General features: G+C 40.4%; 2 protein-coding genes and 1 long non-coding RNA gene across 3 annotated transcripts; 2 read left to right on the top strand and 1 right to left on the bottom strand.

Moving 5' to 3' along the window:
* Positions 1–43,136: 43,136 nt before the first annotated feature.
* Positions 43,137–71,551, bottom strand: LOC126328226 (uncharacterized). Its single transcript, XR_007561753.1, has 2 exons — positions 71,449–71,551; positions 43,137–43,544 (listed from the first exon to the last, which is right to left on the bottom strand). It is a non-coding gene; the product is annotated as an uncharacterized LOC126328226 (long non-coding RNA).
* A 21-nt stretch (positions 71,552–71,572) lies between these two features.
* On the top strand, positions 71,573–73,591 carry LOC126328203 (mitochondrial nicotinamide adenine dinucleotide transporter SLC25A51). Its single transcript, XM_049995989.1, has 3 exons — positions 71,573–71,660; positions 71,748–72,137; positions 72,567–73,591. Exons 2-3 carry the CDS (start codon positions 71,904–71,906, stop codon positions 73,302–73,304), a joined length of 972 nt encoding a protein of 323 aa, XP_049851946.1. The 5' UTR covers positions 71,573–71,660; positions 71,748–71,903; the 3' UTR covers positions 73,305–73,591.
* On the top strand, positions 73,507–113,967 carry LOC126328216 (stromal cell-derived factor 2). Its single transcript, XM_049995998.1, has 5 exons — positions 73,507–73,591; positions 73,687–73,882; positions 102,474–102,601; positions 107,599–107,695; positions 110,015–113,967. Exons 1-5 carry the CDS (start codon positions 73,507–73,509, stop codon positions 110,193–110,195), a joined length of 687 nt encoding a protein of 228 aa, XP_049851955.1. The 3' UTR covers positions 110,196–113,967.
* Positions 113,968–144,179: the final 30,212 nt, after the last annotated feature.

Below are 144,179 nucleotides of genomic sequence, written 5' to 3'. Positions count from 1 at the left end.
AGTGTAATGGCATTATTCTGTTAATTTCTTATATCCTGAATAATGTCACCATCATTTCTCAGATGTCAACAATAAATTAATTTAATCACTGCTGACTCTGAGGCCCTTAATTTCCTCAAAGCTGATTTCTTTATCATTTTCTTCATTCTGCACAAAGGGTGTCAACAGTGGAGTTGACCAAGTAATGTATATGGGGCAGTTCCAACAGATACACTTACAGCATCTGAGATCAGTGTAAACATACAACCTCCCAAGTTTCAGGGTTGAATTCATGAAGCCATTTAGGCCTTGAATAGTCACTTTTTCCACAGATCTTTTCTTCTACTTGAACCACTTGAATTCAGATAGACTGTCACTCACCGAGCAGATGGGGCACTGTGCTACAGACAGGCATGTTTAAAAGTAGATAGTACTATAGGACAAAGTCCTTTTTCAGATTTAGAAAAACATGCATACTCATACATGCATAACACACACATATGGCCTTTGTCGACCCCGAGTTGCAAGGTCAGGTCGCATGAGCAGCATTCCCAGCTGGGCTGGGTAGTGGAGGTACAGAACAGATATGAGATAGGGAAGGATATCAAGGCAGGAGTGAGAAAAGAAGTTGCAGTGTTGCCTGGGGGAGTATGCAGCAACATTGTGAGACAGTGTGACAAAGCAATCTGGGATCTTTTTACTTACTCTCTTGTTTTGTCATCTGCCTCCTTAAATTCATTTTATTTTCATTTTTGCCTAATTACCATTAACATACATGAGTATAATCTGTATTTCCGTAAAAGGGAGAGGTTGCCCTCAGTCTTGGACTGTAGCACCAGATCTAATTTTGCACTTAGTTTGGTGTATGTAATCAATTTCCTAATTTATTTTGACTATTCCTAGTTAATATCTTTTGTTGTAGGATGAAATCAGTAATTATTTTGTGACTTAAATTCTATTTTTGTCTTATGAACAAATATAAATTCTGTACTAATTATAAACATTTGGAAAAAGAATGACTAGGATTCTTTAAGAATTTATTTGGCTCTATTCAAAAACATTTTAGCAAAGCCAGCCCTTAATTAACTCCAAAATAATTACCAGGTGCATCAAAAGTATTGTTTGCATAACTATATCTGTTAATTTCCTTATTTAAACAAATAATTCATTCTTCTCCGAAGAATAATATTGGTTAAGCGAATTTACCAGACTCTCTCTCTACTCTTGAAATAATTTGGTGCTTGAAGGATACTTTTAGTTCAGTCATGGTATATTTCAACTTCCACAAAAAACAAATTCACTATTTCTCATATAAATATTCGAACTCGTGCGAGTCAACCAAGTTGTTGAAAATTAGACTCTATTAAGATACATTTACAACAGGGTTGGTTTAATAACCACCAGAAAATATGAACATGTCTTGCTTCTAGCTAGTCCAGCATATGAATTACTTAAAAATATAATCTCATTTCTTAATTTGTTTTTAACAGTCATCACAATCACTAAACAGGAAAGAATAGCACAGGCTCTTCTCTACACATACAATGAAACTCTATGGATCGTTCAGCAGCTACGTGTCGGCCGCCGCGTCCACATTTTGTTCGTGACTGTTTTTAGACCTGCACACATAAACATGCAATGCACAGTAGGTAAAATTCATCTCTCTCACACTTCTATTTAAAATATCATGGGTTCAAGAAGGAGGAAGTCCAAGTGGTTCTAGAATTTACATGGAAGTTCTCAAAGCACTACATATTCCCCCCCCCCCCCCCCTCATGTATTTTATATACCATCATTATGTACATTTATATCACATTTAATGCCAGTTCATATTTCAACAGTATACCTTGTTCTTTTAATAACCGTGAATACTCTTTTTATTTTTATTTAGCTATTCCTTATTTTGTTCATTTTACTTTAATTATAAAATGTGAATATTTCAAGCAATGCTGGAGTTAGCTCTTTCAATATCTAAAAATTGCGAGGACCAATTTTTTTTCTTTTTTCTGCTCTTATCCAATCGTAAATTCCAGGTGTTCAGGACACTTCAGTACTTTATTCTTTATTCTGATTCCTTGTACTATTTTTTCCTTAGTATGTACTAGTATCATTATTTATAGTAGTTTGTAGCCTGGAGGAACTCTGGGCAAAATAAAAGTGTTCCCTTTTGACACTTGTAAACTTACCTGAAACATAATAAAGCTAGTGGTATAGAGAATTCAAACTTACCAGAATAATTCCTATTAAATGCGTGACTTCTGTCATGATACTGCCGTTTCCCCCTAGGATCAGTACCTATACCTTACATGTGTGTTGACTCTATCAGTGCACTTCCTCCTTCTGTTCTGGTATGTAAGTCCCTTTATTAGACATCCTTGTTCATCAGGTCATCCTATCTCTATGTAGGTACACCTGACCTATTTCCTTAGCAAATGCCGGGTGCGTCCCCATTATCCTTTATGAGTAGGCCTCATGGTTCATTGCCATAGTATACATCTTTACGTACACTATAATTAAATATTTCATAAGAAATTTTGGTCTTATGTCAAAGTGGTAGGTGGATCAAAACAAAATGTCCAGACACTCTGTGACCAAAATAGTACTGAAACAGAGAATGACAGACTAAAGGCTGAAATACTAAATGTCTTTTTCCAAAGCTGTTTCACAGAGGAAGACTGCACTGTAGTTCCTTCTCTAGATTGCCACACAGATGACAAAATGGTAGATGTCAAAATGGATGACAGAGGGATAGAGAAACAATTAAAATCGCCCAAAAGAGGAAAGGCCGCTGGACCTGATGGGATACCAGTTCGATTTTGCACAGAGTTCGCGAAGAAACTTGTTCCCCTTCTGGCAGCAGTGTATCGTAGGTCTCTAGAAGAGTGTAGCACTCCAAAGGATTGGAAAAGGTCACAGGTCATCCCCGTTCTCAAGAAGGGAAATCAAACAGATGTGCATAACTATAGACCTATGTCTCTAATTCAATCAGTTGTAGAATTTCAGAACACGTATTATGTTTGAGTATAATGAATTTTCTGGAGGCCAGAAATCTACTCTGTAGGAATCAGCATGGGTTTCAAAAAAGACATCGCGTGAAACCCAGCTCGCGCTTTTCGTCCACGAGACTCAGAGGACCATAGACACAGGTTCCCAGGTAGATGCCGTGTTTCTTGACTTCCGCAAGGCATTCGAAACAGTTCCCCACAGTCATTTAATGAACAAAGTAAGAGCAGATGGACTATCAGACCAATTGTGTGATTGGATTGAAGAGTTCCTAGATAACAGAACACAGCATGTCATTCTCAATGGAGAGAACTCTTCCGAAGTAAGAGTGATTTCAAGTGTGCCAAAGGGGAGCATCGTAGGGCTATTCACAATATACATAAATGACCTTGTGGATAACATCAGAAGTTCACTGAGGCTTTTTGCGGATGATGCTGTAGTATATCGAGAGGTTGTAACAATGGAAAATTGTACTGAAATGCAGGAGGATATGCAACGAACTGACACATGGTGCAGGGAATGGCAATTGAATCTCAATGCAGACAAGTGTAATGTGCTGTGAATACATAGAAAGAAATATCCTTTATCATTTAGCTACAATATAGCAGGTCAGCAACTGGAAGCACTTAATTCCATAAATTATCTGGGAGTAGGCATTAGGAGTGATTTAAAATGGAATGATCATATAAAGTTGATCATCGATAAAGCACATGCCAGACTGAGATTCATTGGAAGAATCCTAAGGAAATGTAATCTGAAAACAAAGGAAGTAGGTTACAGTACACTTGTTCACACACTGCTTGAATACTGCTCACCAGTGTAGGATCTGTACCAGATAGGGTTGATAGAAGAGATAGAGAAGATCAAACGGAGAGCACCGCTTTGTTACAGGATCATTTAGTAATTGTGAAAGCGTTATGGAGGTGATAGGTAAACTCCAGTGGAAGACTCTGCAGGAGAGATGCTCAGTAGCTTGGTATGGGCTTTTATTGAAGTTTCGAGAACATACCTTCACCAAGGAGTCGAGCAGCATATTGCTCCCTCCTTCACTGAGGAGTCAAGCAATATATTGCTCCCTCCTACATATATCTCGCAAAGAGACCATGAAGATAAAATCAGAGAGATTAGAGCCCACACAGAGGCATACTGACAATCTTTCTTTCCACGAACAATACAAGACTGGAATAGAAGGGAGAACCGATAGAGGGATTCAAAGTAACCTCCATCACAAACCGTCAGGTGGCTTGCGGAGTAGATGTAGATGTAGATAATAAAGCTAGTGGTATAGAGAATTCAAACTTACCAGAATAATTCCTATTAAATGTGTGACTTCTGTCACAATACTATACTTTTCCCCTAGAATCGGTACCTATACCTTACATGTGTGTCGACTCTATCAGTGCACTTCCTCCTTCCGTTCTGGTACGAACGCCCCTTTATAAAACATCCCTGTTCATCAGGCTACAGGTCGTCCTCTCTCTATGTAGGTACGCCTGCCCTATTCCTTAGAAAATGCTGGGTACGACCCCTTATCCTTTAGTAGGCTTCATGGTTCATTGCCATAGTGTAGATATTTACGTACACTATAATAAAATATTTCCTGATAAAAATAAAATCTATTTTGCACCTCACTCTTACTTCTCAGTACCTCCTCTAATACTCTAGAGTCCTCTTCCACTTCTCAGCTTCTGTAAACTTAGTAGATACTATGTCTACACATATTATTCAACTCATGTCAGATACTATGTCTATACATAATGATCAAGTCCCACTATCCTATGACTCATCACTTCATCAAAGTGTTTGCTACACTGACTTTTCTTAACAGATTATCACAATTAACTCCTTCCTTGCTTATCACAATAAAACACACACACAGAATTTCGAGCTTTCGCAACCGGCGGCTGCTTCGTCAGGAAAGAGGGAAGGAAAAGGAAAGATGAAAGGATGTGGGTTTTAAGGGAGAGGGTAAGGAGTCATTCCAATCCCGGGAGCGGAAAGACTTACCTTAGGGGGAAAAAAGGATAGGTATATACTCGCGCGCGTACACACACACACAGGGGAAAAAAGGATAGGTATATACTCGCGCGCGTACACACACACACACACACACACACACACACACACACACACACACACAAGCAGACATATTTAAAGGCCAATGTGTCGTCTACTTGTGTCTGTGTATGTATGGATGGATATGTATGTGTGTGTGTATGCGCGCGAGTATATACCTATCCTTTTTTCCCCCTAAGGTAAGTCTTTCCGCTCCCGGTATTGGAATGACTCCTTACCCTCTCCCTTAAAACCCACATCCTTTCATCTTTCCTTTTCCTTCCTTCTTTCCTGACGAAGCAGCCGCCGGTTGCGAAAGCTTCGAAATTCTGTGTGTGTGTTTGTGTGTTTTATTCATTGTGCCTATCTACCGGCGCTTTCCCAGTCGTGGAATCTTTGTTTTTAATATATATATAGAAAGAAACTTCTACATGGGAAAAATATATTAAAAACAAAGATTCCAAGACTTACAAAGCAGGAAAGCGCTGGCAGACAGGCACAATGAACAAAACACACACACAGAATTACTAGCTTTCGCAACCGATGGTTGCTTCTTCAAGAAAGAGGGAAGGAGAGGGAAAGACGAAAGGATGTGGGTTTTAAGGGAGAGGGTAAGGAGTCATTCCAATCTCGGGAGCGGAAAGACTTACCTTAGGGGGAAAAAAGGACAGGTGTACACTTGCACACACACTCATATCCATCCGCACATACACAGACACAAACAGACACCCTCTCCCTTAAAACCCACATCCTTTCGTCTTTCTCTCTCCTTCCCTCTTTCCTGAAGAAGCAACCATCGGTTGCGAAAGCTAGTAATTCTGTGTGTGTGTTTGTGTGTTTTGTTCATTGTGCCTGTCTGCCGGCACTTTCCCGCTTGGTAAGTCTATATATATAAGACAAAAAAAGGAATGATGTAGAACTGTCATTTAAAAAATAATGTGTGCATCTTTCCAGATGCACACACATCTTTTTCCCTTAAAACCCTTGGCGGTTACTACACCCTTTCAATTTGTAACTTCATTGTTTGTGTATTCATATTTCTTTGTGTATATGCAGACATGTTTTTGTGTAGTCTGATACTTTATCCTTCTTATTTGAAGATAAGTTGTAGTTATTGGAAACCACAGAAACTAGGAAGGACTTCTGCGATAGAGGTAGATGAATATGGAAGGAGTAAAAAATAGATAGGTCCTCAAAAAAGAAGTAAGAAAGGAAAAAAGGTAGATGTGGTTGCTAAGATTGAAGAAGAGAAAGAAGACAGCCCCAGAGACAGGAAACCCTGTCCATCCCTCTTACCCAGGATCCCTACCTTGCCGGTACTTGAGTGAAAAGCCAGAGGAGGTATGGTGTTAAATCGTCTCCTACAGAATGGACATTCCCACCTTCACCCTTGAGGTCCCTGAAGAAAATCTTAGCAATTCTATGGAAATGGCAAATGGTGAAGAATCAGGCACACTTTCTTGTGAGGGTCATTTGAAAGGTGTAAGGTACGTTTTGTGTTAGTCATGATTTATCTGTTAGTGTAAATCAGGCTTTTACCTACACTACCCACCCCCTTTCAACATTGATACAAACCCTCCCATCTATGTCACATCTCATAAAAGGTATAAAACATTCTGTACGAAGTATAAAATTATATATTTCATTATTGCAGTCATTTAATTAGTCACACAATATTATGTTTTCCACAAATATAATATTCTATTCATTTTACCAAGAAAAATATGCTTCAATGACTTTAACTCAATTATCTTACAGTCAGTGTGAAAATGGTATTCTCACAAATTCAGAAATTATTTTGAAAGTTATGTGCCAGGTATGGTTCTCCCTGCTTACTTAGAACTATATGCCAAAATAGATTACCAGGCAGCTTTCAAGAAAACAAATTTTTGGAATCATTGTAATTAAGATTCATATTAATAGAATATGAACATTTAATGACATTGATTTCACCCAGACTTCTGCCCACAGATTTGCACAGAAAACTGGCGAAGAGATTACTTACATGGACTAATTCACGCAAAAATAAAACCTAGCTATTCGTAGTGACCACGTTGGCTGCTGTTGACGTTACAATTGAAACTGTGGGAGAGAATGGCTGGCTGGGCAGATTTAATCTATCTTATTTCAGGGATAATATGTGTACCAATTCCCAGTTCATGTCGCTGCCTAGTAATGACAAGATAAGTTGGGGCAATTTGGGACGAGTCATGAAGACAGGTAGGGGCACCTCTGGATTAACTGAGGAAGACACAATCAAGATTTCCAGCGGGCACAACTTTCTAATAACCGAGGACGACACAGTCAAAATGCCTAGTGGGCACAACCATCTAACAACCAACGACAACACAGTCACATACCAGGAGTAATTTTGGGTGACATAATCACAATTTCTCACTAGTATGTTTCTCTAATAACCTATAAGTGGGGAATGATAGAATAGTGTAAGAAGTTGGGGGAATTCTGTGCAGGAAATTTTTATTGCAGAAGAAACACCAAGAATAACTCAGGATCCAACAGTCGTCACTCCGCCCATTAACACAGAACATTAATGTCCCTGAGAGATATGTGACTTTAAGTCCTTTACATAGTACAGTCCTTTTTCTGACCCAGTTCTTCGGCAAGGCTTGGTTACATCTTTTCAGAAAATGAGTTTGATGTACATCCCCTTCTGGCTTAAAATTAGGGAATTGCCTGGATAATCCTGAATTGGCCCTCCATTGTAGATCAGTCATCACTTCACTAGCCACTACCACTTAGGAGAAGTCATCCTTTTGTCTACTTTATCTTGTATAAGTTTGAATTCTCACCATAGGTCATCCATACCTCTCTTGGTATCACTAAGTTCAGAAGATAAAATAGGAGATACATTCCTGGATGTTACTTTCTCAGAAACTTTTTGATCTTTAAGTTCTTCCACATGTACCTCCAAACTATTTATATTTATAATGTCGGAGTTCACTAGTTTCTCTCTGAAATTTCTTACCACAGTATCTACTCATGTATTAATGCCTGTAATTTGTGATTGGATAATTGGCATCAACTTTTCTTGCTTATCAATGCTTTTTCTTACAGTATGTAATCTCTACTTTACAACATTGAACTTAACATTACATACATTTTCAAATGATCCTAATTTTTCATTGATTTTGATTTCTACCTTACTACATTTTCCCTCAATATCAAATTCTACCCTTGTTGCTAAATCTTCTATTTGATCATTCTGTTTCTGACTACAGTCAGTGAATAGCTGATTTACCTGAAGGTTTAAAGAACTCATTAATTCTTTCTTTAAATCTAATTTCAAATTTTCAACTTTACTATTCAGTGTGTCAAATTCAGTCTTTAGTAAACCTATATTTGTTGCTTGACTATTCAAGGTTTCACTCTGGTCATTTAGAACTTCACTTTGAGCATTTAAACTAGAATGTACCAAACCTGTTTCTTTCCTTAGAGTTTCATTCTGAGAATTTAATCTAAAATTTAAAGTTTCATTTAATTCCTTTCTTAAAGCCACTGAATCTGCCCTCTGGGCATCTAGTTTTTCACTTAAAGTCGCAATTTGAGTATTTGAAGCTGCACTTTGTGCTTTAATTAAATTTTCTAACTCAGTCCAGTCTAGCATTCCTCTACTGATTCTCATAGCCATGGCTGGTTCTGAAGATTCTCCAACTAACTGTACGTTTCCCATGGCTTTACCAATTTTTAATCTAGTAAGCATTAAAAAAAAATAATTCTAAGTATAATAAATACACAAATAGAGTCTATTGAATGGTTTATTAAACTTTATACTCAAATAATTATTGTTTTACACTCACCCGGTATAGAGTTTTAGGCTGCGTTGGTGAGTGGGTGTGGAATCAGCACTGATGAACAGCAACTGGTGCCGGTGTCATTGGTTGCTGGTTTCCACGTCAGCATGATGTAGAATCAGCGCCGGTGGACAGCAATGGTGCGGGTGGCGTTGTTGTCGGGTTTCTGCATTGGCCGTGATATGTGTGAGACCTGTATACTCCCCACACTGAATCTTCTTAGTTGAATTATTCTCATTGTATCTCTTCTTAGTCTAATATGTCAAGGTCTTCTTTCCATTCTTTTAATGTTATTACTTCCTTATGTCTCCCTTTGCTGCATTCACAAATTTTCTTTTTCATTTGATTTCTGTGCTAAATCAAGTTTCTCATAATGGTTTTCTCATCTTGTTATACACAGTTGCTATGGCAACATGCAACATCCACTTTTCTCCTTTTCATCTCTAATACACATTTTTTTCGGGTCCTTTTCACTGGTCTCCATGTTCTAATGCTTTTTTATGATAGAATGTGTGGACTAAATATACAAACTTTATGTTTCCACCAATTAATTATGTATTGGATTATGCAAAATAACATTCTTGCATTTCACATGTAAATATCTACATCTTCTCATATTTCACCCATATTTTGAGCTTTAGAAACATATTAAATTAGCATTCATAAGTGAGTTGGTTTAAGAACCACTCGTAATTTATGAACATGTCTTGCTTCTAGCAAGTCCAACACATGAATTACTTCAAAGTCTAATCTCATTTCTTCATTTGTTCTTAACAGTCATCACAGTCACTAAACCAGCAAAGAATAGCACAGGCTCTTCTCTACACATACACTGAAACTCTATGGATCGTACAGCAGGTACTTGTCGGCCGCCATTCGGCTGCTGCGTCCACATTTTGCTAGTGACTGTTTTTAGACCTGCACATACAAACATGCAATTCACAGTAGGTTGAATTCATCTCTCTCACACTTCTATTTAAGATATTGTGAGTTCAAGACAGAGGAAGGCTAAGTGGTTCTAGAATTTACACGGAAAATCTTGAAGCACTACATAAGTTACATTTTAATTGTAATTTCTGTAACTTAAACACCAAACAATGTATAGTTCTAGTGCCTGTTATTGTGAGGATATATAGAGGATGGACTTTTGGTCTCTAGACAGTACGTCCATGGCTGATTTTCAGACGGGAAGTTTGCATCAGTTAGAATAACAATAATGCATTAACTTAACAAAGGAATTAGTGTAACACAAATAGGCTGTGTTTGAAAAACAATGACAGTGTCAGTTCAATTTATTTCAGAAACAGTTTCACACATACCTTATTATTCTGCAAGAAGTGTGAAATGTGTGGTTAGGTTTTACTACTCATAGATGTTCTACAGCAAACTATTGAAGCAGTATGCTGATGTTTGCCTGCTACCTATTTTGCAGTAGTGAACTGGTCATATAACTGTGTAATGTTGGGGGGTTGGGAACAGTGAAAGTAAAGAATTGTGAAACACAACTGTGCAACAGTTGGCTACATCATTTACAGTAGTCATTGTTGAACTTCCACCCCCCCCCCCCCCCCCCCCCCATAGCAATGCTGTATGTCAACACCGAAGACTATCAATGAAGAAATAAAGCAGCCCAACGTCACAACAGGAAGGGCAGTCCAGCATTGGGAGTCTGTACTGAGGCTGTACTGGGGTGGGGGGTTAGAGATGCAGAGAAGGGGAAAAAACTATACATGGCTGATAGAAGGCATGTGTGTGTCTGGAATGGGAGCAGGAAAGGCACAGAGGTAGGTGGGGGTCAGGGAGTAATAAAGACTGAGACCAGGGGTGTTAGGGAAATGAAGGATGTGCTGCAAGGAGAGTCCACAGCTGCATAAATCAGAAAAGCTAGCTCTGGAGAGAAGAATACAGATGGAATAGGCAATGAAACAGTCACTGAAGTCATGCATGCCATAGTACATAGCATGTTTGGCAACTGGATCCGGCTATTTTAGTATACTACATGGCTGCTTTCACAGGTGGCCCTGGCTTTGATGGGATACAAAATGTGTGACAGGAGTACAGTATAATGAGAGAATGTTTGGGACAGGTCTTGCAGCTAGGTGTTTTTCAGGGATTTAAGAAGTGGGATAAGGGGCTATATTGTGTAGGTTAGGTGAGTGGCAGAATACCACTGTGGGAGGGATAGAGAGGATGGTGGGGAGGGTATTACTCATTTCAGGACACAACAAGAGGTAGTCTGAAGAAGACTTTGATTCAGTTACTCCAGTGCTGAGTGGTACTGAGACACACAGGGGCACTCCTTAAGGCCAGTCAGTCAGGGATAATAGGTGACTAGGGAGAGAAGGCATGGGATATCTGCTTCTGGACAACATGTGGAGGGTAATTTCAATCTTCAAAGGCCTCAGCAAGACCCTCAGCACATTTGGAAAGGGACTGTCTACCACTCCAGATACAATGAGTATGGGTGGAAAGGCTGTATGGAATGGGCTTCTTGGTGTGGAATGAGAAATGGAGGTTTGATTTAGACAAAGGTACTGATGGAAACTATCCATGACATGGAGATTAACATCAAGGAAGGTGACTTATTGGGCTGAGGAGGACCAGATGTGGTATATGGGGGAGAAGGTGTCGAAATTCTGGAGGAATGTGGATAGGGTATCCTCACCATCAGTCTAGTTCATCAGGATGTCATCAGTGAATCTGAAACAGGTGAGTTGTTTAGAATGTGAGTGACTAGACAGATTCCTCTAGATGGCCTGTGAATAGGTTGGCATAAGATGGTGCCATGCAAAGGACCAGATGTGGTATATGGGGGAGAAGGTGTTGAAATTCTGGAGGAATGTGGATAGGGTATCCTCACCATCAGTCTAGTTCATCAGGATGTCATCAGTGAATCTGAAACAGGTGAGTTGTTTAGAATGTGAGTGACTAGACAGATTCCTCTAGATGGCCTGTGAATAGGTTGTCATAAGATGGTGCCATGCAAATGTCTACATTTGTGATATACAGGACATAAAATCCCGTCTGAGCCCTGCGATCATTTTTCTGTTAATAATTGGCAACCAATGCTGTACAATGTGATTGTACAGCATTGGTTGTCAATTCTCTACATTTGTAACACAGATTTATTTGTAGATGATGCCTTTAATGAAAAATTACTGTGGGTGAGGATATGGTTGGTCATGGTGACTAGGAAAAATGATGTAAGTTTGGATTCAGTTGGGTGTTGAGAAAGGTAGTGTTCAGTAGTGGTGAGGCCATGAGCATTGAGGATGTCAGCATAGAGGGAGATCACATCAACTATGGTGAGCAGGGCACTAGGTGGTAAAGGGACAGGTACCATTTAGAATTGTTAGAGGAAATGCTTAGTGTTTTTATAGAGGAGGCTAGTTTATAGGTAGTAAGCTGAAGGTATTGGTTCACAAGGGTAGAGATGTCCTCTGTGAGAGCACAATACCCAGCCACAATGGGGTGTCCTGGATGGTTGGGCTTATGTATTTTTTGTAGCAGATAGAACATCAGAGTGTGAGGGGTGACCTACATCTGCATGATTTCTCTGTTATCCACAATTAACTGTCCAGAAGAACGTAAATCAAACCACTTTCAAGCTATTTCTCTACCATTCCACTCTTAAACAGTGTTTGGGCGAATCAACTATATAAATCTTACCTTGCAAAGCTCTGAATTCTCTTATTTTGTAATGTTGTACATTTCTCCCAATGTGGGTGGGTGCCTAGAAAATATTTTCACATTCTGAGGCAAAAGTTAGAAACTGAAATTTCATAAGAAGATCCTATTGTAACAAAAAATGTGTTTGCTTTCCATTGACTGCCACCCCAAATCACACATCATATCTGTAGCAATCTCTCCAGTTTCGCAATGATACAAAACAAGCTACCCTCCTTTGATCTTTTTCTATGTTTTCCATCAATCTTATGCAGTGTGGATACCACACCACACAGCAGTATTCCAGAAGAGAGCAGACAAGCATGGTGTAAGCAGTCTCTCTAGTAGAGAGAAGAGTGAGAAGGAAAATAAACTCAGGGAAGAGGTTTTGGGATGGATGTAGGGATTTGAGATGGGAATGGAGCTCAACCTGCATTTCTGGAATGGGTCACTATGGTACCACTTGTATGTTGAGATGTCTGATGGCTGGTGGAGTCACTCAGCCAGGTAACACCTACAATTCACAACAACAGTGGTGCAGACTTTTTTTTGGTAGGTAGCATTATAAATTCATAATAAGTTTTTATGTGGTGGATTGTGGTCCTTTCTGCAGATGAGAGGTTGGTTTCCATGTTAAATGATTTGTGGAATGCTGCTGAGGCAAGCTTTCAGGTTAAGAAATTCTGGAAAATTATCAGGGTGGGTGGGGGGAGGGGAGGGGGAGGGCAGGTGGGGGTGGGGGAGGAGGAGCAGGAGTTGATCATGGGTAGAGCAAGTGAGCTGACTGAGACAGGGTTTGATTTAGTCTGATTTCTATGTTTGTGATGCAAAAGTGTTTCCATTGTAGGAACTGGAGAAGAAGAAGAGGTTTTTAGTAAGCCCAGCATGACTGGATTTCAGGGTTGTGCAAAATGTGAGGCTTTTGTTAAAGACTGAGACTTCTGTGGGACTGAGGTTTTGGGAGGTGGTATGGGCCTGTTTTGGCATCTTCTGCTTAACAAAAAACTGATGGTTATTCTTGTATGTATTATTCTGCTGCCACTTGACAAAACTAAGCTTCCTTGCTACTTTTATTTGGTTGCAGTTCCATTTAGTGTTTTTTCTCTTTACTGTTTTGTTGCTTATTTGTGAGTGAAAGTTGTTATTTGCTCAATGAAAAGATTTACCTAATATGAATACAAAACTTACAAATGAACTGGACTGCCATGTTAAATATACATAAAAACTTTTACTAGACATACTGGGAAATTAAGCTCTCCAAAACATTTTGAACAGACCATTTCTCTACTATGGTTTCACAGTGTCTCATGTTGAATGCAGAAGTTGCACCACCCACATCTCCACAGAAGATACCATATTTAAACAGACCTCCAGCAGGTGCCATGCTACTGACAGGACTCATTGTATTCTGATGGATGGCATTATGGATACCACCAGAGGGCATGTTTTCACTTCCACTCACTGTATGCAAATGTATTTGCCCATGTGCCTATTTAAGATGCTGCTCATCCAGTTCTGCCCTCATATGTTGTAAGACTTGCAGTGAGATAACAAAACATTCCATACCATTATTAACATTTGACTGTTGTATGCAGGTTAACATATCAGAGTCATTGGTGGAATAGAGATTCAGAGTGATCCAAAAGTAATTTATTAATTCATAATGCTGTACTTATTCTAAGTAAATATGTTGATGTTTTATTCATTTATTAAATTTCTGTAGTATTCATAGTAAGTCATGTTATCTTGTGCCAACTATGGATATAACTTCTACCACCATTGAATAGCTTCGGGGATAGTGAGTCAGGTTATAATCCTTCATTTTCCTTCATACATTTACTCAGCGGGATTTTGGGGCTCATTCTAGAAACAGAAGATGCGTTTGTGTAATCACTGAAAAGAGACCACTATATGGTGGAGTCTCCAGAGTAAAACAAGCACTTTCTCAATTGAGAGGTTTGGTGCAGAAACGGTGTAACCCACAAATACCAGTTTTTTCTATTTTTGTGTTTTTTGTTACTTCATTACATTTTTTATAGCCTATCATTTTTGTACTTCTTTTCAGATGTCATTCAGGAGCAAAACATTAGTGGTGCAACTTGTAAACAATTATTTTGAAATCAATTGAATGGAAAATTGGTGTAACCCATTATAGATTCATCTAGTGAAGAAAATCTGAGTGATTCTGGTTCTGATAAAGAATATGTTCCAAAGGCTTCTTCATACAAAGATTACTCTAAGAAACCCCCAAAAGGAAGTTTAAAAAGAGAAATGTGAAAAGACAATATAGTGCTGAAACAGCAAGACTACAAGCATCTGCTTTCTCAGCACCTATAAATGATACACAAAGTAAAAGAGGTAACCCTACTCTCACAGATCCTGGAAATGATGGAAAATGCCAAGTACCTCAACTAAAACAGCATTTACTGTCATTAAAGGAGACAAAATCGCCGATCTGGATGCGAGTGGAAACTTTATTGATGTTGAAGATGACCCTCCTGCCATTCAAAAACAGGGTAGAAAGAGAACAAGGAATCCTGGTTTGTGGAAACGAAACGTAAAGGAGATGGCATGTGTTACTGGCAAGTACAAGAAGTTTAGTTTCTATTATTGCAACTGTCCTAAAAACTGTGAGATTAATGTTCCTGAAGAAGACATGTAGTGCAATTTTGAAAGGTTCTCTTCCCTTGGCAAAGAATATGAATTAGCTCAAAAAAGTTTTATCTGTGGACTGGTGCAACAAACAATGAAGAAGTGGTCATATAGTACAACAAAATCATGTCACACATTCACTCGTACATACACCTTAAAAAACAGGATGGTACTCATATTAATGTGTGCAGACCTTTCAAATTTTGTCTAGTTGGCCAGACCATGCTGTTACTTCTTACACACAAAAAGGAAAAATCACTTCAGATAATTTTGGTAAATGTGAACCTGCAAATAAAAATTCTGCAGAAGTCAAATATCAAGTTAAAGGTCACATAGAATCATTCCCAAGGTGCCACTCACATTATTCCAAAAAGGACAATCCAAATTGAGAATATCTTAATCTCGAGCTGAACATTGCCAAAATGTATCATTTGCATTTGGATTGGTGAACAGAATGAGATTATGCCCAAGTAAAGGAATCTCTTTACTGTTAGGTATTTATTTCAGATTTCAATCTTTCATTCCATCCACCACATTCTGATATGTTTAACAGTTGTGAAGTTAAGAAAACAGAAATAGCAGATTCAGCTGATTGAAAATGGAAAGAAAATGCTGGAACTGTCACAACATCAACTACACCTTTGAAGAGTTGAACTGGTGAGGTCCCAAATGAAGGAAGATGTAGAACTGGCCAGATCTGATCCTGAGATGTGCATTATAGCATTTGATTTGCAGAGTGTTCTTTCACTGCCTGAACTTCCAGTTTTCTGAGATATACTATAAAAGGCATTTATGCAGCTTCGATTTCTGTATCCACAATCTAGTGTGAAGACAAAGCTTCCACGTATTTCTGGACAGAGGTACAAGCAGGTAAAGGATCAAAAGAAGTTGCTACATATATTTTGCATTATGTGAAAAATCTTCCCTTGCATGTAAAGAAATTTGTCTGCTTTAGAGATACTTGTGCGTGACAAAACTGAAATTTCAATTTGTCTCTTATGTTGCTGTATACTATCATGAATCCAGAGATTAGTGTTGAGACAATTGAGCTGAATTTTTTTGTATCAGGATACTCTGTCATGGCCTGTGACCAGAATTTCTCATGTATAGATAATGGAGTGAAGAAAGAACAATATAGTTTGGATGCTGAAAGTCTTATTAGAATTACTGGGGCAGCAAAGAAGAAAGAAACAAATTTCAAGTCACTCATCTGCAGGAAGACGATTTTAAAAGCATCAAGCCCTTGAAAGATATAACTGTTAAGAAGAAAATATGTATGGACGGTGACAAAATCAACTAGCTGAAGCTACATCAGCTGAAATTGCACATGGAAAAACCTTTTGAAATCAATTTCTCTGAAACAGTAAATTAAGATATGCCATACAGGTCCATGAATCGCAAGAAAACCAGAAAAGTATGTGAAATACATCAACAAGATTGTGTCATGCTTTTGAAGTTATCTGAAGTGAGAAAACCTACAATAACACAACCTAAAGCTGAAGATTTAAGGAAGCTGATGAAATATGTTCCTCCCATCCATCACAGCTTTTATGAAGATATTATTAATTCACAGGCTACACTTCCAAAGTCTGATACAGATATAGCTTTGAGTGAACAAAGGCAAAATTGAATGATTGCTTGTTTACTGAGAGAAATGTCTAAACATTTTTGTAATATTACCTAAAAAAGTTGCATTATTTCAAGTACTAATGTCAATAAAGAAAGAAGTTGTACTTTCCATCCCATATTTGCAGCAAAATGTGAAACAGATGTTGTCTATTTTCTTTGACACATACTGTTTACTTAATTTAAATAGTGTTATTACCATCATTTTTCTTAAAATTATGATAATTGAGGTTACTTTATTTTAGCACTAAATACATATTTTGTTCGTAGAGAACAACAATGATGTATAAAAGTACAGAAATTTGAAATACACCAATAAAGTTTCAAATTTTTCTTGGAGGTAAAATGGTGTAACCTACAATTTTTGCACTGAAAATACAATTTTTAAGTTCATATAGAGAGCAAATATTTACATTTAATAATATCACTCCAAGTACAAAGAACAATTTTTGTAGCAGTAATAGTTATTTTATACCGTTTCTTTAACTTTAACTCCTTTTTTTTCTAAAAACAGGGAACTTGTGGGTTACACTGTTTCTGCAGCAAACCCCTCAATTACCCTTTGATAAGAAAATCTGGTTGATGGAGAAAAGAAATAAGGTATTCAACATAGTACATTAACCCAGCGGTTGTAGGACAACTCAAGCCTAGAGTTTTGTTTATTAACATAACACAAATGTTGATCCAAACAGAGCCCACAGCAAGTTGGAAAGGTAGTTAACACAGAGATGTCAGTACAACAGGACCTTATCGTGAATGTCTAAAACATTTTGTGATGTAGAATGCATTAACGGAGATAAAAAAAAACTAACTTTTTTCCATACAAATATGGTTACATGCTAATCCATTTACGTTGAGTGACTTTCAGGTACATTTATATTAAAATTTCAGTCTCTAATTACACACACACACACACACACACACACACGTGTGGGTGACTAGACTCCAATAATCAGCTTACATGCAAAGAGGATGACTTCTTTACCTCAGTCAGTGAAATGAGAATGCTATGAACTACAACTGAACCTGCCATTTACACAGATAACCAACAAAATATGCATGTGTTATTCCTCAACTCACCCGCTTAACAGATGTGATCATTGAAGAAAAGACTTTTTAAATCTTTAACATCAAAGCTACTACTAATTTACTGGCTGAATAGTTTTGGGATTCACTCACTTTTGCTGTTAATAATTCTATTTAAGTCATCACATTTAAACATATCACAGATCTTCATTGTCCAGCATGATGTGATCCACATTACAATGATATTTGATATACAACTGAGAATTTGTTATCATTGGATTATCATGTGTGTTGAGCTGGTTTATTCATCATAAGTGTTATTGTAATTTTGACAGTCTGTCAAAAAAGTAGCAGCTTTAGTGTTAAACACTGACAATATCTTTTCCCCAGAATTTGACAGCTGCAAATCACAATGTACTGAAAACATTTATAGATGTAATTATAACATCTTAATTGTGGAGATGTGTATTATTAGGCTTGCTCTACACATGCTGTCAGTACCACACTTTACAGCAATAGCATTGAAAGAGAGAGAGAGAGAGAGAGAGAGAGAGAGAGAGAGAGAGAGGAATGTTACCAGTAGGAGGGGCAATTTGTCGTAGCACATGTCTGATAACCAACAAGCTTGGCTATCACTGAAATACCACATACATTGCCTACGCTAACAACACCAAGCATCCTACTGCTGAGTATGCTATGAAACATACCAGAAGGACTTAGGGTACCTGCACCATCAAGTAACTCATCTAGATTCTTCCTCCTAACAGGAGCACTTCTGAACAGGCTCCACCATACATATTGGCCATACAAGTCTTAATTTACACTAGTCTCCTTCTCTTTAGATTGTCTTGCATGGATTCCTACCTCTCTCTGTCTTTATGTTTACAACATTATTCTATTTTGTTTTACTTCATTTATTTCAGTAAAAGACTACTGTAAATCTTAGTACAAAAAATTAAATATTCAGAGTGACCAAATTGGTAGCATGCACTACCACTATGTTCCAAAATGCCATGCATAAAAATGGGATTTTTCGGGAGCTTATACCTCAGATTCTATTGGTGACAGAAAGATAGGGCCAAGTGTCTGGGACAGCCATTGGGCAAGGACCACTTGCATACCCAACAGTGGTCTTACTGTAATTATCCTACATTACAGGGTCAAGGTTGGGATACTACACTCTTCCTGTAGCTTAAGCAAATGGAACAAATCATTTGGTTATTTCTGCATTAGATGTGGCCTATGGTGTGCCTTAAGGAGCTTAAGCAGGCAACATTTACTTCTTGGGCTGTTCCTAGGAAATAATAATAATAATAAGAAACAAACAAAGACATTTTTCACTGTCATCAGTAGATATTTTAATAACTAAGTGCAGACTCAAATTTTAACAGCATATTCTCTAGGCATTTATCTAGAAGTGCCATCTTTCCATTTTTTAAAACCCTTATCTGTTACTGAGAAACATCCTCAAAATGAGCTGCAGATATACTAGCTTTCATCTGTTAGTTGTCATTCTGCTGACTACATGTTCATTAATGAGGTGAAAAGGATTTGTAAGAAGGAAGGAATGTTTGGGACAAAAAGCTAACCTCAGATTGGACAAACATGGGGAAGGAAATAGGAATGTTCCTGACATTCACCATAAGTGATTCATAGTCATGGCCTTGTTAAGATGCTTTCTGGCCACTTATATTACGTGATTTAAGGGTATGATGAAAAACTGAAATGTGCTTGTCTGGATAGGAAATTGAATTGTGTTCCTTCTGAATGCCAGACTAGTACTTAACCTCTATGCCACCCTATTAAAAGTTTATCAATAGAAAATCTGGGATGATATAACAACAGTATTATGAAAAGTATGCAAAGGGTAATTTGCTACTCAACATATAGAGGAGACATTGAGTCATAGACAGGTGCAACAAGAAAATTGCTACACATGTAAGCCTTTGGCCAAAAGGCCATCTTCTGAAGAAAACACACACACACACACACACACACACACACACACACACACACACACACACACATGGCCATTATCTCTGGCTGCTGTGGCTAGACTGTGGACAGCAATTTCGCCCGAAGGGAGCAGTAATCTAGCATGGGTGGTGGCAGTAAGAGGAGCCCTGGGGCAGGGAGGGGGGAGGAGTCGGGAAAGTGTAGTACTGCTTGTGGGAGCATGCAGGAATATGGCAGGGACAGAGTAGGGCTTCTAGGTGCAGTTGGAATGTTAGGATGGAGTGGGGAAAGGGAAGGCAGGGGAGTGGCAAAGGAAAGAAGTAGATAAGGGGAAAGAGACTAGTGGGTGCATTAGCAGAATAGAAAGTGAAATACTGGAGTGGTAGCAGGGAATGGGATAGGTAGGTGGAGGACAGGAACAAGAGAAGGTTGAAGCCAGGAGAGTTACAGGAAGGTACAATACTTTGCAGGGAAAGTTCCCACCAGTGTAATTCAGAAAAGCTGGTGTTGTAATGATCCAGATGGTGCACGCTGTGAAGAAGCTATTGAATTACAGACCCTGTCTTTGGCAGCATGTTCGGCAACTGGGTAATGTGAATGTCCTTCAGCCACAGTTTGTCACTGGCAATTCTTGTGGACAGACAGCTTGTTAGTTGTCATGTCCATGTAGAAAACTGCACACTGTTTGCAGCTTAGTTTGTAGATCACATGACTGCTTGCACAGGTAGCACTGTGTTTGATCAGATAGAAGATGCCTGTGACCAGATTGGAGTAGGTTGTAGTGGTAGGATGCATGGGAGAGATCTTGCATCTAGAATGCTTTCACAGGTAGCCTTGCCTTTGATGGGTAGGAGATGTCTGTAACTGGACTGGAGCAGGTGGCAGTGTGAGGATGTATTGGGCAGATCTGGCATCTAGGTTTATTGCAGAGATATAAGTCACAAGGCAAGGGATTGGGAGCAGGGTTGGTGTAGGGATGGTCACAGATATTGCGAAGGTATAGTGGACTGTGGAACACCATTGTGGGAGGGGGGATAAGGACAGTGGATAGGACAGCCCTCATTTCATGTGCGCAACAAGAAACAGTCAAAACCATGGCAGAGAATGTCATTCAGCTGCTACAGTACAGGGTGGTACTGAGTGCTCCTGTGTGACTGACTGGGGGAGGTGGTAGGTGACTGGAAAGACAAGGCAGATGAGATCTGTTTCTGCAAAAGGTTGTGTGGCCAAGTTCAGCCTGTGAATGGGGCAAGGTCAGACTGTGAATGCCTCAGTGAGATCCTTGGTATATTTGGAGAGGTGCTGCTCATCGCTACAGACACAATGACCACAGGTAGTTAGTCTGTATGGAAGGAACTGTGGCAGCTGTCAAAGTGGAGGCATTGTTGATGGTTGGCAAGTTTGGTATGGACAGAGTTACTGATGTAGCCTTCCTTAAGTTGCACTACATCATTGAGGAAGTTGGCTTGTTCAGTTGAGGAGGACCAAGTGAAGTGAATGAAGCAGAAGGTGTCAAGGTTCTGGAGGAATGTGGATAGGGTGTCATCACTCTCAGTTCAGATGAGGAAGATACGTTGAAGAATCTGTACTGGGTAATGGGTTTGGGATTCTCGGTGATTAGGATGGATTCCTCTAGATGGCCCATGACTAGAGTGGCAAGGCCAACGGCAGTGGAGATGATGGTGTTGACGAAGGTGGCATCAACAGTGATGGGCAACGTGCTGTGTGCTAAAGAAAGAGGAACTGTGCAGATTTGATGTAGGAAATAGTTGGTGTCTTTTATATAGGAGGGTAGGTTATGAGTAAAACACTGAAAGTGTGGGCCCATGAGAGCAAAGATTCTCTCAGTGGGGCACAGTAAGCAGCCACAATGGGGGCCCTGTGTGGTTGCATTTATGGACTTTAAGAAGCATGTGGAAGGTTGGAGTGTGGGGGAGTGTTAACAGTGAGTAGCGAGATATACTCAGGGGAAAGGATTTTTGGTATGGGCCTAAGGATTTTAGGAGAGACAGTTGATCCTGTTGGATTTCTGGAAAGGGGTCACTGTGGCAGGGTTTATATTTGGATGAATCTGACTGCTGGTGGAGTCCCCCTGCCAGGTAATTCCTGTGGTTCAAGACCACTTTGGAGGAGCCGTTGTTGGCAGGTAGTATTATAAGGTTGGGGTTAATATTTAAGTGGTAAATTGTGGTTCTTTCTGCGATTTTAAGGGTTATTTCCATGTTGAGGCACCTGGGGAATAATGGTGAGGTGAGGTTTGAAGACAAGAAAGTTGGGTTGATCATGGTTGGGTGGTGGAGTCAAATGAGTCATGCAGGGTTCAGTATTATTTTTGGGTTGAGTCTGATTGGTAGGGTTGGTGGTGAAAGAGAGTTTCCACTTTAGGAACTGGTAGAAGGGGAGAACATCTTTAACAAGTCAAGCATGACTGAATATGGGAATGCAGCAAAAGGTAAGGCCTTCAGAAAAGACTTATACTTTTGTGGGACTTTGGCTTTTGGAGGAGAGTTTCATGACTGTATTTCAGGTCTGTTTATGCCCTGGATTCTGTATGTTGGCAGGAGGGAGTTTCTGAGGGCTTGGTAAAAGCAGTAGGTTCATGAGATGGGATTCGTCATCTATGAGTGGTCAACGGGAGTTTGGTGGCTCTTATGGAGATGGTGGATGGTGGTAGTCCAAAGTCGAGGTATAAGGTAAACAGGTTGGAGAATTTTTTAAAATGGCATTGTACTTGTTGCTATAGTGCCAGGAGGACAAGTGTTGCAGTGTGGCAGATGGGATCCAGGAAACTGGGATTGCAGAGCAGCAGATTTCGCAGATGGAGAGAAGGTATTGCAAGAAGGTTTGGTTCTGATTTACATGGTTTCACCGGTCTGGGTTGGGAGGACTATGGACTGATAGAGATCATCACACAAGGAGGGGTTGCAATGGGAGATGAGAAATTTGATGGTCTGGCCATTTGGGGGGATTCCATGAGCTAGACAACAACACAGGAACATTATGTGAGACCGAGGATAGGGATAGGAAAACTTTTCTGTAATGGTGCAGTTGGAAGGAGCAAGGACCCATCCTGGTTGGTAAAAACATGTAAAATTACATGGGAAAAACTTGTAAAAATATGTAAAATATTTAAAAATAAATGGGAAAAACTCACAAACGGATAGAATAGGTTAGGTACAAGTAAAAAAGTGAAGACTGATGGAGTAGGGCTGGTAGTGGAAGGAGAAAAATGAACTAAAATTGATGTGGAAACACAATGAGATCAAAGAAAAAAAAATGATGACAATAGTGCGATGAAGATCAGTTGGTAAAAGTGTGTGATGTGTGGGGACAGCAGGTGAAAATGGATTAGGTGAGTATGTGCATGCTGGACTAAGGGGAGTGAAAGAGAGTGGGAGAAGGGTGTTGGTAAGGTTTAGGTTCAACAATTTGTGTGGCACAGGAATGTCTGGAAATTACCATGCACAAATACACAAGAGCGATGGAGGAATATTAAACACTGCCTGACTCAGTTCACTCCTCCATCCAACTGTGATCCACTCCCACAGCTCTGAAATCACGCCCTGTTAATATTCCAGAATTATTTAACCTCAAAGCTTGCCTCACTATCATTCCCCAAATCCTCAACATGGAAACCAAACTAATATACACAGAAAGAACGGCATTCCACCACATAAAAACTGATCCTCAAGTTACCTGCTGATGAAGGCTCCACCACTGTGACTTTTAATCACAGGGATTACCTGGTGGAGGGAGTCTGCCAACTGTCAGGTTCATACACCTACAAATGCTGCCACAGTGACTCCATTCCAGAACTCGAACAGTCTCCTGTCAAATCCTTGGACCCATCTCGGAACCTCTTCCTTGAGCCTATCTCTCCCCTTATTCCTACCATTCCTTGCACTCATGCCTTCCTAAAGTCCATAAACCAAACCAACCCATCCCATAGAGGCTGGTTACTTTGTTGCCACTGAAAGAATCTCTGCTTTTGTGAACAATGCATTCTGTCTATTACCTGTAACCTACCCTCCAATACAGCTGACGCCAACAGTTTCCTCCAGTGAGTTTCAATAGTTCCTGTTCCTTTACCACACAGCACCCTGCTTCACTAACATCCCCAATGCCCGTGACCTCAGTGCTATTGACTACTACATTTTCCAACACCCGACTGCCCGCACTAGCAATTACTTCTCCTTTGAAGGCATCACCCACAAACAAATCCACAGAGCCCCACTTGGCACCATCCCATGCCAATGTATTCATGGGCAGTCTAGAGCAATCCTTCCTAACCAACCAGAATCCCAAACACCTCACTTGGTTCAGGTTCATGGATGACATGTTTGTGATGTGGACTGGGAGTGAGGTCATCCTAATCACATTTCTCCAAGAACTCAGCACCTTCTCCCCCAGTCACTTCACCCTGTCCTCCTTAACCCACAACCAATTTTCCTTGATATTGACCCTACCTGAAGGACAGCTGCATCCATATCAAACTTATCAACCACCAGCAATATGTCCACTTTGACAGCTGCCATCCATTCCCTACCATGAAGTCCCTTCCATGCAGCCTAGCTAACTGTGGTTGTTACATCCTTCCAAATATAGCAAGAGTCACAGACTGAACTTACCCTCCAAACCTTGCACACATATGTAACTCCCATGCATTGTCTGTCCACTCATTTCACTTTCCACCTACTTGCCAGTCTGCCACAAAGGAGCTCTCACCTCATGGTGCAGTACCATCCAGGTCTAGAACTACAGAATCACATTCTCTGCAGAGTTTTGACTACCTCCTATCATGCCTTACTCATACCATCCACTATCTTTCCCACCCTTCCCAGAGTTGTTTTTCACCACCCATAAAATGCACACAAATCCTTGTGGATCCCTATTCCATCCCTACTCCCAACCCCTTGCCTCATGGCTCATAGCCCTGAAATAGACATTGATGCAAGATCTGTCCCATACTTCTCCCCATCATCAACTGCTCTAGTCCAGTCACAGGCATCACCTATCCCAGGGTTACCTGTGAAACCAGTCATATGATCTACAAGGGCTGTTCAATTAGTACTGCTACATATTTTGTTTTTCTGAAAGCAGGTTGGTTTTATTCAAGATCCCAATACACCATATTATATCCCACTATTTTGGGTACAAAATTCTAAGAGGTTCTTTCAAAGGAAACCTGGTCAGTGTGTCTACCTTTGTCTTACATGCAAGGTGGCACCACGTAACTGCAGGTATGGTGGCGCCATCTATTTGTAGAGAGACTGACACGTGCATACCATTTGATGTTGCATAGCACCAGTGTGGTTTCATGCTGAAGAGAAGATGGTCAAAGAAGTTATTGTCCACAACTGAACATGCAGGTGAGTAACCAGGAACAACAAGAAGTGATTCAATTTTTGGCAGCAGATGGCGTTGGAGGCCATGAAATGTATCGTAGGATGAAGGATGTGTATTGTGAGTACAGTCTGAGTCATTCAAGTGTTGTGGAATGGTGCAAACAATTCCTTTAGGGCTGTGAGTCACTGGAAGACGATGCTCATCCTGGACAGCCTCATTGTGTCATCACACCAGAAACGATTGTGGAAATGAATGCTTTACAGAACCTTAGATGACCTATCAAGTTGAAATGCCAAGGCCTGTTGTCCAGTGACATTATCCTCCTGCATGATAATGCTGCCCAAACATAGCCAATGTGGTGAAGACAACATCACAGCAGTTTCGGTGGGAAATGCTGGAACATCCACTGTACAGTCCCGACCTTTCACTGTGTGACTCTCATGGGTTTGGAGCTCTAAAACAAGCTATTCACAGATATCGATTTGCAACGGATGACAAAGTGTGTGTCTGGGTCCAGGCCTGGATCTGAAAGCAGCCTACTAGCTTCTTCAAGGATGGAATCAACCAGCTAGTGTCGCAATGGGATAAATGTGCCAACAGTTTTGGTGGCTCTTTTTGAGTATGTGTTCTGTGTATAAATACATTTTTGAGTTAATAAAATTGTTACCGTTATTTTACACTAGTGACCGGGTTTCATTTGAATGCCCCTTATATTTTTCAACATAATATCCAGTCAATTCAACAGCCTTACGCCACCTTACTGGGAGGGCCTGTATGCTCACATGGAATCACCCACATGTTGACATTGGAGCTGTCTTGCTGCATTAATAAACTTCCCGTCATCCATATACTGATTCCCACAGAGTTCATCCTCCACTGGGTCAAAAGTCAGAAGGTGAGAGATCTGCACTATATGGTGGAAGATGAAGAACAGTACAATGATGTTTTGTCAGTTCCTCTTAGCTGCACAGACTTGTATGAGGCCTTATGTTGTCATGGAGAAGGAGGAATTTGTTTTACATTATTTTGGTGCTGAACATGCTGAAGTCATTTCTTCAGTTTCCTGAGAGAAGCAAAATACACCTCAGAGTTGATTGTCACGCCCTGAGGGAGTACATGAAACAGAATAACTCCTTCACTGCCCTAGAACACTTTTCGCCATGACTTTACTGGCGGTTTTGAACTTGTTCTTCAGAGGAGAGGTGGTGTGGCACCACTCACTGGAATTCCACACAGATGGTTCTTTGATGCTCTCTATGGTCTCCTGTTGGCTGGTGAGGAATGCGGTGGGCACAAAACTTTGAGCACCCCAACTGGTGGACGTTGCAAGTACGTATGTCACATTTGTGATGCTCTGGTTTTCTGTCAAAAGAAACTCAATGAAAGCTCTCTGCTTGGAATGCACCTCTATTACACAGGGCATTTTGAAGGCTGTGTATAGTGCCAGGGCCTATCGGAACTTCCCCTACAGGAGCTGAAGAGGGATTGTCCCACAATGAAACTGCATTTTTTTTTAACTGAAACTGTTTCAGAAATAATAATAATAATAATTTGCATTACTTACCGAATGCCACATTTACAAGCAAAATTGCAGCCAATGTGCTGCTTTCTTTGTGGGCATGACATCTAACAAGCTGTCTGTCTGCATGAATGGGCATTGACAAACTGCGACCTTCACCCTGAAAATGGTGCCCAACACAATGTGCAGGATTCTTCCAACCAATAACAGCTTTTCTGAATTTCCGTAACTCCCCTGGCCTCAGTCTTTGCTAGTTTCTGTTCTCCACCTACCTAGCTCCTTCCCTTCTACCACTCCAGTACTACAAAGTCTTCTATTCCACAGATAGACCTACTAGTCTTTTTTCCCACTTCTCCAGTTCTGTCCTTTTTCGCTAAGCTTCCTCCGCTCCTCATCTAACCTCCTGACTGCACCTAGCAGTTCTACCCTGTCTCCAACATGTTCCTGTATGCTCCCACGAGCAGTGCTACATTTTTTTCCAATCCCTCCCCTCTCCCCACCCAGGGCTTCTCCTTACTGCCAGTGCCCACACTAGATTGCTACTCCTGCTACTCCTGTCAGGCACGGTTTCTGTCCCGAGTCTGGGCACAGCAGCCAGGGATTCGTCAGGTGTGTGTGAATTGTCTTTGTATGAATGTGTGTGTTTTCTACTTCATAAGAATTCCTTTTGGCCAAACACTTAAATCTATAATGGTCTTTTTGTTGTGCCTGTCTGTGACTCCACATCTCCTCTATATGGTGAGTAGCTATGTACCCTTTTCATAATGTTGTTATTCCATTCTGGATTTTCCATTGATATCCTTATAATATGTGGCATAGTGATTAAGTACTAGTCTGACATTCAGGAGGAGTGGGATTCAATTCACTATCCAGACATTATACCCTTAAATCTTAAATTAAATGTCCAGTAGACTTCTCAAATGAGCCATTACTGTGAATCATTTAATGAAAATGCTAGGAACATTCCTATTTTCTTCCCCATATTTGTCCAATCTGTGCTTAGCGCTATGTCCCAAATCTTCCTTCCTTCGTCTAAATCCTTTACGCAGCTCATTAATGAAGATGTAGTCAGCAGAATCACAACAGATGAAAGTTAGTATAAGTTATCTAGTTTGTATCTTCTGCAATCAAACTAAATGTAAAGAAAAAAAAAGTTTATACACTCAGTCCAAGTAATTGGACTGTCATAGATTTACAGTATGAGAGTTGTGCCAATATTTTCTTGGTGATAGACTTATATTGTATTCAGTCGCACAGAGTATTTCATTTCTCCTTTACAAAGATCTCCACAAGTCTGTCACTGGAAAAAAAAAAAAAAAAAAAAAAAAAAAAAAAAAAAAAAAAAAAAAAAAAAAAGGGTTGTGAACATGAACATATAGGCAAAGAAAGATAGGAAGCTGAGCAAGAAATCACACTGTGGATTCTTGCTTCTTCCATCTGTGCCAACACAGTAACATTTCCCATCCCTGTCCTCAGTCCCACATAAAGAGGAGGAGACTAGTGTAAATTTCAACTTGTATGATATATATGTGCGTTGGAGCCAATTCAGAAGTATTGTTGTTAGTAGGAACAGTCAAGATGAGTTACATGATGGTCCAGGTGCCCAGAGCCCTTCTGGTATGTTTCATAACGTACTCAGAAATGGATCCTGGGTGTTGCTAGTATATGCAATTTATGTGGTATTTCAGGGACAGTCATGCTTGCTAGTTATTACATGTCGCTCTTACAATTTGCAGTTATTATAATTACATCAATTTAAGATTTCAGTGTGTCATGATTTACACTGTGGAATATTTAAGAAAAATTTTCTAAATGTTTAACACTACAGCTGCTATTTATTTGACAGATCTGTCAAAATTACAATAATTCAAATAATTTAGATTGAGGATTTGAGGAGGGACTGGAGATCATTTTGGATTTCTGTGGGAGAGTTTGTAGGTGGAAGAATTGGACAAGTAGCGAGGTCCTTCTTCCGGTAGTACCCCACAGTGACGGGGCTTTTGTTGACAGCAAGGATTATAGTCTGGATAACTCACTCTCACAAATGTTTGTGTCTTATCTTCCGTACCTTCCTGTGCCACACAAACTCGCTTAACCTGGACCTTACCACCCCCCCCCCCTGCTCCCTCCCTATGACTCTCTCTTTTCCCTCACACCCCTTATTCCAGCATGCATATTCCATCGTCATCTAATCCATTTACACTTGATGTACCCTCCATTCACATACAGCCACCTACCAACTGGTAACCCACTATTATCATCTTCTCATTTACTTGCCTCTTTTATTTAATAGTGTTTTCATGTCAGCTCTCACTAGTTTCCTTCTCCACAATTTGACCTACTCCTTCAGGCTTCACCTTTTTTCCCATACATCACCCGTTCCATCCTTTTATGAGCTTATCTGACTTTTATACTCTACTGTGGATTCTTGCTTCTTCCATCTGTGCCAACTCAGAAACATTTCCCATCCCTGTCCTCAGTCCCACATAGCATTCCTGCATTGTTGCCTAGCTAATGGAATCCCTCCAAATGGTCAGACCATCGAATTACCCATATCCCATTGCAACCTCTCCTTCCACGATGATTTCTATCTGTTCCTCACCAACCTAGTCCAGCAAAACCTTGTAAATAAGGACCAAACCTCCTTGCAATATCTCCTCTCCATCTATAAAAGCCAACCTGCTCTGCACTGGATCAAATCTCTCATAATCAAACTCTTGCCTTCCTGGCACTAAAGCAACATGCACAATGCTACGTCAAAAACTCTCCCCTTATTCATCTCCTGCCCCCACCTTGGACTACCACTATCCACCACCTCTAAAAGAGCCTCCAAAACTCCCCCACAACCCCTCATAGTCAACAAACCGTGCCTCATATAGCTACTGCATTTACCACACCCTCAGAAAATCCCTCCCACCAACATATGGAATCCAGAACCCAGACAGACCTGAAATATAGTCATGAAATTTTCATACAAAAGCCATAGTCCCACAGAAATATCGGTCCTCTCCAGAGGCCTTACCTTCTGCCCCATTCACAAATTCCATCAAGCTGGACTTGATAAGACCTTCTCTCGTTCTCCTAGTTCCCACAGTGGAAACATGTTTTTGCTACCAAACCTACCAATCAGACTCGATCCAATACCAATATTGAACCCTACCTCACTCAATTCACTCCTCCACCCAACCACGATCCAGCTCCACTGACCCCAAATCACTGCCTGTTCAAATTACAGAATTTCTTAACCTTAAACCTTGCCTCACCATCATTCGCAAAATCCCTCAACATGGAAATGAACCTCAAGAACTCCAGTCCATTACCTAAAAATCAATCTCAACCTTATAACACTATGTCCGCAGCTCATGGTCTTGTGGTAGCATTCTCGCTTCCCGCGCACAGAGCCCCAGTTTCGATTCCTGGTGGGATCAGGGATTTTTCCTGCCTCGAGATGACTGGGTGCTGTTGTGTTGTCTTCATCATCATCATTCATCCACATTACGGTTGGAGGAAGGCAATGGCAAACCACGTCCACTAGGATCTTGCCTAGTACAGCAGTGAGGGTCTCCCACATGTCCCCTACGCTCCTCGGAGTATGGGACCTCATCATCATTATAACACTATTCTGGCAAAGGCTCCACCACTGTGGTTTTGAACCACAGGGATTATCTGCTAGAAGGACTCTGACAGCAGTCAGATTCACCCACCTATAAATCTTGCCACAGTGGCCTCATTCCAGAAATACAACAGGATCGCCAATCTCTCCTGAAATCCTTAGGCCCATCCTAATACATCCCTCTGAGTCCATCTTTCTCCTCACCCCTACCGTTCCCCACACTCCTACTGTCTACATGCTTCTTAAAGTCCATAAACCCAATCACACAGGGGCCCCCATTGTGGCCACTTATTGTGCCCCCACTGAGAAAATCTCTGCTCTCGTGGACGAACACCTTCAGCCTCTTACCCATAACCTACCTTCCTACACAAATGACAATAACCACTTCCTCCACTAAATCTCAACAGTTATTGTTCCTTTACCACATGGTGCCTTGGCAGTCACTGTTGGTGCCACCTTTCTCTATACTAACATCCTCAGCACCCATGGCCATGCCACTGCTGAATACTACCTTTCCAAATGCCCGTCTGAATCACAAAATAAAAGCCCCTTCTGATCACCATGACACTCTGTATCCTCATCCACAGTTACTTCTCCTTTGAAGGCATCACTTAAAAACAAATCCATGCTACACCAATGGGCACCTGCATGGCACCCATATTTGCTTCACCCAGTTCTTCTTAACCCAAAACAAGCCACCTTCCTTGATGGTGACTGCTATCTCAAGAATGCCTACAATAATATGCACAACCTTCCTACCATAGATAATACTTTCACTTCGACAGTTGTCACCCAGTCTGTTCCTAACATACGGGTTAACTATCCATAATCATAGCATCTGTATTGATGAACAGTGCCCCACTCCCCTTCCAAATGTACAAAGGGGCTCAATGAGGCCTTCACAGACCAAACTTAGCCTCCTAACCTTGAACAGATACAGATCTCCCATGCTTTGTCTCTAGTCACCTAACGCCTCCGACATACCCACCAGTTGGCCACAAACAAGTGTTCCCCTTGTGACTTAGTACCACCCAGGACTGGGGCATTTGAATCACATTCTCCACTGGGGTTTCGACTATCTCTTGTTGTGTGCTGAAGTGAGGAATATCCTACTTACTACGCTTTCCACCCCTCACACAGTGGTATGCAGCTGCCCATTAAACCTATGCAACATCTTTTTCCATCCTGGCTCCCAACCCCTTGCCTCATATCCCTGCAATAGTCCTAGATGTAAGATCTGTCCTTGACTTTTTACACCACCACCACCACCACCACCACCACCACCACCACCACCACCACCACCTACTCTACTCTGCTCAAAAGTGTCTCCCATCCCATCACAGACAGGGTTACCTGTAAAAGCAGTCTTGTGAACTACACACTAATCTGCAACTGCTGGGCTGCTTTGTATGTGGGCATGACAACTACAAAGCTGTCTGTTTGAATGAATGGCCATCGGCAAACTGTATCCAAGACTCAGCTTGACCATACATTTACTGAACATGGTGCCCAAGACTGTGAACTTCACAATGACTGCTTCATAGCCTGTATTATCTAGATCCTTCCTACCGACACCTGATTTTCTGAAATGCATAGGTGGGAACTCTATCTGCAATCTATCCTATTTTCCCATAATCCCCTGGCCTCAACCTTCACTGACCTCCACCTACCTATTCCCCTTCCCTGCTCCATCACTACACACCATTCTGTTCAGCAAATGCCCCTACTAGTGTATTTTCTCTTTCTCTCCTTTTCCGCTTCTTCTCCCTCTGTCCCAACCTATAGGCTGCACCTAGCAGCTCTACCCCAACTTCACCACATCCCTACGTACTCCCACAAGCAACACTACACCTCCCCCCACCCCTAACCTCCTTCATGTTTCTCTCACAGCTCCAGCTCTACGTGTGTGTGTGTGTGTGTGTGTGTGTGTGTGTGTGTGTGTGTGTGCACTAATTCAGGAGGCAGCTTTTTGGCCAGAAGCTTAAATGCATAGCAGTATTTTTGTTGTGCCTGTCTTCAACTCAATGTCTTCTCTATACAGTGAGTAGCAATCTATACTTTTCATAATATTGTTGTTATTCCATCCTGGACTTTCCATTGTTTGATTGTGCCTAATGGATTTTCTTCCATCCCATAGTGCTGTGTTTCTTTGTTACTATTCTCGAACACTTTACTGTACTCAGTCAGTGATTGTCAATTTCTTTCTCTTATTTCCTGTGTTTTATCTGTCACATTCCAACCAACTTATGCTCTGACATATGAGCCACATTGTTTCAACACTCTCGTTCATGCACAACACACAGATATGTTACTGCACAGATTTTTGTTACAACTAATGTCCCACTATTTCCAGTGATATTATCACTGCTAGAGTTTCAAATTGATCAAACTTTCTACTTCACCCTTGTGCATTTTTCATGTTTTTTCCTGTGGGGACCAAGAGATCGAAGTGCATTGTAAAGTGTGGTGCACAGCGATATTTTTACCTGGCTAGTGGCTTTTGTGTTTATAATTTGTTTATGTTACCAGTGTCTCTTCCAAAGCATATTTTCTGAATAAATTTTGGTTGTATGTTATTGCATACCATTTCATTTGCAGTTAGGGTAACATCAGAAAAGGAGTCCTATATTGGTGACCCAATGTACTCTCAGCTGCAAATAATCTCTGGAGGTAGTGACATGCACGACAGAAAACAAGCTGTTTGGTGAGATTTTGATATGACACTGCAAGGTGTGGCAGCATTATTGTTTGGCTTTGAGTGCGACTATCAGTGCAAGGAATTCATTCAACAACTGTGCGCAAAGAGCATCACTGGAAATGTCTTATAGCTCACCTGTCACAGATACTGAAACAAGAAATGGGTAGCTTCTTGCATGCCACAAATGGGTGTGGTCCTCACTTGTCAACGTACGAGTGTCGTAGGGACATTATGGAGAAATGATAGGGCAGCTAGAAACAGTCAGGAGATTCATTGGGAAGGAAAGAGAGCAGAAAAAACGGAAGTAGAGAAGGAGATAAAGACTAGTGGGTGCATTAGTGGAATAGAAGGCTGCACTGTAGTGCTGGAATGGGAGCAGGGAAAAGGATTGGCAGGTGGAGGAAAGAGATTAACGCAGGTTCAGGCCGGGGAAAGTAGGCTATATATTGCAGGGAGAGTTCCCACATGCCCAATTCAGAAAAGCTCGTGTTGGTAGGAATGATCCAGATGGTGCAGGCTATGAAGCAATCATCGAAGTGGAGCACATTGTGTTGGGCACCATTTTCAACTATGAGGTCAAGCTCTCTCTTGGCTACAGTTTGTCGATGGCCATTCATATGACAGACAGCTTGTTAGTTGCCATGCTGCATAGAAAGCAGTACAGTGGTTGCATTTTAGTTTGAAGATCACACTACTGCCTTCTCATGTAACCCTGTCTATGAGTGTAGAGTGGAATAGATGGTGGTTGTGGTCATTGTGGTGGGAAGATATATTGGACAGATCTTGTATCCACGTGTATTGAAGGGTATGAGCCATGAGGCAAGGGGTTGGGAGCAGGGTTGAGTAGGAACGGACAAGGATATTGAATAGGTTTGGTGGGCAGCGTAACACCTGTATGGGAGGGAAAGGAACATAGTGAAAAGGATATTCCTCATTTCAGGGCACGACAAGAGGTTATTGAAACCACTGGGGAATGTGGTTCAATTGCTCCAGTCCTGGATGTACTGCTCCTTCGTGGCCTACTAATAGGTATGTAGAAGCACACCTCAGGCTAGCAACACTAACACGAGACAAGACACAAACACGACTACGGCGAACAACAGCCAAGCACACAAAGCCGCAGCTGTGCCCACACAACACAAGACTGGTTTTCCCCCAGTCGTTATACAAAACTATGGGAACCTCAGTGCCCTTAATACCACATTCGCGAGGAGGCACCCTAACTGCACACTACACGCAAAGTACTCTGGGGATAGGGCCTCACTGTACGTTGCCACAGACAATGAGTACAAAGATCTTCTGACCTTCCTCAAAGGTCAGAATATCGAACACTATACGTACAGAACGCTGGACGAGAAAACCCAGCAGTACGTGATTAAGGGAGTGGATCCCAGTACCCCTAACGATACAGTACGGGAGGCGCTCTGTTATCTGGGATTCCACTGCAAAAGTGCTTCCCGCATGACAGGGTTCCGAACACACACACCACTACCTCACTACATGGTTGAGTTGGCCAACACGGCTGATTCCCGCAACATCCTGCAGATAAAAAGCTTTCTGCGGATGGACGTACGTGTAGAACTCTACGAACCACCCATGGCCCCCCAACAATGCAACAATTGCCAGCGATTCGGCCACTCGGCCGTTCGTTGCGGCCTGGCACCTCGTTGCCGCGGATGTGCTGGCAATCACAAATCCAACACATGTACACAGACACAACCACACCAGCAACGCTGTGCCAATTGCAATGGGCCGCACGCGGCCAATTACAGGACGTGCAGCGCATACAAACAAGCGCTGAAGCGTAAACTAGAAAAACATAGGGCACTCAACGACATCCCACGTCCAAGGCCGGCGCCGAACCCAGTTAGGAACGGCGTCACGTTTGCCAAGGTTGTTCGCCCTGGCGGGACGGAACAGGCTGCGGAACTTCAGCGCCCTACACCCACACAACAAACAACTGCTGCCACAACCACACAGCAGCCACAGACAACACCTGTAAACTAGAAAGCACCGGTGCCAACACCTTTGCCTCCAAACAACACGACCCCACTCCCTGAAATCACGTGCTGCGAAGAAACGCACGCCACACAGGGAAACGCACTAACACAAAAACCCCCAGAACCCCAAGCCCAGAGGAAGAACAGACGTACACGAGGGCACAGGGCAGGGAACTCCAAGACGCCACAACAAACCACCCAGCAACAACAGACCAGTAACACACAGGAAAACAGTCAACAAGACATAGAGACTGTAACCCACACTACTATCCCCCTCACCACAGAAGTAACACAGGCGCCTCAACTTCTGTCACAAAACATAGATACAAACGCCGCCCCTAACAACATACCACTACCCGCACAAGCGGCCGCTAACTCTGCAACAGCATCACAGGCTGCCACATCCAACACCAACACATCACCTGGGGGAATAATGGAAACATTATTTCCTCAACACACGACCACTCATATCCTTGCCAAGGTGCTGATGGTCGTCACTACACTCATTACACAGCTCATGAGCGCCGAACCCGGCCAGTACTGGGCTATCATACACACTGCCATCTCGACACTTTTCACTCCCCTACATGGATAATATTCCACACCCGCCCCGTAACGCAAACCCACGCACACTATCACAGATCCTGTTTTGGAATGCAGACTCGATCTACAACAAAAGGGCAGAATTTGCCGCGTTCTTAGAGCGCAAGGGAATCCTTGTGGCACTATTGAGCGAGACTAAGCTCAAACCGCATAAACAATTAAACTTTCCTGGCTACTGCGTCTATCGTACCGACCGACCGGGCGACGCAGTGGCAGGTGGAACTGCAATCGTCATACACAAAGACATTGAGCACACAAACATAGAGCTCCCTGAACTGGAAAAAATCGAGGCCACGGCCGTCAGGGTCAAGTTCAATGGAGCCTACACTACACTGATATCCGTATACAACACTCCTGAAAACATTTCAACACACGATATCAGCACGCTACTCAACATATCACCGCGAGTAATAGTCGCTGGAGATCTGAACGCTAAACACCCAGAATGGAACTCACGCATACGAAATCCCAACGGCAAAAAACTGTACGAACATTCACTAGGCAGAAACTACATCACACTAGCGCCGACTGAACCGACGCACATTCCCTATCAGAGGGGACACAGGCCAGATGTGTTAGACATGGCCCTCATCAAGGGCATTACATCGACACTCAACGTTACCGTTGTAAACGATCTGCCCTCAAATCACCAACCTGTAATACTATACATAGAGGAAACACTGCAGCACATGGAACAACGCAAGATGCTGGACTATAGGCGTGCGAATTGGACCTTGTTCAAGGAAACGCTCGATAGCCACATCCCACCCATACACGAAATTAACGAAACAGCGCAAATCGACGAGGCAGTAGAAACCCTCACTAACGCCGTCCAGGAAGCAGTGGCAGGCACCATACCGGAACGCACGCCACAACAACACAGTGCTGTGCTGCCCCAGGAAATCCTGGGCCTCATCTCGATGAGGAATCGCCTGAGGAGACAATGGCAGTGTAACAGGCGACAGTACTTCAAACGGCACATTAACAGGCTACAGGGTATCATACACAACAAAATCCAAACACACAGAACACAACAGTGGGACAACAAACTCGAAGGGCTGGACACCTCACGTCCTGGCGTGTGGCAACTAGCCCGGCACTTCACCAGAGAGAAAATGTACACCCCAACGCTACAAGGGCCAGACGGATCTGCATACTCAGCGGAGGAGAAAGCAGAACTGATGGCCCGCACACTCGCAGCGTCATTCACTCCGAACCTGGTACCATCAGATCCAGTGTTCACACTTGCTACTGACCAGGAGGTTACACGCATTTTAGCCCAACCATCGCGCGATGACATTCGACATGCTAGCACAGCCGAAGTCTCCTGGGCTATAATGCATACCGCTGCTGGGAAAGCCCCTGGCCATGATGGCATACAAAACCGTGTTCTCCAGGAGTTCACGGATAAAGCTGTAGAATACCTCACACATATCACGAATGCCATACTAAAACACCAACACTTCCCCGCCTTTTGGAAGACGGCCAAGGTCCTGATGTTCAGGAAGCCGGGGAAAGACCACTCCCTCCCACAAAATTACCGACCCATCAGTCTGCTGAGCGCACTCAGTAAGATCGTTGAGAAGGTAATACTAAAACGACTCACTAGGCACTGCATAACAAACGACACCCTGAGACCGGAGCAATTCGGCTTCAGGAATCACCACTCAACAACACAACAACTCCTCCGTGTCGTTGAATACATCACACATGGATACAACATGAACAAAGCAACTGGCGCGGTGTTCCTGGACATCGAGAAGGCTTTCGATCGTCTGTGGCACAACGGCCTAATACGCAAACTTAGCGACGCAGGGTTCCCAGACGGGCTGGTGCTTCTCATACACTCATACCTCACAGACAGGAGTTTCAACACTGACATGCAGGGAAAACAATCAACACGACACGGTATAAACGCGGGAGTACCCCAAGGAAGCATCCTAGGGCCCCTACTGTTTAACCTGTACATAAACGATCTCCCAACCACACACAACACAACGATGGCAATCTACGCGGATGACACCGCCATCCTCGCGCAAGATTGGAAACCATCAAACATTACGTCACGATTACAGACTGCACTCAGAGTGGCTGAGCCTTGGCTGGAGAAATGGCGTGTTAAAGTAAACGTCGACAAGTGCGAAGCCGTTCTGTTCACAAGAAGATCGAAACATCTGCGCAAACATCGGCACTGCAGACTAATAACACTACATGCACGCCCAATACGTTTCTGCGAGAAAGTCAAATACCTCGGTGTCTGGCTGGACCGGAAATTACTCTGGGGGGGACCACATACAACACATGACCAACAGAGCAAGCGCGAGGCTCAGACAACTCTACCCTATGCTGAACAGGCATAGTACACTGAACAGACGGGTGTCGAGGTCCCTATACATGACACTTATTCGACCCCTGATGACGTATGCAGCCCCTGTCTGGGGATACGCTGCGCCCACACGCCTTCGCCGTCTGCAGATCATACAAAACAAAGTACTCAAAATCATAAGCAATGCTCCATGATACACACGCATCGCGGATCTTCATCGGGAATACCGCCTTGAGACTCTCACGGAGGTAATCCATAAACTCGCCACGAGACTATACAGAAACTCTAGACACTCCTCTCCATCCATAAAATTCTCTTGCCCTGCAATTCTAAATTCTTGGCTCCAGTCTCTCACATTGAAAAATTTTCCCTTTACGAAATAGAGCAGTATGCACAATGTCACCTCAGGCAACTCTCCGACCAGTTCATCTCCTACTCCAGCTCTGGACTACCGCTATCCATCACCCTACAACAGCCACCAAACCTCCCCCCGCAATATCTCATAGCTGACAAATCGTGCTTTGTAGACCGACTACACTTACCACACACCCTCAGAAACTCACTCCCACCAAAATTCGGAATCCAAACACTAGATTGTCCCAAAACACAGTCATAAAACTTTCCTCCAAAATCATTATCCCACAGAACTATCAGACCTTTTCACAGATATTACCTTTTGCCTCCCTCCAAAATTTAATCATGTTGGATTTGTTAAAGACCTCTCCTTCTCTAGGTTCCTAAATGGGAAATACTTTTTGGCCACCAACCCTACCAATCAGACTCAACACAAAACTAATACCGAACCCTTCCTGACTGCATAAATAAATAGCACTACCTCCAAATCCCTGCCTGTTAAAATTACAGACTCTCTCAACCCCAAACCTTGCCTCACCTGTATTCCCCAAATCCTTCAATATGGAAACTGGTCTTAAATATGCAGAAACAAAACTGGCATAGGGATTCTACCAGATGTCATTTTGTGCCTTCAGCCTATTACCCATAACCTACCTTCCCATTTAAATGACATTCTCCACAGTTCCTGTTCCTTTACCACACAGTGCCTTGCTTGACAATGTTGGTGCCACCTTTTCTACACTAATATCCTAATGCTCATGGTCTTACTGCTATTGAATATTACCTTTCTCAATGCCCATCTGACTCCAAACCTACAACCCCCTTCCTGGTCACCATGACCAACTATACCCTCACATACAATTACTCCTCCTTTGCAAGCATCAGCTACAAACAAATCCATGATACAGCAATGGGCACCAGTATGGCATCATCCTATGCCAACCTATTCATTGGTCAGGTAGAGGAATCCTTCTTCCTAATCATCCAGAATACCCCCACCTGGTTCAGATTCACTGACAACGTGTTTGTGATTTGGACAAAGGGTGAGCCAGACTGCCTACAATACTATAGAACAGCCTAGCTACCCATGATCACTGCATCTGTAGTGCTGAACAGTTCATTTCCAAATATATCATGAGTTTCACTGATGTGTTCACAGACTGAAATTACTATCCCAGCCTTTTACAGGTATAGATCTCATGTTCCCTATCTCTCATCACCTACCATCTTCTACATACCTATTAGTAGGCCACGAAGGAGCAGTACATCCAGGACTGGAGCAATTGAACCACATTCCCCAGTGGTTTCAATAACCTCTTGTCGTGCCCTGAAATGAGGAATATCCTTTTCACTATGTTCCTTTCCCTCCCATACAGGTGTTACGCTGCCCACCAAACCTATTCAATATCCTTGTCCGTTCCTACTCAACCCTGCTCCCAACCCCTTGCCTCATGGCTCATACCCTTCAATACACCTGGATACAAGATCTGTCCAATATATCTTCCCACCACAATGACCACAACCACCATCTATTCCACTCTACACTCATAGACAGGGTTACATGAGAAGGCAGTAGTGTGATCTTCAAACTAAAATGCAACCACTGTACTGCTTTCTATGCAGCATGGCAACTAACAAGCTGTCTGTCATATGAATGGCCATCGACAAACTGTAGCCAAGAGAGAGCTTGACCTCATAGTTGAAAATGGTGCCCAACACAATGTGCTCCACTTCGATGATTGCTTCATAGCCTGCACCATCTGGATCATTCCTACCAACACGAGCTTTTCTGAATTGGGCATGTGGGAACTCTCCCTGCAATATATAGCCTACTTTCCCCGGCCTGAACCTGCGTTAATCTCTTTCCTCCACCTGCCAATCCTTTTCCCTGCTCCCATTTCAGCACTACAGTGCAGCCTTCTATTCCACAAATGCACCCACTAGTCTTTATCTCCTTCTCTACTTCCGTTTTTTCTGCTCTCTTTCCTTCCCAACGAATCTCCTGACTGTCTCTAGCTGCCCTATCATTTCTCCATAATTTCCCTACAAACTCCCACAAGCATCACACCACCTCCCCCCTTTCAAGCTGTCTCCTTAGTCCCACTACCCACACTATATGACGGCTCCTGTAAGGCACAGATGCTGTTCCCACAGTCTGGTCATGTGAGTGTTTGTTGTGCTTGCATGAAAGTGTGTGTGTTTTCTACTTTGAAAGAAGACCTATTGGTTAAAAGCTTTATTGTAGAGAAGTCTTTTCATTGAGCCTGTTTGCGACTGAACATTTCCTCTATATGGTAAATCATTAAATTTCTGTAAGTGCATTGAGCTCCAGCAACATTCCTACAGAATCACAGCAGGAAAATACTAATTTATGAATCTTAGATAAGGAACACAGGTAACATTAGAAACATTCCAGTTTATATTAGTATTGGGTTTCCTATTACCCACATAAGCTACTGAAATATTTTTGCTATTCATAAAAAAGTTAGGAATGAAATGTACAATAAAAATGAATATTTCATCCAACAGAATAGAACAATGTTCAGATAATATTTAGACAGGAAGCAGCTGTCCACAAGCACTTTTGTAAGTGTCAAGATTTTGGAACCAGGGTTTTCTTCATGTGGAGGAATATGTGTAAAATTATTATGGGGTATGAAAGGCAAATCACCTAGGATTATAGACCAACAAAGGACGAGGTAGGATTTAATCATATTAACAAAAGAATGCACTGAAAATAAATTATGAACACACACTGCAGGATGGTTGACCTTCACTAGGTGCTGATTGGACTTGTGGATTAGTGTTCCTTATCGTAAGGCAATAATATACTGAGTATAAGAATGCTTAAGATGATATCTTAATCACTTGTATAGACTGAAAGTCATATTTTTACATCAATGTCTACTGAAAAAAAACAGTAAGACTTAGACTGCAACTGCTGTCCCTCATTGTTGCAACAATATTACTATCTGCTCATTAGTACAATAAAATACACTACTGGCCATTAAAATTGCTACACCATGTAGGTGACATGCTACAGATGTGAAATTTAACTGACAGGAAGAAGATTCTGTGATATGAAAATGATTAGCTTTTCAGAGCATTCACACAAGATTGGTACCGGTGGCGACACCTACAACGTGCTGACATGAGGAAAGTTTCGAACCGATTTCTCATACACAAACAGCAGTTGACTGGCGTTGCCTGGTGAAACATTGTTGTGATGCCATGTGTAAGGAGGAGAAATGCGTACCATCACATTTCAGACTTTGATAAAGGTCAGATTATAGCCTATCGCAATTGCAGTTTATCGTATCGCGACATTGCTGTTTGTGTTGGTTGAGATCCAATGACTTAACAGAATATGGACTCAGTGGGTTCAGGAGGGTAATACGGAACGCTGTGCTGGATCCCAGGGGCCTTGTATCACTAGCAGTCGAGATGACAGGCATCTTATCCACATGGCTGTAATGGATCGTGCAGCCAAGTCTCTATCTCTGACTCAACAGATAGGGACGTTTGCAAGACAACAACCATCTGCATGAACAGTTCGACGATGTTTGCAGCAGCATGGACTATCAGCTCGGAGACCATAGCTGTGGTTACCCTTGACGCTGCATCACAGACAGGAGCCCCTCTGATGGTGTACTCATTTATGAACCTGGGTGCATGAATGGCAAAACGTCATTTTTTCGGACGAATCCAGATTCTGTTTACAGCATCATGATGATCGCATCCGTGTTTGGTGACATCGCGGTAAACACACATTTGAAGCATGTATTTTTCATCACCATACTGGCATATCATGCGGCGTGATGGTACGGGGTGCCATTGGTTACACGTCTCAGTCAAGTGCATTGATGGCACTTTGAACAGTGGATGTTACATTTCAGATGTGTTACGACCTGTGGCTTTACCCTTCGTTCGATCCCTACGAAACCCTACATTTCAGCAGGATAATGCATGACCACATGTTGCACATCCTGTAGGGGCCTTTCTGGATACAGAAAATGTTTGACTGCTGTCCTGGCCAGCACATTCTCCAGATCTCTCACCAACTGAAAACGTCTGGTCAATGGTGGCAGAGCAACTGGCTTGTCACAAGATGCCAGTCACTACTCTTGATGAACTGTGGCATCGTGTTGAAGCTGCATGGGCAGCTGTACCTGTACACACCATCCAAGCTCTGTTTGACTTAATGTCCAGGCATATTAAGGCCGTTATTATGGCCAGAGGTGGTTGTTCTGGGTACTGGTTTCTCAGGGATCTATGCACTCAAACTGCGTGAAAATGTAATCACATGTCAGTCCTTGTATAATATATCTGTCCAATGAATACCCGTTTATCATCTGCATTTCTTATTGGTGTAGCAAATTTTAATAGCCAGTAGTGTAATAATTAGCAACAGTTGGAGGTAAGAAATATGCTTTGCCCATTATTTCATAAATATGCTGTCATTCACATAACATGTTCATTATACCAATGTGAACATTATGCTCAGTTAGTATTTCTGAGACTGACTTGGATGTCAGCAACTAGACACAAAAAGATAGAGCTTATACATTAGGGAAATGAAACACTACTGACTTCACTAATAACTAGCAGAAAGCTTTCAACAAGTGCATATGTAATAAAAGTTTGTTGAGTGTGAAAAATGGCAGGCTCTAGACACTACAAAAGTTTGCTGATGTTACATTGCAACCAAGAATTCTATAATCTCAAGAAAGAATGGGGGGGGGGGGGGGGGTAATAAATAGGAATTGGCCCTCTCCCTTTCAAATAAATCATCCTAGAATTCATACCAATCAGTTAAAGGAAACTATGGTTTAATCTGGCAGACAAGACAAGGATCTGAATCCTGTTTTAGAAGATGGCAACATGAAATGAAGAAGACTGATGTGACAAAATATTCCACCTTTATTCCACTGTTGAAATATAAAATATATAAGAAAATATTTGTATATGAAAATGTTCTTGTAAATAAATATATATTTTATGTAAATATATTTGGTCCCAGACATAAAAATTTGTCATTTGCTATGAGCTGCATTTTTATGAATATTATAGCTTATGACAGAAGCACATTTTTCACAATGCTCTACATTGTTAGTAATCAATATTTGTCTTTGGTCTTGTCTTGAAATATACATAAAGACAAATCATTAGAAAAGTAGCTGCCAATGTAGGTAAAACAAGTGTAAAAACACGCTTCTTATTCTCAATGAACTCCTTCTTCCTTTCTTTCTTTTGCTTGTTTGTCTCTTTCACTTTCCCTTTCAGCTGGCGCATTTTTCTGAAGAACTGGGCCTGCAAGACAGTAATGTCATTTAAATTTCATGTAGTAATTTCACAGAAGAGAGGCAACATAAAATGTTTCCAACATACAAAAAAACTAATCATGATGTTAGACAAACATGATGCACATGCAGTCAGTGTCATGAATAAATCAAAATGTATATATTAACAAAACAGCCTGGAGAACTGACTGCCACTTCAATGAAATTAAATGATTTTTTTTACTTTAAAAACATGCAATTAGTCCAAAGCAGGTAAAGAATCAAGGTGTCAGCAAAGCTGGTATGTATTATCTTAAGAATGTATGGGTGTAATATGGGAAACATAGGTGTCATAAGCATTCATAAATCATAGCTATCATAGCTATAATATATACTTTGGTCCTACAGGAACTTACCACCACATAACAGATACTGATCTGGCACACTCTGCATTTAATTAATTCAGAACACATCTCCTCATGTTGAACTTCAGTTTGCTTAATGTAACACGGTAAGTTGAGAATGCACAGCATGGACACTTGATCAACATCTGTCAGATGAAAAATCTCAATACAGAGTATAGTGACTGAACACTCATAGGATTTTGTCTGCAACTTGATGTACATTTCATCTCCAGTAAAACTATGTGAATGGGGAAAATGGTAAGTTGTGCCAGATCCCCAAAAATTGGCTGTGTAAACTGTTTCACAAAAAGGGCACAGAACTTCCAAAAGGAGCAGTGTCTCAACTCTAAGAATGATGGCTGTATCACTCATTTAAAAATTTACGCAATGACAATACGGATGCTAAAAACCAGCACATCTGCTTCACCCCACCTTCCTTAAATAAATATTGCTAATAAGCAGTGATTATTTGAACTTGTGTGCTAAAAAAAAAAAAAAACTTCCTCATTTTGGACATGCCTGCAGGAGCTAATAAGAATCCAACATTAACCAGTTTAATGTCTCAAAAAGTAAACACAAAGGCTTTCTGGGCTAAAAAGAAGTAGCAGAACAGCATCAGATCCATTACCCACGGTAATCTGTTTGTATCAGATTCTTACACAGTTTCATATGCTTGAGTATCAAGTAATATTAGTTCACAATTTTTTCTTTATCTCAGAAAGAATATTAGCAAACATAATGTGTAAGGTATGTTTAGAACTTACTTATTTCAATATAATATTGTAGCTATACTACGTTCCCTAAGATTTTATAATAATAGTTCCCCCTCCCCTTTCCTCATCCTCCAACAACATGTATATGAACTAGAATAATGAATAGTTCCTATTCAGAAAGCAGTGATACGATGAAAGAAAGACAGTGACCACAATTACAGCAGTTGTGAATAGACTCACCTGAACTGTCACATGGCTAATCAAAGGCTTATTATTATTTTCTACAACAACTATTTTAAGAAATGTTTCCAAGAAATCAAATTTATTAAAACAGTACTTCATGAAGGTGAATATTCTAAAAATTGATTGCATATTTCTTGATTTCCAGAAGGCTTTTAATACCATTCTTCACAAGCAATGGCTTCTACTACCATTCTTCACAAACAACTTCTAATGAGACTGCATGCCTATGGAGTGTTGTCTGTTGTGTGAATGGGTTCATGTTCTCCTGTCTGAAAGGTCACAATTGATACTGACACAAAGTCATCAAGTAAAACAGAAGTTATATCTGGCACTCCCCAAGGAAGCGTTATAGGTCCTTTGCTATTTCTAATCTGTATAAATGATTTAATAGACAATTCGAGCTGCCTTCTTAGATTATTTAGATGATGCTGTCATGTGCAATATACTAAAGTCATCAGTAGATCAAAACCAATTGCAAAATTATTCAAATAAGATATTTATATGGTGGAAAAAGTAGCGACTGATCAACCAGTTATGAATAATGGAAAGTGTGAGGTAACCACATGAGTTCTGAAAGGATTTAGTTAAATTTCTGTTATATGATAAATCACACACGCCTAGACTATCAGTTCAACTAAATACTTAGTCATAACAATTACAGACAGCTTAAATTGGACGATCCCATAGGTAATATTGCAGGAAGGGCAAATCAAAGATTGACTTTTACAAGATGCAATGAATCCACTAAAGAGACTGCCTACAATGTACTTGTCCTCTGCCAGAGTATTGCTGTGTGGTATGGGATACATACCAGATAGGATTGATGAAGGACATGGAAATAATTCAAAGGAGGGCAGTTCGTTTTGTATTATCACAAAATAGACAAGAATGTGTCATGGATATGATATGTGAGCTGGGGTGACTATCATTAAAACAAATGTGTTTTTCACTGAGGCAGATCTTTTCACAAAATTTCAATCACCAAGTTTCTCCTCTGAATGTGAAAATATTTTACTGTTGCCAACCTACAAAGGGAGAAATGATCTATATAATAAAATAAGACAAAACAGAGATCGTACAGAAAGATCTGAGTGTTCATTTTCCCCGTGCACTCATAAGAGTTGAACAGTAGAGAAATAACCTGAAGGTGGTCCAAAGAACCCTCTGCCAGGCAACTGAGTGTGAATTGTAGAGCAATCTTGTAAATACAGATGCAGAAAAAAAAAATGTATATATTGTACTGCGAACTGACTGTTTTTTTTTTTTCCCCAAGTTTAAGATTTTTCACTTTATGCATAGTCATTAGACACAACTTTTAAAGACATCTGATACTAGCTGACAAATGTGAACTCTTATTTCTGAAGTATACATAATGAAAAATAAAAATGATTTGTGACACATTGCAATACATTCTTTGTGCAATCCTTTACACATATGGCAGTTACTATGTGGCTTGATTGCAAAATTGAAATTTATCTTATACATATGTATTCAGTTCATGTTCACTGTTAAAATATAGGCTGCTCTTGATTCAGAATGGAGAAGACTTTCATCAAAAAACTGTATGCTTTCTGTATGAGAGCAACCTTTAGGGTCAAGGACATTTATTATTTTTAATGAGAAAGAGCATTTTTGTATAAGTTGTAGAAGTTTATCTACAGAAAAAGCAAAACAGTACAATGTCAGCAGCAAAACAACAGTGGTCCAGTTGTGTTCCATTAACACAACTAAGGAATACATTGCCTAGTTTAAGGCTTTGAAGATTTCCTCTAGAGCTGTTGAGAACAGCTTTCGTGACGTGGAATATTCTTACTCGATCCCTCGTTCAATGCTGAATTTGCCACAGTCCTGTTGCCTAATGGGAGACAATCACAATGACATATATATTCATCAGTATATTAAACTAAATTCCGTTCAAACAGGCCTGGGAAGGCCTATGATACTGAGTGGCTACCATGTCAGCCTCAGCTGATAAGAGTCACTGGATGCGAATATGGAGGGGCACATGGTCAGCACAATGTTTTCCTGGTTGTCATCAACTTTTGGGACCAGAGCCGCTACTTCTTGATCAAGTAGCTCCTCAACTAGCCTCACAAGGGCTGAGCCCTTGCCACTTGCCAACACTGCTCAGGAGACCTAGATAGTCATCCATTCAAGTGCTAGTCATGCGTGACAGAACTTAACTTTGGTGATCTATAGGGAGCTGGTGTTACCAATGTGACAAGGCTGTTGCCCCATCAGTATACTCCAAGGGTTGACTCAAAAGTAATGCCTCCACCTTCGTAACTCTTCAACAGTTTTCAGCATTGGTATGTGGCAGGTACTGGCTTGTTCCGTAGCCTCTTCTCTACAGCTCCAGTTAGCGAGAAGTCTTAGCATTGACCGGTTGTGTTGTTACAGTGTAAAGTATGGAACCCTGTGCAGTCAGTCAGTCAATGTGATTTAAACAACGTGCTGTCATTGAATTCTTGACAGCAGGTGTTGTCCCAAAGGAAATTCATCAGAGAATGAAAGCCATTTATGGTGTTTGTGTTGATGTGAGTACCATGCATCGTTGGGAGAGTAAGTTTAAAGATGTTACGGCAGGAACATCTGACCAGCATGACAAACAAAGAGTTGGACAGCCTGTGACAGCAACCACTAAGTTTCACAAGGAAAACATTGACAGATTGATTCAGGACAATCGTCGTATCACTCAGAGAGAAATTGCAAGCACAATCGGCATTTCATGAGAACGTGTGGGTCACATTATTGCTTTGCTTGGCTAATGGAAGATCTGTGCACTATGGGTACCCCGGATGCTGACTGCTGAAATGAAAGTACACAAACTTGAAATTTGCCACGAACTCCTCTCACGTTACAGGAATGAAGGTGACACCTTTCTCCGTACAATTGTGACAGGAGAAGAAATGTGGGTACGCCATTAAGACCCAGAGATGAAACGTCAGTCTATGGAATATCAACACAAAGACTTGCCCCAGAAAAAGAAATTCAAGACGCAGTCCTCAGCTGGAAAAATCATGGCCACAGTGTTCTGGGACGCAGATGGTGTTATCAATGTTGATTTCCTTGATTGTGGAACAACAATAAACTCGGAGCATTACATCACAATGCTGTGAACTCTGAGACAACAGCTAACAAGGGTCCGAAAGGTAAAGGGAAATGTTTTACTGCAGCATGACAATTCCAAACCAAACACTTCACGTGCCACCACAGCAAAACTTCAGAGACCGAATCTCACCACTGTACTGTATTCTCCACACAGTTGAGATTGAGCACCTACTGTCTTCCATCTGTTCCCAATAATTAAAGATGATCTGCAGGAACATCATTACGCTTCTGATGAAGACGTTGAGAGAACTGTGAGATTGTGGTTGCGGAAACAGAGTGTCGACTTCTTCCGTGACGGCCTCAGAAAACTTGTTAACTGTTGGCAGAAATGTATCCAATTGGCTGGGGATTATGTGGAAAAGTGAATATTAGTAACTAAAGATCGGGACCGATGACCATAGTAGTCTGGTCCCTTTAATCCCACAAACCAACCAACCAACTAAAGATCACATTTTAAGGATTATTTGGTTCCCATCCAAACCCAATTAACGAAGGTGGAAGTATTACTTTTCATTCAACCTTCGGATAATAGACTGAATCAACGTCATGTTTTCTGAAGAGCTGATTCTACAGAATTTGTTGAAAATGAGTGAGAATCATTATGAAAATCTGTGGTACTCTACACTCACTGCTCCATTCCTTAACTTTGTTCATGACTTGGAAATGACCACTGAGCTACACTTCTACAGCTATATGGTTGCTTTGTTTGATTAAAATCCAATGCTTTATCTATGTGGTGGGAACTTGATAAATCTTAGTTTTCATCTTCTGTCTCAGTCTTTTTTCATGAAGCAGAGAATTACAGGAAGAAAAGGAGGATGCAAGTAAATAAGGACAGAAGAAAGATTAGGGCTTGATTTTCCGTCAATGATACGATAATCAGAGATGAAACGAAAGCTACGATTGTGGCAAAGCAGGAAAGGAAAACCTAAAGCTGGATGTTCAGACAGAGTTTTGAATCCTGCTTCTCCTCAATATAAGTCCTGTGTCTTACGACTGACCATCCTTCTGGCTTTGCAGCATTTTTGCCCAAATGTTCTTATTTTTATTAGTACTGTAACTATATTTTTCAAGCTATACACACATTTAATGAAATCTATTAATGTTTGTATGATTTTCTCTCTGTTGTTAGTTATTACGCCCCCTGCCATTTTAACTCAAGAATTATGATCTCTCCCCAACCAAAATGTTCATTTGGGTTTTCCCCATACTCTTACACAATTTTCATTGTACCTTCACACTTTCTCTCAGAGATATTTCCAAATAGTTTTTTTTAGTTTGGAATATACTCTCATGTCCCTATTATTATTTACTCGTAACTCTTGTCTTACCTTAAGTAACTGCTTCATTGCATTTGAGATTTTCTTTCACTTTTCTCTCTTCATACCTGCAACATCTTTTGCTGTCTGCATGAGTACCTTTGTTAAATAACTGCTTCTTTTAGCTATGTCTGCATAACCTTCATTTGCCAACGTTCTGTTATTTTTTTCTTAATTTATTCTTTTGTATTTCCTAATTTTTGACTATATAATGTACATCTACATCTACATTTATACTCCACAAGCCACCCAATGGTGTGTGGCAGAGGGCACTTTACGTGCCACTGTCATTACTTCCTCTTCATGTTCCACTCGCGTACGGTTCGCGGGAAGAACGATTGCTGGAAAGCCTCCGTGCATGCTCGAATCTCTCTAATTTTACATTCGTGACCTCCTTGGGAGGTATAAGTAGGGGGAAGCAATATATGCGATACCTCATCCAGAAACGCTCACTCTCGAAACCTGGACAGCAAGCTAGACCGTGATGCAGTGCCTCTCTTGAAGAGTCTGCCACTTGAGTATGCTAAACATCTCCGTAATGCTATCATGCTTACCAAATAACCCTGTGACGAAACACGTCACTCTTCTTTGGATCTTCTCTATCTCCTCTGTCAACCCGACCTGGTACGGATCCCACATCGATGAGCAATACTCAAGTATAGGCCGAACAAGTGTTTCGTAAGCCACTTCCTTTGTTGCTGGACTACATTTTCTAAGGACTCTCCCAATGAATCTCAACCTGGCACCCGCCTTACCAACAATTAATTTTATATGATCATGTAACAGGATAGCTAAAAAAATCTATTTACCAAGTGGCAGCAGGAGAACACACATATAAAAGGTGTTACAGTATGCTAACGTCCAGAGCCAGTGGCTCCTTCTTCTGTTACAAGGGCTGATAAGGAAGACATAGGGGTGACTTAAAAGGAATGGTGTGGTTTAGGAAAAGGGGCAGAGTTCGGAAAAGTCACCCAGAACTCTGGGTCAAGGGAGACTTATTGGATGGTATCAGAAGGAAAGAGTGATGGTTAGGGACTGGACTGGATGAGAATTGAAAACCTGACAGCTTAAAGGCGTAGACATACAGTGTAGGCTGAAAAAATATTATCAATATATCGGCATAACAATCCACATTTAATGTGAAGTTGTGGCCACATTCACCCTTAACAAGCTGATTATTCCATGTGGTGATAATGCATACCACAACTTGCTATCCCTGAGTGGAGAGATTTGATATACAGATCGTGAGGATTACAGCCACACCTTCTTGTACTTTTTCTTCTGCGGCGCTACAGTCCAGGATGAATCTTGGCCTTCCCAATGAGTTTCCACCATCCATCATGGTCACATGCTACCCTCCTCCAGTTTCTGCATCCGTGCTTCCATAGGTCTTCTTCCACTCCATCCAGCACTCTTGCTCAAGACCGACCTTGACCTCTTTGTCCTCCTGGATTATCAAAGAGTTTTTTTTCTTGTTTTACCAACTCAGAATCCTCCATTCTTGCCACATGACCTGCCCATCTTATCCTTTCTGATCATATGATTTTGTTACAGGAGTATCAGCATGTATAGTGTACAATTCTGCATTGTACCTTTTCCTCCATTGTTCTCTCTCATACACAGGGCCAATTATTCTCCTCAAAACTTTCCTCTCAAATCCATCGAGTAGCCTTGCATTGGTTTCCGTCAAGGGCCATGTTTCCGAAGCATAAGTGAGAACTGGTCTAACAAGGGTTTTATAAATAGTGAATTTTGTTGGGCGGCTGAGGAGCAAAATATGCCTTATTTGCTGATATCAACCTAATCTTAATTTCAGTTGAGATGTCATTAAAGCAAGTGACTATGGAACCAAGATACTGAAAGCTATCAACTCTTTCAAATGTGTATCCATTCACACTGAAAGTTGATGGCATGTTGGGTTGATATGCTTTCCCACAGGCCATTTATTTAGTTTTATCTTCGTTTATCATAAGACCCATCCTCTTACTTGCTTGACTTAAGGCTGTAAAAGTTTCTTTCAGTGCTGGTACTGTCTGTGCTATGATGTCTGTGTCATCTGTATATGCTAAAATCTGCACTGACTTGTAAAAGATGGTGCCCCTAGAATAGTGGAGGTTGAGCCAAGTAGATGACAAGATTGAAGGATGTGTTGCAAGGATGACTTCCCTCTATATGGAGAAGCTAGTGTTGAGGTGTAAGGATCCAAATTATATGCGTTGTGGGGCAGCCACTGGAACTCAACATTTTGTGATCAGCAAACTCTTCTGAAACTCAATGGTTCGCTCTGCTCTCTGCTACAGTTTCGTAATGGTGATTTAGTCTAGTGGACAGCTGGTTGGTGATCATCCCCACAGAAAATGCTGTATATAAATTGCAACAGAACTTGTATATGAGATGACAGCTTTCACAGGTGGGCTTGCCTCTGACACGATAGAATAAGACAGTGATGGGACTGGAGTAAGATGTGGTGAGTGGGAGTATTGGACAGGTCTTGCCCCTGGTCTTTAACAGGGGTATGATCCATGTGGAAGTGGTTACAGGGGGGGAGGGGGCACACTCATGTCCTACTAAATGTGGATTACTACTACTACTACTACTACTACTACTAATAATAATAATAATAATAATAATAATAATAATAATAATAATAATAAATAAATAAATAAATAAATAAATGCCATGTGGCTAGGGCCTCCCATCGGGTAGATCGTTCGCCTGGTGCAAGTCGAGTTGACGCCACTTCGGCAACTTGCATGTCGATGAGGATGAAATGATGATGATAAGGACAACACAATACCCAGTCTCTGAGCGGAGAAAATCTCCGACCCAGCTGGGAATCAAACCTGCGCCGTTTGGTATGACATGCTGTCGCGCTGACCACTCAGCTACCAGGGGCGGACATAATAATAATAATAATAATAATAATAATAATAATAATAATAATAATAATGTTGTTGTTGTTGTTGTTGTTGTTGTTGTTGTTGTCTTCAGTCCTGAGACTGGTTTGATGCAGCTCTCCATGCTACTCTATACTCTGCAAGCCTCTTCATCTCCCAGTACCCACTGCAACCCACATCCTTCTGAATCTGCTTAGTGTATTCATCTCTTTGTCTCCCTCTACGATTTTTACCCTCCACGCTGCCCTCCAATGCTAAATTTGTGATCCCTTGATGCCTCAAAACATGTCCTACCAACCGATCCCTTCTTCTAGTCAAGTTGTGTCACAAGCTCCTCTTCTCCCCAATCCTATTCAATACCTCCTCATTAGTTACGTGATCTATCCATCTTATCTTCAGCATTCTTCTGTAGCACCACATTTCGAAAGCTTCTATTCTCTTCTTGTCCAAACTAGTTATCATCCATGTTTCACTTCCATACATGGCAACATTCCAAACAAATACTTTCAGAAACAACTTCCTGATACATAAATATATATTCGATGTTAACAAATTTCTCTTCTTTAGAAACGCTTTCCTTGCCATTGCCAGTCTACATTTTATATCCTCTCTACTTCAACCATCACCAGTTATTTTACTTCCTAAATAGCAAAACTCCTTTACTCCTTTAAGTCTCTCATTTCCTAATCTAATTCCCTCAGCATCACCCGATTTAATTTGACTACATTCCATTATCCTCGTTTTGCTTTTGTTGATGTTCATCTTATATCCTCCTTTCAAGACACTGTCCATTCCGTTCAACTGCTCTTCCAAGTCCTTTGCCGTCTCTGACAGAATTACAATGTCATCGGCGAACCTCAAAGTTTTTACTTCTTCTCCATGAATTTTAATACCTACTCCAAATTTTTCTTTTGTTTCCTTTACTGCTTGCTCAATATACAAATTGAATAACATCGGGGAGAAGCTACAACCCTGTCTTACTCCCTTCCCAACCACTGCTTCCCTTTCCTGCCCCTTGACTCTTATGACTGCCATCTGGTTTCTGTACAAATTGTAAATAGCCTTTTGCTCCCTGTATTTTCCCCCTTGCCACCTTCAGAATTTGAAAGAGAGTATTCCAGTCAACATTGTCAAAAGCTTTCTCTAAGTCTAAAAATGCTAGAAACATAGGTTCTCTTATCTCCAAAGGTATCTTTAATTTTCCTGGAGCAGTATCTATCTTACCCCTAGTGAGATAAGCTTCTACATCCTTACATTTGTCCTCTAGCCATCCCTGCTTAGCCATTTTGCACTTCCTGTCGATCTCATTTTTGAGACGTTTGTATTCCCTTTTGCCTGCTTCATTTACTGCAGTTTTATATTTTCTCCTTTCATCATTTAAATTCAATATTTCTTCTGTTACCAAAGGATTTCTAGCAGCACTCGTCTTTTTACCTACTTTATCCTCTGCTGCCTTCACAACTTCATCCCTCAGAGCTACCCATTCTTCTTCTACTGTATTTCTTTCCCCCATTCCTGTCAATTGTTCCCTTATGCTTGCCTTGAGACTCTGTACAACCTCTGGTCCTTTTAGTTTATCCATGTCCCATCTCCTTAAATTCCCACCTTTTTGCAGTTTCTTCAGTTGTAACCTACAGGTCATAACCAATAGATTGTGGTCAGAGTCCACATCTGCCCCTGAAAATGTCTTACAATTTAAAACCTGATTCTTAAATCTCTGCCTTACCATTATATAATCTATCTGATACCTTTTAGTACCTCCAGGATTCTTCCATGTATACAACCTTCTTTTATGATTCTTGAACAAGTGTTAGCTATGATTAAGTTATGCTCTGTGCAAAATTCTACCAGACGGCTTCCTCTTTCATTTCTTAGCCCCAATCCATAATCACCTACTATGTTTCCTTCTCTCCCTTTTCCTACTGACGAATTCCAGTCACCCATTACTATTAAATTTTCGTCTCCCTTCACTACCTGAATAATTTCTTTTATCTCTTCTTACATTTCATCAATTTCTTCATCATCTGCAGAGCTAGTTGGCATATAAACTTGTACTACTGTAGTAGGCATGGGCTTTGTGTCTATCTTGGCCACCATAATGCATTCACTATGCTGTTTGTAGTAGCTTACCCGCACTCCTATTTTTTTAATCATTATTAAACCTACTCCTGCATTACCCCTATTTGATTTTGTATTTATAACCCTGTATTCACCTGACCAAAAGTCTTGTTCCTCCTGCCACCGAACTTCACTAATTCCCTCTATATCTAACTTTAACCTATCCATTTCCCTTTTTAAATTTTCTAACCTACGTGCCCTATTAATAGATCTGACATTCCACGCTCCGATCCGTAGAACGCCAGTTTTCTTTCTCCTGATAACGACGTCCTCTTGAGTAGTCCCCGCCCGGAGATCCAAATGGGGGACTATTTTACCTCCGGAATATTTTACGCAAGAGGACGCCATCATCATTTAATCATACAGTAAAGCTGCATGTCCTCGGGAAAAATTACGGCTGTAGTTTCCCCTTGCTTTCAGCCGTTCGCAGTACCAGCACAGCAAGGCCATTTTGGTTAATGTTGCAAGGCCAGATCAGTCAATCATCCAGACTGTCGCCCCTGCTGCCCCTCTTCAGTAACCACATGTTTGTCTGGCCTCTCAACAGATACCCCTCTGTTATGGTTGCACCTACGGTATGACCATCTGTATCGCTGAGGCATGCAAGCCTCTCCACCAACGGCAAGGTCCATGGTTCATAATAATAATAATAATAATAATAATAATAATAAAAAGAAGCTGCTGGAGATGTCGCTAAACACAGGGATGTTACAAATAGTTTTGTGTCAAAGAAAAGAATTTTTTATATTGTTTGTTGACTATTAATAATAACCAGTCAGTCATACAGATGGCAGCAATGGACACCTGAAAATGATGATGGTGTGAGAGTACCTTGGGATTGTTGTCGTTTGATAAACGTTATAATTAATACTACTATTACAATCAAGGATCCTCCATTTTGACAATTCTGTCATACTTTTCACAGTAAAGGCGTTAATAAACAAAATATATATGGAAGACCACTGAGAGCCAGAGACAGGGGAAAAAAAATCATCTCTGTATTAGGTGGGACAATTCAACAGAATGGTAGGAGTACAATCTGAATGTTATACGGTATGTACTCACAAATCTGTGAAACATAAGACATATAAATGAATTTCTGAGAAAGAATGATCCTTATCCAATAAAGTAAGAACAAGCAGTGAAATATAAGAACTTATCACACATCGGATCTGACTCCCACTTTCCAGTCGAAGCTGTGACGATGGGTAATGACTCATGTCTCGGTAGCACAGTAGGTAAGAGCATTACTGGCTATAAGCATGGCTCTAGATACAAGTCCCTACGCTGAAAACAGTTTTAATCTGTCAGACTATTTCACATCATAACTCACTTCACAGCAGAATGAAAGATTCATGCTAGAAACAACCCCTAGACCATGGCTGAGCCATTTTTTTGTTATATCTTTTCTTCCACAAGTCCCTATTGTGGTGAGCACATTGATGGTGGCTGCATTATGCTTCTTCCACACAGAGAGAGAGAGAGAGAGAGAGAGAGAGAGAGAGAGAGAGAGAGAGAGAGAGAGAGAGAGAGATGGAGAATACACTGCAATGTTCCCAGTGTGCTCTCTGTGTGTCCCATGCCTCACGCTCCAGCTGCAGACTATACGGGTAACTGGAAACACTGGGGTAAACAGCATATCAAGCCACTGTTTTTCCCTTGTAGAATTTACATGCTTGGGAAACTCTCTCTGTCACTACTTAATACAATGCATATCATATTTACTGTATGTCATCTGTAATGAACACTATGGAGTCTAAGTAACCTCATTGTACCTAAACTAACATGAAAGTCAACACTAAATACTCTAGGTCCATTCTGAGCTGCATGCTACCTGCAGACATGGCAGAGTGATGCTATTGGTTGAATCGTCACATGGCATACTGTTCCTTGCCACTGCAAAATCCCCCACCACCTGTCTTATTATATGCACACTATTATAGCAAAGCAAAGTATGCAGGAACCTCTTTGGACTTACAAAAGTAGAAGATATGCACTGAGAGAATTGTAGGTGGGAGGGTGGGTCAAAAGTCATGCCTGCATAGCTCACTTGGTAAGATTGTTTCCCACAAAAGGCCAGATTATGAGTCCGAGTCTCATTTCAACACACTGCGTTAATCTGTCATGAAGTGTCAAACATTCTGCATGATATCTGTTGTTTTCCTATTTGTTGACTATAATAATACACACAGGGAAAGAAGATACTCCAGAATAACAAGTTTTGTTTCAAATTGGCCAATAGTATAATGAATCAGTTCTTTGGTTATACATTGTGATGAGAGGCATATTTTCTTTTCTTTTAAGTGTAGGAGGCCTTCAAGCCATTTTTTGGACCAAGATAATGGCTTCCATAATTTAAAGTTCATAGTATAGGGAGAAAAGGGAAGTAGTATAGATATAGATGCATAAATACTCATATTTTTTAAACAAACAAGGAGGGAATACCTTTGCTCAAGGGAGAAAAAGAAGGTTAGTTTCTGGAACTACTTCTATTTATTTATTTATTTATTATGAAGGGAGAGAATGAAGGAAATTAAAGCTAAATTCTAAACAAGGGTGGTGGTATAAGGATGAAAATAACTGTCCGGAATATCCAATAAATGGGATGGAGAGTTTATTATGTGTATGATTTTGCTCGCGAATAATTCAGACCAGAGACGAAATAAATGAACGATATATGGGGGGCATGTGGATAGGGACTAAAAGACTCTCAGCCAGGATTGTGGGACCAAAGAATGTGCTATTAACAACCATTTCCATCTGTGCAATCCAGAGACTTAGGTACGGGGGCGTGTGGAGGATCCATGTGGCAGAGGTTGTGAAAAAGTCAATGATTGGGAGCAATGGAAAGTCCAGGATGGAATGACGATAATATGGAAAGTGTAGATTGCTACTCATCACACAGAAGAGGCACTGAGTCACAGACAGGCCCAATGAAAAAGAATACCAAAAATTTTTCAGCTTTCAGGCAAGGCCTTCTTCAGAAATAGAGAACTTACATTCACACAACAACTCGCAGACATATGGCCACTGCCTCTGCATAAGACATGACTGTGTCTGAAGAGAGCAGCAATCCAGATGGGCTGTGTAATGAGGGTAGAGAAGAAGTGTGGGGCAGGGAGGGCTAGGGATGGAGGAAGGTGCTAGTGCTGCATGTTGAAGCAGTGGGGACGTGATAAGGCTACTAGGTGTAGCATTGGAAGACTGTGCAGCAAGGAGGGGAGGGGAGAAATATGGAAGAGGAGTATCTGCAGGATGAAGGCATATGTAGTACTGGAGTGGCAGCAGGGAAGGGGATAGGCAAGTAGACAACAGGGGTTAGCAAGCATTGAAGCTGGGGTGTTATCGGAACAAATTATATGTGGTGGGAAGAGTTCCCAAGTGCGTAACTCAGAAAAGCTGGTGTTGGTGGAAGGAATCCAGATGTCTGTGAAACAGTCATGAATGTGAAGCACATCACAGTGGGTGGCATATTCAATAATGGGGTAGTCTAGCTGTCTCTTGGTAGCGGCAACTTACGCAGACAGACACCTTGTCAGTTGTCATGCCTATGTAGCATGCAGCACAAGATCACTTGGCTACTTTTATAGGTGGCCCTAGGTTTTGATGGGGTAGGGGATGTCAGTGACAGGACCGGAGAAGGAGCAGGGATGGAGCAGGGACTGATAAAGATGATGTATATGTTGAGTGGGCAGTGGTGAAATATAACTGAGGGAATGGTGAGGAGGATAGTGGGGGATATTTCTTATTAGGGGCAGGTTGAGATATATTTGAACTTGACAGAGAATGTAATTCAGTTGCTCCCATCTTGGGTGGTATTGAGTCGTGAGAGGAGTGCTCCTTTGTGGCCGGAGAGTGGGTAAGGAATGGTAGGTGCCTAGTGAAACAAAGCAAAGGAGATTTGTTTCTGAACAAAAACTGGAGGGTAATTTTTGTCCGTGAAGGCCTCAGTGAAACCCTTGGCATATTTGGAAAGGGCTGCCTGTCACTACAGATGTGTCGACCACATTGCTAGGGTATAAAGATGGGACTTCCCAGTATGGAATGGGTAGCAGTTGTTGAAGTGGATGTATTCTTGGTGGTTGGTAGGTTTGACATGGACTGTAGTACAGGTGTAACCATCCTGTAGGCAGTGGTCAACAATGAGAAACATGGGTTATTGGGCTGAGGAGGAAGAGGTGAAGCAAATGGGGGAGAAGGTGTTGAGGTTTTAAAGAATGTGGATATTGTCTCTGCAATCTTGGTCCAAATCTTGAAGATGTAATCAATAAATCTGAATCAGGGGAAGATTTGGGGTGGTTAGGAATGATTCCTCTAAATGAATATGTTAGCATAAGATGGTTCCATGCAAGTGCCCATTGCTGTACCATGGATTTATTTTTACACAATGTCTTCAAAGGAGAAATAAATATGGGAGAGGATATAGTTGGTCATGGTGACAAGGAAGGACATTGTAGGTCTGGAGTCAGTCACGCATTGGGAAAGGTAGAGCAAGGCCACGAGCAATGGGGATGTGACAGTAGAGAGACATGGCGCTGACAGTGATGGGCATGGGACCAGGAGGTAAATGAAGAGGTACTGTGGAGAGTCAATGGAAGAAATGGTTGGTGTCTTTTATATAGAATGTCAGTAATAGGTTGAAGATGTTAGAGCACATGGGCATAGAGTCCCTCGGGGAGGAGGGATAGGAGGGGGGGGCACAGTAACCAGTCACAGTGGGGGTCACTCACACACACACACACACACACACACACACACACACACACACACACACACACAGAGAGAGAGAGAGAGAGAGAGAGAGAGAGAGAGAGAGAGAGAGAGAGAGAGAGATTCTGGGACTGACCAAAGGATCTGAGGAGGGACTGGAGACCCTGACAGATTTGTGGAACGAGGTCACTGTCAGTGGAGGAAATCAATCTTAATTCAAATATCCTGCTGATTAGTTAGTTATATATTTACACATTCCATAGATCGTAATCATGGCCCCTTGCTACGATATGGAATGAATCAGTTGTACAGTTACAGCACATTTTATTAATAATATAAAGTAATTGGATAGATAAAATATCTACTCACCAAGTGGTAGCAGAACATGCACATAAGAGAAGGTTATACTTACGCAAGCTTTCAGAGCCAGTGGCTCCTTCTGGCAGAAGAATTGAAAGGGAATGAAGACAGATCAAGGAAAAGGACTCTAGAGGTTTAGGAAAGGGGGCAGATTCTGGAAAAGTCACCCAGAACGGCAGGTCAGAGGAGACTTACCTGATGGGATGAGAAGAAAAGGCTGATTGTTGGGAACTGTAGTGGACAAGATTTGAAAACCTGAGAGCTCAAAGGTAGAAGACAGGTTAATATGCAAGACAGAGATTACTGCCAAAACATCGTGCATGAGGTAATAAGACAGAAAAGCTAAGTGCAATGTATGTAACAAAGGTGGGAGGGGAACAGAGGAAAACAGACAAATCAGAAAATGAAAGATGTAGAAAACTAAAATGGAGTGAAGAAATGGTGAGCTACAAGAAATTAACGTAAATTGAAGCCAGGTGGGTCGCGAGAACCAAGGACATGTAGTGCTGATTCCCATCTGCAAAGTTCTGAGAAACTCTTGTCTGGGGAAGGAATCCAGATGGCACATGTGGTGAAACCTACACTGAGGTTATGACAATCATGTTGCAGATTTTGGTCTGCAATAGGATATTGCGTGTTGCCAATACACATGCTTTGCCTATGCCCATTTGTCCAAATTAATAATCTGGTGATAGTCATGCCGATGTAAAAGGCGAAACAGTGTTTACATAACAGCTGATATATGAAATGTATCGTTTCACAGGTGGCTCTCCTTTTGATAGTATATTTTTTGCCAGTTACACGGCTGGTATAGGTGGTGGTAGGAAGGTGCATAGGGCAAGTCTTGCAGCGCGTACACAAGGGTAGGAGCCATAGGGTAGGGAGATGGGTGCAGAAGCAGCTTAGGGTCTGACAAGGTTACTGAGGAGGATAACCTATTCTAGGTAAGGTGGGTAAAATATCAGACAGAATGTCTGTCAGACATACAAACAGATCAGTGCTGCAGCCATGGGAACCAGGACAGCTCCTTCCTATGCCAACCTTTTCATGGGTGGCTTAGAGGGGGCTTTCCTGGGATCCATATACCTTCAGCCCCTGGTTTGGTTTACAGACATTGATGACATCTTTGCTATACAGACTCATGGTGAGGCTGACCTGTGGAAATTTCTGGAATCTCTAAATACCTTCTCCAAATTAAATTTCACATGGTCCTGTTCCGAATCTCACTCCACTTTCTTTCATGTTGATCTCGTCCTCACCGATGGGCAGTTACACACTTCTGCCCACATTAAACCTACTAACAAACAACAGTACTTACATTTCGACAGCTGCCAGCCTTTCAATATCAAACATTCCCTCCCATACAGTCTTGGCATTCGAAGCAAACACGTTAGTTTGGATGCAGACTCTTTACAGCAGTACACCACCATTCTCACCTCACCCTTCAATGAATGTAACAATGGAAAATTGTACTGAAATTCAGGAAGGTCTGCAACAAATTGACGCATGGTGCAGGGAATGGCAACTGAATCTCAGTGTAGACAAGCGTAATGTGCTGTGAATACATAGAAAGAAAGATCCTTTATCGTTTAGCTACAATATAGCAGGTCAGCAACTGGAAGCACTTAAGTCCATAAATTATCTGGGAGTAGGCATTAGGAGTGATTTAAAATGGAATGATAATATAAAGTTGATCATCGGTAAAGCAGATGCCAGACTGAGATTCATTGGAAGAATCCTAAGGAAATGCAATCCGAAAACAAAGGAATTAGGTTACACTACACTTGCTCACCCACTGCTTCAATATTGCTCACCAGTGTAGATTCTGTACCAGATAGGGTTGATATAAGAGATAGAGAAGATCCAAAGGAGAGCAGTGCGCTTTGCTACAGGATCATTTAGTAATCGTGAAAGTGTTATGGAGATGATAGATAAATTCCATTGGAAGACTCTGCAGGAGAGACACTCAGTAGCTCCGTTCAGGCTTTTGTTGAAGTTTCAAGAACATACCTTCACCGAGGAGTCAAGAAATATATTGCTCCCTCATACGTATATCTCGTGAAGAGACCATGAGGATAAAATTAGAGAGATTAGAGCCCACACTGAGGCAAACCGACAATATTTCTTTCCACAAACAATATGAGACTGGAATAGGAGGGAGAACCGATAGAGGTACTCAAAGTGCCCTCCGCCACACACTGTCGGGTGGCTTACGGAGTATGGATGTAAATGTAGAATGTAATTACCCCTCCAGCCTAGTTCAAAACTGATTTCCTGGCCATCACTTCCAACCCTGGTACTGCTGATCTCTCCAAAAAAAAAAAAAAAAAAAAAAAAAAAAAAAAAAAAAAAAAAAAAAAAAAAAACCACTTTACAGCACACCACGTCACTCATTACTATCATGGTCTGGAATGTATTAATCAGCTACTTCAACAAGGCCACAACTTCCTAAAATTTTGCGCTGAAATGAGATCCATTCTGTCGGAGATTTTTCCCACCACAACTAGAATAGCTTTCTGTCACCCTCCCAGTCTCCATAGTATCCTTGTCAGAGCCTATGCTCCCTCTGCACCCATCTCCCTACCCTATGGCTCCTAAGCCTGTGGCCGTTCCCACTGCAAGACTTGCCCTATACACCCCCCTACCACCACCTATACCAGCCCTGTAACTGACAAAAAATATACTATCAAAGGGAGAGACACCTGTGAAACGACATGTCACATACCAGCAGTTATGTAAACACTGTTCGGCTTTTTACATCATCATGGTTAACACCAAATTATCACTTAGGACGAATGGGCATAGAGGGAATGTACTGGCGACATACAATATCCTGTTGCAGAAAATGCTCTACAACATGAGGGTCACAACTTCAGTGCCTGTTTCATCACACGTGCCTTCCACAGTCTTCCCCCAGGCACGAGTTTTTCAGAACTCCGCAGGTGGAACTACTGCTACAACATGTCCTTGGTTTCTGCCACCCACCTGGCCTTAACTTACATTAATTTCTTCCATCTCAGTATTTCTTCATAGTAATACAACTTTCTTCACTCCATTTTTAGATTTCTACATCATTCATTTTCAGACCTGTCTATTTTTCACTGTCCCCCTCCCACCTCTGTACACACAATGCACTTAGTTTTTCATTCTTATTAACTCATGCATGATGTTTTAGCAGTAATCTCTGCCTTGCATATTATCTTGTCTTCCATCTTCAAGGTCTCAGTTTTTCAAGTCTCACCAGTCCTAACATTCAGTCTTTCCTTCTCATCCCGCTGAAGGTAAGTCTCCCTTGACCCATCATTCTGGGTGACTTTTCCGAAATCTACCCATTTCTTAAACCTCTCCAGTCCTTTTCCTTCATCCCATCTTCCTCCCCCTTCCGCAAAAAAAGAAGGAGCTACTGGATCCGAAAGCTTGCACAAGTATAACCTTTTTTTATATGAGTCTTCTCCCGCCGTTTGGTGAGCAGGTTTTTTATCTATCCAACTACAGTATATTTTCTTAGTGAGTATACAGCAATATACAACATGCTTTTTGGATACTTGAGGCAACACTGCATTAGATCAAAAGATGACATGAAACTTTGCTTTTTCTGGTTATTATACACATGAATGCAACTGAAAGGGATGCTTTGTTCATTCTTTTTTGATAGGCAGTGTAAGCTGCATCCTCCAGTTTAATGTTGTCAAAAGAAACAAATTCTAATATATGGGACAGAATTACAAAAGAAAATGTTGGGAAGAATGTTTTTTCATGAACATACCTTTGTTATTAACTATTTGCATTTTACTGTCTGAAGTAAATTATTTTAAATGCATTCTAACAGCAAGAAAACTCTTGTCTTGCGAATATATTTTCCAATGTTTTACATTCTTCTGGTACGACATTGATATTGGCAATGAACTACCACCATCCAGCTCTCTCCATAACAGCTATTCCATTCTCTGTCAATTTACATGAGGCACTTTTGGTAACATGATTTTTGAATTTATGTATATAAAATCTAAGCTTTGATTTTTTCTAAGGAACTCACACTATCAATGTGTCAAATATATTTACTGTACCAACATCAACAAAAGTAGTGCCTTAAACACAGCACAGTATTTTATTTATTTTTTCTATGTTAATGTGTATGACTGTAATTTCTTAACATTTTCACAATAGATGGCAAGCAGGAAAATTAGGGTTTTGCACCCCTCTGATGACAAAATCGTAAGAGACTGAGCAGAAGCTCAGAATGAGAAAGGTTGATGGGTAATTTGTGTATCCTTTACAAGGTAACTGTCCCCAATGTTAGATTTAAGCAGTTTCAGGAAAGTATGCAAACTCTCAATCTGGAATCTGAGCAGATATTTTAACTCCAGTCCTCCCAATGCAAGTGCAGTGTCTTAAACACCAAGTGCTCGTGTGAGTAATGACATGAACTGTTAACAGATAGAAGCAGGCTATTTTTGATGATAGGACATTCCTGAAAATAGAATATATCTCCTTGAATGTAATATATAATTAATTTTACAGCCAGGAAAATATGATGGTTGACAGGAGAGGTGTTTCATTATGCAACAATGTATCTCCATTACATGAGTAATCTACACTTTGTTACAATAAAACAGGAGACAGTAATGAATGAAGAACACCAGAAAGACAGGCTTGTCTTAAGGGTGGTGTAAGCCAAGGTGGCCTAGTACCACCCCTGTTACCTCCTACAATGCAGAACATAAAAGAAACCTTTAAAACTTTAGAATTTTGTAATTTTAAAGTTGAATTCGAGGCAGGTTGCAGTAGTCATTATTCACTTGTTTCTTTTGAGAAGGCAGAAACTGGTCGCTTCAGGCCTTTGTTTTGGGCCGCCAAGTTCTAGATGTTTTGTATTTAGCTGTTTCTGTGTTTTCTCAGTAGTTTACTTCTTGAATCCTGTGTGTGTTTTTCTATTTAAGAGGTGCAATCTCATGTTTTGTAACATTATGTGTAAATTCAGACAGTGTGTAATGCAGTAGTTGTTCATCTATTTGTTTTGAAGAGCAAGTAATAGTTTGTGTTTGTCAGTCAGGTTCCAGTTGCCACCCATTATGCTCCAGCAGAACAGCTAGTTAACATATTTAGCTTTTTCTATGTTTTCTTAGTAGTTCTGGGATGGATAAGATGTGTGCATGCTGTGTAGAGATGCAGGAAGAGCTGGCCACAGATCACGAACAGCTGAAGGTTACTGCCTACTGCTTAAGTGTTTAGTGGTGGCACAGCATCTGACGCATATCATAAGGCACCTCAGATGTTGCACGTTTCGCATGTGACCTCTGCTGCCCTCACTTCAGACTGAGTGGTGAGTGGTAATGCCTTCCCATTGCTCGAGGCGGAGGGCCAATGTGGAGCCCAGCCGTCTGACATTGCCCATTAAACCTGTGAGTCGACATGTGGCCACTCTTCTAGCAGTGTGGATGAAGGGCAACAGGTAGATTCCATACTCCTAGATCTCCAAAAAGCATTTGACATGGTGCCCTGCTGCAGACTGTTAACGAAGGTACGAGCAAACAAATTAGGTTCACAGATATGAGAGTGGCTTGAAGACTTCTTACGTAATAGGACCCAGTATGTTGTCCTCAACAGCAGAAGTTCACCAGAGAAAAGGGTATCATCAGGAGTGTGATAGTGCTGCTATTAGTCCCCATATTACATAAATGATCTGACAGACAGGGTGAGCAGCAATTTGCTGATGATGCTGTGGTGTACAGGAAGGTGTCACAATAAAGTGACAGTAGGAGGAGACAATGTGACTTTAAATATCCAGGCATAATGTAGCAAAGTGATAGAAAATGGAACAAGCACATAAGGATTGTAGTAAGGAAGGTGAATGGTCAACTTCAGTTTACTGGGAGAGTTTTAGGAATGTGTGGTTCATCTGTAAAGGTGATTGCATATAGAATGCAAGTGTGACCCATTCTTCAGTCCTGCTTAAGTGTTTGGCATCCTACCTGGTCATATTAAAGGAAGACATCAAGCAGTTCTGAGGCAGACTGCTAGATTTGTTATGGTAAGTTAGATAACCTACCCCTGTGAACCATGGACCTTCCCGTTGGTGGGGAGGCTTGCGTTCCTCAACGATACAGATGGTCGTACTGCAGGTGCAACCACAACGAAGGGGTATCTGTTGAGAGGCCAGACAAACGTGTGGTTCCTGAAGAGGGGCAGCAGCCTTTTCAGTAATTGCAGGGGCAACAGTCTGGATGATTGACTGATCTGGCCTTGTAACACTACCCAAAACGGCCTAGCTGTGCTGGTACTGCGAACGGCTGAAAGCAAGGGGAAACTACAGCCGTAATTTTGCCCGAGGGCATGCAGCTTTACTGTATGGCATGCAGCTCTAATTAAGTTAGATACAGGTGCAAGTGTTATGGACATGCTTTGGGAACTCGAATGGGAATCCCTGGAGGAAAGGCGATGTTCCTTTTGAGGAATGCTGTCGACAAAATTTAGAGAACTGGCATTTTATGCTGACTGTAAAATGATCCATTCCAACCAATGTACACCACCAATATACATTTCACATAAGAACTATGAATATAAGACAAGAAAAATTAGGGATCATACAAAGGCATATAAACAGTTGTTTTTGCCCTCAATCTATTTGCAAGTGTAACAGGAAAGGGAAATCATTAGTAGCCTGCAACTTACCCTCTGCCACACACCATATGGTGTCTTGCAGAAGTACGTGTGTGGATGTAGCTTTAGAAAGGTCTGCTGATGACTTGGGACTTTTGGCTGAAAGTAAGGAAAAGAACTGGACACACTACTACCGTCAAATGTGGTTTAAGAATATGAAATCTGAGGAATAAGCAGTAAGAATGCAGAAATCATTCAGATTATTGAAAAGGTAGATCATGCAATATGACTAAATCAAGGAAAACAATGACAGAATGTTGCTGAAGGTGTGACAGATTTACTGCCACAACATAATTATAGGTCTACTGCAATGAGTAAAAAGTTCCTGAAATTGTGCAATTGTGTCATAGTAATGATGACAAAACAACATGAACAAGGCAGAAAAAACTGAATGTATTAAATATTGTTCTACAGGATGTTAAAAATTTAACAAATGGATAAATTTTGAAGTGGTCCCGCAAAAATCTGTGAAGAATAAGGTTACTTTTACAGGAAAGAGGCACTTATCAATGAAGTCTCATGTTTTGTCACATACACAAATCATTAACCTGTTACTGGGAGGACAAACCTCTAGAGGAAACATTGTAGAGGCAGCAAAACATTATATCTTAAATCATGCTACTGAATGAATAAGATCCATTTGCATATACACCATATATGACTGCATTTTTAGCTGTAACAGGTATAAAGTTTGTTTGTTGGTGCTGCACATTTTTAACTATTCTGCTTGGGATAAACTCACTCTGCGGCATTCTTCTTCAGCACCCCATTGTAAAAGTGTGGTACAGAATCAGCTAATTGAAAAATCCGGGCAATATGCATGTTTATTTATATATAAAAGTCGACTTAGGAATTTTCCTTTGTTTAAGACATCATGTACAAGATCATGTGCTAATTTTTAGTTCTAGAGTTGCATATTTTACTGTTGGTGTCACTTCTGCCTAATCTTCCATTGACTGTATCAATACCTGTTTGTATTATGATATATTATGAAACTTCGAACATTTGGGAGTGCCACGATAAACTCATACAATTATTGTTAATTGTAGGCTTAAAATTAATTGTGCTCTTTTAAAATTTTTGAGAACAGCAGGCCTATTCTCGTTGAAAACAATTATTCTCTAATTTCATTGTACAGTTATGTGAGAATGGGTTACTTTTGAGAATTTTCAGATGCTTACAAAACTATATTTTCGATGTTTAAATAATAATCAGCAGGATTAATTTAAAGTTATTTGTTCACTGCCTTGTAATCCATCGCACAACCCAAAATGCAGCCACACTATGAATGCTGTTCTCTATATGGATGAGTTAGTTGACGTTCATAAGCAGCTATCAAATGATTGACAGCTGCTATGAACTGGTGTGATGGAAGAGCTCCCAAGAGTCATGTGCCTATGATATCTATACCAGAAGTACATCATGTACTATCCTCTCCTATGGATTCTGTCTCCTCAACAGAAAGTGCAGGATCTGTCATTACTCATCCACTTGACTGCAGGCTGTATGACAATGATAGATCTAAGGGTACGGTACAGCGCAGATGGGGACCAGGGAGGACTCAAGGTGTTGTACCGAGCCCCCTAATTAACAAATTTGAGGTGATGTCTTTTACTGAAACTGGGACAGTGGGGTTCACTTCAACTGTTCTAGGTAAACCTGTTTTGTCTGGTCTCATAAGGAGGCAAACTCAAAGTGGTAAGGGTCTATTAATCATCAGCAGTTCAAATGTATTGCGAATGATGGTACCTCTAATGGATATGGCAGCAAGGGACAAGTAGAATGCCAGGTGAATTCAGTGTGTGTGCCTCCTGAAGAGGCTATTCAGCAACCATTCACAGAACACGCTGCAACCAACTGCAGATTGTAGTGCACGTTGCAATAAATTATGTCTGCCATCTGGGCTCCAAGGTCATCTTGTGTCATTCCAACGAGTGGCAAAGAAGGTTTGGAAGACCAGCCTTGTGCATAGAGTTTCAACGAAGCTCACAATTTACAGCATTGGCCTCAGAACAGATCATGGCCCTTTGGTTCTTAATCAAGTGGAAGGACTGAACCAGAGTTCGAAGATCCTGTGACAAGCTATGATGTGACCTCCTGGATTTGTACCACAGGGTTGAGAACAGCAGTGTGCCATAAATGGGTCAGATGTGCACTACACATCAGATGTGGTTACTCAGGTAGCTGACAGTGTGTGGGGTGCACACAAGGTTTTTTTTTTTAGATTAGACAACTCTCCATCTAATCCACATAATGAATGCTGTAGGAAACCGAGAAGTATCAGTGTACGATTGAAAGAAATGCCTCCCACATGTGAGACTATTAAAATCCTAATGGTAAACTGTCAAAACATTCGCAACATAGTCCCAGAGTTTAAGTGCTCATGAAAAGCAGTAAACCTCACGTGATACCAGGTCCAGAAAACAGGTTGAAAACTGAAATTAATTGAAGTGAGATTTTGGGGGGAAAATTTAAGTGTATATTTAAAGAATACACTAATGGGAAATGGAAGTGGTGTATTTGTCACAGTGGACAAGAAACTGAAGCTGCATGCAACATTGTTTGGGCACAACTCAGTATCAGAGTCGGTTGGTTGGTTTAAAAGAGGGCAAAAGGACCAAACTATGAGGCAATTGTTCCGTTGTTCCAAATGAAACAATGCCATAAGTGTGAGAATAAAACAGATGAGGCAATTGGTCCCTTGTTCCAAATGAAACAATGCCATAAGTGTGAGAATAAAACAGACGAGACATATAACAAAAAATGGAAAGAAAGGAAACACCACAGGAATGAAGGAAAGCCAATGAACACAAAAAGGACCAAAAGAGGAAAAGAAAACAACAGAGAGATGCAAGAAACAGTTAGAAGAGAGTCGAACAAGGAAGCAGATTACAGTGGCTGGCTGACCACGAAAATAAAAAGGCAAAGCCACCCACTCTGCAACACATTAAAACCTCCACCCTAAAAGCACTGGGGTGGAGGTAACAGAGGGACAAAAGACATGTGCTAAAACTCAGATCCAATGATAAAACCCAACCTCATGGATGAAATGTAAAACCAAATCAGCCGATGAGGCATTGTCAGCTAAAATAAATGATAACGAGCCTGGCAACCGAAAATGAAGTCGCAGGGCAGCCAAAGGAGGACAGAGCACAAGAATATGGGCCACTGTCAACCGGGTGCTGCACCAACACTGACGTGGGTCTTCACGGTGCACGAGGTAGCTGTGGGTCACCCAGGCATGTCTAATTTGGAACCAGCAGAGAACCACGGAGTCCCTGCGACAGGCGCTCATCGAGGATTTCCACACATTCGTGGTCCCCTTAATGGCTCACAGTTTGTTGTGCATACTGAGATTTTGCCACTCCCGTCTCCAAAAGCTGAAAAACCTTGTATCGTAATAACAAATGGAGGTCAGTTGCGGGGATGCTGATCTCCAGAAGTGGTTTCTGTGTAGCCTGTTTGGCCTGCCTGACAGCAAGTTCATTTCCTGGGATTCCAACGTGAGCAGGGGTCCAGATGAACACCACATACTGAAGTGCACGAAAAATGGCAATCAGCTCTGCAGTGAATACACTCCAGCCATCGGGTAAGGAATGCTGTTCAATATGGCCACCGTGAACGAAGGCAAAGCCAACATGACTATCAGCAATTGATTTAAACCACTTCAGAGCCGCAGAACATGCCAAGAATAGAGAGGAAATGACAGTGGAGAGCTGCAGGGTTAACTGAGTCCTTAGGGCCACGTGAAAGGTCCAGACAAAGCTGCGGCCGAGGTGTACACAATGGAGGCATGCGTGAACAGACCACAAGTAGAGGTGGTGAAGGGAAGGACTCCGGTTTGGAGAGAAGAGACCACACGCAAACCTCAATCGTTAGTGCAAACGTGGGCCGCTGAAGCTGGAGATGGACTGCTGAATAAAAATCGGGAGTGGACCCCGGAGACCCCACTCATAAGATGTCAGTATCAAGGGTGGACATAAAATGATAACTAGATCTTTCTATCGCCCATCAGACTAATCTACTGATGTAACCGAAAACTTTAGAGAAAACCTCATTTCACATGTAGTTAAATTTCCAAATCATGCTGTAATCATTGGTGGAGCCTGGAATCATCCAAAAAGTATTTGGAAAAAATTACAGTTTTGTTAGTAGTGGGTGTAATAAGACATCCCATGAAACATTACAAAATGCCTTCTCCGAAAACAACCTAGGAACAGCTAATTAGGAACAAATAGACCTGACCTCTATGAAGATGTCTACATCGAAGCTAGTATCAGTGACCATGACAGGTTATGGCAACAATGACAACTAAAACGTGCAGAAAGACATATATTTTCAGCAAACTGGATAAAAAAATCAGTAGTGCCATATCTCAATGAGGAACTTGAAACTTTTAGCATGTGGCTTTAGCATGTAGACAAACTCTGGCTCAAGTTTAAAAGAATAGTTGACAACATACTGGATAGATATGTACCCAGTAGAACAGTTCACAATGAGAGGGACCCTCTCTGGCATATTGCATATTAAGTATAAAACGAAATGTAAGGCTATAGATAGAGAGATGCTGAATGAAATGTGTTTGGCTATCAAGAGAGCAATGTATGACGCAGTTAAATTAAATGTACATCTTTGACTTCTTTCCAACTCCTAGAGATCTGTGGGATCCATGGAATATAGGGTAACCAATGTAATGTAAAACTGCTTAAATGTAAACACTTACATGAAAATTTCTAAAGTACTGATACTATGGTAAAAAGTTACAATGAAAGTTGTTTGACTCACACTCGATAATATATTGTATAAACATCATTGGCAAGCAGAAAAGTGTAGTAAAATATGACATCTTCAAAAAGTTGTGCTAGAGTCAGGGCAGCAATTAAATCTTATATTACTATATGGTAGGCCTATAACTGTCATTAAATACTTCTTACAGCTGTTCAGTGTGCTTAAGTAACTCAATCCCCGTAAGTACATATAGACATACTGTGGAACGACATTACAAATCAGTTTCTGGTGAAGGGTTTCATGTTGTACGTTAACAGCATTTAAAATACATTAACAAGAGTTCAAAGCATTGCCCTGAAGTAACAGAAGGGCAAGATTTTATTTATTGTGCTCCGATGGCTATCAGTACCAATCGCATTACAACAGTAAGATTACTGATACAATTTCATAAAATGATCGACATATGATGCCTTTATTAGACGACCCTTAAGTACTAGGCGTTGAGAAGGAACTCGTGTACCGTGTAAAAATTGTGTTTTCAACATACGTTGTAGCCACGTTGACATATGGTAGAAATGAATAGTCGACTACACAGTAACCTAAATGTCGACAAAAATTATCGCAATTGCAACTAACGGTACTCTACATTACGGATATTGATAATGAACATACTCTGCTTTACAGCTTTACACACGACGACGGCACCGCCAGCCTCAAAAGTTAACATGCATAAAAACAGACGACCAACCACACAAACACGTAGTACGCGCTAGTGTGTTGTTTCGAACAGGTGTACCACAAAAGGTAAACATTTGGCTCCACCAGGAAACCTGACTGATTTCGCAGGGCAAGTGTAAATCGGAACTTGTTGCAGATAAGAAGCAGTAAATATTGTACTGGTGTATATGTTTTTTGTTCACAAAGTAACTGAGTAATTTATAATGAAACAATGCGAATGTTTGCGATTTCAGATGACCCTGCAACGTCAAGAGAAACATTTATCATGTAATAAGAAGCTATGCAAATAACCGCATGACCATCCGTGTTATTATTCAATACAGCGGCGAAGTGTATTGTTGTTGAATGTTTGGCTTGAGAATTAGGATATGAAAAAGTGATTTTCAATCATGACATGTTCTTCGAACATTGAAAATACAATGCAACAAAATGAATCACCTACAAGAATTAACCAGCGTGCTATTACGGACAGCAGTTTACACGGACCGCCGCTTCATCGTTTACAGAATATTCGTCAGAAGATTCCAGTATTCAGAGATTTTAAGGAATATATGTGTGGATGGGGGGCCGCTTTTATTAACATTACAGTGACATATCCTATTTATAAAATAATATTTAGGCAGGTTAGTATAAATTGTGGCATACAACACATTACCTGAATCTAAGCATTTATCATGTTTCATACGTAATATTTCTCATTGCCTTGAAGGGGACTGCAGGAAGCCTTGATCAGTTGAATTGCAAGTTTTGCTGCCCCTAGCCATTGCTTTTCTTTTCCGTGTTCTTGCTTGAAATGTAGAACTCGTTTTCTGGATGGGGACAGATGTATGTTCGTTGAAATTGATTCATTATTGTTTTGTCGTACTGTGATTAATCTGCATTAACTTGTGTAATGAAAAGTATCTCTCTCAAAGGCAGTGGAGTAAAACTGTGAAAATTACTAATGTAATTGTTAAATGTTTTAGCAGTAAATTACGTAAAGTTACTGATAACCATCTTAACTTGATAAGAATATTAACTTACGCCTATTTTTGTTTGGTTATTTATTGCAGATGCTTCATGGAGTTGGAATAAAAAGTGCATTCCAACAACTTTCAAATGAAGGAATATATTTCTTGTATCGCGGAATTCTGCCTCCATTGTGTCAGAAAACACTATCACTGTCGCTTATGTTTGGGTTGTATGAAGAATGCCGAAGGCCATTAGAAGATGCAAGGTTTTCCGCAATCACATCAAAAAGTATTGCAGCTATGATTGCTGGGTCAGTTGAAGCTATCTTTATGCCATTTGAAAGAATACAAACATTGCTCCAGGATCGTCATTATCACAACAAATTCAAGAACACAAGTGATGCTCTAAGGCACATAGTGATACATCATGGATTTAGTGAATGTTACAGGGGTCTAATACCAATTCTGCTACGGAATGGCCCATCCAATGTGATGTTTTTTTTATTGCGGGATGAAGCAAAAGAAGCCTTTCCAAAATCAGTTTCTTGGTACAGGCAGATGTGTCAGGATTTTGTGAGTGGTGCTGTCATAGGTGCATTCACAAGTACTGTGTTTTATCCTTTGAATGTTATAAAAGTTCAAATGCAGTGTCGAATAGGTGGAGAATATCAGAGTGTTTGGGTTGTTTTGTCACAAATTCATAGCGATCGTGGTTTAAAATCAATTTATAGTGGCGTACATCTGAACTACACAAGAGCATTTATGAGTTGGGGTGTCATTAATGTAGCCTACAGTTTCCTGAAGAAGATAATGGATGAATGGGATGTAGTTACGTACTGAATCTCGTATTTTACCATTAAGTATTCATATTTATTCGCTTAGACGTTTAGCGAAGTACACATCCCGCCAAAGAAACAGTATTTTATTCACATCGTGACAGCAAGCTTTGGTTTTTACAAGGTTGGTAATACGAAGTGACAGAAGACGGACGGAGTGAACGGCAGGCTCCAATCAAAATTAGTCACGTCTTTTAAAAATCAAAATGGAGCTTGGCAGAGAGGCAGGAATGAGTGCCGGAGTAGTATTACTGGTGTTTTGTTTCTTTTTACACGTAAATATTATATCGGGTAAGCAGACTGCTATATATTTGTAAAACAAACCATAAACGAAGAAGCCAGAGATTATAATTGCTTTCATTTTGCGTTAATACATGTCAACATAGGTCGTGCTAGTCAGTATGTGACTTGTGGCTCCGTAATAAAGCTGATGAACGTGGATTTTAAAGTTCGTTTACATTCCCATGACGTGAAATATGGCACAGGAAGTGGACAGCAATCCGTAACAGGCACAGAAGTGCAAGAGGACGTGAACTCTCATTGGACAGTAAAAGGAACGACGGGAAAGCATTGTATCAGAGGGTATGTAGACGAAATCGTTATTTTCATCTATTACGTTGCATTTAATCTACTACTTGTGTGCTTGAATTATTAACCAGGTCTGCAAATTTCAAGACAAGTAACAGTGTTTACTCTTTATTAGCAAATAGTGATGGTGTCTGCAAACCAAGTGGTGAAAACAATCTCAATACTGGTTGATACATCCCCCTCTCTGCACTAATCTTACCCTGTCCAGGCCTCTTCATCTCTGTATAGTTCCTTCAACCCACATCGCTATCAACCAGCTTGCTGTATTCATGCCTAGGTCTCCATGTACAGTTTTTACTATTCTCACTTCCCTCCAGTTACCATACTGACTGTGCTTTAATGTCTCAGGATATGTCCTATCAACATACCCCATCTTTTAGTCAAGTCGTACCATAAATAAAATTTTTACCCAGTTTGATTCAACAGGTTACCTCATTACTTATTTAATCTACCAGTTTAATCATTAGCACTAGCATTTCTTTTGTGTCATCAAATTTCTGAAGCTTTTTTCTTTTCTTGAGTGAACTGCTTGCCATCCTCACTTCCTCTGTGCAAAGGTTATCTATTTATTTATTTACATTTAGGGTCTGTAGGGCTGTGGATCAGTTGATGAAACATCTCAAATGTTAAATTATTTTGTTCACTTATTTACATTAAAAGACACTCTTATGAATGCATTGTATGTATAAAACATTATTAGCGGGGTCTCTGTGATGACTAAGATTTATTTCTGTTGAACTGTTTTTTCTTTTAAAAATAAATTCCTAATATGGCCGCTTGATGTCTCAAGCACAGCCTTAAAGAAAATTTATGCAAAATGTATCACATAGATGCCCACATTATAAAGTTGTGAATACCCAGCAGAGAACAGATTTTGAACCAAAGTAAATTTTATTGGCATCGAGATCTTTCCGTTTTAGTTCTGTAGTGAAAAATTCGTTAAATATGGTCCAAATGTGGACATTCAAACTGAGTTACAGGTCAGTTTGTTATCACAATCTTTATTTCACACTTAACACCTGTCTGCTACCTCAACACACAATCAAATTATCTTTCAACCAAAACTTATCGTAAAGTCAACCAGTATGGCATAAGAAGCTATATCTTAGAAAAAGAATCTGGTGATCAATTGATCTCTTGTGTAGCTCAAAGCTTAAGTTATGATCGAAGATTGTGGTTTGGTTTTGAGTTGGGAAATCCTACAAACGACAAGCTTGATACATTTATTGAACAGTTCAAGCAATTATTTGTAAGACAGGTTATGTATGTCATTCCTCCCCCTATGAACCATGGCCCTTGCCGTTGGTGGGGAGGCTTCCATGCCTCAGCGATACAGATAGCCGTACTGCAGGTGCAACGGCAATGGGAGGGTATCTGTTGAGAGGCCAGACAAACGTGTGGTTCCTTATAAGGGGCAACAGCCTTTTCAGTAGTTGCAGTGGCAACAGTCTGGATGATTGACTGATCTGGCCTTGCAACACTAACCAAAACAGCCTTGCTGTGCTCGTACTGTGAACGGCTGAAATCAAGGGGAAACTACAGCCGTAATTTTTCCTGAGGGCATGCAGCTTTACTGTATGGTTAAATGATGACGGCGTACTCTTGGGTAAAATATTCCGGGGGTAAGTGTGTCACCCATTTGGATATCGAGGTGGGGACTACACAGGAGGACGTCATTATCGGTAGAAAGGAAACTGGCATTCTACAGATTGTAGCGTGGAATGTCAGATCCCTTAATTGGGCAGGTAGATTAGAAAATATAAAAAGGGAAATGGATAGATTAAAAGTTAGATATAGTACAATTAGTGTCGTTTGGTGGTAGGAGGAGCAAGAGTTCTGGTCTGGTGAATATAGGGTTATAAATACAAAATCAAATAGGTGTAATGCAGGACTAGGTTTAATAATGAATTAAAAAAAAAAAGAATGCAGGTAATCCACTACAAAAAGCATAGTGAATGCATAATTGTGGCCAAGATATATACGAAGCTGTCACCTACCACAGTAGTACAGGTTTATATGCCAACTAGCTCTGCAGGTGATGAACATATTGATGAAATGTATGATGCAATAAAATAAATTATTCAGATAGTTAAGGGAGACAAAAATTTAATAGTAATGGGTGATGGAATTTGACAGTAAGAAAAGGAAGAGTAGGAAATGTACTAGGTGAATATGTGAAAGGAGTAAGGAATGAAAGAAGAAGCCACCCGGTAGAACTTTGCACAGAGCATAACTTAATCATAGCTAACACTTGGTTCAAGAATCATGAAAAGTTACTTGCATGGAAGAGGCCTGTAGATACTGGAAGGTTTCAGATGGATTATATAATGGCAAGGCAGAGATTCAGGAACCAGGTTTTAAATTGTAAGACATTTCCAGGGGCAGATGTGGGCCACAATCTGTTGGTATCTTCGAGAGGTAAAATGGTGAAGGCAGCAAAGGATCAAGTAGGTAAAAGACTAGGTCTAGAAGAAATCCTTAGGTAGCAGAAGAGATATTGAATTTAATTGATGAAAGGAGGAAATATAAAAATGACGTAAATCAAGCAGGCAAAAAGGAATAAAAAACATCTCAAATTGAGATCAACAGGAAGTGCAAAATGGCTAAGCAGGGATGGCTAGAGGACAAATGTAAGGATGTAGAGTCATATATCACTAGAGGTAAGATAGATACTACCTACAGAAAAATTAAAGAGACTTTTGGAGAAAAGAGAACCACTTGTATGGATATCAAGAGCTCAGATGGAAAACCAGTCCTAAGCAAAGAAGGGAAAGCAGAAAGGTGGAAGGAGTATATAGAGGGTCTATACAAGGGCGATGTACTTGAGGACAATATTACAGAACTGGAAGAAGACATAGGTGAAGATGAAATGGGAAATTAGATGCTGCGTGAAGAATTTTACAGAACACTGAAAGGCCTAAGTCGAAACAAGGCCCCAGGAGTAGACAAGATTCCATTAGAACTACTGATAGCCTTGGGAGAGCCAGCCCTTACAAAACTCTACCATCTGGTGAGTAACATGTAAGAGACAGTCAAAATACCCTCAGACTTCAAGAAGAATATAATAATTCCAATCCCAAAGAAAGCAGGTGTTGACAGATGTGAAAATTATTGAACTATCAGTTTAGTAAGTCATGCCTGCAAAATACTAATACCAATTCTTTACAGACGGATGGAAAAATTGGTAGAAGCCAACCTCGGGGAAGATGAGTTTGGATTCCATATAAATGTCGGAACACATGAGGCAGTACTGGCTTATCTTAGAAGATAGATTAAGGAAAGAGAAACTTATGTTTCTGGCATTTGTAGACTTAGAGAAAGCTTTTGACAATATTGACTGGAGTACAAGTTTTCAAATCCTGAAGGTGGCAGGGGTAAAATACAGGGAGCGAAAGGCTATTTACAACTTGTACAGAAACCAGAAGGCAGTTACAAGAGACGAGGGTGATGAAAGGGAAGCAGTCATTGGGAAGGGAGTGAGATAGGGCTGTAGCCTATCCCCGATGTTATTCAATCTGTATATTGAGCAAGAAGTAAAGGAAACGAGAAAAAATCGGAGTAGGAATTAAAATCCATGGCGAAGAAATAAAAACTTTAAGGTAAGCCGATGCCATTGTAATTATGTCAGAGACAGCAAAGGACCTGGAAGAGCAGTTGAACGGAATGGACAGTATGTTGAAAGGAAGATGTAAGATGAACATCAACAATGGCAAAATGAGGATAATTGAATGTAGTCGAATTAAATCGGGTGATGCTGAGGGTGTTCGATTAGTAAATTAGACACTTAAAAGTAGTAAATGAGTTTTGCTATTTAGGGAGCAAAATAACTGATGATGTTGAAGTAGAGAGGATATAAAAGGTAGACTGGCAATGGCAAGGAAAGCGTTTCTGAAGAAGAGAAATTTGTTAACATCAAGTATAGATTTAAATGTCAGGAAGTCATTTCTGAAAGTATTTGTATGGAGTGTAGCCATGTATGGAAGTGAAATGTGGATGATAAATAGTTTAGACAAGAAGAGAATAGAAGCTTTCTAAATGTGATGCTACAGAAGAATACTGAAGATTAGATCGGTAGATCACATAATTAATGAGGAGGTATTGAATAGAATTTGGGAGAAGAGAAATTTGTGGCACAACTTGTCTAGAACAAAGGATTGGTTGGTAGGTCCTGTTCTGAGGCATCAAGGAATCACCAATTTAGTATTGGAGGGCAATGTGGAGGGTAAAAATCGTAGAGGGAGACCAAGAGATGAATACACTAAGCAGATTCAGAAGGATGTAGGTTGCAGTAGGTACTGGAGATGAAGAAGCTTGCACAGGATAGAGTAGCATGGAGGGCTACCTCAAGCTAGTCTCTAGACCACAACAACAACATGTATGTCATTACTTTGTTCAACAGCAGCGTCCATTTCTACCCATCTGCTTTGACTCGTGATGTAATGGTGTTGTGATGTCCTACATCACTACAGTGCATAGTTCTTGAATTGGTTGTTTTTGTAGATGCCACATTATTGAATTTGATAGTGCCCTGTGGTGGTGGATGTGGACGTGCCGAGTGTAACGCGTGGTACAGTATTCGTTGGAGTTTTAGTTGTCATTGTACTAACGTAGTTCTTAGTTTATGTAGTTGGTGAAGTAATGTGGGTTGTGGAAGTGTTTTCAGTGAGGTATTAAGGATCTTTTGTTGGTGTGTTCGGCTTTTTTGTTAGGTCCGAGTAGTTTGGTTTTGTGCTGAAAGAAGTGTAACTTTTTAAATTGCTTTTAGGTATGCATATGACAATGAAGTGCACGATTGTTTCATTATGTTCTGAGATGGGTGATGATATGATGTTCCTCATAGAGTTTCTACAGATGTTCAGGCGTATTGCTGAATATGTTAGGTGTCGTGGCAACAACATGAGGTTGACGAGAGTCCGACGGCTAGGCCCAGAGGTGTGTGTGTGTGGGGGGGGGGGGGGCAACTTAGATGAAATTGCCATAGGTTTTCATTCGGAAGTAATTTTTATTTTGGTTTTATTCTGTAGTAATTGTGATGTTTTGTGTGTTGTTTATTTATGGCAGGTCGGTTGTCTTCTAATCGATGTAGTGAGTATGGGCTATTTGGGTTTTTGAGTAGTTGGGGTTTTGGTTCCACTTTTTGGCGTTGTAGGTATTGGTTTTTTGGAATCGGTAGCTGCAGTTGAGATCTATAGGCTGAGGGAAATGTCCAATTCCTGTGATTTTATTGGTTGTAATTTGTTGTAATATAAATGTTTTGGGATGGTATGGTGTTCTTTTTAGTGTTGTGTATTTCACTTGTTCTCAACCTAAATCTCTAATTTTCTGCAGTTTTCCCATTAGTTTCATTTTATTTTTGGTGTGAGATGTTAACGTATGACTTGTATTTTCTTTTTTGTTGTGTGTTTGTTGGCATCTGTAGGTTGTGACAGTGTCATCATTTTGTATTCTCTGGAAGTAGCCGTTTCTGCTATATTGATGATGTCAAGGGTTAGAGCAGACATGTAGGATCGGATGCTTCTATAATGCCCATTACTTTGGATTGTCATTTCGGTTACACTATAGAATCTTGCTAATCCATCTCCTATGGGATCAGGAGCTTAGTAGGAACACAAAAACTGTCTGATTCTCAGAGGAAACATTCCATGTTCTCGTTGGTTGTTTGAGTTACAGTGTCAATGAGTTTATCATCAGTTAATTCTTCTTCCATTGTGCAGTCAACGTCAGTTGTACTGATGTGCTCACTTTTGTCGCTGGGCTCAATGTCCAGTTTTCAGTGTCATCATGACTCTCGTGCCTGATTTATTTTAATACTTCATCTTCATTTTCCTTAACCCTTCGGTGGGTGCGGCTTTTATACTTCCATGAGTGGGCATGTTGCGGCTTCTGCACCGCAGTTAGTTTCACTTTATAACCTAAGGAAAAAATAATCATCCTATCAGTAATAAATAGGTAAAATGCATCAATTTCTTTTTCTGTAATTTCAGAATTTGCTTTTGGACCTGGTAAAACTTTAAGGATGTTCTTCGCCTTGGTTTTAGAAGAAGGTAGGGCTTTACTTATCCAAATAGTTTCTTCATCTTTTCCTATGTAAGATCGGTAATCCTCTGTTTGTTGTCTCCCCTCTTCAACAGGGTGGTCATCTGTTTCCTCTGTTGATTATTCGGCGTCACTGCTGTGGTTGTCTTTTTCAGTGACTTCCTCTTCCGTCTCAGATTCACATGAATCTGACAATTCTTGTAACTCTTCTTCTGACATTCTCGCAGTGCTTTCTCATAGCCTTCAGGACGTACAATTAGACGGCGCCTGTCAAATGCTTTCTTTTTCTCCATTTCCACGCTTTTATGAGACCTAAAGAAAAACATGTTTTTGCAAAAGAAGTATATTGTAGCAAATCAATATCCAAGACTGTAAAAAGTAATGAAAATTCAATTCGAATATTCTTTATATACTAATATAAAAGAAAGATTGCCTTGAGGCAAAAGAAAAACACAAGTATAGAAAATATTTACATCACAAGGCGCGTAGTGGCAAACACACCGTAAACACATCACTCACGTTTCAAACAATAGCGACAAAACTGCTGAATAGCGCAAATGTAGTAAGTGGTGACATCCGTTAAAAACAACAGATACATATCTAGACATGGACGCAACTGTAAAGCTATCGGTGATACTAACAGAAAGCCAAGTCTTGCAGCTATCTGCCACAGGTGCGCCCACTGAAAGGTTAATATTTGGACTCGGCTTGCACCAAATTTTTCAAACATTCATGCTGGAATTGTTTCTGACATAGATCATGCCTTTTATATTTATTAATTTCATTGATTGAAACAAGCTGCTGTCTTCTTGAGTGATCTCTAAAATTGATCCATTGTTTTTTTTATATCACCTTTGCAGCCACTCATCGATCCCCTGGTCTGTGGGTTGAATTAGACATGTTATGTTGGCAGAAAGAAATAAAGCTTTACTTCACCTTTTTCAAGTTCATCATCAGATGGATGAGATGTAGTACTGGCCCAGTATCAATGACACATAGAGGTAGGATTTTTTAGGTGTTTTTGCAAAAGCTATGAAATACACTAAATTTAGTGTATTTCATAACGGCTGTAGTTGCCACAGTGCCTTCTCATTCTTAAGGAATGGTTTTATAACAAGTTATAATGATTTCTGGTGAGGTGTCTGCTGATGAAACTACTACCAGTGAATGTGTTTCAAATCTTGAAAACTTGGTTAATGAGCATAAGCTGACCACTGATTAAGTTTATAACATTAATGAAATACGCTAAATTTATTTACAGTTGTGCGTATGGTCATCTGTCAGCTGTATAATGGAATGATGACCACGAAAATCCATGCTAGACTGGGACTCGAACCTGGATTTCGCGCTTATCGTGAGTGGTTGCCTTACCATTTGGCTATTCAAGCATGACCAACGCTAGACCCAAACTTTCGTATGTCGTCAACCATGTGTCACAACCTGTACTCATACATCCATTATGTATGTCGTCAACCATGTGTCACAACCTGTACTCATACATCCATTATGTATATTCCCATACAGGGGAGACATTTAATTGAAAGTCACTTGCTTGGGGTTGGCAAAGAAATAATATATTGCAGTGCATGTGTTATTCTAAATACGATGCAAAGTTCCTTCGAACATGATGCATAAATGGATGTATGAGTACAGGTTGTAGAGAGAAAGTTGATGGCATCAGAAAGTTTAGATCTGGCCATAGGTCAAGCTCGCATAACCAAATGGTAAGGTGACCGCTCGCGATAAGTAGGAAATCTGGGTTCGAGTCCCGGTCCGGCACAGATTTTCATTGTCGCATTCCATTATTCGTCTGATGGTTGTCCATATTCACAACTGTGAATACATTTCATGTCTTCCTTAAAGAGGCTGGATTCCATCCATCTTGACTTTTGGTTACAATAATATACAGGTAGCAGTGTGATATTAAAGTTTTTGATATCCATTGATTTCTCCCCCCCCCCCCCCCCCCCCCTTTTCAGCCACAAACAATGGCATCTTGTGACTGTCATTAGCAGTACTACAGAGACTAATAGTTATTCTACCTTTGGCCAGTTTGCATCTGTTACAGATTGATTTTGTGGAGCATGAGTTCTTGTCAGGAGCATTTTGTAGTTTAAGGCGGACTCATTAATGTTATAAACTTGATCAGTGGTCAACTTATGCTCATTAACCAAGTTTTCAAGATTTCAAACACATTCATTGGTAGTAGTTTCATCAGCAGACACCTCACCAGAAATCATTATATTTTGAATACCAATGTATTTATCAGTTTCTCACTGTAAACTTTTCATTTTCATTGTCTCCATCTAGTTTTTCATTCATAACTGATGCCTTTTATTTTCTATTGGCCCTAATAATGTAGTTCATTTTCTTCTCTCGTGCACAAACCATTGCCTAGAATTTCTCTTTTAGGCTTCTTCAAGGTATTATGTATTTTCAGTCCTTTCTCATCATCAGCTATCATTGTTTTACTTTCAAGAGTTTGCCTACCAGTTGGTTAAGCAAATTTTGGTTGATCCATAATGATCTACAGCTTTACTTTTGTTGTTGAGATAGTTATTTTGTTGACTTTTGTGAGTAACACCACAACTTTTTTGAATACATTGAACTTTTTGTTTTTATGTCGATGTCACAATTTGATTGTATTGTTACCACAGATTGCTATACAACATTCTGTATGTCTACAACTCTCTTTTTGCTCCTTATAAGCAGCTGTTTACATACCCTGTTGCTTTCCTTTCACACATCACAACAAGTGCTGCCAATGAAGCTTCACTAAATACACATTTAATGGTACTGATTGCGATGTACTCTTACCAATGGAACAAGTAGAAGGATGTATATGTTTAGCGAACTAGATAAAGGGGCTGTAGTGTCATATCTCAATAAGGAACTGAAAACATTTAGCCCTGGAGAGTAGCATGTAGAACTACTGTGGTGTATAATAGTTGACCCTGTTCTTGACAATATATGTACCCAGAGCAATTCCTGTTGGAAAGGATACCCATTTGTATACAGTGGCTGCAAGAAATATACTATTTTGTAACATATGTAAAAGGAAACACAGGACTATATATGGGAAAATAGAGTGAAATGCTTAAACCCTTCAACAAATATTTCAGCAGAATGTTATCGAAGGATTTCTCACAAGACCCAAAGAAATTCTGATCGTATGTAAAGCCAGTTAGTGGTTGCAAAATTAGTGTCCAGACATACAGGGGTGGGACAACAACTGAAATTGAGGGTTGCAAAATAAAAACGGAAATACTTAACTCCATTTTCAAATGTTCCTTTACAGTGGAAGGTCGAGGCCTGTTCCGTAATTTATTTCTTGCACTACTGCAAAAAAATGGTTCAAATGGCTCTGAGCACTATGGGACTTAACCGCTGAGGTCATCAGTCCCCTAGAACTACTTAAACCTAACTAATCTAAGGACATCACACACATCCATGCCCACGGCAGGATTCGAACCTGCGACCGGAGCGGTCGCTCGGCTCCAGACTGTAGCGCCTAGAACCGCACGGCCACACCGGCCGGCCACCACTGCAAAGATGAGTGATACAGATTGTAGTATCAGTGGCGTTGAAAAATAGCTGAAATCGCTAAAATGAAGCAGAGCTCCAGGGCCCGATGAAATTTATATCAGATTATATTTGAATTATCAGCTGAGTTAGCTCCTCTTTTAACAATAATCTACCATAGATCCTGCAGGTGATGAAATGTGTTCAGTAATTACAAGAATGCATAGATCGCACATATCTACACGGAGGGTAGCAGAAGTGGTCCACAGTACCAACCCCAGTACCCGTGACATCTGCTTGTAGAATCTTGGAACACATCCTTAGCTCAAACATAACATAATGACCTCCTCCATGCCAACTGACATGAATTCTAAAAGCCTCAGTCATCTGTTAAATAATTCTCACTTTTCTCACGACATTATAAAAGTCAGGATCAAGGCAGTCATTGTGTTATTCCTTGAGCTCTGTAAAGCATTTGACTGAGTACCATACCTACACTTACTGTTGACAGTGTGATGATATGGGGTATTTATTTATTTCATTAACAGTATGAGTAACCCCTCGCCTTGAAATGTAAGGTGGTTCTGATGCTTCTGAATCTAATAGCAAAGACTTCTCATTGTTACAGTCTGGTTGGTATACAGTTGTTAATGCTTTTGTTAAATATTATAAAGAACATAATATATAAAGATTTCTGTGAGGTTACAGCAAATTGAATGCTTAAGAATTGTTAAAATGGTTTCATATAATTTGTTACTACCTAGTTGATGAGAATATAATTTATATAATGCAGATGTCAAAGAAAAATAAAATTAAAGAAAATGTAACACAATGAGTGTGGCTACGAATAATTTGTAATATATAGAGGGAAGCTGTATTTGGATGAGTAATACAGTCTGAAGTAGCACATTGGTTAATAATGGCCTATTTCTACATATTTCAGGTGAGAAGGTCTCGGTACAACCTCAAGGTATTCTCATCTGAAATGGTTTGTGCTAATGTATGTTTACACATGGGGTGTCAAGATAATTTGTAAGTGGACTGAGGATTTCTTGGCAGTGAGAATGAACAGTTGTAGACAGATTTAGGGGTAGCTTCTGGTGTGCCATTGGGAAGGGGCTGGAACCATTGCTGTTCATGCTTTATGTTAATGACCTTGCAGACAATGTTAATGCTAACCTTAGGCTTTCTGCAGATGATACAGTTATCTACATCCTAGTACTGTCTGAAAAAGCTGCACAAATATTCATTTGGATCTTGATAAAATGTCAAAGTGATGCAGAGATTAGCATTTTCCTTGAAATGTTCAAAAAATTTAAAATTGTGCAGTTCACCAAAAAAGTAATGTCACAATTGAAATTGATCAGCTCGTACAAATACCTGGGTTCAACAATTTGTTGGTATAAGAAATGGAATGACCTTCCAGGCTCATTCGGAAGTGAAGCATGTGACAGACCATCGTTTATTGTTAGAATATTAGGGAAATGCAGTCAGTTCACGAAAGAGATTACTTATAAAAAACCTTGTGTGACACTTCGTAGAATATCGGTCAAGTGAGTGGGTCTTGTACTAAGTATGGCTAACAGGATATTGAATGTATACAGAGAAAGGCAGGCTGAATGGTAACAAGTATGTTTGACCTGTGGGAGACAGAGAGATGCAGAAGAAACTGAACTGCCAGATCCTTGAAGATAGGTGTGTGGAACGCCAGACGCTTGAAGACAGGTGTAAACTGTCCTGAGAAAACCAGCTTACAGAGTTTCAGTAACCAGCTTTAAATAATAAATCTAGGAATATACTGCAACTCTGTATGCAAGATTAGACTAATTACAGCACATACTGATGATTTGAAGTAGTCACTCTTCCCACAGTTCACATGCAGATGGAACAGGAAGATGCCCTAATATCTGATACAATGAGAAATACCGTATGCCATGGACTTCACGGTGGTGTGCATTGTATGGTTATAGATGTAGAATAGTGACATTTTTCCTCCTTGGCACGTAGGACGAAAGTAAGTTCAACTGTTGGGAAGATTATTCAGCTGAGATCTTAGCTTGTCTGTGTATTTGTTGTTTGTGTGGAGTTACGGTAATTCTGCAAATTCTAGTACCCTCCCTTTGTCGTGCCCTTGTAATTAGGAGAAAAAAACTTGTAATTCCTAGTTATCTGGGCAGTGTTGTAATTCAATTTCTCGAATGGCTGTACTACTTTTGTTTTCCTTTGCTCAACCAAATTTGAGCACATGGAAGGTATGTGAATTACTGTCATGGAACTGGATGGTAGTGTGTTTGAGGCAGTGAACTTGCATTTGGGAAGAATTTGTGTCAAATTCCCATCTGATAAGTCAGATTGCTTGAACTCGCATTTGAAAATAGCTTGAATGATATCCCAACCTGGTACACCAGATTGCTTTTCAATGGTTTACCAAAACCGCTTAAAGCAATGACAGTTTCCAGTAAACCAGAAGGCTCTGTGCAAACGGTGGTGTTTCACGATATGATGATCTTTTTACAGTTTTCTACATTGAAAACCTTTTCTTTGATTTGTTATTATAAACTGTAGGGATCCCACACCACTTTTCCAAATTGCATTAGGAGTCATCGGAAAAAACTAATAATATCGCAGAAGTCGGTTTTTCAATGCACCTTTTTATATCTCGTTTATGTGGTGAGTAGCAGTCTGTCCACTTCATAGTGAGGTATGTATAATGTTTACTGCCTAGAGTCTTTCTTCTCCCTGCATAGGGCTATCAGCAGATATTGAAAATATACAGAGAATGGCAGCATGTATATCCACAGGTTTGTTTGACTCGTGGAAGAGCATCAGAGAGATACTGAAATATCTGAACTGGGAGATACTTGAAGATAGACACAAAGTAAATCATAAAAGCTTATTTACATGTTTGCAAGAACCAGCATAAGGTGAGGATTGTAGGAATATACAACAACCAATTACATACTTCTCGTAGGGGCCACAACTACTAGATTGGGCTAATGACAGTGCACATACAGGCATTTAAGCAATCATTGTTCCTACATTCCATACACAAATGTAATCAAAAGCAGTCCTAATAAGCGTGGCAACGGTAAGTATTCATGTAATTCCTAGTGGTTTGCTGAACGTGGATGTAGGAAGTTCCTTTAACTTCTATATTTTAACGAAGAAAACTCCTCTGACCTTGATAATTGTTACATGCATGAGTACTATGTTTTTGTCAAGCTATGCAATCACATTAATCAAATACAAATCCTTTATAACTTAACCTTATTTAATTAAAATGAAATTATATGGTCATATAAAAGCAATAGTGGTCTTACCAGAGATGTTGCCATGTTGTTTGTTAATTGATCCTCTGCTGAAATATGATGAATACGCTTCTCTCCTTACACCATCATTTTTTTGAATGAAGAAATACTTACTGTATGTATCTGTAGGGTAATGATAAGTCTGATATTTTTTGCTCAGTCACTGTAGATTGATTGTCAGTTTGGAGAACAGGTATTTGCTTCAGCTATCTCATATGCTTTGAATGAGTGACTCAATGGTTACCTTTACAGTGTCATTTGTAGGTTAACATTTACAAGACGGTTGTCCTGTGCTCATTTGCAGTAAACAGCAGATGTTTGGTGTGTGTGTGTGTGTGTGTGTGTGTGTGTGTGTGTGTGTGTGTGTGTGTGTGTGTGTGAGAGAGAGAGAGAGAGAGAGAGAGAGAGAGAGAGAGAGAGAGAAGATGAAGGCTGCCAGTGGAAGATAGTATGTTAAAATTTACACTTTTCATGTTGAAACGTTACTAATGATTTCATCTGTAAAATGAATATTGGTTGTGGTGACGAATTATACTAATTACTCGTGTTGTTTCAATGGCCATCTCTTCATTTTCTGCTTACATGTGTTTCTATTATTGATTTACAAAGCACTTCTCCCATACCCGTATTGAAATACAGAGTAGGTCATAAGTCAGTTGTCAAAAATGTATTTGATGCAGTAATACTAAACAAATAAAAATATGAGGACATTCTGAAAACTAATGCCTCAAAGTTTTTTATGTGAAAACACTTAAAGCTGTTTCAGTAACGCATATGTTATTAACATTCTAAACCTTCATTCTTAAAGTCTGCATATTTATTTCTCAACATAGCCATTCTGACGATAAATGACAGTAAACACATTTCTCCCAACGAGAGACCATTTTGTTGATACCATAACTGTAGAGTGTTTGACTTCATTGATGGGCCCCAAACTCACCTCTGCTTGCACCACTTCATCACTATCTAATTGAACTCCTTGAAGGCAATTTTTAAGCTCTGGAAACATGTGAAGATTGGCTGGGGCCATTTTGGTACTATATGGAGGTGTTGGATTGTTGCAGATAGTGCAACCCTTCTGCATAGTCTGACATTGTCATGATGGAGAGGGTGAATCCATGTGGGGATGAGCTCGTCAAATTCGAAATTAGATTAGAGCATGCTGTTTCTCATACAGTGACATATTTACGTTACACACCAGGATGTTAAACACTACAATTCAGAGCCCTCTAGTGCCAAAGGGTTGCAAATATGTAGACAAGAAGAATAAAAAAAGTGTAACATTAATAATGTTCGTTTTATTTAAAACACAATATTTCAGTGCCCTGACTCGACATCTTCAATATGTAATCCCTCAGTCTCAGGGAGCAGCTGATGAAGTAGTGAAGTTACAGCATGAAAATATGTGTTGGGAAGATGCAAAACACCTAATCTTGACAAGGTGACAATAAATTGCTGAGAAAGTCTAAGAGATTACATCACATAAAGTAAACCAAACATGTCTCAAATCTTTAACTTTTTCAACAACTTCCAATGCATATTGTCAGCTAAACTGCTCAAGATGTAATTGTTATACATGTGACTAGCATAGGAAAGAAATCAAGGCAGTATACGATTTTGCATTACAGATTAGTCCATCAGTCGGAACTGTAATACATTGACATGAAATATTTTATAACCATTTCTATATTACAGTTCTTATGGTAATTTGTGAATAATGACTATTTTACTGACAGTGAATCAGTTCCTTGATTATTTCCAGTAGTCATCCCAAAAATGTGAAGCATCTGTTGGATGATGAAAACAAATATTGCATTTAGGCATATCAGAGTAACTAGGGAACTGGGGTGGAATAAGAAATGGTTGTGGCAGTTGTGCTGCATATTGTGCAGGGTACCATGAAACCTGGGGATGCAAACTGACATTATGCAAATGATTGAAATGTATCAATAGTATCCCATTGATAGACCTAAAAAAATGACAAACAGCTATCGGAAGTGACATTGTCCAACAGTTTTCTGAAAAATGCTTTACCAAGTCAAAAAAATTTGTTATCAAGTGGCTAAATCTTCTTGTCCTCCTAAAGACAGACATGATGTTAAGTCCAGGCCAAGAGTCCAACAAAAGCTGTGAATTATTTGGCGGAAGTGGTAAGAAGGCATTTTGGATGTAGTATTGAAAATTACTCTCTTCCATTTTTCCAGATTTTGTTATGTCCATTCCAAAGTTTTTGCAGTTAAAGATACCTTTTTTTTTTTTTAAATTGTTGGTCCTAATTTTCCTTGAGTTTCCTAAAGAAAGGCATGAAGCTGTGGAAACGGTAATTCATTGGAATTTATTACTGGCATTGTTGTATTGTCGTATGTGTCAAGTCCATGGCAAATGGGACAGAAACTGAAATTGAGCGTAACGAAGCAAAAGCCAAAATTCTTAACTCAGTTTTCAAATATTCCTTTACAAAGTAAAACCCAGAAGAATTGCCTCAATTTAATCCTCATACTACTGAAAATATGAAGGAAATAAGTATTAGTGTCATGGGTGTTGAGAAACAACTGAAGTCATTAAAATTGAACAAAGCTCCAGGGCTCGACAGAATCCCTGTCGGGTTCTGTACTGAAATTACGGCTGAGTTAACCCCGCTTCTCAGTATAATCTATTGTAGATCCCTTGAACGAAAAACTGTGCCCAATTCTTGGAAAACAGCATCGGTCCCACTTCTCTACAAGAAGGGCAGTAGAAGTGAAACACAAAAGTACCATCCAGTATCCTTGATATCAATTTGTTGTGGAATCTTAGAACATACACTACGTGGTAAAAAGTATCTGGACACTTAAAAAAGCATACGTTTCTCATATTAGTTGCATTGTGCTGCCACATGCTGCCAGGTGCTCCACTTCAGTGATCAGTGACCTCAATAGTCATTACATCGTGAGAGGGCAGAATGGGGCTCTCCGCGGAGCTCACGTACTTTGTATATGCTCATGTGATTGGGTGTCATTTGTCGTATGTCTGTACGCAAGATTTCCGCGCTCCTAAACATCCCTAGGTCCACTGTTTCCAACATAATAGTGAAGTAGAAACGTGAAGGGACACTTACAGCACAAAAAGCGTACAGGCTGACCTCATCTGCTTGAGAGTTAGGGGAAATCAATTGGACTGTAAACATAACTTTTTACGTCCTTAATAGATCAGTAACATCCTGAATCTGCTCATTGTATTCATATCTTGGTATCCCTGTGCGATTTTTACCCTCCACATGCCCTCCAATACTAAATTGTGATCCCTTGATGCCTCAGAATATGTCCTACCAACTAATCCCTTCTTCTAGTCAAGTTGTGCCACAAATTTCTGTTCTCCCCAATTCAGTTCAGTACCTCCTCATTAGTTACATTATCCTCATTAGTTACATAATCTTCAGCATTCGTCTGTAGCACCACATTGCAAAGGTTTCTGTTCTCTTCTTGTCTAAACTATTTATTGCCCATTTTTCACTTCCATACATAGCTACACTCCATACAAATACTTTCAGAAAAGCTTAAAAGTAAGTTTTGAAATAAAGTATAGTTTATATTAAGTAGGTAGCCTATAGGTAGTATTTTTACTTATAATATACTACTGCAAAATAATTAAAGATTTGCTCTCAATCACTCTATGTTACTCGGGCACTTTGTTCAAATTCTGAGGACACTTGAAACACTTTTTGATGTACTTTTCAGTTTTGTTAGAATGTGACTATTCCTGAAAACAGCAATTTAAACTGAAAAAGGTCCAAATAAGTCCTTTTTTCTTACCGTATTTACTCGAATCTAAGCCGCATTTTTTTACTGGATTTTGTAATCCAAAAAACTGCCTGCGGTTTAGAATCAATTGCAAAGTAAGTTCTGAAGAAGATGATAGGTGCCACCACAATTAACTTCTACCGTTGAATATATGTACTTCTATGCAGGCATGCTTTGCAGGCACAAAGATAAATACTGGCGCCAAAACCTCTGTGTCAGCAAATAAATTAAAAGAAAACATAGAAGAATGTAGACATTATGCCATGTATTCTTTCGTGTTTGCTGCTATCTCATTTAAATCCTGTCTGCCTAATAAACTACGAAACTAGAGTGAGACTACAGCAATTGCGGACGAATATACTTATCATGTTGTGTTTATATTCATATTATTCTTATGCTGAATAGTAATACAGTCAGAAATGAAGCACAGCAACTGACTAAATTTTTAAATCTAAGATGACTAATTTCTGTGCAGAATGTAATGTATTGAAGAGGTGTCTGCAAAGATTTTCAAACGGAGAAAATTTTTCGCAATACTCTCGTACAGAACAACAGCTATCATACACAGTCTATTATTTGGTTCTTGTTGACCGTTATCAAAGAAAGCAGCAGTGTTAGTAACAATAAATAAGTCTCTTGCCATTGATTCGCTTATGAGACAATTTCTCTCTCTCTCTCTCTCTCTTTTTTTTTTTTAATTGTAAGCGGCAGAAGCATGCACAAAAGCAAGCCTTGCCGCAAGCACCGACAGGTCGTGGACACTCATTATCAGAATGCGACAAACAATGCGTGACACAGTACAAGAATGCATTTACAGCTTGCAGTGACATAAACACCTATAACAAAAAGAACGGCACTTATTAGTTCAAAGCAAAATAAGCAAAAGATTCAAACCAGATGAAGCACCTGAAAAAGGAAGGATACCTGTATACATACGGACAGAGCACCTGACACACAGCAATGGCTACTTGATAAGCTTAACAGTTAAGATTATGACTCGAACCAAACTACTGTAGCTGTATCTTCATCCATTCAACCTAAATTGTGTCTCATGTTGCAATGGACCAACTTTGTTTCGATTTGGAGGTGCAGTCTAAAATTTCCTCTCCTCCTGAATTTTGAGTCTCTGGATGACTGTCAGAATGTCAGACCAGTGTTGCCAATTTCAATTAAATAAATGACCCTTAGAATTGCATGACCTACTTGAAATTACCAGCCATTCACTCAAAATTTCATCTACTACCTATTTGCAGTAATAGCAATAACATTAATATTTACTTAGAATAACTGGAATTAGAGTAAAAAAAAGTATATTCGTAATGATTTTAGTTTGGGATGTGTCACACACTAATTCCAATTCCACAGTTCTAAGAGTTACGGATTCTCTAGGAATCGACTAATATCAGAATCAAACAATTCCAGCACTTTGGGCATCAATTCTGTGGTATTAAATCTTTTTTATATTTTGTGTGTGTGTGTGTGTGTGTGTGTGTGTGTGTGTGTGTGTTTTTTAAACAAAGATTCCAAGACTTACCAAGCGGGAAAGCGCCGGTAGATAGGCACAATGAATAAAACACACAAACACACACACAGAATTACGAGCTTTCGCAACCGGCAGCTGCTTCGTCAGGAAAGAGGGAAGGAAAAGGAAAGATTAAAGGATGTGGGTTTTAAGGGAGAGGGTAAGGAGTCATTCCAATCCCGGGAGCGGAAAGACTTACCTTAGGGGGAAAAAGGGATAGGTATATACTCGCACACGCACACACATATCCATCCATCCATACATACATACACAGACTCAAGCAGACATATTTAAAGGCAAGGAGTAAGGGCAGAGATGTAAGTCGAGGCGGAAGTGTGGAGGCAAAGATGATGTTGAAAGACAGGTGAGGTATGAGTGGCGGCAACTTGAAATTAGCGGAGATTGAGGCCTGGTGGATAACGAGAAGAGAGGATATATTGAAGGGCAAGTTCCCATCTCTGGAGTTCGGATAGGTTGGTGTTGGTGGGAAGTATCCAGATAACTCGGACGGTGTAACACTGTGCCAAGATGTGCTGGCCGTGCACCAAGGCATGTTTAGCCACAGAGTGATCCTCATTACCAACAAACACTGTCTGCCCGTGTCCATTCATGTGAATGGACAGTTTGTTGCTGGTCATTCCCACATAGAAAGTGTCACATTGTAGGCAGGTCAGTTAGTAAATCACGTGGGTGCTTTCACACGTGGCTCTGCCTTTGATCGTGTACACCTTCCGGGTTACAGGACTGGAGTAGGTGGTGGTGGGAGGGTGCATAGGACAGGTTTTACACCGGGGGCGGTTGCAAGGGTAGGAGCCAGAGGGTAGGGAAGGTGATTTTGAGGAAGAGGAGGTGGGTACCCCTCTCCAAACCTTCCAGGAATTTCTCACTTCCAGCCTTGCCTCTCAATCTTTCTCGAAAAACCTTAATCCTACTCCCAACATCACCACAGCCGAAGCCCAGGCTATCCGTGATCTGAAAGGTGACCGATCCATCATCATTCTTCCGGCTGACAAGGGTTCCACGACCGTGGTACTTGATTGTCGGGATTATGTGGCTGAGGGACTGCGTCAGCTTTCAGACAACACTACATACAAAGTTAGCCAAGGTAATCCCATTCCTGATGTCCAGGTGGAGCTTCAAGGTATCCTCAGAACCTTAAGCCCCCCCTACAAAACCTTTCACCTAACTCCATCAACCTCCTGACCCCACCGACACCTCACACTCCTACCTTCTACCTACTTCCTAAAATTCACAAACCCAAACATCCTGGCCGCCCCATTGTAGCTGGTTACCAAGCCCCCACAGAACGTATCCTGCCTACGTAGATCAACACCTTCAACCCATTACATGCAGTCTCCCATCCTTCATCAAAGACACCAACCACTTTCTCGAACTCCTGGAATCCGTACCCAGTCTGTTACCCCCAGAAACCATCCTTGTAACCATTGATGCCACTTCCCTATACACAAACATCCCGCACGTCCAGGGCCTCGCTGCAATGGAGCACTTCCTTTCACGCCAATCACCTGCCACCCTACCTTAAACCTCTTTCCTCGTCACCTTAGCCAGCTCATCCTGACGCACAATTTCTTCACTTTTGAAGGCCAGACATACCAACAATTAAAGGGAACAGCCATGGGTACCAGGGTGGCCCCCTCATATGCCAACCTATTTATGGGTCGCTTAGAGGAAGCCTTCTTGGTTACCCAAGCCTGCCAAGCCAAAGTTTGGTACAGATTTATTGATGACATCTTCATGATCTGGACTCACAGTGAAGAAAAAGTCCAGAATTTCCTCTCCAACCTCAACTCCTTTGGTTCCATCAGTTTCACCTGGTCCTCCTCCAAATCCCATGCCACTTTCCTTGACATTGACCTCCATCTGTCCAATGGCCAGCTTCACACATCAGTCCACAGCAAACCCACCAACAAGCAACAGTACCTCCATAATGACAGCTGCCACCAATTCCATATCAAACGGTCCCTTCCCTACAGCCTAGGCCTTCGTGGCAAATGAATCTGTTCCAGTCCTGAATCCCTGGACCATTACACCAACAATCTGAAATCAACTTTCGCATCCCGCAACTACCCTCTCGACCTGGTACAGAAGCAGATAACCAGAGCCACTTCTCATCCCTCAAACCCAGAACCTCTCACAGAAGAACCCCAAAAGTGCCCCACTTGTGACAGGATACTTCCCGGGACTGGATCAGACTCTGAATGTGGCTCTCCAGCAGGGATACGAATTCCTAAAATCCTGCCCCGAAATGAGATCCATCCTTCATGAAATCCTCCCCACTCCACCAAGAGTGTCTTTCCGTCGTCCACCTAACGTTCGTAACCTCTTGGTTCATTCCTATGAAATCCCCAAACCACCTTCCCTACCCTCTGGCTCCTACCCTTGCAACCGCCCCCGGTGTAAAACCTGTCCTATGCACCCTCCCACCACCACCTACTCCAGTCCTGTAACCCGGAAGGTGTACACGATCAAAGGCAGAGCCACGTGTGAAAGCACCCACGTGATTTACCAACTGACCTGCCAACACTGTGACGCTTTCTATGTGGGAATGACCAGCAACAAACTGTCCATTCGCATGAATGGACACAGGCAGACAGTGTTTGTTGGTAATGAGGATCATCCTGTGGCTAAACATGCCTTGGTGCACGGGCAGCACATCTTGGCACAGTGTTACACCGTCCGAGTTATCTGGATACTTCCCAACAACACCAACCTATCCGAACTCCGGAGATGGGAACTTGCCCTTCAATATATCCTCTCTTCTCGTTATCCACCAGGCCTCAATCTCCGCTAATTTCAAGTTGCCGCCACTCATACCTCACCTGTCTTTCAACATCATCTTTGCCTCCACACTTCCGCCTCGACTTACATCTCTGCCCTTACTCTTTGCCTTTAAATATGTCTGTGTATGTATGGCTATATATATATATATATATATATATATATATATATATATATATATATATATATATATGTGTGTGTGTGTGTGGTATATACCTATCCTTTTTTCCCCCTAAGGTAAGTCTTTCCACTCCCGGTATTGGAATGACTCCTTACCCTCTCCCTTAAAACCCACATCCTTTCATCTTTCCTTTTCCTTCCCTCTTTCCTGACGAAGCAGCCGCCGGTTGCGAAAGCTCGAATGTGTGTGTGTGTTTGTGTGTTTTATTCATTGTGCCTATCTACCGGCACTTTCCCGCTTGGTTAGTCTTGGAATCTTTATGCTGCTTCCATAGGTTCAGCAAGTTGGAATTCAAGTAAAATAAACCAACCATGCTTCTCTCTTCTTCCCTTTAATTCCTTGTAATAAAAATAAGTGTAAGCATTTACTAATTTTAATGTCTGAAGTATCACCCCATTTCCTTATTTTAATTGGTAAACCTCTCCCGATGAACCGTGGGCCTTGCTGTTGGTGGGAAGGCTTACGTGCCTCAGCGATACAGATAGCCATACCATAGGTGCAGCCACAACGGAGGGGTATCTGTCGAGAGGCCGGACAAACATGTTATTGCTGAAGAGGGGCAGCAGCCTTTTCAGTAATTGCGAGGGCAACAGTGTGGATGATTTTTCTGATGTGGCCGTGTAACACTAACCAAAACGGCCTTGCCATGCTGGTACTGTGAATGGCTGAAATCAGAGGGAAAATACAGCCATTATTTTTACCGAGGGCATGCAGCTTTACTGTATGGCTAAATGATGATGGCGTCCTCTTGGGTAAAATATTCCGGCGGTGAAATAGTCCCCCGTTTGGATCTCCAGGTGGGGACAGCTCAGGAGGCTGTCGTTATCGGGATAAAGGAAACTGGCGTTCTATGGATTGGAGCGTGGAATGCGTGATTCCTTAATTGGGCAGATATGTTAGAAAATTTAAAAGGGTAAGTGGATAGCTTAAAGTTAGAAATAGTAGGAATTTCTGAAGTTCAGTGGCAGTAGGAACAAGAACTCTGGTCAGGTGAATAAAGGGTTATAAATGTAAAATCAAATAGGGGTAACACAGGAGTAGATTTAATAATGGGGGAAAAAATGTGAACGGGGATAAGCTACTATGAACAGCATAGTGAACACATTATTGTAGCCAAGATAGACACGAAGCCCACACCTACTACAGTAGTACAGGTTTATATGCCAGCTAGTTCCGCAGATGACGAAGAGATTGAAGAAATGTATGATGCGATAAACGAAATTAGTCAGTCAAGGGAGACGAAAATTTAATAGTCATGCAGGACTGGAGTTGGATAGTAGGGAAAGGAAGACAAGGAAAATTAGTTGATGAATATGGACTGGGGTAAGGAATGAAAGAGGAAGCCGCATGGTAGAATTTCTCGCAGAGCATAACTAAATCATAGCTAACATTTGGTTTAAGGATCGTGAAAGAAAGTTGTTTATGTGGAATATGCCTGGAGGCACTGGAAAATTTCAGATAATTATATAATGGTAAGACACACATTTAGGAACCATTGTTTTAAATTGTAAGATGTTTTCAGAGTTAGATATGGACAGTGTATTGTTTATGAACTATAGATTAAAACTGAAGAAACTGCAAAAAGGTAGGAATTTAAGGAGATTGGACCTGGATAAACTGAAACAACCAGATGTTGTAGAGAGTTTTAGATAGAACGTTAGGGACTAATTGACAAATACAGGGGAAAGAAATACAGTAGAAGAAGAATGGGTAACTTTGAGAGGTGAAATAGTCAAGGCAGCAGAGGATCAAGTTGGTAAAAAGAAGAGGGCTGGTGGAAATCCTTGGGTAACAGGAGAGATATTGAGTGTAATTGATGGCAGGAGAAAATATAAAAATGCAGTAAATGAAGTGGCTGAAAAGGAATACAAATGTCTCAAAAATATCGACAGGAAGTGCAAAATGGCTTAGCAAGGATGGGTAGAGGACAAATGTAAGGATGTAGAGGTATATATCACTAGGGGTAAGATAAATACTTCCTAAAGGAAAATTAAGAGACATTTGGAGGAAAGAGAACCACCTGTAAGAATATAAAGAGCTCAGATGGAAAACCAGTCCTAAGCAAAGAAGGGAAAGCAGAAAGGTGGAAAGAGTATATAGAATGTTAGTACAAGGGTGATGTACTTGAGGGCAATATTATGGAAATGGAAGAGGATGTAGATGTAGATGAAGATGAAATGGGAGGTATGATACTATGTGAAGACTTGACAGAGCACTGAAAGACTAAGTCAAAAAAAAGGCAATGGGAATAGACAAAATTCCATTAGAACTACTATAGCCTTGAGAGAGCCAGCCATGACTAAACTCTACCATCTGGTGAGCAAGATGTATGAGACAGAACACCCTCAGATTTCAAGAAGAATATAATAATTATAATTCCAAAGAAAACAGATGTCAACAAGTATGAAAATTTACCGAAATATCCATTTAATAAGTCATGGCTCCAAAATACTAACATGAATTCTTTACAGACAAATGGAAACAACTGGTAGATGCTGACCTTGGGGAAGATCAGTTTCAAATCTGTAGAAATGTTGGAACACACAAGGCAATACTGACCTTACAGCTTATCTTAGTTGATAGACAAAGAAAAGGAAAACCTGCTTTTATAGCTTTTGACAATGTTGACTGGAATACTCTCTTTCAAATTTGGAGGTGGCAGGCATAAAATACAGGGAGTGAAAGGCTATTTGTAATTTGCACAGAAACCAGAAGGCAGTTATAAGAGTCGATGAAAGCATTGGGGAGGCAGTGATTGAGGAGGGAGTAAGACAGGGTTGTAGCTTATCCCCGATGTTATTCAATCTGTATATTGAGCAAGCAGTAAAATGGAAACAAAAGAAAAATTTGGAGTAGGGATTGAAATCTGTGAAGAAGAAATAAAAACTTTGAGGTTTCCAATGGCATTGTAATTCTGCCAGACAGCAAAGGACCTGGAAGAGCAGTTGAATGGAATGGACAGTGTCTTGAAAGGGGGATATAAGATGAATATCAACAAGCAAAACGAGGGTAATGGAATGTAGTCGAATTAAGGGGAATTAGAATGGGATATTTTTTTCACATTTTCAGACTTATCTCTCATTATAAAATTTGCAATTTTCCAAGTAGAATGATATATAGATCACTTATAAACTCACATGAGAAGCATTTTATTTTATTTTATTTTATTTTAATATAATCTGCACCGGTCGAGAATGTTAAAATTTTTATGTTCATTACTTGAAGATCTAATAAAATTGGTAATTTTTTATATAGAAGGCTGTGGATTGCTGTGTTATAAAGGTCATGCCCAGAAGAGGATGGGCCCCAGGTTGAGGGACAAGAAACTTTTTGATGGTAAGACCATAAGAGGCAGGTTGACAGACAAAATGATTGATGAACTACAGCAGTATTATGGGATGGCCACTAGAAATAATGAGAATTTGTTGAAAATGAAGCAGGCAGTATGGGCTACCTTCTTCCACACTGTCAACTGATGAAAAACCAGTATACCACCTTTGCCCTCCTGGACCTGAGTCTGGTACAATTACTGCATGCCCAGTACTGAACTGAAACAGTTCGTACAGCCATAAACATTCCATTCCAGCAGCAGTCATGGATATCGTAAAACCTGTTTACAGAGACATGGCAAATCCTGAATTACTGAAGAAGTGTGTGTATGGCCAGACTCAAAATCCCAATGAGTTGTTTAATAATCTAATATGGACTCGCTTACCAAAAAATATTTTTGTTGGGATGAAGTCAATAAAGTTGGGGGGGAGGGGAGCGGTGTCAGTGATGCTTTTATTGCTTTTAGTGGGAAATCCTGGAGCAAACTGCATCAAAGAACTTGAATGGATGGACAAGGTTCGCAGTATGTACAGTACAGTATGCAGCACATTTGGCTACTAAGGAGTCTAAAAAGAAGAAAAAACTTGTAAAAAGATCAAGAGGATGATATACAGTATGGTGCAGGGTGCTTTTGAGTGGAAAAACAATTTAAGCATATGTTAAGTGAGATAGTCTCTTTAGAATCCGTTCCTGAAAATTTACATTTTCTGTTGCATTTTTACCTAAATCTCGGAAATCACTTTGAGTAGAGTATCCACATTTTCAGGAAGTAACAGCATACATATCCTGAGTCTACTGAACTAAAAGGAGGACATAATGTTATGTACTAATTAAAATTATTCAGGATAACACTCAAAAAAGTATACAAATTTGAATCGTGTAATTAAAAAAGTTGTATTTCCGAAAGCAGTGGCTGAAATGCAATTATTGTTTAATGTCCTGTAAAAGTTTCCTGTCAATGGTTGCAGTAGTTCCTGAAATACAGGGAGGCCAAGTCACTAAATTTAACATTGTCAGAATAGGGCGTTCCAACTCCCCTTAAATCAGGTACTGCTGAGGGAATTAAATTAGGAAATGAGACACTTAATGTAGTAGATGAGTTCTGCTCTGTGGGGAACAAAATAACCGATAATGGTCGAAGTAGAGAGGATATAAAATGTAGACTGGCTATGGCGAGGAAAGCGTTTCTGAAGAAGAGAAATTTGTTATCATTGAGTATAGTTTTAAGTGTCAGGAAGTCTTTTCTGAAAGTATTTGTATGGAGTATGGAAGTGTATGGAGTATGGAAGTGAAACATGGACGATAAGTAGTTTAGACAAGAAGAGAATAGAAACTTTCGAAATGAGGTGCTACCAAAGAATGCTGTAGATTATATGGATAGATCACATAACTACTGAGGAGATACTGAATAGAATTGGCAAGAACAGGAATTTGGGGCACATCCTGACTAAAAGGAGAATTGGTTGATAGGACACATTCTGGGTCACCAAGGGATCACCAATTTAGTATTGGAGGGAAGAATGGAGGTTAAAAATCATAGAGGGAGACCGAGAGATGAATACACTAAGCAGATTCAGAAGGATGTAGATTGCATTAGGTACTCGGAGATGAGACTTGCAAAGGATATAGTTGCATGGAAAGCTTCCACAAACCAGTCTGTGGACTGAAGACAACAACAACAACAATCGGTAAATTTTACATTATAGCAGTAAAAACTTTTTAAAGTAATTTTTTTTGTAAATGCCCAGATTTTCGGCATTTAAAACTGCTTTGAAAAAACATTCTACCCACTGGGCATTTTCCCAGTCGACATCACCGCACCTGATCCATTTAGGGGGACCGTACTGTTCCTGTGGTGCAAGGCCTGGAAATTGCAGCCTAGCTTGTTACAGGATCCTCAAGCTTCTGGAACATTATTGGGGATTTAAATCCTATCATGCCTTCCTCTATAATTTTGTGATCATCTCACAAGGGAACCTCCCCATCTCACCCCCCTCAAATTTAGTTATAAGTTGGCAGAGTGGATAGGCCTTGAAAAACTGAACACAGATCAATCGAGAAAACAGGAAGAAGTTGTGTGGAACTATGAAAAAAAAAAAGCGAAATATACAAACTGAGTTGTCCATGTGCAAGATAGGCAACATCAACGAAACTGTGAGCTCAGGAGCGCCGTGGTCCCGTAGCTAGCGTGAGCAGCTGCAGAATGAGAGGTCCTTGGTTCAAGTCTTCCCTCGAGTGAAAAGTTTAATTTTTTTTTATTTTCAGATAATTATTTTGTGAAGCTGCACAGGTACACAGAGCAGTGTTGTTTACGTGATCGTGTGTCAATTATCAAAGTTCAGGCACTCACACATAATCAACGTCACTTTCCAAAATTCCAGTAGATGTTCAGATTTGCTTTGACATATGCAGGATTTGACAGTCTACACACGGAAAATTTTGAAAACGTTAAAAACATATGTTTTGACAGAGCACAGGATAAACTGTGCGACTGTGAAACTGTTGCATTCATTTGTTGCAGTTTATGTGACAAACTCTTATGTTTTCATCACTTTTTTGAGAGTGACTATCACATCCACAAGAAAACCTAAATCGGGCAAGGTAGAAGAATCTTTTTACCCATTCGCCAAGTGTACAAGTTAGGTGGATCGACAACATATTCCTGTCATGTGACGCACATGCCGTCACCGTGTCATATGGAATATATCAGACGTGTTTTCCTGTCTAGGAATTACACGGTTTTGCGGTGCAGTTGCAAAACACAGACACTAAACTTATTACAGTGAACAGAGACGTCAATGAACGAACGGACAGATCATATCTTGAACCGAGGACCTCTAGTTCCGCAGCTGCTCACGCTAACCACGTGACCACGGCGCTCCTGTTCTCACATTACCCCCTATGATGCCTCTCCTGAGCATGAACTACTCAGTTTGTATATTCTTCTTATTTTCTCACAGTTCCACGCAACTTCTTCCTTTTTTCTCGATTCATCTGTGTTCAGTTTTTCAAAGCCTATCGACTGAGCCAACTTATAACTAAATCTAAGGGGGCTGCGATGGGGAGGTTCTCTTGTCAGAAGGCAGCCTGTCTCCTGGTGAGATGTTACCAGAGAGAACACATGAATATTTTAGAAATAATTCCTTAGTAGTTACATTTTTCACGCTAACTTCACAGTATCTGAGAGAAAATGTGGTGGATTTTGGATAATGGCACTTCAACACAATCTAAGGCTATGTTGAAGAACAGTGTCTAGAGACATTGTTCAGGTGGTGGAGGCCCCCCCCCCCCCCTTTTTTTTTAACATTAGCACTTATCGGTGAAGTTATCAATCAGGAAAGGTAAAACAATCCATTATCTTTGTGGAAATCAGGATCTATCCTGTTTTATGAAATGACGTACGTACAAGATAAATTGATTATTCCATTTTATGTCACATTTGCCCTGGAGCTAATAAACTACTCTTTGATTGTTTTAGTGTTTTTCTGTCCCTAAATGCAGTGTGTTAAGTTTGACTGTAATACAGTAACCATACAAAATATTTGTTCCTTTGATAAAGGTTTTGGCAGATTAGAACTGTTGGCCAGACCAGGACTCAGCATAAAATCAAATAGCAGCTGTTGCTGTTCCACCTACTACTGTAGGCCTAAAGAGTGAAATGTCTGCTGGGCTGTGGGAGTTACAGTGGTGGTGTGGTTTGAAGGAAACATATGGCACTGTTGATGCACATGTTACAAATGAAAAATGAAACATTAAGTATTTTGTTTTATGTCTCATATAATCCTTTCTTCAATGGAGGAACACAGGAGAATAAGGAACACAGTCACTGCCAGGCTATTGCACCTCAGTTCTAAACTGTGCTATTGTTACAAGTTTTATAGTTTGATACTGTCTTTTATGACTGTCTTATTATGCTCACAAAGCATGGTATTAACCAGTAAAATATGTTAAACTATCTCTGCAAAAAAAAAAAAAGAAGAAGAAGAATAAGAGAAAAAACATGCTCTATTGTTCTTTCAGGCATGCACTCCCTTGGACTACTGGGTGTGCTGCTGCTGCTGCTTTCATAACTCTACAAAAGTTTTAAGTATACTGTCTTACCTTTCAGTGAACCGGTGAAGTGTGGTGATATAATAAGATTAACACATTTGGCAACTCTGAAAAATCTGCATTCACATCATTTCGCCTCGCCTCTGTCAGGTGACCAGGAAATCTCAGCATATGGAGATGATAATGGTAAGCTACCAGCACACCTAATCAATCAGTTGTGTGATTTTTCATTGAATTGGTTGTACATCTTTTATTCAGATAAAAATTAAGAATTTACAACTGAAAGACTGCTTGCAGATAATGATGTTTAGTTCCATGAGAAATAATGTTATAATCAAGAAAATTTAAGGAAAATTTTTCCTGATGCCACAACTAGAATCTGTTCCAAATACAAGCACATAAATTTAGACAAAATTCCCGATGTCATTGAGTATAACATCATTACCAAATCACTGACAGTGTTCACATATGTTCTTTTACCATTTCAGTTGTAGTGTGGCAACTGACAGACCACAGTTTGTTCAAAACATTTTTGAGAGGTGTTGCTTATAGGCATATTATATTACGTACACTATAACTGTGTGACACATCCTCTAATATTATTTTTCTAGTTAAAAATGGTGTAAGAAATGGATATTTGTAGCAGAGTTGTACATCGCGTAGTAGATTTATTTGGTCAAGATGAGTCCACAGACACCAGCAGAAGACTATGCAACTAAGTTGACTTTTTTAATGTGTGGAACTACTTTCAGAATTCAAAGAAGATATCCCAACAGAGAATTATATGTTCCTTCCAATACACACTCAGATTCAAGTGTAGTTGATGCAGTAAAATGAGATAAAAACTGGAGCTGTGCATTATATCACATTTAGCCTGTCAGTACACCCATGACAGACTGGCCAATGTATAAATCATTGTTTCCCTTTCAATATTGAAAACTACTGGTTTGTAATAAACTGTTTTCAACTAGAGCAAAGCAAATATGAAAATTGCTGGAAAAATTATGGGCACTATGAAAATTGTTCCTTCAAAATGTACTCCTGTGTCAGCCATGTGACATTTTTATAGCAAGAAGGAGGGTGGGGGGGTTGGGGGGGGGGGGGGGGGGGGAAGGAAGAAAAGAAAAAGAAACAGAGTACATCTGAATTACTTATAATAAATGCAACATTGCTAAACATGAAGATGCAGTCAAAATCCACTCAAGTGTTCATTGAATTCTGATGCACTAGCATTTCATAACATGTAACTAACAAGGGGAAGTCTTCAGCTGTGGGATCAACTTTGTGAAACTGTTTATCTGGTGTTGTAGGTTAAGGTCCCAGTCTTTCGTCCTGGCGAGCCATTATTTGCATGTATTTGCCAGGGGTGGGAGTGGAGGGGAAGGTGACAACCCCCGGCATTTCGTGTTACACTCGGTAGCTTTAAAAAGTACTGTTTTACAGATTTATTGTGTACTGTAATGAATATGGTAAGGTGTGGTTGGAATCTCATTGGGTAATTTAAAATTTTTTGTTTTAATTTTTATCAGAAAGGCTTTGAGCATCATTTTTGTTCAATTAATTGGTTTAAATGTAATTTTTTATTTCTGTTCCTTTGCCACATCGTTTTAATCAAGGTATGCACTTTTTTCTGTTCTATTTTTTTTCTTTCTGTTATTATTTTTCCATTTGGAATATTTGTGAATTTGAATTTAATTATATTTATTTATTTGTTGTAATACTTAAACATTTGAATATGCTACTTCCTGGTATATTAAAACTGTGACTCGAACTCGGGACCTTTGCTTTTTGTGGGAAAGTGCTCTACAAACAGAGCTACCCAGGCAGAGGTGAATGGCTGCAGTGTGTGATAATGTAGGACCTTAGCGTACATAACCTTACAGACAGTTTCAGGAAGTCGATCCCACTGCTGGGGACATTTTCTTGCAAGATTCGCCTAGTACAGATCCAAGGTAGGGTATGAAAAGACAATATTTTGTAATTTAATGAACAAAGAATGTGAATGTGGAAATGTAGTATTTGTATTTTGTCCATTGTCTGAGAACAGTTTATGCTTTAACCATTTATATGATGATGATTACCCCCCACCATCTTCCCTCCCACAAGAAAAGGTATATCTTGCAACAGAAAATAAATTTTTGTGATGATGGCACAACCAATGTAAATACTGGTGTATTATTTTGCATTTTGTTGTATAATTGATGGATTGGTATTTTTAAATGATTATGCATTACAATACACAAAGAAATATAATTAAAACCAGATGGACAAAATTATATGACAAAGGATTTGAAATTAAAGAAAAATTATGTTTGAACCAGTTAATTGAATAAAAAGAAAAAATGGAAGTCATTTTGACAAAAATTTAAAAACCAAAATCTAAAAACCATCTGACAGGACTTGAATCCATCACCTTTAGCTTATTAGTCTTGTATGCTGGCCAATATGCTACACTGGCACTCGGGATGAACATCTAGATTATAATGCTCCAGACTATCAAGCAGAAAAAAATTTATTTGTTGATTGTTTATAAATGAAGGCCCACTGCATGAGTGGCTTAATGGTGGGTTAACATTCAATCCTAATGTACACCATCATAGAGATAGTTTTGAAAAGTTGATCCAACCACTGGGAACCCCTCCTTGTAAAGTGCCAACAAATTACTGCCTCATTGTACTCAAGAGTGACTAACTTCTTGATTGTAATTCAGAACTGAGAATGGACTACCACTCACCTCTGCATGACCAGTGGTGACATAAACAACACAAAAAGAAACATTCATACATAATTTTTCCTACAAACATTTTTCTTCAAACATAAGACACATCAACATGTCCATGTTTCGAGTCACAAACTGGCTGACATGAACTGTTTGCTGATATGGGGGATGAACACAGTGCTTTTGATTTTTAACCTGGACTATTAGTAGTCAACTTGTTGTTGTTGTTTCAGTCAGTGCTGTAATACTGAGCACTTGTTGTTCTCACATTTTTCTAGTCACTCAATGTTCTTCATGACATGTTTGAACATGAATGTGGTGTGATGTTACCTTTGTAAAAAATATTTTTCCACTGTGAAAATGGTATTCTGAATGAAATTGGATGTGAGTAAATTGATTTACAAGATAGCATTGTGTTCATCATGCATTTCAACAAATAATTGGTGCTTTTCACAGTGGCCCGAAGAAAGTACTTTAACAAGAGCTATGTTTTAATTGTTGATGGCAGTCACCAACAATTATGATCTTAATGATCACCTGCAACCAGTAGTTAACAAGGAGTGCATATTAGACAGTATGTAAACCCATCCTTTCCTAATTATTTCTATCCTGGCTGTGCAATGATGTTAAAATTTCATAGTCATAATTAGTTAGAGATAAAATAAGAATACCAGTATTAGTAAAAATAACTATAGCATCTAAAAATAACTAAAATCTATCAAATATAACACAGAATAGTTCACTCATGTTGAATAGTTGTAGTAGTGCTTGATTTTTGACCTTGTATGGAAGAATGAAAGATCTGCAAAACAACCAAAATATTTTCTAGTGCAAGAAAACATGTCATGTCTAATATGTAGCGGTACGACAATAAAGTTTGTACAAATTTGGTGCAGGAATTCTAAATTATATGTTTACACATTAATTTAGTGGAATAGAATATTCACAAACAACTGCAGCAGCTCAGTAGAATTGATAACAAACACCTTTCTCTGCCATACTAGTAAAGTGCGGACACAATAATGTGACAGTCGGTCACGAGTGTTAACAAATGAGGACTGGCCTGGGGGATATATGTTATGTGTGTGGGGCGAGGGGGAGGGGGGGGGGGGGACAGACCAGAACAAGAAGCTCTGCCTCCATCTTGCAGGCCTGGTAGCTTACGTTATAGTTGTTGCTCTAGTGAAGGCAAAACTAGAAAGATGCTCTTGGCAGAGAACTCGTTTCAAAATAAGAAAAGAAAACAGTAAGCAGTGCACAACTCAAAGCAGAGTACACAAAGCATTAGGTAACAGCTAGAGCGAAATTGTTTGGTTCAGAATGGCTCTGAGCACTATGCAACTTAACTTCTGAGAACATCAGTTGCCTAGAACTTAGAACTAATGAAACCTAACTAACCTAAGGACATCACACACATCCATGCCCGAGGCAGGATTCGAACCTGCAACCGTAGCGGTTGCTCGACTCCAGACTGTAGCAGCTAGAACCGCACGGCCACTCCGGTCAGCGAAATTGTTTGCTGAGGTTAGCAATGTTGTAAATGTGGTAGTTCAGGCCCGAGCTCAATTGTTATCTTGTGCAACCATAGTTTAAAACACCTTTGCCTAAAGCTGCCACATTAAAGTGACAGTATTATAAAGGACATTAAATGTTCTTCATTTGGTAATAAATTATTAATCACAAAATGATAGAAAAATTGTCCCAATTGACTTTTCTCCAGCTTTGACCTAGTGTAGTTCGAAAGCAGTGAATGGTAAGCCATGAAATTTTAACAGTACATAGAGCACAAAAAGTTGTACATCTTATCCATATATCCCCCATCTATTACAACCAGTTTTAAATTTAAGTTATCTTAATGTGGCCAAAACTGGCATAACGCTTGCATGTAATTTTGTTTTCCTTTGCTGAAGCTTTTTTAAAGTCTCGAACTTTTTTGTCTTGAGCTCAAATTCTGTTCCGTTTAGTTTGATTCCCTTGGGAACATTGTGCAACATTTAATTCAAGGAGGAGATATTCCTAAAATATTCTACTGTATGGGGAGTAACCCTATATTAAGTTAGCTTTTGCAGTTAAACTGAAGTAGACTGATAAATCCACAGCACATGTGAAACTAACCACAGAAACAAGAAGAAAGAACTACTATTTAGTGACAAGAGCAAGTATCAGGACTCTTTAAGTGGTATTTGAAGTGTAAATCTGAATTTCCCCTTTTCAAATATAGCTGTGGATGGATGTGAATACATCAAGTTCCAGAAACAGTGATCGATTGCTGTAAATCTTTTCTCAGTAATTTGTAGTGCATTTTACAACATTAACGTTCACTTTGTGCATTCCATTTCCTGCAGAATAAGAGTTACAGGATTTTATTTTGTGATAGATACTGGATGGTAAGTAAAAGGGAAAAAAAATGGTTTTGATGAAGTGTCATAATATAAGACCTCTACCAGTGTCTTTCTCTTTTCAGGTGTTGGAGATTCAGGTGACCACTGGATGGTGTTGTGCGAGGGTGAATTTTGGGAACGTGATGAAGCTATAATGTTGAAACATGTTGATACGGAAGTGTAAGTAGAGAATTTTGACTACATTAAACTGATATTTGTATTCTGTGAGTTATGGTTTGCAGGTTGGAGTGTCACATTAACCATGTGCTAAAGTACTACTGTGGCCTAATGTACTTCCATGTTGTTGAACCTTCAGCTTTTTATGTTGGATTAATTTTTTTTTTCCCAACACATGGTTTTGGTTCCTCAGTTTCCGTCACCAATTTTCAATACACACATACCAGCAGTATGTGTGCCAGTAATCTGTTCCCAGTTGCTATCATGACTCCATCTTCCCTTGATGTACAGCAGAATCGCAACATTAGTTTACCATATGTCTGTTGGTAAAGGAAACCCATGATGGTGTGTTGGTTCTGCATTCAGTTTTCTATGACAAAGCTACAAAGTGTGTTCAAAAAGTAAGGCGACTGTATTTTTATGAAAAAATATTTATTTATTCATCAATATTCATGTAGGCCCCTTCAAAGTAATCCCCCTCAGATGTAATACGCTTGTTCCAATGCTTCTTCCAGTCCTTGAACCTCTTCTCATAAGCTCTTTTTGGTACAACCTTGAGTACTTCCAGCGATGCAGAAACAGGGTAGTCCACCTGTACCTTGGCCACAGTTTGTCAGTGGCCATTGATGCAGACAGACAGCTTGTTGGTTGTCATGCCAGCACAGTGGTTGCAGCTTAACTTGTAGACCACATAACTGGTTTCACATGTCTATTATGCTGCTAAACATGATATCCTTCGTTTCAATGACTGCTTCACAGCTTGTGCCATATGGATCCTTCCCACCGAGGATGATGGTTCAATCCTGCATCCGACCATTCTGATTTAGGTTTTCCGTGATTTCCCTCAATCGCTCCAGGCAAATGCTGGGATGGTTCCTTTGAAAGGGCACGGCCGAGTTCCTTCCCGGTCTTCCCTAATCCGATGAGACCAATGACCTTGCTGTCTGGTCTCCTTCCCCAAACAATCCAATCCAATCCTATCCTTCCTTCCCACCAACACCAGCTTTTCTGAATTGCACAATTGGGAACTTCCCCTGCAATACATCCTACGTTCCCATAACCCTCCTGGCCTCAAGCTTCGTTAGTCAATGTACACACCCATCCAGCCCTTTCCCTGCTCCTATTCCTGCGCTACACAACCGTCTTTCCACCATCCCACCTAGTCTTTTCTTATTTTTTTAAAAAATTATTTATTTCTCTCTCTTTCTCTCCTTTTCCGTTACTTCCTCCTCTCCCTCCCCACTCTCCCCTGCACGTCGCCCAACTTGCAGCACTTCACTGTCTGCCATCCCCACCTTACTATTCCTCCCGCTCCCTGCCCCAGCCTCCTGTCACCCACCAAGTTGTCACTCCCATCATGCAGTGGTGCTGCTGCTCGCAGTGGGGTTTCAGTTGCCTGAGACTGCAGTCATGTGTGTGAATTGCAGTTGTGTGAGTGTGTGTATGTGCTTCTGTTTGTCTATTGTTGACAAAGGCCTTTGGCTGAAACCTTTAAATTTGAAAATCTTTTTGTTGTGCTTATCTGTGACACAGCATTTCCGCTATATGGTGAGTAGCAACTTTCCTTCTCATAATATAGAGACTATTGATGTATTTGATGAGGGTTTTTAGAAGTCCAGTATCAATTTTCTGCAAATTATGTATCCCTATTAATGCAGCCATGCATCACCTGTGCATTTCAGGCCAACCTATTGTACACAGAGGCAACAGTCAACTTCAGTACTGACATGGAGTAATAGTATTTGAATTGCTCAATTAGTGCACTTCTGTTATTTTGCAAAGTTTCAGTTTGAGTTTGTGCACAGCTCTGTGAGCAGATGCTACTAACAGCAACCTGAAGTGCTAAATGGCATAATTCTGTTCTCTGATGGTTTTCCTAGACCACTCCTAACTTTCCTACTTTTCGCTAAAACTGATACTCCATTTGCTACAGTCCAAGGAATGGGCTGCGATATAAATGGCAATTGAATCATATCCTCTGGCATTAGTTCCCACAGCAATGCAGTATACAGCACTTGCATTGTATATGAAATACACTGATTAATTGTGTATGGTTGTGTAACATGTTTGGCTCATCTGTTTACAGATGGAGAAAGTTAATCATTAGGGAAGGTGTTTCACTTAATCCATTTTGTATAAACTATGGAGAAAGTCAGGGACAGAAACTATTAAAAATTATAGTTCTAACCTTGTATTATTTTATGTATGGGGAACCAGACAAACTTATTTCATTTTTATTCAGTCGTAAATATAACTTTTAAGATTTTAGGCTCAAGTAAATATTTATAAAATGTAAATGTAATAGATTTTTAAAATTTTCAGCTATTTATCAGCAACTGGTCGGACATATGGACGCCCAATTAATGGCCAGGCAGAGATTGTTGGGGTTCCGACACCTGCTGTAGGACATGTACACTGGAAAGCTATGGAAGGATTATTTATTCACCCATCTGATTTCAATCCAAAATCTCAACATACACACACTCATCATACAGAACTGTGAAAGTTTATGCACTGTTACTGCCCAACAGTTCATCAGCATAATCATGCATTCATTTTGTAGTAACAAATTCTTTTATTTAATTATTTTATTGGATTCTGTTCATGAGAATGCAGTAAATGTACCTGAGGAAAAATCATTTTCTCACATATATTGTAATTATGTGTAAGTTATATTTTTATGCTTGCCTGTCAGTGAGTTTGTTTTGTGTTTTTGAAATCAAAGCCTATATTAATTTTATATCAAAAGATAAAACATATCTCTAGGTTGCTCTTCTGAGCATTTAAGTTTGTGATATATTTTAAAGCCTCTTGAATTATATTGTTACAATAGAATACATGAAGACTTCAAATTTTGTACTGCAGTAAGTTATTGTAAACTTTAGTTTCATTCACTTTACAGGAAAGAAAAAGCAAGCACAAAACAAATTGATGTACTAAGGTTGAAAACAGTATCCCCTCTTGTGTTACGGAAACACACATTCTGTCATCTTATCACAAGATGTGTATGTAACATAGAAACATTTTAAGGAAAGGGTGCTTGTAAATAAATAGATTAAACTTATTAAATGTATTACATGTGTCAGAGTGAGTTTGAAAGAGAAACTATTTCATCCTGTGAGGTAACACAAGTATATATTGCTGTGACTGTTATAATCTGCCATTGTAACACATTGAGAAAATCATGAACATTTGAGACAGGAGATTGATTAAATGTCCAGATGAATACAGTGACAAAATATTCATGAAATTGTCATCTGATTCTGCTATGTTCTGGGATAGATACAGTCGGTGTATGGCAATGTTACTGATACTGGTGCCACGAGCGCTTGTATTTCCCAGTTTTATTTTTCTTTGTTATTTATATTTTTCAACAGATTGCTTTATATATCCTGTCACGACAATAATTTTGGTGGATATTGATACAAATTGTAGCTCTCGTTTATGTGTGAAATGCAAGTAAAAACCCTAGCAAAAGCAGGGAAGGATACTACTGGAAGAAAGACAGTAAGGCAGCATATTAAGAGTAGGTGGAGAGGTTGGTTAGGGTGACATTGAGAAGACGGGTGCAATCAAGATAGAAAGCAGAAAGGACAGTGCTTGTGATATACGATTTCCAAGTGTGGGTTGTGTGATGTAACTGTGACATGGTCATGGGCTCAATATCTTATCTTGTGAGACTGTATTATATGCAATAACTGAACATAAATACAAAATATGGATCCTGTTTCAAAGCCTGCAGTATATGATATGAACCTTTGCATTCCATTCACAACTATGGAAAATGAATGCCCCATTCAGTTTTGTGATCAAAGTTTACATGTACATTGCTGTTTTTGAGGCATGTAGTTGTATCTCTAATGATCTCATGTCAATGAAATTATCAACTGCCATGGAAATGGCAGTACTTTCTAATAACAAGGTATTTAAGTCATTTATATGTGTGATTTTCATTGTGTGCAGTGAATGTAAAGCAGTTTGTAGCTGTAGTGATAATGTTCCATATCAACATATTTTGTATTATGTATTCCTCTTCATGTTCCTCAGTGTGAATTAATGTTGTTGTGCCAGTTTTTCAGCAAATTATATGTTGAACAATATGGTAAAAAGTTTGTAGATTAGTGGACACAATTAGTCATCACCAGCTCTTCATGAACGGCAGTCTAAAAGCATTTACATGCATGAAAAAGTCAATAGAAAGAAATATTCAGACCAGACAAAATGGCATAACAGTACACTTTGCTAATTATGAAGGCATACATCTTCTTTCCTGTGAATCTATGAACTAAAATTATAGTGCCTCACGAAGGCATACCATTTCTCTCCCGAGAATAATTTCAGTTGCGCTCTTTGTCTTCACCCTGTGCTTAACAATTCATAATGACTTGAATATGCTAATGGTTGTTGCCCGAATGTAGAAAGAGTAGAATTTAAAATCTGCCCAATTCAACTGACAGATGCAAGTTTGGACTGTGATAAGTTCAGCTTCACTAGGTGTTAAGTTACTGTAACATATTTTTATAAAATTATGATTTCAGTCACTTTACAAACATGTCCCAGTATCCCTTTTTTCATCTCCTTAGTTATTGTCAGTGGTTCACCTTTTTAAGGTTCCCAACAAATATTCTTATCAGGTGAATTTTCCAGAATGCATCTTTCATCCTACAAGAGAGTGTGTGTTATGGAACTTCCTGACATATTAAATCTGTCTGTTGGGGCTCAAACTCAGAACATTGCCTTTCATGGACAATGCTCTTATCGACCGAGTTATCTGTGCGTGACCCACAGTATCTTTTCCTCCAGGAGAGCTGGGGTTCTGCAGGGTCTGCAGGGGAAGGTCTTTGAAGTTCGGAAAGTGTGACAAACTGTGTATTGTACCTGGAATGCTTATTCAGTAAGAGCATTTCCCACAAAAGACAAAGTTCTGGGTTGGAGTCCCAGTCTCTGATGGGAGATTTCACAGTTAATTCCACTGGCCAGCTATTCAGAATATTGTAGTCAGATATTTCGGTGCCATAGAAAACTGTTAAATGTAAATTAATCATAACTGAAGGCGATATTGCTGAATGAAGGAATGACAGATTTTAGGTCCTCCAGTTGAAAAAGAAAATGTTTTATTGAGTAATTTTTTGTTTAGGAGATGCAGCACTGTAACAAAATCAAAATTTATGACTCACTCGGATATAATATTTGTAATTAAAACCTTTTAAGGACTTTGAGAAATAGTAATAGTACATAAAAAAAGTCAATAAAAATTTTATGAAGAAACTTTTCACTCACCATCATATGGGTCATGCATATGTCATGCAGTGTATGTTGCAGTATTGCAGCACATTATCTGCAAGCTGTCTGTGCAGCTCACTGATAGTGTGTTGTGAAACACTTGATAAATCCAAGAGATCTTGCTTCTTTCCATACTGATTGCATGTTAGAAAATTCATTTTGGAAGATTAGGTAAAGGATCTATAGATATTATGTAGTTACAAACCTCCATAAATTTTTGGTACTAGGACCCAAGCTACAACTCATCATTAGGCCACTATACTTCGTGACCGAGAAGAAGATGAAAAGTAATGATGACTGCAGGAATCAAATTTTTATTTACTAGAGCAGGGCCAAAGGCTGCTGTAAAATTGTAGACATATTGATTTTGGATTTCTGTGGTTGCTAACTTTCCCAGGGCATAATCACTTAAATTCTAGTTGTTATCCAATAAATTACATTATTTTACATCGAACTCGTAACACAGTAGTATATGTGTTTGATTCTCAAAAATACAAATTGTTGAAACTTGTGTGTGGTGACAATTCTAAATGGTTTCCTGTCCTTGCTCATTTTCTCGTACAAATTTATTGAATTTAAAAAGAACTATTAGTTCTTTAAAAGCCTGTGGTATACCTCCAGTTACTTTACTGGACACACTTAGAACACCTATTTCCATAAACACATTGTTTTGATGATCTCCGCCTTGAATATATCTTCTAATGTGTCGTGTTCTATGTTTTAAGAAAGAAAGCTGAAATGCAGACACACTCCTTAATAACACAGGGCACAGCTTTGGCAAACTACGCAAATCACAGTCGCCCATTTACTACAGACATGACGTCCTTATGAAACTGCTGGGAATAAACTACTACAGTGTGTTTCAGTTTTACTCAAATAAAGGACACAATAACAAAAACAACAGCATTATATCCATATTGCATTATATCACCAAGAGAAAATGTAGTATCTTAAAGGCATAAAATGCCAGATGATAATTCTGTCTACTAGTTCACAAGTAAAGCAAGCGAAGGGCCAATTTTTGGAAGAATTCACAAGACCGCCTCTACGTAAACAGTTTCAGCTAACTGTAAAGTACACTGTAACAAACTCCATTTATGATGGATGATGAAATTAAAATGGCCATCTGAAAGGATAATTATTCAAAGTCGTGGAGGAGTAAAGGTAACCCCTCACTGCATAGTTGCATAGTTGTGGTGTTGGAAAAGGAGTTGAGGAAGTGGAGGGAAGGGTGTCTGGGGGCTTGGAGGGAGAGGCACAAAAAGAAATGTTAGCTGGCATTGTGACAGGAAGATTCTCCTGGCCTCAAACTCTGGTATCTCCAGGCCCACACCCACCTTCAACACTTTTCCCTATTTTATTCATTCTAGATTTTTTGTCATTTCCCTCTTTCTCTCTTTTGTTCTTCGGTATACCTCTCCCATTCCATTCCTGCACTGTGTGCCACATCCAACTCCCTGTGCCTGCACCAGGGGAGTTCACCAGTGCCAAATTCCTATACTTATTCCTTTGCTGTCTCTTCCTTCTCTCAGCCAGCCTTCCCCTTCAACCCTTCCTTTCCCTCTTGTCTTATGATTTATTACCTCAATATTTTTTAAATTATAGAGATGAAGAAGTGACTGTGCTCTCGTTGTTCAACCCTCCTGTGATTTTCTTACTGTGTCATATTCCTTTACCTGTCATTCCAGGTTTCTGTCAGTCATTCTATATTAAAGTTAAATAGGAAATCATTATTTTCGGTACCTGCTGTTTCCCTTCCCAGTCACTTTCTTTGTTAATGTGGTTATCAGATTGTTGTTCTGACTTAATGAGTATCAGTTCAGATTATTTGATGTATATCTTTGTTTTGAAAAATTGCTGAAACATAGCTCAGATGAACTCTTACGTTTCTGAAGAGGCCCGACAAAAATACTTGAGGTAACATTACTGTTCATCATATTGCACCAATATATGAACTGCATTTACTTTTTCTTTTTGAAACTGTTGACTCACTTGTAATTATAATCTATCGGCAGATATTTTGTTACTGCAATATAGTTCCATTAAAGTAGCCATGATTTACCCTGTTCTGAACTTTTTCATAATTTCACATGAAGCCGTAACTGCTGTATTTGATTGTATGGGAATGGTGCTTCATATTGCTCTGTAGTATTTATTATCTGTTGGCAAGGCTCATTAGTGCTGTAACATCATTAGGAAGTGGCAACAGTAGTTTGATTGTTTGAATTTTTTCTCGTATCCATTTTGATTATCTAATGTTAATTTTTTTCTGTAAGCTGTTACTAGTATGTGTAATGCTTTTACTCCATTTCTCTGGAGTGTACAATGAAAAGGTTTCTACACTAGCAGTATTTTTTGTTTTGTGTGACTGCTGTACAGAATTTGATGGACATTTGCAAAGCTTGTCATAAAAAGTTGGATATTTCTGTCATATGGTATTCCATAAGCAACATACTTCATTTTACTAGTCAATTGTTTGTATGGCTTAACATTTCCATCTGACTAAGGTTCCTAAATACAAGGTTCTGAGTATTATGTGGTCACACTTAAATGGTTAATATTTATTGTTAATTAAATTTATTGTTGTAAATAAATTGTCATACCAAAAATGTTCTGTTTCATCTACCTTGTTTTTTGAATTAACAGAATTTTGGTGAATATTACTCTCATAATACACCACAATCGTAACAGACCAAGCAAACATTTCTGACAAATCTTATTTTGAATGACAACAAAGGTTTTTTAAATTTTTATAATGGTAGGCTCTTAGGGAAATTAAGGAGATGGTACCTGGATAAACTGAAAGAACCAGAGGTTGTACAGAGTTTCAGGGAGAGCATAAGGGAACAATTGACAGGAATAGGGGAAAAAAATACAGTAGAAGAAGAATGGGTAGCTCTGAGGGATGTAGTAGTGAAGGCAGCAGAGGATAAAGTAGGTACAAAGACGAGGGCTGCTAGAAATCCTTGGGTAACAGAAGAAATATTGAATTTAATTGATGAAAGGAGAAAATATAAAAATGCAGTAAATGAAGCAGGCAAAAAGGAATACAAACGTCTCAAAAATGAGATCGACAGGAAGTGCAAAATGGCTAAACAGGGATGGCTAGAGGACAAATGTAAGGATGTAGAAGCTTATCTCACTAGGGGTAAGATAGATACTGCCTACAGGAAAATTAAAGAGACCTTTGGAGAGAAGAGAACCACGTGTATGAATATCAAGAGCTCAGATGGCAGCCCAGTTCTAAGCAAAGAAGGGAAGGCAGAAAGGTGGAAGGAGTATATAGAAGGTTTATACAAGGGCGATGTACTTGAGGACAATATTATGGAAATGGAAGAGGATGTAGATGAAGACGAAATGGGAGATACGATACTGCGTGAAGAGTTTGACAGAGCACTGAAAGACCTGAGTCGAAACAAGGCCCCCGGAGTAGACAACATTCCATTAGAAGTACTGACGGCCTTGGAACAACCAGTCCTGACAAAACTCTATCAGCTGGTGAGCAAGATGTATGAGACAGGCGAAATACCCTCAGACTTCAAGAAGAATATAATAATTCCAATCCCAAAGAAAGCAGGTGCTGACAGATGTGAAAATTACCGAACTATCAGTTTAATAAGCCACGGCTGCAAAATACTAACGCGAATTCTTTACAGACGAATGGAAAAACTGGTAGATGCAGACCTCGGGGAGGATCAGTTTGGATTCCGTCGAAGTGTTGGAACACGTGAGGCAATACTGACCTTACGACTTATCTTAGAAGAAAGATTAAGAAAAGGCAAACGTATGTTTCTAGCATTTGTAGACTTAGAGAAAGCTTTTGACAATGTTGACTGGAATACTCTTTTTCAAATTCTAAAGGTGGCAGGGGGAAAATACAGGGAGCGAAAGGCTATTTATAATTTGTACAGAAACCAGATGGCAGTCATAAGAGTCGAGGGGCATGAAAGGGAAGCAGTGGTTGGGAAAGGAGTGAGACAGGGTTGTAGCCTCTCCCCGATGTTATTCAATCTGTATATTGAGCAAGCAGTAAAGGAAACAAAAGAAAAATTTGGAGTAGGCATTAAAATTCATGGAGACGAAGTAAAAACTTTGAGGTTCGCCGATGACATTGTAATTCTGTCAGAGACGGCAAAGGACTTGGAAGAGCAGTTGAATGGAATGGACAGTGTCTTGAAAGGAGGATATAAGATGAACATTAACAAAAGCAAAACGAGAATAATGGAATGTAGTCAAATTAAATCGGGTGATGCTGAGGGAATTAGATTAGGAAATGAGACACTTAAAGTAGTAAAGGAGTTTTGCTATTTAGGAAGTAAAATAACTGATGATGGTCGAAGTAGAGAGGATATAAAATGTAGACTGGCAATGGCAAGGAAAGCGTTTCTGAAGAAGATAAATTTGTTAACATCGAATATCGATTTATGTATCAGGAAGTCGTTTCTGAAAGTATTTGTTTGGAGTGTAGCCATGTATGGAAGTGAAACATGGACGATAACTAGTTTGGACAAGAAGAGAATAGAAGCTTTCGAAATGTGGTGCTACAGAAGAATACTGAAGATAAGGTGGATAGAGCACGTAACTAATGAGGAGGTATTGAATAGGATTGGGGAGAAGAGAAGTTTGTGGCACAACTTGACTAGAAGAAGGGATCGGTTGGTAGGACATGTTTTGAGGCATCAAGGGATCACAAATTTAGCATTGGAGGGCAGCGTGGAGGGTAAAAATCGTAGAGGGAGACCGAGAGATGAGTACACTAAGCAGATTCAGAAGGATGTAGGTTGCAGTAGGTACTGGGAGATGAAGCAGCTTGCACAGGATAGAGTAGCATGGAGAGCTGCATCAAACCAGTCTCAGGACTGAAGACAACAACAACAACAACAGGCTCTTAGGTGGGCGACCTAATTTTGCAGCTTTACTTACTAGGTCCACAACTTTGCTTCTGCCATTTTTTCTGTAAGTGGGCTTTGTTGTGAAAAACTAAAAAAAAAATTATGATTCATAGTTTGCCCATCGCTCTGGCCACTATATTCTCCCATCTTTCGGATAGCATACGAATCCTGTGGCATAAGAACTGTGCGTCTTTTGTGGTGATCCTTGAATCGATTCAAGTTTGCACTTGTTCATATGATCAGAAGTTCTGGTCAGCCAGACTGTATGCCACTGATCAAAAAAGGTGGTAGTCAGAGAAAGCGATATATGGAGAATACGGCTGGAGGGATAGGACTTCTCATTTCAACGTTTCCATGTATTTTTTGATGGGTTTTGCAACATGGGGTCGTGCACTGACCTGCTGCAAAATTACCTTTACGTGTCTGTTGCTGTGTTGTGGCTGTTTGTGTTTCAGTGCTGGGCTCAAACGCATTTGCATAAATTGCTTTTGATAATTATGTCCTGTGACTGTCTCTGTCTGTTTCAGTAGCTACGAAAACGTTCTGTCTTGCACTGCCATGCTGGTCTTTGACATCTAAATCACTGTTCTTAAGGCATTGAAAACATTCTCTGCACATTCTTCTACTAGTAGTTCCCTCACCATTGGTCTTACCCAGCATTTTAAGAGCCACAGTCGCAGATTTCTTGGTGTTAAAGCAGAAAATTAAAACTTTCTGCAAATGGTGAGAAATGGGTACATAAGTTGATGTACTCAATCGAGAATAATCTTTTAGTGCAATCATAAATCGATTGATATTTTTATGTTTACAGATGCCTAAGCTTATTGTATTACACCTATGACCAACCACCCAAACCCACTGCCATCTATTGCAAAACGGTGGAAGCAAAGTCATACACCTAATACATTACCAAAGACTATGTAACAAATTACATTTTGCAGGTGTGTATTCAGTTGCCCAAAAGGAATCTTAGCTTCAAATTATAAATGATGTTCAAACTTAAGTAAGCTGACATTCATATGTTGTGGAAGTTAATTTTTATTTGCACTGTTTTACAATTTTAAAATTTAAGTTTATATCTTCTTCTTCTTCTTCTTCTGTAAAAGTAACTTTCTGGATGGTTCCTATGGTGGGCAACTTACAAAAATTTGCAAAACATTTATGTTTAGTTGCCTTGCAAAATGTTTGCACTTAAATGCAGATTACATCACATTTAACATAAAAATTACAGAAAAGGAAAATTATTAATTGTAAAGCTATCAGGTAGAGGCTGCGGAATGGAATGTTGGGCGTAATAATGAGCAGATTATATTAATAAATTAAAATTTACATTACAGTGATTAAACTCATGACATATTAAAATGTTTAATATTATGCAAAAGATAGATTGCTGCTCATCACGTAGAGGAGACGCTGAGTCACAGACAGGTGCCTCCTGAGGGTCCGAGGGTTAGAATAGCCCCGCAGTATTTCTGCCTGTCATAAGAGGCAACTAAAAGGAGTCTCCTTCGTTTCGCCCTTTGTGTTGGTTCCCTCTCGGGTTTGACCAACATTTTTTCCAAATTTCTGTTGCTAGTGAGTGCCATTTGGGGAAGGACACCTTAGATGGTGTTTTTTGTTTGTCCATCATGCACCAAGATCTTGCATGCTATTTATTGCTGTGTGGTGGGCTATGGATCCAATGTCTTCCACGTTGCCTCCATCTTGTCTCCTGTGTAGTCCCATCCTTATTGCCCATGACAATTCTGGACCATTTCGACACCAAAAATCCAGTGCGGTAGCCAGTACGTTGTGGTGGGGTCGTCATGTACCCTCTTGGTGGTAGCCTCCTGAGAACACAGGGATCGCACTGCTGATGCCTGAGCTGAAACCTCCCCATGTATGCCAAGGAGTAGGTGCCTGTCCTTCTGGGGCATCAGAACTCACGGCATTTGACCAACAATGAAACGGGTTAAATCGAATCAAGCTGGTGGTTGCTCGGCCCCAGCAGTCTCCAAGCATGTTAGAAATGATTTTGATGCCACGACGTATGATTCCTGATTGTTCTCCTCCCTGGCTACACCTTGGGAGGACCATAGGGCGACCAGGTCTTGAGAGCTGTATTTGCCTTGGTATCTGGTTTGCAGCAGGACTAATGGAGAGACCTTTCAGGCAATGAAGCCCCAGTTTTTTGTAGACCATCTTGGGGTAGGTTTGGGGAAGTAGCGGTGTTGTCTAAGATGCGTAACGGGGAGCTTTTGAACCAGGCGGTCTTCCCAGCCCAGTCACTGGAGTTACTTGCCTGTGACTAGCTGGGTGATATCCCCGTCTCGTTTACTCCCCATAAAAGCCTTAACATGGTCCAAGGTCCTATTTTCCATTGTGACCTCCTTGCAGTCGGATGTGGAGCTATGCACCAGCTTAGAGTGACGGGGTGTCCACTTTGTTTGGCATATGCATAGGGGACCCAAAGACAACAGGGTCGCAACCAGTGCCTTCATCTTAACTTTTGAGGGTGACTCGTTACCTGAAAAGGTCGAGGTGATGCTTTACCATTGCGACATGAAACCGTATGTCCCTCCTCCAGCATCACCTGCAGGAATTGCAGTCATCCTCTGCACCTGGGAGCTCCGTGTGTGCCTCCCACTTGTGTCCGCTGTGGGAAGCGCCACGCACCCTGCTCGCCTGACTGCCCTGTTCTCCACAAAGAATGGTGAATAATGGAAATCAAAACCCTGGACAGCCTCACCTATCAAGACGCAAAGAGGAAATATGAACACCTTTGTCCTGTTCTAATGACTGCATCCTATGCTGGAACTGCAACTTCATTGCCCCCGTTGGCAACGGCTGGCCCTACGGTTGTTACACCTTCAGTGGGCCCTCAGGGCTGCCCCCGCCCTTTACCCGTGTCTGTGACAGGGGACACTATTTCTGGTGCTCCCAAGGTACCTCCATTGTGAGACCAACCCCCAAATTGATGGGGATATCGAACCCCATTGCCCTGCCGGAGGTACACCAGCCTTCTCCGGCTTCTCTCGCGCAGAAAGGATCTCTTGGAAGTCTACCTTCTAAGGCCTCCTCCAGTGTGACAGCTGAGTCAGTCGTTGACTCAAGTAATCACGAGTGCCAGATCGCAGAGTTTCCTGCTCTTTGTCTGTCCCTTACCCTCCTTCTGAGACTCTCTCCCAGGCTACTCCTAAGAAGCAGTGGGTGGAGGGGCAGACAAAGAAGAAGAAGAAACTGCTGGGTAGGAAGGCATAGGTTTAGGTTGCTTCTGTGCCACCTGTCACTACCAGCTCTACGGCAGGACGATTTGCAGATTTTGGCGTATCCTAACTACCTCGATCTCGCCTCTACCTCAGATGCAATGGTTCTCGATTCTGGCTCTCCTTCAGTGGTAGTAAATGACCCAGTGGTGTAATGTGCGTAATCAGTCCCTTCATCCCTTTTTCGGCCGCAGACAATGTCATCCTCCAGTGGAATTGCGGCGGTTTTTTCCACCACCTTGCTAAGCTCTGACAACTTTGCAGCCTTCACCATTTCTTCGGCATTGCTCTCCAGGAAACTTGGTTTCCAAAGATGTGAACCCCTGCCCTCCGTGGCTGTCAGGGTTATTATAAGAATCGGGCAGCTTATGAGAGGATATCTGGTGGCATCTGCATCTATGTCCTTAACTCTCTTTACAGCAACTGTGTACCTCTTCAAACACCTTGGGAGGCTGTCGCTGTTCGGGTGTGAATGCCTCAGGCTGTTACTGTCTGCAGTATCTATCTTCCACCGGTTGATGATGTCCTACAGCATGTTTGGCTGTGCTGATAGCCCAACTGCCGCCACCTTTTCTGCTATAGGGCGATTTTAACACTCATAACCCTTTGTGGGGTGGCTTGGTGGTGACAGGCCAAGGCGCAGTTGTGAAGCACATGTTGGTACAGCTCGACCTTTCCCTCTTAAATGATGGTGCCTCCACACATTTCAGTGTGGTGCATGGCACATGGCACATACTCAGTCATCGACGTTTCAATCTGCAGCCCTAGCCTTCTACTGTCTGTCCAGTGGAGTGTGCATGACGACTTTTGTGATAGTGACCACTTTCCAATCTTTCTGTCACTACCACAGCATCACTCTTCTGCCCCCCGATGGGATATTAATAAGACTGACTGATGGACTTGTTCACCTCCATTGCCACTATTGAGCCTCTTTCCACTGACACAGTTAATGTGGTGGTTCACATGATCACCACCGGCATCATTTCTGCCGCAGAATGTGCAATTCCCTGTTCTTCCGGGTCCACTCAGCGGAGTACTGTGCCTTGGTGGTCACCCGAGATCACTGAGGTGATTAGAGATCGCTGGCAGGCCCTCCAGCATCATAAGTGGCACTTATCATTGGAACACCTCCTCACCATTAAATGGCACTGTGGGCGAGCCCACTGCCTCATTTGTTGAGTGCTGGGAAAGGTATGTCTCCACCATTGACCTCCGTACGTCTCCATTGCAGGTTTGGGCCCAGATTAGGCGACTCTATGGCTGTTGGACCCCCGTCAGCATACCTGGGCTTTCCCTGAATGGAGCATTTCGTACTGACTCTGACATGGTTGCAAACCACTCAGTGGAGCATTTTGCTCAGAGTTCTCCTTCTACGAATTACTCGTTGGCCTTCTGCTCCCTGAAAGAGTGGTTGGAACGTCGGAGCCTTTCATTTCACACGCACCACCCTGAATCGTGCAATGCTCTGTTCAATGAGTGGGAATTCCAAAGTGCCCTAGCTGCTTGCCCTGATAATGCTCCTGAGCTGAATCGTATCCTTTGTCAGGTGCTCAAACACCTCTCGGTGGACTGCCAGTGATGCCTCCTAGACCTTTTCAACTGTCTCCATGGTGGGAAAGCATTATCATACCAGTGTTGAAGCCTGGCACGAAGCCCTTGGAGGTGGACAGCTACTGCCCCATTAGCCTCACCAACATTCTTTACAAGTTGCTTGAACGCGTTGTGAGCCGGAGGTTGAGTTGGCTACTTGAGTCTCGGGACCTACTGGCTCTGTCTCAGGGTGGGTTCTGTAAGAGGTGCTCTGCCACCGATAATCTGGTCTGCCATCCATACGGTGTTTGCCTCTGTCACCATCTGGTTGCCACTGTTATTGACATGCGAAAGGTGTACGATACAACATGGCGATATATCCTCACCACACTGCATCGGTGGGGTCTTAGGGGCCTCCTCCCGATTTTTATTCAAAACTTACTGTCACTTTGTTCCTTCCACGTGCAAGTTGAGCCCTCCCATAGTTCCTCCCAAGTCCAGGAGAATGGGGTCCTGCAAGGTGTCTTGAGTGTCTGCATCTTTTTAGTTGCTATCAATGGGCTCGCTGCAGTAGTGGGAATGTTTGTCTCAGGTTCCATGTTTGCTGATGACTTTTGTATGTACTACAGCTCTGCTGGCATTGCAGGTGTTGCTGTATGGCAGCTGCAGGGCGCAGTCTTGGGCTGCAGGGAACGGCTTCCAGTTTTCAGCTGCCAAGACATGCGTTATGCATTTCTGCCAGTGACGCACTGTTCACTCTGAGCCACGGCTTTATCGTGGTGGTGAATCTCATGCTGTGGTGGTGACACATCAGTTTTGGGATTGCTTTTTAATACTCAGTTGACTTGGCTGCCTTGTATTTGGTAGCTTAAACAAACGTACTAGCAGCATCTTAACACTCTTCCTTGCTTGCAGCATCTTAACACACTAACTTGCTTGAGTCACACAAGCTGTGGTGCCGATTGGTCTACTCTTCTATGACTGTATCAGGCATTGAGTCAGTCCCATCTAGATTATGGGAGCCTGGCTTTCGGTTTATCATCGCCTTCCGCATTGCGATCGCTTGACCCCATCCTTCACTGCAGGATCCGACTCGCAACTGGCTCTTTCCGCACAAGCCCTGTAAACAGCATACTTGTTGAGGCTGGTGTCCCTCAATCGCGGATCCAGCATTTATTTAGTAAAGTTGGCAGGTAGCACAGTCACGAACAATGAAGAAAACTGTGCTAGTGTCAGCAGATTTATTTAAATGTTTGTGTAACTCAAGAGATGAACCAGAAATACTGATAATGAAAATCAAGACATGCAGGAAGTAATGTCAGGTGAGATATATACAGACATTTGAGGGCGCTTTAAGTATAAATGGTGAAAGCTGGAGACAAAGTAATGGTATACTGTTACTTAACAGAAAGCAAATAAACAAAATATAAGAAACTACAGATGAATCAGCCTCCTTTCCATGATTACTACATGCTCACTAAAATTATCACCAGTCCCGTAGATAGAGACAGGTAATTTTAATAAAAAAAGGAAGAGTAAGGTGGCTTTATAAGTGTATATAACACAATGGACTGTTTGCAAATCATGAACCAAATAGTAGAATGGAGTAATGAGTATGATTTATGTTGTTCAATATGCTTTGGTTTTGAGAAAGTATTTGACTCGTTTTAACAAAAACTGTACGAATGGCCCTTAAGAAACAAGATATTGACATATCTATGTTAGTATACTGAATGACTTGTATACCAATGAGCCAAGAATAAGTGATGCCTGGTGGCATTGCAGACACACAGTGTGGTAAGGATAGAATCCAAATGTAGTAGAGGTGAATGGGGAATCATTCTATCGATGATATGGGCCGCAAATGGGGAACTCCAGCGACATGAGTGACTTTGGTACATGGGAATGAGCATTTCAGAAATGAAGCTGGTCAGGTGTTTGTGTGTTACTGTAGTGAGCATCTATGGAAAGTGGTTGAAGGGCATTAAATCAAGTATTTGACAAGGAGTTGGATGTCTACTCCTCAGAATAGAATGTGGAGATTGGAGACTTGCCCATTCAGTAAAGCAGGAGACATTGTGATCTGTGGCAGATCTGGCCACAGAGTACAGTGCTGGTGCCGGCACAAGTGTTTCAGAGCACACTGTTTAGTACATACTGCTGAATGTGGGGCTCGACAGCAGATAACTCCTGTGTGTTCCTTTGTTGACCTTACTAAATCACAGTGTGCCGGAAGATGTCCTCTTGTCTCTGTGCTCTCAAAAAGTTTCGGAATGTATTTCCAGAGGACGTGAAATGCCAACTCATGCAAGCACTCGTTCTACTGAACCTCCACTATTATGATGTAGTTCAACAAGGCTTGTGTAGTGAAAACAAAAAGACTGTTAGAATTAACCATGAATGCCTGTGTGTATTACACCTGCAACATTTGTCGATATGATCATGTTAGTGCTTCATACACCCGACTAAGGTTGCTGCCGTCAGACAAATTGTGTGACTACCACACACTGTCTACTTCACCGTATCCTCATTGTGCAACCACCCTAATACCTTGTTTCAGAGATTTAACACCTTTCATGCCATCATAATCGAGACACAAAGTCACTGTTATTTGACATCCTAATTGTGCACACTCACAAAACAAAAATATTTGCAAATTCCTTCTCTGTTGCCTCCACCTCTGTAACAAACTGTCCCTCACCCATGGGAAAATTCAATCCCCTGCTGCTTTTAAGAAGAAGTTGAAGCATTTCCTGCTATCCTCATCCAGGTGAACTGCTACTTGAAACATGAACACAGGAGTGGGGGCAGTATTATGCTGTGGGGAACATTCAATTGGCCTTTAATGGGATGTGTGGTGGTAACTGAGGGCACCACGACAGCTGTGGACTATGTGAATGTTATTGCAAACCATCTGCATCCTTTCATACTTTGTTTTCTGTGATGATAATGGCATCTTCGAGCAGGGTAACTATCTGTGTCACGAGGCTGAATCCTGCTGTAGTGGCTTGAGGACCATGGTAGTGAATTCATGTTGATGTCTTGGCCATGGAATTTGCTTGATCTGAAAGCAATGGAACGTCTCTAGGACACTTTGGGGTGGCAGCCCACAAACCCCTGGACTGTAATTTATGGAAATTTGATGACCTGTGTCAAGATATCTGGCACCACATGTCTCTGGAAGCCTACCAAGTACATGTTAAATCTGTGCCATATAGAACTGCTGCCATTGTGTGTCCCAAAGATGAACTAGCATGCTGTGAAGCTGCCTCATTCGTGTTTCCCGCTTGTACAACTTACATTAGTCTCCTTCGGGATGATGGAAACTGAGAACTGTAAGAGGAGTCAGATAAGCAAATTCCATGTAACCAGAATTATTCCCAGCAGCCCTAGAGCACATTTTTCAGATCCTTAAACTGGGCTAGCACACTGAACTCACATTCGGGAGGACGACAGTTCAATCTCGCATCCGGCCATCCTGATTTAGGTTTTCCGTGATTTCCCTAAATCGCTCCAGGAAAATGCCGGGATGGTTCCTTTGAAAGGGCAAGGCTGACTTCCTTCCGCGTCCTTCCCTCATCCGATGAGACCCATGACCTCGCTGTTCGGTCTCCTCCCTGAGACAACCCAACCCTTAAACTGGAAAAAAGAATGAAGCAATACAAATCAACGTACTTGCCTTTCTGACAATATACTGTTTGTCTATAGCATGGATAATATTCTATAACTATTTGAAGAACTTAATAAAGTCGGACAATAGGCCTAAAAATCAATTTTTGTAAGACTAGAATAATTAATCAACACTTTGGAAAGAAAATGGTACAAATTAACAATGTCATGAAAAGTACAGATTGCTACCCACCATATAGTGGATATATTGAGTTGCAGATGCACAAAATAAAAAGGCTGCTAAACAAGTAAACTATCAGCCAAAAGGCCTTCTTCTGAATTACACAACATTCACATTAATGCAAATGCAACTTGCACACACATGAGCATTTTCGCCAGCTGCTGAGGCCAGACTGCGAGCAATTGCTCATGATGAGAGAAGCAGTCTAGGTGGTGGGGTAAGGACCAGTCTGTGTGGGGAGGGGAGGGATAGCAGGGTATAGCTGTGGGATGGTAAAGTGCTGCTTGTGGAAACATACAGGGACAGAGACGAGGTGGAGAGAGGGTAGTTCAGTCAGGAGGTTAGACAGAGGACGGAAGTGGAGAGGGTGGGAGGGAATGGAAAAGAAGAGAAGTAAAGAGACTGGGTGCATTGGTGGAATGGAAAGCTGTGTAGTGCTGAAGTGGGAACAGGGGAGGGGATAGGTTGAGGCCAGGATATATTGCAGGGACAGTTTCCACCTACACTGTTCAGAAAAGTGATTTTGGTAGGAAGTATCCAGATGGCACAGGCTCTGAAACAGTATTTATAATGAATGTTGTGTTGAGCAGCATGCTCAACACTGGAGTGGTCCAGCTGTTTGTTGGTGGCCATTAATGCGGACAGACAGCTTGTTGTGATAGATCCACATAGAAAGCAGCACAGTGGTGACAGCTTAGCTTGTAGACCACACAATTGGTTTCATAGGAGGGCCTGGCTTTGATGAAATAGCTGGTTCTTGTGATGTGACTGGAATAGGTGGTGGTCGGATGATGTACGAGACAGGTCTTGCATGTAGGTCATATTACGGGGATATGAGCCATGAGGCAAGGGGCTGTGTAGGGATGTTGTTGTTGGTGTGGTGTTCAGTCCTGAGACTGGTTTGATGCAGCTCTCCATGCTACTCTATGCTGTGCAAGCTTCTTCAATTTCCCAGTACATACCACAGCCTACATCCTTCTGAATCTAATTAGTGTATTCATCTCTTGGTCTCCCTCTACGATTTTTACCCTCCACATTGCCCTCCAATACTAAATTGGTGATCCCTTGATGTCTCAGAACATGTCCTACCAACCGATCCCTTCTTCTAGTCAAGTTGTGTCACAAGCTCCTCTTCTCCCCAATTCTATTCAATACCTCCTCATTAGTTATGTGATCTACCCATCTAATCTTCAGCATTCCTCTGTAGCACCACATTTCGAAAGCTTCTATTCTCTTCTTGTCTAAACTATTTATCGTCCATGTTTCACTTCCATACGTGGCTACACTCCGTACAAATACTTTCAGAAACGACTTCCTGACATTTAAATCTATACTTGATGTTAACAAATTTTTCTTCTTCAGAAACGCATTCCTTGCCATTGCCAGTCTACATTTTATATCCTCTCTACTTCGACCATCATCAATTATTTTGCTACCCAAATAGCAAAATTCATTTACTACTTTAAGTCTCTCATTTCCTAATCTAATTTCCTCAGCATCACCCGACTTAATTCGACTACATTCCATTATCCAAATTTTGCTTTTGTTGATGTTCATCTTGTACCCTCCTTTCAAGACACTCTCCATTCCGTTCAACTGCTCTTCCAAGGCTTTTGCTGTCTCTGACAAAATTACAATGTCATCGGCGAACCTCAAAGTTTTTGTTTCTTCTCCGTGGATTTTGATACCTACTCCGAACTTTTCTTTTGTTTCCTTTATTGCTTGCTCAATATACAGATTGAATAGCATTGGGGAGAGGCTACAACCCTGTGTCACTCCCTTCCTAACCACTGCTTCCCTTTTATACTCCTCGATTCTTATAACTGCCATCTGGTTTCTGTAGAAATTGTAAATAGCCTTTCGCTCCCTGTATTTTCCCCCTGCCACCTTCAGAATTTGAAAGAGAGTATTCGAATCAACATTGTCAAAAGCTTTCTCTAAGTCTACAAATGCTAGGAACGTAGGTTTGCCTTTCCTTAATCTTATTTCTAAGATAAGTTGTAGGGTCAGTATTGCCTCACATGTTCCAACATTTCTACGGAATCCAAACTGATCTTCCCCGAGGTCGGCTTCTATCAGTTTTTCCATTCGTCTGTAAAGAATTCACACCTGCTTTCTTTGGGATTGGAATTATTATATTTTTCTTGAAGTCTGAGGGTATTTCGCCTGTCTCATACATCTTGCTCACCAGATGGTAGAGTTTTGTCAGGACTGGCTTTCCGAAGGCTGTGAGTAGTTCTAATGGAATGTTGTCTACTCCCGGGCCTTGTTTCAACTCAGGTCTTTCAGTGCTCTGTCAAAGTCTTCACATAGTATCATAGATATCATTTAATCTTCATCTACATCCTCTTCCATTTCCATAATATTGTCCTCAAGTACTTTGCCCTTGTATAAAACCGCTATATACTCCTTCCATCTTTGTGCTTTCCCTTCTTTGCTTAGAACTGGGTTTCCATCAAAGCTCATATAAGTGGTTCTCCTTTCTCCAAAGGTTTCTTTAATTTTCCTGTAGGCAGTGTAGGGATGGATGAGGATATTGCGTACATTTGGTGGGCAGTGGAATACCACTGTGGGAGGATAATGGGTATGGTGTTCTTCATTTCGGGTCACAATGAGACGTAGTTGAAACTGTGGTGGAGAATTTATTTCAGTTGCTCCATTTTTCGGTGGTACTGAGTCGTGAAGGGAATGCAATTTTGTGGCTGGTATGTGGGACTTTGAGAGGTGGTGGGTGGTGACTGGAGAGGTCAAGCACTGAGATCTATTTCTGCACAATGTTGGGAGGCCAATTACAGTCTGTGAAGGCCTTGCTGAGACCTTTGGTATGTTTTGACAGGGACTGCTAGTCATTATAGATGCAATAGCCATTGGTGGCTAGGCTGTATGGAAGGGTCTTATGTTATGGAATGGCTGGCAGTTGTCAAAATGGAGGTATTGCTGGTAGTTGGTAGGTTTGATATGGACGGAGATACTGATGAAACCATCTGAGATGTGGTCAACATTGAGGAAGGTGGCTTGTTGGGTTGAGGAGGACCAGGAGAAGTGAATGAGGGCAAAGGTGTTGAGGTTTTGAATGAACGTGGGTAGGGTATCCTCACCTTAAATCCAGAACATGAAGGTGTCATCGGTGAACCTAAACCAGGTGAGGAGGTTGAGATTCTGGGTGGTTAGGAAGGATTACTCTAGATGAGCAGTGAATATGTTGACACAGGATGGTACTATGCCATTGCCAATTGCCAAACCCTATTTTTGTTTGTAGGTGAAGCCTTCAAAGCAGAAGTAATTTTGTGTGAGTATTTAGTTGGTCATAGTGGCCAGGAAAGTGGTTGTAGGTTTGGAAACCATCAGACACTGGGAAAGGTATTGTTCAATAGTAGGAAGGCCATGGCATTAGGGATGTGGCATCAGTAGTGATGATCAGGGCACCACAGTAAAGGAATGGGACCTGAGGAAAGTCAGTGGAGGTAGTGGCTTGTATCTCTTACGTAAAATGGTAGGTTGTGGGTAATAGGTTGAAGGTCTATGAAAACAGAGATTCTCTCAGTGGGGGTGCAGTAACTGGCAACAACAAGGTGTCCTGGGTGGTTGGGTTTGTGGACTTTAGGAAGCATATTGAAGGCAGGAGTGCAGGGGGCAGTAGGGGATGTGCCTAAAGATTTGAGGAGAAATTGGAGATCCAACTGGATTTCTGGAATGTGGTCATTGTGGCAGCGTTTGTAGATGGGTGAATCTGACAGCTGGTAGACACCTTATGCCATGTAACCCTTGTGGTTGAAAACAGCAGTGTTGGAGCCTTTGTCAGCAAGTAGGATTGTAAGTTCGGGATCATTTTTTATGTTGTGGATAGTGGTTCTCTCTGTGGATGTGAGGTTAGCTTGCATGTTGAGGGATTTGGGGAATGATGGTGAGGCAAGGTCCAAGGTTAAGAAATTCTGGAAATTTACAGGAGGTGATCTGTGGGCAGTGGGGGTGGCTCACAGTTGGATGTTGGAGTGAACTGAGTTAGGCAGGGCCCAACATTGGTCTCTGGTTGAGTCTGATTGGCAGAGTTGGGGGCAAAAAAGTGTTTCCATTATAGGGACCACGAGAAGGGAAGGAGGTCTTTAACAAGTCCAGCATGACTGAATTTGGGAGTGGAGCGAAAGCTAAGGCCCTCTGGAAATGACTGATACTTCTGTGGAGCTAAGGCTTTTGGAACAAAGCTCCATGACTATGTTTCAGATGTGCTTAGTTTCTGGATTTTTCTGGATTGTGAATGGTGGGGCAGGCAGTTTTTGGGGGAGGGGCAATGTAGTAGGCAGGGTTTGTCAGCTACGAGGGGAGGTTTGGAGGTAGTCCAAGGTGGATGTAGGAAGTGGACAGTTTGGAGAGTTTTTTTGAGGTGGCATTGTGCATGCTGCTCTAGTGCCTGGAGAGAAAGAGTTTCAGGGTGTGAGATGGGATCCAGGAATTTGAGACTACACAGGAGGAGAATTGTACAGATAGAGAGGATGCATTGGAAGGATTTTTGCACTTGATTGACATGGTTTTGCAGGACTGTGTTGGTGAGGGTTAAAGACTGGTGGAATCTGAACAGATGGAGTTCATTCTGGGAGGAGGGGCTGAAGCCAGAGATGGGTGATTTGATGGTAAGGCCATTCGGGTAGATCCCATGAACCAAGCAGCAAGACAGGAACAGTATGCAGGACTGGGTACTGGCTTCAGATAAGAAAACTTTCTGTATTGGAGCATATGAAGGAGCAAGGATCCATAGTGGAAGACAAAAATGTGTAAATATACATAAATAATGCAGAAATATGAGCAAAACTTTGCAAATATACATGGGAAAAATCACTAAAAGCATGGACCGGATGTAGTCTGTGGGAACAGGAAAAAACCTGAGGGAGTAAGGCTGATAGTCATTAACATCCACCCACCTGTCCCCCCTCCCTGTTTGCAAGCCAGCTTTACACAGACTTCTATTCCACCAATGCATCCACATACTTTTTTCTGCTCTCCTTTTTTGCTCCCCCCCCCCCCCTCCTCCCCCGCCCACCACCACCACCACAACCACCACTCCTTCCCCCTGTTCCCTCTCCTCTGTCTAACTTCCTGCCTACATGGAGCTGCCCTACCTCTCCACCTCATCCCTGTATGTTCACACAAGCAGCACTTTACCATACCCTACCCCCACCTACTCCTTACCCTCCATCATCCAAATTGGTTCTCCCATCAAATCCTATTTATAATATTATTATTATTCCATCCTGGATTTTCCAATTTTCGACAAATTAACAATGATAACATTGTACAACTAAGTTTCTGTATTTAGAGCAGTTAAAGACAGATGGTGGGTGGACAGCAAAATAAAGTATACAGAAGAGTGAAAATGGCCTGGAACAGTTTTGGCAAATGAAATAAGATTTCTTAAAATAAATATTGGGATACGTGGAAGCAGAATGTTTACCATCAGTGTACATTACCAGTTTTGACTGAGGGTTGCTCAGCAAAAAATGTAGAGAGAAATGTTGCAGGGGTGCCCACAGGTTTTCATGTCAGTAGAGGCTAAACATTTTCTCCATACATGCGGTAAAGAAATTTTGATGCAGGTTGTTATCTGCTAATTACTATCTCCTAGTGGTTTAAAGAGAGCACTTTTAATACCTGGTTAATGTTATAAACAAGCTAATAGTATAATGACATTAAAACCTACATTTCCATATTTTACATTTTCCCACTATTTACATTTCTGTTGGTCTGGTCATAAGTCATATTCTCTAATTATTTGTTTTCGTGCAGTTAAAAATTTCATATGGATAAAACTCCCACACATTTTGCACTTTTGAATCGTTACCACAAATTTCAAAACCAGTTTTGATATTGACTGATTTGTGAAGTACGTTGTGCTCCTGCTCACACGACCTATGTGATAACATATAACACTGTACAGTTTCTTTAAAAATATAAATAATTTTGGTCTTAAGAAAAATACAGGTGTCTTTTTTAATGGCACTTTCAAAACACTTATACAGTGTTTTTTTTCATTTGACTAAACTCTAATAAGTGCAATAAATCACCAAAAACAGCAACATCTGTTTTTTCTCATAATGCACAAAACAGTGCACAAGAAACAACTGATTTCAATTTGTTATGGCAATTGGTTTGTACTAATTTTGCAAGATTCTCATTGACGATTTCTTTGATACTCTTAGTTTTGTTTGTCATAATATTAACAAATATTCTTGATTGTTCAGTTGCAACTGGCATGTGTTCATGAAACATTTTGAAACTGGTAAATTGATAGCTTATGAATGAGCCATTATGACTGCCATGTGTGGTTTGTTTCCAGAAAAATGCACATAGTTTACAAAGTGCACCCTAAAAGCTTTAGAATGAATAAATCATGCATATAATGACAGTAATCCAGTCAAAATGATCTGTTTATGGCATGTACATCATTCTTGAAATTATAATTTTTGTCAGGTGCCCATGGAATCAATAAAATCTGACATTTCAACTTATTTCTGACATTGGAAGGAGATTACTACCCTTTTGTTATAGCACTTGAAGCCAGCAGAGGTACTGGCTAGGTCTGTATTTTCTTCATCAGTACTATTACTGGGATTTCAAGATAGATGTTTGAGATTAATTGCCCTTTTCTTATGATATTTGATCACAGGCAGTATATTTTTTGATTTCCTCACTTTCATTTTCAGTTTTCATTTATTTATGAAGTACAAAAGACTTTGGGGAAACATACCTAAGAGTGTGCAGTTAAGGAAAAATCGTAAATTTCTGGGTTATTATCAATTGGAAAAGAAAATAATTTTAGGTCTATATTTATTAAGACAAAATCTATATGTTCAGAAAACTACAGCAGCAGAGAGGTAATACTTTTATTGAACTTTTTCAAAAATACAAAAAATGGGAAATGCTCACTCTTTCGTTCATCTGCACACAAAACATGCCGGGAGAGTACATATTTAGCAAGTGTCACAAATGAATGCAATATCACATTCAAATGAAGAGCACTGTTCATGCTACTATCCACCACACTTAATGCGATGGATCCATTCCTCTGAAAACGCCAACATCTATCTTCTTTACTCACAACTTTCAGTCTTTTTCTTAAAGCGACACCTTCATACCAAGAGCAACCTTTGATTGCTTTCTCCATTTTAAATTTGTTGTCTGCCTTTATTGAGCAGCTCTTCAGTTTAGATGAGCTTCCTGTCTGATTTCTGTATTTAATTTGAAGTCATTCAGCAATAAAACATATCTTTCGGACTCCACAATGCACTCAAGAGGTACAAATTTGTAGTTGCACCCTAAAGAGAGACTGCGGCAGGTGGTGCAATGGTTAGCAGCACACTGGACTCGCATTTGGGAGAATGACAGTTCAAATCCATGTCCGGTCATCCTGATTTAGGTTTTCCATTATTTCCCTAAATAGGTTCCGGTAAATGCTGGGATGGTTCCTTTGAAAGGGCATGACTGACTTCCTTCCCCACCTTTCCCCAATTCAATGGAACTGATGACCTTGCTGTTTGGTCTCTCTCACCCCAATATCAACCAACCGACTACCCTAAAGAGAATGCACACACTCTATGGGGACATCATATGTGCATTCTTTCATACAGAAAGAGTGGTTATAAACAAAGTCGACAGATGGGAGCAAATGTCACATTTGCAAAACATGTGGATGCAGTATGAGAGATTGCGAGCCAGCCTTTCAGAATTCAATCAAGAATTAAAGGCTATTGCTCATGTAGTCTCTGTATAACTTATGCAACAGAGTACCATAACCATGTTAAGAAACCTGAATAGTCATTCTGACCTGTTTTGCTTCAGAAACACAGTGTTTCTTCACACAACTTCTACAAGGTGTTCCTGATACCACTCTGAATTCAACTAGGTCAGTGGCAAACTGATTAGTATAATCAACTGTCAGAAGCACAAGCTGCGCACCTTTTGGGACTGCGCACTCTTTGGTACATTTACCCTATTCAATCATTTTTTCACTCTTTTCACTATGCTTTTACACCTCACAATGCACCAAATTCTAAGTAAACCACATTAATGTACCTGTTCACTTACAACTCGTTCACTGCTGAAAAACTGAAACTTTTTTCACTGCCAAAACACTCCCACACCATACTGATCAGTTGAGCTCAAATGTGTTGCTTCTTTTCAGGAGTGATTATAAAATTAATCAAGTAAAGGGAATGTTGCGCAACAGTTACTCAATGAGTACCACCCATTGTTAGATTGCATTATTTAACAGTAGTTCCAATGCCAATGACTTCCCTCTATGTGGGAACCTTGATGACTTCTTGCCTCTACTGACAAATACCAATTATCGGCCACATGATACAAATGAACACTACTTCAGAAAATGAATATATATCACAAGATGCTGCTTTAAATTAGTGTCTTACGGTTGTTAACAATTATTTGAATTTCGAAGGAGTAAGCCATTTTGGAGTGTGTTTTGTCATGCAACTGTTTTGGTACATCAATAACTATTTTAGGCTTATGAAGATATGGTTATCTAGTGATGCGGGAACAGGTCACTGGGAGGATGAAATTTTAATCCTCTAGTAAAGTAACATTTGGGAGACGAATTTTTCATCATGTGTATCCTTCACAGGACCACATACACATGTGGTAGTTCCATAGTTTAGTCGCTCAGTAACTGCACTTCATAATATTATAGCTTATTAGTGATGCCTGAAATTCTTTGACAATTTAATCTTCCTTTCCTTATAAGCTATAATATTTTGGCTATAGAAGTGGAAATTTGATTTAGAATTTTTTTTAATAATATTGTATTTAATTTTTCAATGATGACCTCCTTTTTTAGGTTTTACTTCATTTTTTACATGTTTGTTCTTAACTCCCATTCATAATACAATAACTCATTCTTTTATGTTGGCAAGGACAAGCAATGTATGTGCCTCTAGAAAAAATGCAACAGTTTTGTTCAAGAGAGTATTTACACCTCTTTAAGATAAATTGATGATTCATCTGCTTATTGTCATTGTCACGTTACCTGCTGTTGTTAACTTGTACCAGGTGTCGTTACTGAAATTAAAATATCGATGCTTTGAATTGATACTGTACAAAATGTAATCTCCATTTGTGAAATAGTGATGTTTGTGTATCGATTTCTTAGGTTTGTTTCTGAAGTTAAAGGAAAATATAAAAGTACGCCGTACAGTTCTTTCAGCACATGATGAAAGATTTTCTAACTTTGGGCACTTGTTGTCCTATAATAGATGTTCCCTCACTTTCGAGAAATTCAATATGCTGACTGCCACACACTACAATAGCTCTATGATGTTTAATAACAATTTTCTTACAGAAAGAAAACAGCTATTTTAAATAAATTATCCTTCTTGTGACAAAGACAATGTAAGAGAACTCTAGAGATGAACAAGATATTTGAAGGCAGGGTACAAACCAAAAGTTGCAGCAATGGAAAGTGATGGAGTTGACTTGGTGGCTGCCTAAGAACAGGACATGAACTTATGGAAGGACTTTTTCTAAGAATTGTTGAATGTCATTAAAGGAAAAAGGGGTGACTGAGGAAACTAAGACCTATGAAGGATCTCAACTGTGGCATCTTATTTTGTTTCGGCCCGATGGTGATGGTTGTCCCAGTCGAGATGATGTGGAACGGCGTTCGTCAATAATGACAATGCCAATCTGTAACTATTATAAAAACAGACTCCTCATGTGGTTTGGTTATTTTTTAGATACTGTCTCTCAAAACTGATATCAGCGTCTTGATGGAGTAGCATGCCGGAGTGTTTGTGTTGCCCTTGTTTGTAATTAAAGCAATGGTCTTCGATGTCTATCGATCTTCTCCACTGCACAGCCAATAACGCGATTACTTCCTTGATCTGAAATTATAACCAAAAGTCCTTTGGTTGTTCACGATAGACTATTCAGTTTACACGAACTTGCTGACTGTAGTTCTTATGCCCGGTTTGAGAATGGGTATAATTTCTAGAATCATCAATCCATCAACCAAGCTGATGTCACATCACGATTTTTGCAAGGATATTGAGTTGTTAATTATTATTATATCATCAAGACTTCGCTATGTCACATATTCAACAACTATATGATGTTATTCCAGAGATAACATACCCTTGAGCAATGTTCAGAATGCTTCATATTTTGGTGTAAACTTATTGCTGTTACAGTTAAATTGTCACTAAATCACTTTTCACTTTTATGATATCTGAAGAATGAGTTAATTCCACAAATACACTTTAAATGTTCATTAAATGATGTATGCAACATGAAGAATTAAAGTTGAATTAAAGTTTATTGTTCTTCATAATTATTTGTCCCTACACTGAGCGCGCGCACACACACACACACACACACACACACACACACACACACACACACACACACCGATTTTTCATTCAGGGGATTCCGTCTGTTAACATCAGCAATTTTAACTTTGACGATAGCGTCTGACAACACGGCGCAATTGTAAGCTGTTTGTGATTGCGTTTATCTTTTGCCTTCTCAAGTCTAATTATTGAGTTTATGTCAGTGATCAGTCTCTTACTGTTTCCTTTGATTTTCGTGTCTATTAAGTATCACAAAGGCTAAGTCCCATCACAAATCAGCAATCACACGAGTTATTTTTGTGTCACATATATCAACTATCCTGTTATCTGTCTAAACAGTAAAGTTGATTTTACTTCAGTCCGACTTCTGACTAATACTTCCAACTGTAAAACTTTTAAACTTCAGATCGGTTTTAAAACAGTCTAGTAGTGCTTAACATGCATACTACTATTGCAAGGGAACAAGAGAGAATTGAAGTTAACATCCCCATTCCCGAATTACATTGTAGTCACAGCGAACTTACAGCTCGATGCGGCTATAACTCTCTTCTAGTATAAATGTTATCTTAGTTTATGATCTGGGCTTCAACCTTCGTAAATAATAATTTTTTGAATTCTTTCTTAAAAGTTTGTTTTGTATCATATGGTATTCTTTCATTCAGTCCTTTCTGTTGTAACTGCAACTGGAATGGTCGTGGGGTTGATCTGATGGAAAGTGCATTGGGACCCAAGGAGCGGCCCTTGAACAACAATGCAAACGGGAGAGGATGGACACGAACAATGAAGGACCTGTCTGAGGCGAGATGTCGATAGATGCACGCCTACACTAGACTAACTGGCCGAGCAAGAGGCAGGCACTTAAATACATGATCGGGGATGCCACTATTGGCTGCTGGGACCATGTGCTCCACCGTGGCCCCCTCACATTAAACGTGGGCCAGGAGGCGCGTGCCGCCATGGCTTACGGCTCGATGGTGCAGAGACTTCCAGGTGTCTTTTTATGTCCATGCCGTCTGGCGCACATTCAAAATCTGCAGCACGCTTTATCAGACTTTCTTTGTGATAAGCATTAGTATTTACATAATGTAATTGTTAATCAAACTTTCAAGAGTGTAAATTTTCTTGTCAGTAGCTGTCATCTCTGTCTGGATGACTGATTTTTCTATTTCTTTTTGCAACAAAAGGGTGTTCATTATGGGTTCTATAATTGGGGTGTTACACATGCTCTCAGATGATGAAGTGGGTATGTGACTTCCCGCTTCAATGTCCGTAACTAGGTAAGGTCCTTGTTTTATTATTGACACATTGTCATTCATAAACATAAACATACAAAAAAATTGAATCATAACATTGTTTCTTTTACATTAAATTGAACTTAGGTTCCATGTGCCTTAAATATTTCATTATTTCATTTCACTGTCACATTTATATTTTCGGTACATCGCCACACTGTCACTGCACCTGCACCAGTCCATGCAAAGCTGCAAATATGGCCTAGTTCAAAGCCAGTGCCTTCTCCTCTGTCGGCCATGGTGAAGCCGCAGCAACATCAGATCATATATGGCAGTGAGTGCAATCTGATTATGTGTGGTTGTTTGGTTACTCTCATTGTCCAGTGGCCGCACTCCCGGTAGACTGTACAACACCTCAGCCCAATCTATCCTGAGATAGTCTGCATCACCTCTGTTGAGTATGCTGAAACATTTAGATCACTTCTCTTTTCAGTACATAACATGAAATTACATATTGTTATCGTAGTTCTGAGTGTTCATCGTTGCACATTGACTCTTCATTTAATTAATAACATTCATGGTAAGTCTAATTAATATATATTCTCTTTCACACTTGTACTATCAGTTTATAAACACGTACAACATTCCTTACATCGGTACCATTCTATTGTTCTTATTAGTTAGTCTTTTTTCCTTTTTTCAAGTCTTATTGATTCATTCATTTATTTCCTATTCAACCTTATTCATCTCTTGTCTTTGCCTTCCTCAAAATAAGTGATTTTGTTCAAATAAATTCCCTCATTCCCGAATGATCACAGTAAGACTTTTTGTTGTCCTTGCATGCTTGTTTTAAACTGATGACTTGTTTGTCAAACAACATGTAGAGACATGTTAGCATAAAAATATTAAAACCTCAATTATTAACATGATAATATAATATAATTTAATTGTTTTACTTACTAAAATTTTCAATGAACACAAAATACTTATAGTTATGAACTCATAGCTTGTAATCTTTCTTAATGACTTAAGTAAATAGAACTTGTTTTTTGCAAGAACTATTTAAAACTAATTCATTGTCCACTAATTCTATATAGAAATTAAATTCACAAACATTGTTGTAACATCTTTCTACTGTGTAACTACTCCTAGTTTGCATACTTACTATCTAAACCATAAGTTAACTAAAGTATTTATTTAACTCTATATGGGGGTACACCCCTTTTATCCTCTTGGTTTCTTCATCTTCTAACAGGTAGCTTCCTTTATGTGGCATCTTAACAATCCTATATGGTCCTTTATACAAAGTGCTCCATTTTCGATTTAATTTTCTTATCTTTGAAGATTTGGGATGATACTTCAGTAGAACATTATCATCAACCACATAATTAACTCTTAAGCCTATCTTTTTGTGAAATTGCCATTTTCAAATACTTGTTTTACGTTGTAAATTCAAGTATACCTTTTTTATAATTTCACCACAATATTTTGGTTCACTTTGCATATACGGTAAATTACCAAGCCAATTATCTCTCTCTTGCTTATTAAATAGGAACTCAAGTTCTTATAAATTGATTTAATTCTCTAAATACTCTTTGTACTGGGTTTCGTGATGGATTAAAGCAGGCAATGAATACATAAGGAATTCCACATGCCTTCAATGTTTCCTTCCATGCTTTACTTCGAAAATATGAGGCGTTATCTGAAATAAGCATTCTAGGTTTTCCTACATTCACCAAATAATCATCCGTAATTTTTCTCAGCATAGGTTTTATATTGGTCATTCACAAAGCATAAAGTTTCACATACTTCTTGAATAGATCATACATTGCGAATATATATTTAAAATTTCCTTTAGCTATGGGAAATGGCCCACACGTATCACATGAGACAATACTCAGTGGCTCCAATGATATAATGGTATATAATACACCTTTACTACAATAATTAACTGGATTTGATCTTTGACAAATTTTACACCTCTTGAGTATCTCCTGAGCTCTCCTTATTAAACCCGGAAAAAACAGAATTGTTGTAATTTAATCAAGCATTTGTGAGCTCGAAAATGACCCAATCTTGCATGTGTGAACCACAATAATGTCTCAGCACATTGTGAGGGAATGGATATCTTCCACTCATCCTCCTCAGTTCTATGATAAAATAATACATGTGCTTGCAATTGGTAATGGCCATTAACGTTACTATGCATTCCTTCTCTTAATTCACTCCTATTTTTTCTCCATTTATCATCTGATTTTTGCATTTCTCCTATTTGCAAACAAATTTCTTTAACTTCTCTCCTATATGGAAGTGTTCCGAACATCATCACTTTAAAGTCCATTACCCTTTCTTCTTCGATCTCATCTACCTTTTTAGTTGGTAGCCTTGACAACGCATCAGCAACATTATCCCTTCCCTTGGCATGCTTAACGGTTATGTCATATTCTTGTAGCAATAATGCCTAATGTCTTAGTTGGCCATGCAGCATCCTACTTGTCATTAAAAACGTCACCACTTTATGGTCACAATAAATTACAATTCGTTTCCCATATATGAAATATCAGAACTTTTTAAGCACCCACGTAATTGCCAGCATTTCCAGTTCAGTTGTGCTGTACGGTCTCTCACAACCTGATTAGGTTGGGCTAGCAATCATGTTGGGCTAGCAGAGGCGATAATTTTTATTGTTTCTACATTATTCTCATCTTCCATTTGGACTATTGTGCCACCTGATCTTGTTTCAGCTGCATCTGTTGCCACATAAAAGTCTTTATTCATCTGGGGATGATGTAACAATGGAGTTTTCAGGGTGAGTTTTTATGGGTTTGATAATTTTATTAATGTTGCGAGCATCAAGAACTAGCCGAATATCACCGTTTGGTTTAGTCACAGCCAACAATGGACTTGAGTATCCAGAAGTTAAAGTCTCAATTGTTCCCCACTCTATCATCTTTTTTATTTCTTTGGCCACGGCTTCTCCTTTTTACCAAGGAACTGAATAAGTGGTTTTACAAAATGTAGAGTGTAAATAAGTTTGAATACAATATTCAAAATCTTTAATCACGCCTGGTTTCTTATTGTATACAGGCAAATATCGTTGTAAAAACTTTTCCCAACTCATCTTGTTGTTCTATTGATAGACATTCCGATTTGTGTCCTTTTTTTTTCATCTACCTCAGCATAATTTTGTCCTACACAATTAATACTTTTCAAATGGACAGCATTTACAACTAGACAGGTAAATGTTACATTTTGGCAATATTTTCCCAAAATAATCTTTCTTTTTAATAAAGTTACCCTTAATGGTTTAGCTTTAACTATGAGAGTACGTACATCCTCCTTAAAATCTATCACTTCACTCTAGTCACACAAAAAATCAATTTCCCAAATACATGGCATTGAAATTCGAGATACTGCTAAGAAAGTGCATTTGAAGTGCAGTGTTACATGCAGTGTAATGCTATATGCAAGTGATTGCCATTTGTAATTATTATCTTTGGCACAGTCTCTGACCTATGTTTTCACTTCTATGTTTTCTCTTTGATGGATGTTCTTTAGTGTTATTTTGGTAGTAAAGCAGTTGCATGAGTTGCGGTGTGTTTTTATGTTGCAATTAAGTGAGTGCAACCAGTCTCGCAACATTGGTGACCCTGACATGATCACCGAAGATCACTAACATGAAATTTGACAATCACTAACACTCCGTATCATGCCACGTCGCGTTAAATACGAGTATCCGCGTCAGCCGTGTCGCGCATCTCCATTTCACCATAACTCACGACGGCAGACCCACCACCAACTGCAGAAGTGCTTACTGGTGCAGTAATTAATTGTGTGGCAGTAAAACCGCCACCGTTTTGGCAACAGAATCCCATGCTGTGGTTTGATCAACTAGAAAGTCAATTTGTGCTAGTGCACATAACCTCAGACAAAACAAAGTACAGTTATGTAGTTACTGCACTCAATGAAGATATGGCCACAGAAGTACAAGATATTCTGGCGTCAGCACCGAATACTGATCGTTACACAACCATCAAGAATGCTTTGATAACCCAGCTCTAGCAGCTCGAGATGACAAGGTTGGAGAAGCCACTCCGCACAGAAGAGCTAGGCGATCACACGCCATCGCAGCTACTGCGCCGACTGTATACATTAGCAAGCATTTCGGTCAGTGATGACATTTATCAGAATATTTGGCTATCTTGGCTGCCACCCAACTCACAGAAAATATTGACAGTGTGTGCCAGCAATCTGGATGCAAACCGCACATTGCGTAATCGAAATGTATCCATCCGCATGCATCACCACAGTTCGCTCACAGTCTCAGGCAGATAACACTCTCGCCGCACTACAAGCACACCTCGCAAGTAGCTTCATTACGGACCCAGACTACCAGCTGTTGACCTCATCACCACCGCTCACCAGGTTAGCACAGCCACTCACCTTTGTCAGCAAGAATCTGTTGGTATCACCGATGGTATGGTTCTGAGGTGTGCAAGTGTAAACTGCTGTGAGAACAGGGAACTTAGCAGGAAGTCAGTGATGAAGGCCATTGGCTGTCCAGACGGCAGCCGTTGACTGTTTGTAACAGAACATAGTACAAAGTTACAGTATTTGGTACACACGGGTGCTGATGTGTCAGTCTATCAATCTGCCTGTCTGCCATGTTGCAAATGTGATGACTGCCACCTTTTCACAGCCAGTGGTTATACAATAACTATGTATGGTCTTGTCACATTAGTTTTGAAATTACACCTGCAGTGCAAAGTTGATTGGCAATTTGTCAAAGCACATGTGACGCACCGCATACTTGGAGCGGATTTTTTATCATTGTATGGACTCCTCCCTGATCTTCGTCATCAACACATTCTTGACACTATTACCAACCTAGCAAGCCAAGGTCTAGTGCATTGTGTGGAAGACACAGCAGTATGAGTAGTTACTGGTGATTTTCTATTCATAGAGCTCCTCAGACAGTTCCCAGAGATCACATGCCAGACTCCCTCACTAGCACCTGTGCTGCTCTCGACAGTGCACTATATTTTTACTACACCTGGGCCACCACTACATGCTAAACCGCACCGCTTGACACCCCATAAACTGAAGATAGTTAAGCAGGAATTCTCGTACATGCTAGTACAAGCAATCTGCTGCCTATTGAGCATTAGTTGGTCATCTCCTCTACATGTGGTAGCAAAGTAGAATAACGGATGGCGTCCATGTGGCTACTGCAGACAGCTCAACGCCAGAACCATTCCAGATCGTTATCCAGTCCCACATATCAAGGATTTTACTTTTAATCTACAGTAAGCGAATCTTTTCCACATTGGACTTGGTTCGTGTGATTACCAGATACCTGTGGCACCTGATGGTGTTGCTAAGACTGCTGTCTGCACGCTGTTCGGACTCTTTGAATTTACCTGAATGCCTTTTGGACTTTGTAATGGTGCCCAAACGTTCAACGGTTCATGGATGAAATGACACGTGACTTAGATTCCGTTATGTGTATATTGATGACGTTTTGGTCATACCAAATTCAGAGGCGGGACACCTATCACACTTACGACAGATCTTCACTCATTTACGTGCACATGACCTGCTCATCAACCTGTCGAAGTGCATTTTTGGAGCAGCTGAAGTACAGTTCCTAGGCTACACTATCAATACTCAAGGCATACAGCCACCACAGGAGAAAGTAGACGCTATACTGAATTTTCCCCAGCCTACGACGGTTAAAGAATTATGTAGATTTCTTGGCAACCAGTTTTTATGGTTGATTCATTAGTAATCATGCCTTCTTATCTGCGCCACTGAATAAGTTCTTGCAAGGTCCACCGAAGCCGAAAGACAAACTCCAGTGGGACAGTGAGGCCGAGTTGGCATTTAACAAGCTGAAGACTGCCATTGCAGAAGTTACGCTGTTAGCGCATACAGTTCCGCAAGCGCCTTTCACTCTGATGGTCGACGCGTCTGCAACTGCAATCGGTGCTGCATTGCAACAGCAAATAGATGGGCACTAGCAGCCCTTAGCCTTTTTCAGTAAAAAGCTATCGTCATCTCAGCAGAATTGGTCCACTTATGATCTCAAACTGTATGCTGCGTGTGC

Source organism: Schistocerca gregaria, chromosome 2 (genome assembly GCF_023897955.1).
Source record: "Schistocerca gregaria isolate iqSchGreg1 chromosome 2, iqSchGreg1.2, whole genome shotgun sequence".
In the NCBI taxonomy this organism is placed as follows: domain Eukaryota; kingdom Metazoa; phylum Arthropoda; class Insecta; order Orthoptera; family Acrididae; genus Schistocerca; species Schistocerca gregaria.
The sequence above is the reverse complement of the archived record's forward strand: the minus strand, read 5'-3'. Positions and strand labels throughout refer to the sequence as shown.

What these genes read in the sequence shown, in the direction of transcription:
- LOC126328203 (XM_049995989.1), top strand. Translation starts at nt 71,904, where the DNA reads ATGACATGTTCTTCGAACATTGAAAATACAATGCAACAAAATGAATCA. An exon ending in ATAAAATAATATTTAGGCAG is followed by an intron (nt 72,138 to 72,566) that starts GTTAGTATAAAT and finishes TATTTATTGCAG; the next exon opens with ATGCTTCATGGAGTTGGAAT.
- LOC126328216 (XM_049995998.1), top strand. Translation starts at nt 73,507, where the DNA reads ATGGAGCTTGGCAGAGAGGCAGGAATGAGTGCCGGAGTAGTATTACTG. An exon ending in ACACGTAAATATTATATCGG is followed by an intron (nt 73,592 to 73,686) that starts GTAAGCAGACTG and finishes ATGTCAACATAG; the next exon opens with GTCGTGCTAGTCAGTATGTG. An exon ending in AAACATGTTGATACGGAAGT is followed by an intron (nt 107,696 to 110,014) that starts GTAAGTAGAGAA and finishes TAAAATTTTCAG; the next exon opens with CTATTTATCAGCAACTGGTC.